At 40.9% G+C, this 144,179-nt stretch overlaps 2 protein-coding genes across 3 annotated transcripts in view; both read left to right on the forward strand.

Annotated features, from left to right (window-relative positions):
- The first annotated feature begins 777 nt into the window (after nucleotides 1–777).
- aplp1 (amyloid beta (A4) precursor-like protein 1) lies at nucleotides 778–75,641 on the forward strand. Of its 2 annotated transcripts, XM_066661354.1 has the most exons (17): nucleotides 778–974; nucleotides 49,534–49,719; nucleotides 57,444–57,573; nucleotides 58,621–58,733; nucleotides 60,565–60,755; nucleotides 61,000–61,325; nucleotides 63,260–63,387; nucleotides 64,286–64,360; nucleotides 64,520–64,678; nucleotides 65,324–65,452; nucleotides 66,012–66,111; nucleotides 66,514–66,681; nucleotides 67,445–67,468; nucleotides 67,561–67,628; nucleotides 68,276–68,341; nucleotides 68,557–68,700; nucleotides 72,036–75,641. In XM_066661354.1, exons 1-17 carry the CDS (start codon nucleotides 909–911, stop codon nucleotides 72,132–72,134), a joined length of 2,172 nt encoding a protein of 723 aa, XP_066517451.1. In that variant the 5' UTR covers nucleotides 778–908; the 3' UTR covers nucleotides 72,135–75,641. The 2 variants fall into 2 exon arrangements, with proteins under 2 accessions (XP_066517451.1, XP_066517460.1); XM_066661363.1 differs by lacking the exon at nucleotides 67,445–67,468.
- A 12,821-nt stretch (nucleotides 75,642–88,462) lies between these two features.
- The window catches only part of LOC136708133 (IgGFc-binding protein), a 73,598-nt gene continuing 17,881 nt past the window's right edge, over nucleotides 88,463–144,179 (forward strand). The window contains exons 1-18 of the mRNA XM_066682471.1: nucleotides 88,463–89,012; nucleotides 89,128–89,546; nucleotides 90,156–90,335; nucleotides 90,710–91,280; nucleotides 91,476–91,741; nucleotides 92,642–92,971; nucleotides 93,203–93,776; nucleotides 93,969–94,168; nucleotides 95,109–95,250; nucleotides 95,420–95,748; nucleotides 97,569–98,133; nucleotides 99,052–99,656; nucleotides 100,581–101,100; nucleotides 101,806–102,389; nucleotides 103,783–104,347; nucleotides 105,120–105,322; nucleotides 105,920–106,300; nucleotides 107,106–107,392. Coding sequence (XP_066538568.1) covers nucleotides 88,463–89,012; nucleotides 89,128–89,546; nucleotides 90,156–90,335; nucleotides 90,710–91,280; nucleotides 91,476–91,741; nucleotides 92,642–92,971; nucleotides 93,203–93,776; nucleotides 93,969–94,168; nucleotides 95,109–95,250; nucleotides 95,420–95,748; nucleotides 97,569–98,133; nucleotides 99,052–99,656; nucleotides 100,581–101,100; nucleotides 101,806–102,389; nucleotides 103,783–104,347; nucleotides 105,120–105,322; nucleotides 105,920–106,300; nucleotides 107,106–107,392 — 7,271 coding nt within the window. The remainder of the gene's footprint in view (nucleotides 89,013–89,127; nucleotides 89,547–90,155; nucleotides 90,336–90,709; nucleotides 91,281–91,475; nucleotides 91,742–92,641; nucleotides 92,972–93,202; nucleotides 93,777–93,968; nucleotides 94,169–95,108; nucleotides 95,251–95,419; nucleotides 95,749–97,568; nucleotides 98,134–99,051; nucleotides 99,657–100,580; nucleotides 101,101–101,805; nucleotides 102,390–103,782; nucleotides 104,348–105,119; nucleotides 105,323–105,919; nucleotides 106,301–107,105; nucleotides 107,393–144,179) is intronic.

Genomic DNA, 144,179 nt, shown 5'->3' on the forward strand with positions numbered 1-144,179 from the left:
ATCTTTTTAATGAATTCTACTACAATAAATAAATAAATAAAATGGGGTGGATATTTGGGGGCAGGGTGCTTTTGTTTGTTTGTTGGTAGCTGCATAATTTATTCCTTTACTCCACAGCACTGAAGTCCTGTGGTATATTATATAACATTAAGATATGGCAATGTTGTTAAGCAGTTATTATTTTTATAACATTAAAATAAAAGGGCCCTCTGTATTTGTGGAGTCTGTATCTGTGGATTCAACCAACCCCGAAATTCCAGAAATTCTCAGAGTGCTCCACAGAATCCATGAGAACAACACAGTGTAAAAAACTATTCACTGCGTTTATCAGTGGTGATTAGTGATCTACATCTTGAGCATCCACCTATTTCAGTTTCCTCAGGAGGCCCAGGAGCCTATCACTCGTGCATACAGTGGGTCAAACGTATGGTGATGCTGATTTAGTTTGAAACTACATATCAAATGCTATCAAATGCTAATGCTAAACTATACTGCATTTTTAATAGTGAAATATAAGGCACTTTTATATAAACATTCATTTAAATATGTTTTATTATCGTCTGTTTTTATGCATTTTTAAACATGCTTTCATTTTATTTCTCTTTCCATTGTGTTGTAGTATAATGATACAGCATCCAGCATTGTCTCAGAACAATAATCAATGAAAGAGACAGAATAAGGGAATAAGGGTGGGGCTTGCCCCAAAACAGGTGGGAAACACAAAAAAAAATGTGCCGTGAGGGGGAGGAGAGAGAGAGAGAGAGATAGAGAGATTGGAGCCAGGCACGAGCAGAAGCAGAACACACGTTAATTCGCAGAGCGTTCCGAGCAGCTTTAACTCACGAATAAACGACAAGAAAGGAGCAGAGAAGATAATAAGAGAAAGGCGAACGACCTTAAGAGAGAGGATGGGACATAAAAGGGCATTAATATTAATTACTTTAGTGTCCTTCTGCGCGTGGAGAGATGCTGAGGTAAGAGAAGCATCCTCAGTACACGGTGTGAGTCCTGTTCTGAAAAGAATGAGGATGACTGGTGTCTGCTGTGTGCTGTTTGGAAGAGAGAGAGAGAGAGAGAGAGAGAGAGAGAGTTAGAAATTACATTACATTATTGAAAGGTAGACACAAGGAGAGACCAACAGAAATATGGAGAAAGACATGCTCAGAGACAGATGGAGAGGGAGAGAGTCATGTAAAAAGACTGACACAGAGGAGAGAGAGAAAAAGAGAGGGACAGCGAGAGAAAAAGGGAGGGAGAGAGACAAGGGACAGTGGGAGAGACACAGGGAGGGAGAGGGAGCACCATCTGGGACATGAGCTGTAAATTACCTGTTGTGTGTGTGTGTGTGTGTGTGTGTGTGTGGGGCGGGGGTGGACTGACATATTAATGTTTTAGGGTGGGGCGTTTATCTTTTCCATTAAATACAAAAAAAAAGGAAGAAAATACTGTCTTTGTGCCTTATATCAAAATGTGCAATAACCAGAGATAAACCCATGCATTTTTTAAATCTCTTTTGTGTCTGTGCGTTGTGTGTAGAGAGTATGTAGTGCTTTGTTAGCGCTGTTTTAATGCTGTATCTGCAAGGTGTTGAGGGCCACGCAGGCCTCTAGGACAGGTCAGATGATGCTTATCTGCATCAGTATGAGCTCCAATGCTTTAAACCTCATCATACAGTGTATATGAGTATCCTGCTCCAAACCCTGGTCCTCTGGACTGGACTGGACGGGGCTTTCGGTTTTCCTGTTTACTGCTGCGTCCAAGTGTGTGGTTTTCCTTTAGAGAGCAATGGCTGTGAGGTTAGTTATTGCACCAGCAATGGATGCTCTGCAGCGGTGCTGACAAAGCCTCAAGCACCCAGAGGGCCTGAGCGGCTTCTTAACACACACACCCACACACACACGCACACCCACACACACACACAAGCATCCAGGCATTTTACAGCTGATGCTCTGGGCCTCTGCAGAAGCTCAAAGTGCTACAGTGGATGCAGAGCCCACAATGATGAAGCAGAAAATGGAGGGAGCTCAAAATATGTTCGAAATGAGCTCAGTACATTGTGCTTTCACTCTTCGTTTATTGTTTTTACAGGGGCTACACTATACGTAAGATTTTAAAGCGGGATTGGCTTTTGTAATATGTAAATGAACTTGGAGAGGGTGAGGTTAGGGACTATGTAAAGATTCCACTGCTATGTGCAGTATTAGGATGCTATAACTCTCTTGATATGGGGCATGTATTTAAGGTTCTATATGGTGTTTTGATGGATGACTCTTTTTGTTGTTTTCATGTGTTATCAGGACATTACAGAGACGTCAATTTAAATTGTAAAGACTTATTTTACTGGCAGTGTTACTCACATGAACCTACACCTAACATTATCCCAAACCATTATCCCTCACTTTATTTATTTATTTATTTTCTTTGAGGTGACAAGATTGTTACCTAGATGTCCATTCATTTGTTTGGAGACTTACCATTTCCTCACCCATAAGTACTACTAACCTTATCCTTACCCTCCCCTTCTTGTGGTCCCCATAAGGAAGAGAAGTCCTCACAGTGGCACAGTATTCAATTTGCAGTTGATATTGCCATTTTTTGCTGCCACATACTGCAATATTATGATTTAAAAAATGCCACTCACCACAGTTTAGCAATAAACTCAACAAACATATCCAAAACCGAAGTAAATTTAGGTATGTCATGGAAAATCTCTTTTTTGTCTGCTTTTCCTCCACTCCCCCCTTCTCCTTCCGCTTGTCTGCTTTGTTGAAACCGTAGAACAGATTCTACAGATTCTGTTTCCCCCTTTTCTGTTTTTTAATAAGACAAAACAGTCAACAGATTTATTTTCAACACTTTTCAACATTTATTCAACAGATAAATGCACCGCTAGCTCCATTCACAAACTGTTCTCATACACACAGATAACTATATATTTTTTCTTTCAATTTTTAAAATCATGATATATTTGTTTCTACTTGGGGCGGCACAGCAGTCACACAGCTCCAGGGAACAAGAGTCCTGCTGCGGGTGACTGTCTGTGAGGAGTGTGGTGTGTTCTCCCTGTGCCTGTGTGGGTTTCCTCCGGGTGACTGTCTGTGAGCAGTTTGGTGTGTTCTCCCTGTATCTGCATGGGTTTCCTCCGGGTGACTGTCTGTGAGGAGTGTGGTGTGTTCTCCCTGTATCTGCGTGGGTTTCCTCCGGGTGACTGTCTGTGAGGAGTGTGGTGTGTTCTCCCTGTGCCTGTGTGGGTTTCCTCCGGGTGACTGTCTGTGAGGAGTGTGGTGTGTTCTCCCTGTGCCTGTGTGGGTTTCCTCCGGGTGACTGTCTGTGAGGAGTTTGGTGTGTTCTCCCTGTATCTGCATGGGTTTCCTCCGGGTGACTGTCTGTGAGGAGTGTGGTGTGTTCTCCCTGTATCTGCGTGGGTTTCCTCCGGGTGACTGTCTGTGAGGAGTGTGGTGTGTTCTCCCTGTGCCTGTGTGGGTTTCCTCCGGGTGACTGTCTGTGAGGAGTTTGGTGTGTTCTCCCTGTATCTGCGTGAGTTTCCTCCGGGTGCTCCGGTTTCCTCCCACAGTCTAAAAACACACGTTGGTAGGTGGATTGGTGCCTCAAAAGTCTCTGTAGGTGTGAGTGAATGTGTGTGTGTGTGTGTGCGTGTGTGTGTGTGTGTGTGTGTGGCGCCCCCTCCAGGGTGTGTTCCTGCCTTGTGCCCAATGATTCCATGTGGGCTCTGGACCCGTCGAGACCTGGATAAGCGGTTACAGATGATGAATGAATGTTTGATGAATGAATGAATGAATGTTCCTATTTGGTCTATTGATATTAAACATAATACATCATGTGGACAGAAATGCTCCGTATACCTCATACCGCACATCCTGCAATGTCAATAGTGGACATACCCACATTGTGATGAATGTAATGATATATTTTACAGCAATAGACCTGAATGCTTAGGAATGGTGAGGTGAAATGTGTGCACTTGTCTGCACTCTTTTGTTTAATTATAACTATACTCTCTAAAAGCAAATGCATTTGACCATAACACTGGCCACATTCAGATGGACATTTCAGTCGAAGAAGTGCACTGCTTATTGATTTCATTGAGAACAAAGACACTAACATATCATTTTAATTTTAATTAAAAATGAATTTGAGTTTTGTTAGATTTAATATACTCTGATGTAACCATCCGCCAGCCAATAGGAGACGGTGTGGGTGGGACTTCAGACCGATCCTTCACTGTTGAGCAAGATGAAGAAGAATCTCATTGCTGCTCTTAGCTCCCATTTAGAGCCATACCATCCATCTCTAAAAAATCTATAAGAACAGCTCAAGGCAAACCTGGTGTTTTTTCGCCTCTTCCTTTGAAGGAGAACCGCATCTGTCAGCAGTTCCCACTGAAAAGTGTCTGTTTGACTGATTTTCCCCTGCTTGCAAAGGCTGTCTGCCCAAAACAAACCCCTACAGTAAACCAGAAGCACATATTGGTGCAAGTATTTGATGGATACCAAAATATCCTGGGAACACCATCAAGATCCTTGAAGGCCTTGGGAGTGTTTAATAGAAAATGAATCATCTGATTAATCATCTTTACACCAGACATTCAAAGTTGTATTCATATACACTATGTGGCCAAAGGTGTTCGGACACCTGTTGACGTAGTATCCACTTAGAAGGCTGGAGTTTGTCCCTATGTTCGCCCCAGTAGTAGCTACTACTCTTCTGAGAAGGCTCTAGACCAGACATCTTTTGATTGATGGCATTGAGTTATGCATAAGCCTTAGTGTGGTCAGATGTTGGTGTTAGATAAGAAGATATGCCTCACCAAATATCATTCAACTTATGGTAAATGTATTGGATGGAGCTCCAGAAAATGCAGTTCAACTGCTCCACAGCCCAGTGATGTAGGGCTTTAGGCTTTAATACAGCTCTATTCCAAGCCCTGCATTGAGCATGACAAGCAGCTGCTCCATTATGTTGCATTCTTTTCTACGGAGATTATACAATCCCTCTGTGCACAATTGAATGTCTGTGTCCACAACAGGTGGCTCTTAAAATGACCAAATCCACTAAGAGTTGTCTGTTGTCTATGGCCATGTATTGGCCATTATATTATAGCAACAATAGGTAAGGTTTGGTATTTTTGCTCTTGGGCTCCCTCTACAGTTGGAGGGTGTAATTCATGTTTACAGCACTCTCCTGAAATTAAGGCGGAGGCGGGGAGTGGGTTTCCTATCTTCCTGCAAATATATAGTGAGAGTTCTGCAGTGCTAAGCCCAGAGTGGCAACGGCAGAGTCTCTTGTCGCCATATTACAGGTTAGTGAAACATCACAGTGATGTAAGTGTGTGTGTGTGTGTTTAAGCAGCAGTGTCTTCAGCCTAAAGACAAAGAGTACATGTGTATGGCCATTTTCTTACGATTCTGCCCTGAGGTGACAGTGGTATAAATCTGAAACAGTAAGGACATGTCAAATAGAGAGAGAAAGAAGAGAGTGAACAGAAAGCAGATTCAGTTCTGTGTCCCGCTGTGTGATGGCGTCAGATCTGGCCTCTAGACGCTGCTCTCCGTATGTCTGATGCTTTAATCTGACCTGAAGGTGTGTGTGTGTGTGCGTGTGTGTGTAGACAAATGTTGATGAGACCCAGCATGAGGTTCAGGGCTGTGGACATAATGATTTTTCCCTATTATTAGCTCCCGTACATTAACAGCATATGAACATGGATAGAGGGCATTTTTGTTTTGTTCATTGACTTGAGACACATGCTTGTAAATTAAAAAAGCAGAATCACATTTATTCATTCATTCCTGTAACCACTTCATCCTGCTCAGGGTTGTGCTGTGGCTGGAGCCTACACGGATTCACACATTCACACCTGGGTGCAATTTCATCCACATATTTTGAGATATTAATGGGATTACAATATTCTCAGACTGGTACTAAACCACTTTAAAGGGGTGAGAGTGAGTGATGTTGTTGGATCACCTACCAGGCGGCCTAGAGAAGGCATTTTTACTGACTGACTGACTTCTAATGTTGAAACACGCATGCGAGAGTAAGAATCTTATTTCACATTCTGCTGTTAGTTCTGCCATATTTCACAAGGTGGCACAGTTCCAGTTCGTGAACTAAATTTGAAACCATTCGGTACATTTCCACCAACATAAACTGGTTCACAAACCATAAAATAAATCATTCCCAGCTGGAACCAAAGAACAGTAGGTTCTTCAGCACGAACCATGGCTTTGTCCTTGGGCATGTTGAGGTTCAGTAACTAAAGAAAGAGCACAGAGCCTGACACACAGTGTTATCGCCCAGTGGAGCTGGATGGGGTCATTTATAAAGTTTCATATAAATAAATAATAGGAAATAAAACAGGAACATGCTCCGTTTGTGTGTGCTTCTGGGGCTGAGTTTGTCTGTGTTACATTACTCCACTGTTCACAAGCTCAGAAGGACGGCTCAGAACTCTGCAACATTTACATACATATTATATATCACAGGGTGAGGAGGACTGCTGAATTTGTCTTATTTCACATGAGTGTGTGTCTTTGTGGTGAGAAGACATTTTGTGGCAATAGGGTGTTTATAAAATTCCATATAGCTACATAGAGCCACATTAAACTTCACGTGTTTTACTATAACCGGCTACGTTGAATGAATAAGTAATTGTTCTTAAAATAAAGAAAATGTTCTTGGTCTTCATTGTTCTTTGGTGGTAGATCATCTAGTATTTATTTTTAAATAAACTGAACAAGAAAAACACTGATGTCAGTGTTATGTATTATGAACACAACTTTTATTTTATTAGTCCTGCCCTCCATATTTTCTGTACAACACATAATAAAAACCACATGTAAACAAAGACATTGATATCAAGCACTAAAGCTTCTCCAGAGCCATTGTAACTGTTTATTGCTTATTGTTGAACAAGACCTGTATCTCCAGCATGTTTTCAGTAGAAACATAGAACACCCTTAAACCTAATATACTGTATGTTGCTGCATTGCTTTGACCTAAATATCTCACATTTGTCGGACTCTGTGAATGCCGCAGTGCCTTGGAATCCCTACAGAAACTAATGTTGCTTAAAATGTTTGAAGCTTAAAAAATATTGTGATTAGTTTGAGGCTCATTGGCATATTCATTTGTCAAATCAGTATTGTAGAAACCATTATGGAAATAATGATAACCCCTTCTAGACCGAGTCTCATCTGGAACAGTAGAATAGATTGGTAAAGCTGAGCTGGGTCTATGCTCCTCAGCTGCTGATGCCAGTATTTTTATTTTATTTATTTATTTATTTTTTTGAAACCCCTGCTGTTCCAGTAGAGTAAGTGATGGTGGTACAGTATGTGGTGCATCACACAGTCAGTGCAGACTGTAACTGCAGTGCAGAATGACTCAACAACAAGCACCATTTATGCTATTTACACCATTTTAAAGGCAATTTTATCACCTGGCGTGGTTTCAGACTGCCATCTGAGATCTCAGCCAAGAAATCTGTCTGATCCTGATGCAGTGCATTAGACAGCTGAGCTAAAGTCCAGGAGATTTATACTGCCTGCGTTAATGTTATATATATATGAGCACAGCATGATATGGACAATGAATACAAATTGCTTTCTTACATATTGCAAATGTAGTATGCCATGCAGTATATTAAAAACACATTGGTGAGTCAATGATGTGATTATTCTGCATATTCCTAGGAAAATAACTTATTCTTCACAGATTATGTGAGGGGTAATGGTAACAGAGCACTTTCATTCATTCATTGTCTGAAACCGCTTATCCAGTTCAGGGTCGCGGTGGGTCCGGAGCTGACCCGGAATCACTGGGAATCACTTCCAGTTACTGTAAAATGAAAATAGAGCCAGTAGTGGCACATTTCTACTTTTTTTTTTTTTTTTTTTTTTGTATATATAGTCATTCATTCGCTCCTTTATTCGTTTTCTGTGACTTCTTCATCATGTTCCGGGTTGTGGTTGGTCCCGAGCCCACCTGGAAGCACAGAACACATGGTCCACCTTGTAGATGTAAAGTCAGAGACAGTAGTTCATCTATCGATGCACGGTGTGTGTTGCTCGTCCTTCATCGGTGGACACAGGGCTCTGTTGGCTGGATATTTTGGTTTGGTTTATAAACTCCAACAGCACTGCTGTGTCTGATCCACTTAACACATGCCAACACAGCACCACCACGTCAGTGTCACTGCAGTGCTGCAAATGATCCACCACCCAAATTATATTTGCTCTGTGAGGGTCCTGTGGGGGTCCTGACCATTAAAGAACAAAGCGAAAGTGGGCAATGAAAGTGCAAAATCCTACAGATGGACTGTAGTCTGTAACTGTAAAATTGCAAAGTGCAGTTGTAGGGTCAGTGAAGCTAAAAAAAATGGACAATGATAGTAGAAACTTATTTGAATATTTTGACTAATGGGTGTATATGTTAATTGAGGAAAATGGCCACAGGCTGAATTCAGCTCCTATTAGACAGCACATCCGCAGAGAAATTCACGATTAACATCAGTTCAGTTTATGAATGCTACAGATTGAAAGGATCGAAGTTTGAGCTGCTGATGTTTGACGTGTCCCTGCAGTAATCCAGTCTTATAGAACCACAAAGAAAAGGTTGAATGGCACAATTGAAGAGTTCTTCAGCAGCATAGAAAAGATCGGTTTCACAGAAGACGCCTGCAGCTTTAGAGATTCATTTTAATCTGAGAAAGGGGCTTATCTGGTGACATTTGGGTTTGGAGGTGAGGAGACTGGGATCAGTGTGTGCTCTAAAGTACCAGCTGATGGAGGGAGTGAGGGCGGGATGGAGGGAGGGTGTAATAATAAAGGGAAGCTTTCAGTAAGTCACCTTGCAGTGTTAGCAGGATCTCCGTTTGTGCATAATCAGGATCAGGTGCAAATCCTATTCCCAGTTGTCATTTTGGAAGTGTGAGCATGGAAGAAGTTGTATGACCCATCTTAAGAGGATTTGTGTCTATCTGGAATATTTTTATTATTACCTTGAGTATTATTATGACTAGTGTAAGTTTTAAACCAAGCAGTTGGTTGCTGGAATTTATTAGCCATAAACCCGCTCCTGTTATAGTGGAGTAATTCCAGCGTGGTAAGAGCATTATTGGGATTAGCGTCAGATGGAAGAAACTCTGCTGTGTGTGCAGTGGGACATGGCTGGCTTTATCATCCAGATTATACACACACAACACCCTTGTAATATGTGCAATTGAACCAGTTAGCATCGTGTAATTTCCTTGCTTCACCTAATTTAGTCACAGCTTTATGTCATTTTCCTCAGGTATGTTTTTTTTTAATGAATTAGTGCATTGCTCATATTTCAGCCATCCATATGTAGTCCCTGATTCCTTTCTTGTGTATTATGATGGTGTGTTGATGCAGTGCTGCTCTGCTGCTTATTCATTCATTCATTTATTCATTCATCTTCAGTTACTGCTTCATCCTGGTCGAGGTGTGTCCAGAGCCTACCTGGAATCATTGGGCACCGGCAGAATCACACACTGGACGTAGCACTAGTCTTACCCTCACCCAGTTACTCACACACTCAGTCAGATACTAACAGTCCCAGAGGAAACCTACACAGCCACAGGGAGAACTGCTACTTCCGTACTTAGGCTGTCCAATAGATTGTCATTTTCTGGGTGGGTCGGATGACCATGATAATATACCCCCATCACTCAGTGAAAAGCAAGCCAGTTTGGACATGTGTTTGTTTGTGTAACAGAATTAACAGTCAGTGTTTGAGCTCCAGTCACATATGGCTGGCTTTAAATGACTTGGAAAATACATGTGACAATAACCTAATCCAAAATGTCTGTACTTCATGACTGGATGAGACCTAGCGGGTGTGTAAACTTGGTAAGGAATAAAGAATATAGAGTTAAAAACAACTACAGTAACATCATTGAAGTACTCTAAGTAGCATTAGAGTCGGGCGGTATAATGGTAATAATGTATACCATGGTATTTAAACATGAGGCTGGTATTTATGACATGCCTGTGCTGTTGTTTCTTTAAGTACAAGACAGACATACAGTTCGTTTTTGTGCATTTAATAGAGTCACAGGGAGGGGGTGCTGTAGGAGCTCACTGACTGGTGATGTCACACTCTGAAAATGGGTGGGGGGATAAAACACAAGCCCAGTAGCCCACTGCTGTTGTGAGTTTAGCGCTGGGTTTGGATTAAAAGAGAGAGAAAAGAAGCTAGAAACAGATACAACTGTTTACTCAGACGACCCTTCACTCAACTTTGTGCTCACAGGTATAAGGCTTTATCTCTAAAGATGTGTGATTTGAGCCTCAGTTTGCTGGAAAATCATCTGTCATGCCGTGCAAAAACACAAGTGCCTGTTAGCTAGTCAGCTGTGCTTCTAAACAGTGTAGAGCCGTCTTATTTCACTTATTTTCAAACTGTGCTTTTCATCCAGCACCAGTCTCTGAATTAGTTCTCTTAGAAATGTTTTTTTATTGTCAATTACGTGTGTCAGTGTGCACTGTCGGATTGTGCCGAGCTGAACTGCACAGTGCCAAAAACCTTTCATTCAACCCACACTGACACATGTGACGCTCATTCAGCCTGTCCGTGCATCCCCCACCCCATGGTGACACCGTGCACCATGATTATATTTTGAGACAGTATGACGGTATGAACAAATGTGGATACTGCCCATCCCTATATAGCATATATTTTCCTTTTGTAGTGTGATGTTGATGTGAGGAGGATTACCCTCATGCTTTTGGAAGTGCACATCTTTCTCTTTCTGTATTGATCGAGCGTGTAGATGAGTAAGCAGCAGAAAAGCCATTGTATTAGTAGCTCAGAGGAGCACACAATACTCAGAGATCATGTTGAGTCTTTGATATTGTAGCTAACACCGAGCGGTTAAAAGCTCCTCTACTTTATGTAACTCTATCCTGAATACAGTCTTCCTCCAAGGACACTTTCACTTGGCCTAGAGTCCTCAGATTTGATAAGAATAATGACTTATATAAGTGATACAATGACTGAGTTGTGCTCAGGTGTGGAAAATGCTTGAGTAATTGTATTTTGGAGCTAAACATAAGTGCAGAATTATAATTAAATTCCAACTGTTAACTTCTTTCTGGGTTCCAGTTTCCTGGGTTCAGTTCTTGCCTTCCCCAGTCCAATAATGCATGGCTGTGTGAAATTATATACAGGTGTCAAAGGTGCTCTGAGTGATGATTCTTCATAGAAGAATCACATTCACAGAAAAAAAAGGATATGACATATATTAAAGTATGCATATACTCCCCTTTCCCACAAGTGATGTGTTTTGGTCAAAATCCCACAAGGATCAAGTACACAGCAGAGCTCTCCTCCTGTATAAATGTCCCAGTTTCTTTAAATGTTTAAATAACGATCTGCTCGGTGTTCTCCCGGACTCAAGCGCACAGCAGTGAGGAGCAAGGATCAGAAGCTCTGGTATTTAGACGTTTCCTCTTGTTCTCTCTTTTAATTTCTCCACACATGTTATATCTGTTTAGCTACATGTAACGTTGACTTTGTGCTCTCACATAAATAAGTATCCAGTGCTGTGATTGGAGAGACTCAGACGAGGGGGCGGGACAATCCTAATGTCTCTATATTTGAATTCAGAAGTAGAGTAAAATCAGAATGGCTCGTTTTAACCCATGTACTGCTGACTTAGCTAGATCACAGAAAAAGCTGAGTAGGTGTCTTGTTTCTCAGTGTGTGGGTTGGTAGGCTCCAGATTAATACATTAATGTGTTAATGTGGAACTGAACTGAACTGAACAAGTGAATTTCCACGATGTGTGATCAATAAAGTCAAAGTCAAATCAAGTCAAGAAACTGAAAACTGTATTTATTTTTGTTTTTCTTTCCATAAAATGTCCCCTTTAAAATTTTACACTAGACGACCCAGTTGGGCAGTGTTTTTATATGAAGTTAAAATTTTCCACCCTGCCTATGCTTGCATAATTACATGACAAGGAAGTGAACTACGACCTTCCGTACAGATACAGAATGAAGACTCTCTGTAAAGATGAACACACATAGGGACTTTGACAAAAACCTGACTTTCTCTTAGAAGGAATGGGATTTTTGCCAAGATTCTGCAAGAGCCTGCCCAACCTTGCAGCAGTAACTGTGCTGTTGGGTTTGTGGGTGGAGCATGGTTAGGTTAAAACAGAGGCAAACTCCTGCTCTAGAAGGCATCACATCTTGGCAAGGAAAATCAAGTGAAACAATGGGAGGTTTGTTTATCTTTGCAGCAATAACAGCTTCTAGTCCTCTGGGAAGACTACAGTAGATATTACAACATTTCTGTGAGGATTTGATTGCATTCAGCCATGAGAACATTAGTGAGGTCAGGTGTTGTTGATGGACGATTACCTGAAATACAAACTTCATTAAGTCTTATCTTAAATGCTCCACAGTCCCACCCCAGGCTTGGTAGGTTGGGAGAGAGAGAGAGAGAGAGAGAGAGAGAGACTGTACTGGAAAGCTTAACTCAGTCAAATTGTTGTTAGCTAAAGACAAACAGAGATTGAGGAAGACAGACTTTGCAGGAAAAGCCTGCTAGGGCGTAGTCAGTTTTTTGCTGGAAAGATGAATTGGGGTGATAGTGTGATAAAGAGAGAGAGAGAGAGAGAGAGAGAGAAAGAGGGGGCTTGAAAGGCTAAACTACTAAATCGTTGTGTGTGTGGCACTTCCTTAGCAGTTCGGCGTCAGCAGTGGCTACAGCCGCGGGCCTGAGGATTTGTGGAATAGATAGAAGCCCACCAGAGCCCCTCTTTCTCATCTAATTAATTTCTGAGTTGGGGGGATAATCAGGGTTTGATTTATTTATTTATTTATTTAATTATTTATTTATTTTCATGCTAATATTTTCCAATGCTCTGCTCTACGGCAATAAGAATTCCACACGCCTTGGCTGTTCTTGTGCCTCTTGCTTCCCTGACACTCACAGGGAGTGATGACAGTGCTTGTTTTTTGTTCATTTAGTAATGCCCGAGACTCATTACCTTTTACCGGAGGAGATTAGCATATTAGCGTTTCAAAAGCGCAGCTGCTTGACTTACTGTTATCTCAGCCTTATGTTAATAACAGCATCCAAGGCCAGTGCTTGTCATGTGAGTATGAACATTGTAATGTACTGAAGGTCTTGACCTTGGTCTACTGAAAACTCGTGTTGCTGCTTATAATGGAAAATGGCTGCTGAATAAACAGCAAGCAGAAATGGAGGCCAAGAAGAACAGGATCTACCAGTCGATTGCAAAAGGGCTTGTTAAATGAAGGAGCCGAGGCAGGGCTTCTGCTGGAGGCACAGAACGTCTTCACTGATCCTTTCCTCACTTGTGAGTGAGTGTGAGCAAGGGAGGGAGTGTGTGTATCAGGTGCTGGCACTAGGGCGATATGCTCGAACACAATGCAGGTCTTAGTCCCCAAGCGGCAGCCCACATTAAGCCCTAATTGGCGGCCGTTCTCGTTTCCAGTTTTTCTATGAGGCCCAAAACGAAGAGCTTGCTGATGAGCTCTGTCTGCCCAGTGGGAAGATTCAGTCAAGCAGCATGTGGCAGAAGCTCTGCAGCAGCGAGATAACGTCCACTGGCCTTGGAGAGCAGGATAGAGAGTGAGAGAGAGAATGAGAGAGAGAGAGAGCAGGGCAGATCTCCCAAACCATCGATATAAACTTTAACAAGAGACTGTGATTTTTGCAAATTGATTTTCCATTGACCTCAAAGTTTGCCTCCAGCCCCAACATTAATTCTAACCTTTTTATCTGGCTTATTATTCACTTAATAAGCCAAGATAAGAGCCTCATTATATAAAAATATGGGCTATGTCAGTATTACTCAGCTGTACATTACGACTGTGCTATACATTGTATTAAATTGATCATTAAAACTACATTCATCAAATGTTTTGCTGTTGATATTCTCAAGGCTTGTCTATGTTAGTGCAGCCACTTTCCCATTGTACACCAAAGGTCAGTTGAAAGAATGCTACTACATCTTGTCCTCCTCAAGTGTAACAGGTTAAGATTTTCACTAAACTAATTTATAAATATCCTTCAAATACAGGGTGATTCAACATATAACACAAATGCAAATATGTACATTACTTTACTTACAGAAATAGCTCAAACATCCTTTTCAGCACATTAATATCTACCTCCAGGGTACTTGATTTTGTCAATGTAAGACAAGATAAGATAAAATAAGAAAATTCTTTTGTTAGTCCAACAGTGGGGGAATATGAAATATAATGAAAATAGAAATATCAAAAACGTCAGTGTTGTACATGGAAATATTGCACATCGGTAGATAGATTTAAAAATGGCACTTTATATTGTAGAATATTACAGAATTGTATTTAGTATTAAATACAGTCACACTGTCCATAGTAACATGTATGTGGGATTTGAACATATATGATTATTTTTTTCTGTTTCTAAATCCAGTTTTCAATCCCCAGTTTCTTCATTGCTAAAACCGCACGAAAGCAAGCGCCCCCTTAACACAAGAAAATACCAAGCTGAGTTGGTGAAAGCAGCACATATTTCCTCCAAGAAATCTTTCTCAAATGCTATTAACAAAACACTCCTGTACAGCTCTACAGGCTGGGAGGAAAACACAGCTCAGTGCTATTATGTTAGCATCATACTGAGTGAAATGGGGGAGAGTAAGAGAGCGAGGCCAATTACGCTCTTAGCCACCTGGCCTTGGATAACTGAGGCATCACTGGGATTGAACTCCCTGTCTCTTGATGATAGAGCCCCAGTTGGAGCTTTCTGTGAGCTACCATGTTTAAATCGTATAAAGGAGGCTCCATGTTGCCTGTTTGTCTGGATTCACTGCAGTAGTTTCTTCAGAGAACAACCATATTTTAGAGTGCTGCATGTAGCACAGTGTGTGACCGATGTCTTTTGTGTATTCCTCTGCATTACCGACCCTCTAAAATGATGTAGTTACAGAATTGTAGAGGTCTATACATGTGAATAATCCCTATTCATGTAAAATATGAGACCATACTAAAGAGAGAAGGATAGTTTCCTGGTAACATTGTAACTGATGAAGCTCTGAAAAGACATAGAAAAGAGGGGGAGGAAGAGAGGAGAATAGAGCAGTGGAGCGTTAGTCAGTGCTTTGGGAGAAACTCTAAACCCCTTGGCCTCGAGCTGGACTTCTTCATCACTGTCAGAATTCACTCAGTACTCATGTGGGGGTGGCCTGGGGGGAGATATCAGGAGACATCTGTCAACCTGTCCAACACACACTCATTACAACACCGGTGCTAGCATTACACACAGCACTCACATAGCGCAACGGATGGACCGTTTATGGCTCCATGGATACAGCACGTTAACTGTTTCCAGCCATTACCTGAACAACAGTTTGGCAACAAATCAAATTTAAAGTTTCCCTGCTTTACCCCCCGTAGTCATAGTTTGTGATGGCAGTAATGCAGCTATGCCACTAATGCAGCTAACATGTAATGGAAGCATTCTGCACCAAGTTAGCACTGTGCTAACTGCGTACTTCAGATATTGGGTGATCTAAATTAGACATGCTAATGTCTAAAGATTAGAGTCAGCCATTAACTAAAAATATTTTGGCAAACAGTCATATTTATAGTTTCAAATTCATAATTTCTAACCAGGATATAGACCAATGTAGACATTTCTGGTTTCTTCTTTAGTTCTGAACTATTTATTACATTTAGCTAGGAAGAAGTAGTTTTTGCACCAAGTTACCACTATGCTAACCTTATGTGTCAGGTATTTGATCTAAATTAGACTTGCTAATATGGCTTTTCACAGTCTGAATCACATTCTTATCTGTAACAATGGACAGAACTAATTAGCATAGCTAAAACCTGTTAGAAAATTGCAATTAGCGTAAAACTGCATATTGCCTTGTAGGTATTGTGTTTGATCATACCTTAGTCCAAGACACGATGTGTAGGCATTTGTTTTTCCCAATTCCTCTTTATAGATTGTTGAAGGGTGTGAAACGTGTGCATGCTAAAGCTCATGTGACCACTGTTGTTGACTTTTATTTGCAGTAGCTCCCATTTGCACATGAAAGTGACTCCCTATTGTCAACAATGTTTTATTCCAACTGTTCTAGTCTCCTTATTAGACATCTTGACATAGCATATGGCGAGTCAATATCCAGACTAAACCCACATGCTCAAAGGTAAATATATCCAGTACACTGCATTAAATGGAGCAGGATGGAGGGATACAGCCAGGAAATGATAGATGATGGAGTAAGTAGACAGATTTAGGGCAGTGTTCACGGGAGTACATATAGCGAGACGAAAACTTCCACTTCTAAGACAAATATTGGAGTGCAGTGGAGATTCTTTAAGCAGAAAAAGAAATCCCAATGGGCTGCCATTTGTAAGTGTGGAAGTGAACGTCCTGTTCTGATTTGGTTGGCTAACCTAGTTTGACTATATGAAGACTTGCTTGCTGGTGCCTCCAGGCAGATTTATCCGATTTTTCCAAAAGGCATGCGTGCTATGCAAACACTCATCAGTGGTTTGCATGTTATTTGGCTATCACCAGACAATGCAGGATGCATAAGAAGGTCAGTGATAGCAGACAGACCAACAAAAGTTCATTTTTCAAACCTGATTTTGGCTAATGGATTAAATCAAAATCTGGTGATGTCACTGGCTATTTCTGGGGTTTTATCCAAACCAGAAGGCACAGCCCTATTTGGAAAAGCTGCCCAGGGGTGCAGTGAACTGAAGAGCCTGGCCAGCCAAGAAACAGATTTAAGAGTGAAATCAGCCTAGGGTTTACCACATGGTAACTTATTTATATTCATATTATTGTTACATTACACTTCAGTATAATTATGGTATACTATAGAGAGTATAAATATAATGGAAGCTCCAAGGTGTGTCCCTGAAGGTTGCACCTTTTGATTCCAATTAGGTTCCAGACCCACCATGACCCTGAACTGTGTAAGCAGTTACAGACAATGAATGATTGAATCAGTAATCAAATCTTTAAAGATCTTTGTACACAAATATATTTCTGAAATACGTTAATTAACTAATCAGAATGGTACTGATTACATTCTTGTTTATTTGTAAGGTGGATACACCTCTGTACGTATAAATTTGATCACTTTGAAAGTGGATGTGTTTGATACTTCCCATCTGCTGTCATGTAAAACACCCACAACCCCCCAGTTCAGCTCAGTGTTATCGCTGAGTTGCTCATTAGCCAGGTTTGCTGTGGGTTTGTGGGAGTTTTTACACAGCTCTGTTCGGTTTGAAGTGATGTTCAGGAGTAGCTGAGCTGCGCTGATGTGGGCTGCGGCTCTGCAGTTCTGAGGCAGAAAATGCGAGCCTGCTGGGGCTTATGGGTAGCCAGGTGTTTTGTGGGAAGGATGAGAGAAAGCTTTGCTGAAAGCAGACACCACGAGTGTGGTTGAGTCTCTCTTTCTTTCATATTAATATGTGTAACTACAGCAGCAGCAGCAGCAACACAGGAGCAATGAGGCACCAAATAGCTACACTGGGGCTGTTGTGATATTAGAGACATGGACTTTGATATTTAATACCAGTTTAATATCAGAGTCCTGAACAAGTTGTTAAAGAGGAATTACAAAATCTCAGTATAACTGCTTAATAAATCTCCATAATGAGAAATGTTCTCACAATTATGACTATAACAGTTCATAATTTTGAAAGGTGTCTCATAATACTGTGATTGTAATGAGAAAGGGTCCAGAATATGACTTAAGCTTTCATCTATGATTTAGCATTTCATAGTAACGAGGATGTGTCGGAAGTCAAGTCAAAAAAATAATATGAAGTAACATGTTGTAGTTATTAGAAGCTAAGTCATAATTATGAGATGTTAATCCATGGTTATAAAATGCTAGGTCATGATTATAAGATACCAAGTCAAGATTATGATATTTATATAATTTCTTTCAAAATGAACAATACATGAATAAATAAATAAAATAATAATCCACAAAAGATGAAATATTTCCTTAATTCTGTTAGCCTGTTTTAAATAAGCAATGTGCATGCACACACACACACACACACACACACACACACACACACATGGATAGAGAGAGAGAGCACTGCACTAAAAAATAGACAGTTTGCTGCAGCTTTATTAATTATGTAGAGCCTCAGAGAGGTCTGGACTCTCACTGTCGGATCAGTTTGGCTACTCTTGTCACGCACTACTCTCTCCCTCTAACTGTAATTCTCTATTCTCTATTTTTAATGCATTAATAAGAAAATAAACAATTAGAGCATTTTCTCTTGATCATATTAATGATTTAATAATCAGTTATTTTTATAATTATATTTAGCAATCCCTATTTAATATTTTTAAATGGCAAACAACAACAATGCCAGTCTTTCTGTATTATAAGAGCATGGACATTTTGTGCTGTGGGCATTCCTGTTTCTCTCTAAGCCCATAAACACAGAGTGGGGAGTTTCTGTCCAGGTGTTCTTTCCCCAGTTTGTTAGAAAGCTGTGTAACAGAGATTTATCAGGTTATTGTTTTCATATACCAGCTTCGTTTTCCAATATCATATCACCCAGCCTTTCACTCTTTAAAATAAAGATGATGCAAAGAATGCTTTAAGAGTGTAATATTAGCCGTACAAAAACATTTTAAAGTATTTTATGTCGTGTGTTATTGTAATTAAAAATTCAAACATTCTCCTGCTCTTTTGTCATTTTATGACAGTTGTCTTGGGACCGCCAAAGGGGAACTTTGTTGAAAAGCGCATGCACGGGTTCTGGTTCTTGCCAAAGCTGCAGACAGAAGAGCTAAAGCTCAGGGTGCCTAAGTTGTGTTGTTTCATGTGGGTTTGTGTCTTGAAATTATATTTTAAATTGAATAATGCAAAGGCATACAGTGGTATGGGTGCGATTGTCAAACAGTTTTTTTTTTTATTTCAACATTTTTTGGCTCTGCTCTATATTTTCATGTACCACAATAACACAGAATAAAAACCTCATGCAAACAAAATGATTGATGATACACCAACATTTTTAGGTAATTTTTTGTTGAATAATATTACAATTTTCATTTTTAATGTTAACAAAAGTTACCAGTTACTTTTAAAAGAGCTGATAAAAGAGTGAATGTTTGAATTTTGAATTACAATTATATTTTGCATAAAAAAAATCTTAAAAACTTATTTGTGCACCTAATATATTGGATACAGTCAATAAGTTTACCCTCAGTGAACAATTTCACATTAAAACACTCTGAATGATATTGTTTACCTCTGAACAACTGAATTGTGCACTTAGAGAAATGATACAATGACAAGTAGATACAATGATCGTCATTGCACACTGTACTGATAAATCAATACAGGGCACGCAGTTATAGTTCAGAATCAAACAGCATTCAACTGAGAATGAGAATCGGAGTGCAGAAATAGCCATTTAAATAAATGTTTATTTTAAATCTGTACGAATACATAAGGCCATGATTATTTTCTGAGAAAGGGGTACATACATTCTCCGTCAAAACTATTGTAAAACTCACCGTTTCTATTCATCCCCGATGTCCAGATCTGTTTTTTCCATTGTTCTCTATGTTCATAGGTTCATTTATGGCACTCTCTCTTTTTCTGAGTCTCTTTCTGTGGCTGTTGGATGCAAATCTCACCTCCGCCGGTAAATGCCAAGTGCCGTGGGCAAGAAAATGCAATTGCACTTTGAGTAGACATCAAACACCCAAAGGTCTAATTCTTCCCCATCCATCCATACAAACAAACCGGTCATTAATCTCCTCTTCTGATTGACTAATCTCCTTTATCTTCATCAGCTCAGAACAGAACACACTCTCCCGGACCTGGACTAATGATGGACTGATCATTACGGTGTTTAAACACCGCTAATAGGCACCTTTTTTGAAGAAGAAGAAGAAAAAGAAGCTAAGCCTGCTGCTCTCAATTCTAATCTTCTAGAGAAGGAGCTCAGAGCCCGGATTCACTTCTGAAGAAATCGAGAAATACAGATATTTATTTTTCTATGAAACATCATTTAAATGCTAAGACATTTAGAGTCATTACTTTCATATTGTAACAGTGTCCATGTGTAAATACACAATCCATGTGCAGTCAATAGCAATCAGCTAGGGCTGCTACGGGCACATAATCCTAGCAGGCTGTGAGAGTGAACTCCTTTGAGAAGTGTGCTGCAAACTCAGAGCTAGACACTTTTGCACGAGAACACTAAAGGCACAAGTCTGTTGTCTTAGTGAAAGAATGTCAAAGTTAACTAGCATTGCTCAGGTCTGTCCATTGTAAAACTTTGGCACAATGTAAAAGGCAGTAGGAGGTCTCTGATTATAACAAAGCATGAAAAATGTGTGTGAAAATGCGTTTGGCTACATGTGTGATTGTCAGAGTACTAGCGAACAAAGGTGGGTTAAAAAACAGAATGAAAAATGACAAAAATAGATATACGGGGTTTTGTTCCAACAGACTGTATGTCTTTGATTGCGATTTCTAAAGATTAATTCACTAAACACAGTCAAATATCAGATTTTTAGAACACCTGTGGTAGTGAGTCACGTGTGTGTCGTGTGCAGGGACGTCTTGTTCTCTGTTCTGTTTGAGTTTATTTTCCTCGTGTTTGGGCTGGAGCTGAGGAGAAAGCAGGGCTGCATTGGGAGCTGTTGTTTATTCTTGTGCGATATAGCGATGTTCAAAGTTAGAAGAGCGTTTCGTGTTAAATTATTTATTTATGACTTTTCACCCAGGCACAAAGCTGTCAGATCGTGTCTTTCAAGATTTATCGGGAGACGGCTTTGTGGCGACTCCGCGCCGCAGCGTCGACACTGCGTGTTTTTTGTTATGTTTATCTGTTTACTCGGGAAAGGTAGGCGTGCTGGAGAGTCAAAGGGCTGAGGAGGAAAATGTAAGACTTTATAGGTGTTCAGGGAATCTTAGAAACACTTACTTTTGGCCACAAACTGGAATAACAATGGATAGAGGAGAACCTTAAAGTACCCAAAAAGACATGATTTAAACCATAAAAAATTATCTATGCCGAATAATAAAAGTGTTAATCGATAGATGATGAGATAATGAGGCATTAATAATCAGATGAAGCACATAAAATAAAACCTTGGTGATATCCTTTGGCATAATCTTTTCTGTATAGATTATATTAATTTTTCTTTATTGTTTTTTAATTCGGATACTTCCCTACTGTGCGTTCATGTACTGTCCCTTTAATTCCACACCACCGCACTGTATTTACATGACCCTGCCCCATCAAATCTGCCAAATGAAGGAGAACCTAAACACAAAGGCGGACCGAGCGATTCAAACAGCTCATACCAAAGAAAAAACACTATGCCCGTGATTTGGACGTGATTTGACTTTAGTGAAGACAACACTGAACATAAAGAAGTCAAATGTAATCACTGAGAATAAAGAATTAGGGGGCAGTAGCTAGTTAGCTAATTCGTTTCATATAGGAGTTAACCATTTAAAAAATATTCTTGGGCACTGAGGGCCTTTAAAAGTCTCACATACCCCCCTCGTCCAAAATGGAGGACGAAGTGGGATTATAAATTGAAGAGGATTTTAAAAATAATATCCATTACCTGTCAGCCTGATGAAATTGCTGTGCCATTAGGGGCATGCTGATCTGAAAAAGAGACAGAAACCGAGCTCCTAAACAAAGAACACAACATACTGATGTTATCATAGAAGATATTATCACAGGATAAATATATATATATATATATATATATATATATATATTCCATTTGCTAAGATAATAAATATATTTGTATCTATACTAATAAATGACTACAAATTACTATCAGGTGAGCACCAAATACTGCCAAATAAGCTGTCACAGGAGCACCAGATATTATTTGGTTAACACCAGATACTATTCAATGAGCACCAGATACTATTTAGTATGCACAAGATGCTGTCAAGTCAATCCCAGATACTATTAGGTGAGCACTAGATATTATGAAATGAGTGCCAGGTTCTATTTTGTTAGCACACAATAATGTGTAATGAATATATGGTACTGTCAGGTGAGTCAGCAGCAGATATTTAGTGAACACAAGATGTTGTCAGGTGTGCAGCAGATCTTCATACTATCACAGGGTACTAAAGGTTGAGTCCCATATTTTACTTGGTGAGCACAACATATTATCAAATGAGCACTAAATACTGTTCAGTGAGCTGCTTTACAGAATATTATAAAACACATGAATCTTATGGAGCATCTTGTATAAAAACAAACTGGGGGCAGACAGCATGTGATGGTCAAATTATACACATTAGTTAAAAACTGTGTTAGACCAGCATGAGTCATGAGTTCTGTGCTACACACACGTCTCTGATGCAATCAGTGATTTAATATGCAAATAAACAGTGTCAGGAGGTCTACACGCTCAACTAGACAATCAATGGAGCATATCACTGACCTATAATAATGGAAAACAGCAAGAAAAGCATTTAGTCTTATAGACCAGAGAGAGAGAGAGAGAGAGAGAGAGAGAGAGAGAGGGAGACAGCACTAGAGAATGGAGAGAGAGGTAAAGTGTGATATAGAAAGAGAGGGAGACAGCACTAGAAAATGAAAGAAGCGAGAGAAAGAGAGAGCGAGGGATGCTCATTTGGAATCCTGCAGGGAGCTGGTTGCTACGGTAACAGGGAAGGTAGCCATCTCCGGTGGGAGGCGTTGCCACGGCAACCGGCCTCTGTGGCCAAGTGATGCTGCTGAAGAGCAGTGCTGGTGGTGCTGCTGCTGGTGGGTGGTTTCGGGGCTGGTGGGGGGGGGGGGGTTGAAATGTATGCATAAGTGTTTAAGGCGACAGAGGGAGGTAGGGAGAGAGAGAGAGAGAGAGAGAGAGAAAGAGAGAGAGACAAGGGGGGGGGGGGTGATGACTAGGCGCGATAAAAAGGATGATGATGAAAAAGGCACACGTGTGTCATCACGCCTATCGTGATGCGGTGGGACGTTAATTAGGGCCTGACAGTTGAAGTGGGAGTGAACAAAAGGGGGGGGGGGTGCTGTATCACACTCCATCCCACCTTCCCCCATCTCGGCTTACCCAAGGCTTAAAACACAGCCATTAGCCGCCTCCCCATCAAGCCCAGCAGGAGCTCCACAGATAACACAATCATGTCCAGGCAAAAACACAGCTATTTCCAATCTACTTTTCTACTTGAAATTTATTTTAGTATTTAACAATGCTGTATTTGATATTTTCTGTTTGTTATGACCAAGCACACACACAGGTGTAGTTCAGCTACGTGTAGTGCTTTTTCAAAGGCATCAAAGATAAGCAAAATTCATATAGAGACATGAATTGTATGTTGAATGTATGTGTGAAAAGTGTGGATCCCAGTGCATCCTACAATTAAGGCAGCAGGGAGCTTCTTTTACACAGTGATAGACAATACATCTTGTGACTGGATGACAATGATCCAGTTTGACGGGAAGGATTTAATCATTTAAAGGGGTCAAAGACCTAAACCGTGAGACTGATGGTGTTTAAGGAATAAAGGGAGAACTAACTGGGAATAAACACTATCAGCCACCATTTACCAGCTGTAATTTGCATAATGACAGCTGTTAATCTTACATAATTTTTAGCAACTTAGCAGTTTTAAACAGAGCTATTGTGTTTCCTTGTCCATTTTGAATATAGGGGATATGCACTGATCAGCCATAAGATTAAAACCACCGACAGGTGAAGTGAATAATGTGGATTATCTGGGTTACATTGTCCCGTGTTTGTGAGTGGGATACATCAGGAAGCATCATGTGAATTGTCATCAGCTCTTGGAGTTGATGTTGGAAGCAGGAGAAATGGGGGAGCGTATGGAGGGACTACTTAGAAATGAATCAAATTGTGAAAGTCAGAGCACCTCCTGAATTGTCTTGGGGGCTATTCATCAGTGTTATTCACGTCACTTGTCAGTGGTTTTAAACTTGTGGCTGATTTGTGTATCTAATATTTGGCTGTGGTAGCTGCATGAAAAGTGGTGTAAATATTGCATATTTTACGATATCTTTTATGTAATACAAATGTTGCAGTGATCCACGTTGTTGGTTCGTATCCCGCAGAGTTACGAGAAGAGAATAACAGTGTTTCTGTGGTTTTGAAACCTGCGCAGGTCGTTATTTATGGCCTGGGGCTATGCGCATGCGTGCTGAACTTGAGTAATTGAATGTGCATGGAATTACACACAGTCTTACACAGTGTTTCATGCTGGCTGAGCTAATTTGTGAGAATACGGTGTTGTATTAAACCGGACCTTAGGGTGAACTAGCCACGTTTTGACAAACGAGGGTATTAGCCTCTTTCTCCCATCGTGTGTTTGACCTCTCCTGGGATCCATGAAATGGATGTTGTGCTCACCTCCCCGCTCCCTACACCCGTTCGCTCCCCTCCTCTCTTGCTCCCCCACTTGGTTTTTCATCTCCGCTCTCCTGCCTCCTTCAGAGACATCAATCTGTCTTGCAGCTCGACTCTATCGCTCCAGCTCAGCTGCCGAAACAGTTCATGTTTTTAGAATAGCTCTCTGTCTCTAATGGCAGGAAATGGGTGACAAAATAAACACAGCGTCCCCTGAATGTCCACAGATACTCACTAAATGTCACTGTTTTGTACAAGGAATCAGTACATCAATAAATCAGGCATTGACCCGATAAAGCCAGACACATGAAGGTTGTGTTCACGTTACCATCTATCTGTCTGTTTTCAGGGCTCTATTAACATGTCAAATCCAAACTTATCAAATCACTTGAGTCACTTTTTAATGTGGCTTTAGATTGGACACATGGATGAATGAATGGTGGCAGGAATGTGATCAGATTTAGTGTCTTTTTGCCTGTACTTTTGTGCTTAATGCTGTCATCATGACATTATTTGTTGTCGGTAATGGAAAGGTATATAAATGCACCAGCGTCGGCATGCATGCCATTTCAGTGACAGATTAATTAAAAGTACAATAAAAATGTCTTTTAATTTTTAAAATGAATTGTCATTCATTTTAACATCCTTAATTAAATCAGACTTCAAGAATATTACTAAATTATGAATGGATCCGAATTATAAACACAGAATATTTTGACGTCTAGAAAACCCTTTGAAGCTTTTAAAATGTTTATTTATTTATTTAAATTGCCTGAACATTTAATTAAAAATAATGGACTTGCTCTCAAATTTTAACTGGCAGTAAGCACTACTTTTTCTGCGATATAACGGCTGCTGTGGAGGCCTTGGTGGTGGTTGAGGCGACTCACTAATTTCTCACTAAGGAATATAAAGTGCTTTAGGGTTTAGAAGATGTATTTTAGAAAAGTACTGTTTAGATGTTACTAGCATTCTTCATTCATACACAAAAACTATAAAATGCAGCCTAACACAATGTCTTTATGTGTTTTTAAATAATACTTGCTTCTCAAAGTCTAATTAGCATAGAACACACTAAATCTATTGAAAAAACATGACAGTCATTTTAGTGCACATATTAAAATATTCGATGCAGGTTTTATTCAAAACATGTACTAAATGATTGATTTAGGCTAGAGTTGTAATGAATATTTCTCCTGTGCCTTCACAATGCAAACAGCCATTTTGTAATTGTGTAGCAAAGGCACGGAAATGCTTGCACTCTTTTCATTGATCCATGAACACAGGTCTCAATATATGTAAGAGGTTCTTTGTCTTGTCTTTTCATTAGATAATGAAAAAGCAGGATCAAATGTCATATATCATATACTATATGTATGGAGTTTTAGGGATAAGCTTGACCAGTAGAAAGGGTTTCTCAGGAGCAGCTACACATGAGTCTAATCTCCCCATGCCTGAGGCCAGTTGTTTGCTAGAGGGATGATAAGCCACCATCATTCGGTTGAGGAGCATTGGAACTGTGTTCTTTTGAACTGATGGAGCAATACAGAGACTGAATGCCACCAAACCCTCACAGCTATGTTTCAGTTTGTAGATTACAGCCTTCCTGGAATAGCAGAGACTGTGACCGCAGCAAAATTATTTTTGAATGACAAAATGCGCATTAACGGTGGCACGGTGGCGCAGCAGGTAGTGTCACAGTCACATAGCTCCAGGGACCTGGAGGTTGTGGGTTCGAGTCCTGCTCCGGGTGACTGTCTGTGAGGAGTTCGGTGTGTTCAGTCCCAAAACACACACGGGTAGGTGGATTGGTTACTCAAAAGTGCACATAGGTGTGAGTGTGTGTTGCCCTGTGAATGACAGGTGTCCAGGGTGTATTCCTGCCTTGTGCCCAGTGATTCCAGGTCGGCTCTGGACCCACCATGACCCTGAACTTGGTAAGTGGTTACAGACAATGAATGAATGAAAATGCGCATTAAAACCCATTTTCTCAGAAAATAAATATGGATTGAACATACCCTCAAAATATTGCTCTAAAATGTGAGCGGTATATTTTCAGGATTGATGAAGGAAATTTATGTATAGGTTTGCCTTGTAGAACTCTTTTTGGAAATTAGATTTTGATGGAAGTGACTAGACAGAATGCATGGTTTAACAGACAGGGGTTCCGTTCTAGGGTTTTGTGAGTGTTCAGAACCTGCAGATAACACTCTGATGATTGTGTTTCATCTGTCTCTGTTTCTTACGTGGCCTTGTCCTGCGCGAGAGAGATCAAGCCAGTGCGGCAATCATAGCTTTTGCTGATAAGAACATGCATCACATGCTCAGAAAAACCTGGGGGAACGGCTGCCTCAAGCCCACAATCAACCACAAGCGAATAAATATGAAAAGAGAAAGGGAGAGGGGGAGACTTATGAGAAGAGAAGAATGAGGAGGTAATGAGGAGTAGCATAACCCGTCACTGCGTTTTTAACGGAGCAAGAGGAGGGTCCCAAGGGAAAACATAGGCTGTGACTTCAATACAGTGCCAAACAGAAAGCAAAGCGAGGAGCTGAGCCTTTGAACATTTGGAGAAAAACAGAAAAACAGACAAACATTGAGGCAGGAGATGCCTGGGGATGCCATCTTGCGGAATCTGATAAAAAAAAACAAAAAAAAAAAACTGTAATTGAAGCTAGCCTAGCCAAAGCAGCAGTAGCAGCATGGCAGGGAGAAGGTTTACAAATTGTAGATTGATTATTCAAAAGACCTAAAGCGCTGTATACTTACCAACCGCATAAAGGGAAATTATTTGATGGGTGCTGAGCTCTTTCATCACACTAATGAGGGACCATAAATCCGTCTCATAAATGCTAGAAGTCCCTGTGACACACACATACACACACACACAAACCTGCTTGTTTACAGAGAAAGGACAAAGAAGCAAGGAAAGAAAAGAAAGGGGGGATAAAATTGCTTAGAATCAGCTCTAACACCCCCCCACCCCACCACCACCACCAACCTTCTAATCCAATCTCATACAATCCCCTAATCTGCAATAACCTGCAAAGAACAGAGCACGATTCCAAGGCAGGATTAGCGATTTGACAGTGTACAAGGAGCCAAACTGCATATATGGGCTCAGAGGCAACTGATTTGTGATGCATGCACAGAGAATAAAAGGTGTCTGGGGGAATATAAAGGCAAATGTGATGCCTCTGCTGCCGGGGCTACTGCTGTGCCCAAGGGAGAGCTCAGCCAAAAAGATGCTAACATGGCTAACAGGAATTGAAATCTAGCCGAGTGTGAAATTTAGATGTTTACTTGCTAATGCTAACTCCTTTGCCATTCATTGTGTGTTGTGTCTAGCTCAGCTTTTCTCAACCTTTTTCCGATCACAGCACCCATTAAGAAAAATAAATAACAACAAGTCAAAACACACACACACACATACATAACTGCTTGCTTTTGGTCCATCTGCTCACGTTTCTTCAGATAACATGCAATAAACTCAGATGGAAAATATTGATTTAACCCCTTGAGAAATTTTCTATGCTGACAGATAAGATCAGTATATTCGGGCAAAATTATGAAATATTCTGAAATATTCTCACTTGATTCTCTAAATATTCTTACTTTATTCTTGAACGTTTTTGACTGGGTCATGGCCACAGGCCAAACAGGACCACCCAGTTGGCCATTTTTCATCTTGGAGTTGGCACTTTGTAGTTGAATTATTCCTACCCAACTGCAAAATTAATTTTGGCCATGTCGCTGTTATGACATTCTAACCGCATTTTCAAGATAAAGTTCTATAACTCTCAGAATATTTTTTGACGGCACCCCTGATGAAGCCAGATGGCACCCCAGCGTGGCCTAGCTCATTTGAGCTAAAATCTCGTAAAGTGTATATCATCGTGTTGGATATTAACATGTGCACCTTACAGTAGCTTAACCTACCAAAAAACATCCTTATTTCTAAACCACAAAAATGTCTGCATTTGCCATTTTTTAAAATTGATTATCCTTCTCGCATGCCAGCATTACTCTGTCATGTACATGCCCTTCAGGAAAACATTGGTCAAATTGCATCACAGTAATTCCCCTCAGCATCACAGCAACAGCCAAACAACAGAGCATTCCCCATGCCACCACCCTGCCATAAGTGTCCATAAGTGTCAAAAATGGTCACACTTTGTAAACATCGTTTTACAAACTTTGTAAATCATCAGTTGTTCACGTCTGTATTTAGCCATTTTCACTTAAACATAGATACGCATTCTCTACACTCCTATTGTCACCTGTGAATTCATGGTTCTTCATGAATTATACCACACAATGCAAGCAGACATTTTGTGTAGGTGCACTTCACTCATTTTCCTGTAGAAACAGTAAACACTTGTCCTAATGGATATAAATTAATGATGAAACAGGCAAGTCCAAAGACTATACGTCATATTTAATGCGTATGGAATCTTAGGGTTAAGATTGCCCAATATAATAGAAATGCACATGAGCCAAAACTCATCTTAGCTGATGGTAAATGTGAGCTAGAGGGCTGTAAATCCTCTCGCATTGTGCTGGGAATCATTGAAATATTGTTCTCTGAATTAATGAATGTCATCAAATGCTCAGGTTTATCATTTATGTCAATACCATCGCAGCTGTCTAGGTGTGGTTCTCCTGCATCCTCCTGACAAAGGAAAATATGTGTTTTTGTTGGGCTTCTCCATATTAGCAATAAAGAGCACACCTACATAGTAACATTCTATCGACAATTATAAAGACACTCAAGACAGTATTACACCTCTTTTTAGAGAAGTATCCCACCGAAGACCTGTTCCATTGATCTCTGACCTGCCCTCAGCCCTGAGTTCTCCAGCAGGAGAGGAACTGACAGCGTACATATGTTCAGTGATGTGAGAAGACATGGGCAGGCAGCTGAAGTGGGCCCACTGCGAGTGCTGTCAGAGGGATTAGACTGTAGGTACAGGATTACACACTCTCAAAGACAAGGTAATACCATGAAGAGTGGAGCAAAAGCCCTCGAGGCTCCTGTCATATGTGGAGCGCATAGCCACACAAAGCTAACATAAACACGGTGTGCTAATCTTTCTTAGCAGTGTTTACCCATCGTTGGAGTTGGTCCCATCTAAACCCACACAGGCTTGTGGTGGATTTTTCATCTTTTCATCTCAACAAACACGGGCTTTGCAAGCACTGGTGGCACTACTTCAGTATAGCTTTGAGAAAGATGCATGATTCTGCAGAATGTGTGCATACACACAATGAGATACAGTATGACTGTATATCCAAAGGTCCACATGCCCCATCTGATTTGTGTATTCAGCTTCTTTAGGGCACAACCATTGCTAACACAGGTGTTAAACTGCAAACACAATGCCACGTAATCGCAGTAGGAAATAATTTCTAGTAGAATGGAACACTATATGGCAGCCTCACACCATTGGAGAAAAGGAGTAAATGTTATTTATGAGTGTCTTGTGTCAGAAAGTAAGTTATAAATCTCCTCAGATTTAACCTATGGATCAGTGGAATCACATTCCTGTAGTGATTAAGCACCATCAAGCAACGTATGAGCTTGATGTTAAAGCACCATTAAAGATCTCTAAGTTCAAGGGGGTCCAAAACCATTGGGAAGAATTACACCTTTGGGGTGTGATTAGAGACATTACAAGCCTCATTTATCAGTTCGTTTTTTTTTTTTTTTTTGCTCAGGTCTTGATGGTTCACCTTCATAAATGTAACTGGCCACATCTGTAATGTGAACGAAATGGCACGCATACACACATTAATATGTTTATGCATGCTGCATCATTCACCAACAACAAAACCATCATGTTTGTGAGATCCTGAATTAAAACTTGAAAAATGCCGACCTGAGTAGTTCATGTGTGCATCACATTATGCTCAGGAGGACAGTAAACAGATCATCAACTGTACAAGATTAGGACCAGGAGGCAAAAAGTTGGTGCGCCAAGTGATCGGCTCAATATTAAATGTCTTCCTGCCCTGTTTGTAATGCACAATGTAGTGAAGTGCACTTTGCAGGGATTATGGTGCAATTTGGGATGCAGCTCGAGCCTCCTATCCATTGTTGGTTTGCAACACTTGGTGCTGGCTGAGGATAACACCTTTGAGTGCATGTGCACAGGCAAAAAGTGCTGATCCGGCAGACCCCATTCATGTTGCATGCCCACAAATTAAGGCAAAAAGGAAAAATCTGATTTGAGTCATATCAGGCTACAAATGTAAACATAGCCATTGAACATATGTGATTCATTGGTTGGTTACAGTGATAAATGAGCACCTTTAGAATGGGTTGGCATGTTGATGCTCCTGGAATCATATTTCAGAAGTGATTTTATAGATAAAGCTCCATTGAACACCTTTGGGATGAGATGGAGTAATGCAGCCCCTCTGACCCTGTTTGGGACGAAGCAGTTGACATAATTGCTGCCCTGCTTCTGACTGAATTTCCATACATCTTATGGAAAGCCCTCTCAAAATAATAGAGGCTGTTTTTGGAACAAAGGCTGGACTCCCATTTAGTACCCTTCATTTGGAGAAGGAAGTGGCCAGACACTGGGACACATCGTTTACAACCACTGGCATGACTGGACCTTGATAGCAAGGCCAGCGAGTGCCAAGGAGAGCCAGTTGTTGGCTCATACTTCAAAACTTCAGCCTTTTGCCTGGAGCAGCAAGAGAAAGTGCATTTGTGTTTCCATAATTGGACGGAGCTTCCCTCCCAGAGCACAAAGAGAGCACGGCCCACTGGTGAAAACAGTGGGCTACCTTTGTTCTGGAAACGCGAGTACGCCAACCCATCTGCCATAATCAGAATCATATTTGTGTGTTATCATCAGCCTGTGCTCAGTCATTCCCTTTCATCCGCTGATAAATAAGTTGTTTAGTTGCCATGATTATCAATATTTCATAGACTGCATCAAGCTTGTTGTGCTGTAAAGAACAATATGAACACATTTGCAGCTCTGGCACTGTTTTATCTCTTGCTTGGCTCATCACTGACCATGGAGGGGATTTTTTTGTTGTTGTTTTCTCCGCCAGAAGAGATTTAGTGGTCAGATGGACAAAAGTCATTACGCTTAACTGAGAAATTTCATGTTGTGAAAAATACTCCCTCTGCGTTGTGAAGAAACCAAAGGTTTCACCAAGAAACCTCAGTGTAAGCTGCTTTGCTGAGGCCCTGAAGTAGTTGTGGGAAAATGACTGGCAAAGTGAGAGCTTATGGGATTTGATGCATTTAGCCTTGCGCTGTTCTAGCATAGCTGAAATTCATAATATATGGTCTACGAATGCCCGTTCCATAAGAATCCTATAACACTGTTAGTTACAGCAACACTAAGTCATTTTTTACCATAAATTACAGCTTCAAAATCACTGTGATGCTCCACTGACTAGTGACTAGTGATGTTTGATGTCACCGATTTCCTTGCTGATCTAATACTGTAAAATTCAGGCTGATATCGGCGATACTGATCGGATACAGATACTTTGTGCAAATACACCTAATGTGTCTGGTAAACCTAAAAAAAGTGGTGTATTTCAAATCATAGTTTCATATGTAATCCACTTTAAATAATCAATTCTTTATAAAGCCTTAACCGAATAAATCTAGGCTTTTTGCCTGTGAGATTATCTTAGAGATACACATTATTACTCCAAGCTAAACTCATGCAGCTATTTGTTGAAGCATGTATTTATTCCTTTACTTATTTCATCATATATATTAGTTTGAACAACTCCAACACAACAGTGCTTAGTGCCACTTTAAGCTCCACATTTTCCCCCTCTGTACCTGTATAGTGGCTGCCTGCAGCACCGAAGGACTCCACCAGAGACTGAAGAGGGACAGAGCTGAAATAACTCCACACATGACTCTGTTTATGCTATACCACCGTGTCTATTTACAGAGTAACTGAGCAGTGTGACGCTGCACTTACCCAGGTGGAAGAAAACGTAGTTCCCATCAACCACAATTATTTAGACAAGATCTCAATAGTTTAGTTACTTTCCATTGTGTTCCTATTATAGATTAACATTAAGTATCAAAAGTATCGATATTTTGTTTTGAGAATTGATTTTAGAGTATAAAGATCTGGTATCAAAGTTATCGATATTTCAGTATCGATCTGCACATAACTACTACTAATAGAGATAACACAGTCTCTGTAGTTCCTACTCCAGGGTCAGCACTGCAGAAACTGCACTATGTAACTTTTGGAGGAGGTTAGAGAACCATCCCCCACCCTTGATTTCAGGACTTTGCTGTAAATGTAAATTACAGTCTGCAACTATTGGGGGAGCCCAAGAAAAAAAAATCTTTTAAAAAAACCCTACAGTTTATAAATAAATAAAAATCACATGCCATGTGGTGTTGTTTATACGCTAGAAGGTGCATCATAACTGAAATAAGAAACTAACAACATGGTTTCCAAAGCATAGTAGCATTGCAAAGACTTTCTCAAACCATGGATACAGATAACCAGGGTTTCTTACCTCACAAAACCAAAGAACCAATCCTGTTAACTTGAGGTGTGGCTTTCCATATTTGCTTGAGCAGCAGGCGAGCAGTGGAGGGGTGGGTGGAGATAGAGGCAGTGATTGACTGCATGTTGATAGACCTGCTTGTACTGAATGAAGGTGAAGTGTAGAGTTACATTAAGCCACCTTTAAGTCTTTAGCATTCTCTTCTTGGAAATAACTTCTAAATATGTCATTTTATTGAACATAGATGAGTTTTAGGGTTTAATCGATGGCAGGAGAGAGTAGTAAATACTCCACTATCGTTCGGAGGTCTAAGCATTTCTGCTTTGTATGGAAAGTGGTGGGAGAGACATAAAGTGCAGGCACCATCCTGTATGCAATCAGGAACAGCAGGTTACACCATGCCCACTTCATACGTGGCAAACTTCAATGAGTCACGCCATCACACTGAGAGAGAGAGTGAGAGAGAGAGAGAGAGAGAGAGAGAGAGAGAGAGAGAGAGAGAGAGAGAGAGAGAGAAGGGAAACACTCTTTTATGGAGCAGCAGGTGGTGCTAAGTAAGTAAGGAGCTCGTTAATGTTTCATTCCTTCCTCATCACTTTGAGATGAGGAAATTTGATTGTTTCACTGTGCTGACCTCCATTTTATGCATTCAGTTTCAAATGTTCTCACACTGGAATTTATTACATAGTGTAACATACTGACTAAAGATTAACGAGTTGGTAAGTTTCTTGTCCCCATCTTGATCTGATTCTGTTTTTGAAAGGACATTTTTACACCAACATTGGTGTTTTTGCACTATGGGAAGAAACTAGATCACCTGGAAGAAACCCATGCGGACAGAGGAAGAACAAATCAGGCACCAAGGAGCACACTCCTCCCAGATTAATTAATTCACTTTGCCCAAGTCTCCCCCAGTTTACTCACAGCCAGTTCTACACATTAGCTCTGATTCTCCCCAAGTCACTGCAGAGTTTGGAGCTTCCACTGACACAGGTGAAGCCAACCCCTGTTTCTTTTCTAACTGCTGCTAACACTGTATACCACATAGTGCTTTAAGGAGATAACTAACTACCCAGCTCTGTTATGTTACCTTTCAGCAGGTAGTGTCACAGTCACACAGCTCCAGGGTTCTGGAGGTTGTGGGTTCTAGTCCTGCTCTGGGTGACTGTCTGTGAGGAGTTTGGTGTGTTCTCCCTTTGTCCCTGTTTCCTCCGGGTGCTCCAGTTTCCTCCCACACTCGAAAAACACATGTTAGGTGTGTTAGGTAGGTGGATTGGCAACTCAAAAGTGTCCATGTGTGTGAGCGAATGTATGAGTGTGTGTCACCCTGTGAAGGACTGGTGCCCCCTCCAGGGTGTGTTCCTGCCTTGCGCCCATTGATTCTGGGAAGGCTCCGGACCCACCGCAACCCTGAACTGGATTAATGTCCATGTCTTTCCAGCTTTAGCAGTCACCAGAGCATGTCTACCTGTGCTTCAGGCCCAGAGAGTGATGAATGATTCTCCAATGTTTTACACAGTTTCCTCGTTATCCGGTAATGCTTCTGCAGAACCATTGGATTTTGTGACACGTCAGGCTTTCCTGAACTTGGCCAAGGTGTGTTTTGGAGCCTCATAGCAGCCCTGGCAGGACGTTTTCCCCTTGGCAAGAGACCTCGAGAGCAGAGCGAGTGCCTGATCAAGCAGCAGGGCTATGAACCATGTCTCAATGTGAATGGAAGTAATTGAATTTTGCGAAATGAAACAGTCCCATTGTCCGTCTAAAGGAAGAAAAAAAGGGGGGCTTGCTGATGCTGTTCTTGATGTAGTCGCAATTATTCTATAAAAAGGAAGCAGATTTCATTTATGCAGGACAGGCGACATACCCCATAATGAGTGGCAGGGGTTGAATGATGGATGACAATCGGAGAGAGAAGATGGAAGATTGTAGGGTGGTTCAAATAGGATGCTTAGTCATACATCTGCGTTTTGGACGGAGGAGGACGAGAAATTAAAGCATTCTTTTAGGATCTATTGTTCTATTCATGTGTTTAACAGCGCATATTTGTGTGTGTGTGTTTGTTGAATATGATAGAACTTGACAATGGTGATAGAAACCCGCAACAGTTTGACGTTGTTGTTTTGATATTAGTGAAGACAAGTGCGTGTCCAATTTAACAAGTCACCCTTGAGCAACTAGTCATAACAGTGAGTCAACCCCACGCCTGCTCTCCATCTGTGCGTGTGTGTGTATGAGGAGTGTAGGAGTGAAGAGAATATATTCTAGAACAGGAGTGTAGTTATGAGTGTGCAGGAAGGTTCTGTGCCAAATGGTTATGTGGGAGAATCCTGGCGTAACACAGTGAACTTATCGTGACACAGTGAGACGGGAGGCTCTGTGCTGTACCTGCAGCTCACAGTCACGACCCTGAGATTAGAGCAGGAGATGCATCACACAGGGTGGAGCAATGTCATGATATTTAGTGCCATGAGGATAAGAATCACATGGTCGCTTGAGCATATCATAGATATTAAAACTGACCAAATGCATGTTTTATTTCACAGAGAGAATAGCTGGTCTGGTTTACTGGAAAATGTCATTGTCCATTGTAGCAATTGATAGAAACATCTTGATATATGGTAATGTTGTGTTACAGAGTCACAACACTTGAAAAACCATTTTCACTTGATGTTTTTAAACTGATGAGTTGCAAATAAAATAACACATCCATCTTAAACCACATTTAAAATCCTTTTATAAATGTGTTATCCATCTAAACCCTCACCATATATTTAATTTTCAAGCTTGATCTCAGGTGACGCCATGTTGATGGTTAGTGTTCTCCTCCGAGTATGTTGAGCTGTCCAGTGATGCTACATCAGAAGCAGTTAGAAAAGGGAATAACTGTTTCTGGCCAACATGTTTTTTTTAGAGTTATCCTTAAATGACAGCTAGCCTTTGTGGGATTCAAACCTTCCCCTAAAATGAACCGACCCCATTGCGCATGACGTGGAGACTCTGTCCCAAAACAACCAAAGGGTGCCGGGGGTGGGGTTGGGCCTGTTCATCCACCATCTGCTGCCCCATCTACCCAGCTGGTGACTGGGCTTGCTTAATCTGGGCTGATGAGCCCCAGAGCAGCGAGCAGCAGGCTGGACTGCCGCTGCAGAAGCCCTAACAAACCCCTTCGTCCAAGCTCGGGTCAGGGTTAATTAGCAAGTGCAGGAAAATAGATAGTTATATGATGTACAAGAATGACCACTGCACCAGCTCCTCATCTAGCATTTCTTATGAAATAAAGGGTAGTAATTAGACAAAAATACATTAGATGACAATTTAATATCACGATTATCATGGTAAGATGATTATAATGGTAATGTCATTATCATTGCGGTATTGTTGAAATGTGCTGTTATACACCCACTTAAATCATTATTTATTTAATCATAAAAATTAGCAGCACCTTATATATTTATTTAAGTAAGGTAATAATCAACAGGCATCAGTATCATCATTTTATAAACCTACATTTTATTGTTTTTGCACTTATTTCAACTCCAAGCACAGGAAGGAAAATGTGCTTGAAAGCTTTTAAGGTGTTCTCGGCACAGTTTAAGGTACAAAGTGTCTCTGAAATTTATTCTCAAGAGGTGGCACAGAGTCCTGCACCATTTATGGTGGAATGGGTGGTGATTTTGTAATTCTGGCTAGAATGCATTCTTTGTCTGATGGAGATGTCTTGTTTGTCCTTCAAAATTTAACAAAATAATTAATCCAGCGCATTTCTACAGCCACGCCTGTGTTTACAAGATGGCAAACAATTCGCCCATTAGCTTTTCAGTGTGGTTCCTAGTCTCAACACCATGTTCTCCCCTGGTTTTGAAGCTCCTTGATGAGTGAAATCAAGCCAGGGAGGTGAGATTGGGCATTACACCATGGATCTGTCAGTGTACACCTGGGAGACTGTTCCTAATTTTGGTTGATTTTGTAACTTACATGAAGTTTTTAAACTGTGATAATTGACATTAAAACTGTAGCAACAGCATCTAGTCTTCTGGGAAGGCTTTTGACTAAACTACTATGAAAATGGGATGACATTCAGCTGTGAGAACACTAGTGAGGTCAGGTACTGATGTTGAATGATAAGTTCAGGATCACAAACGCCACTCCAACTCAACAACCTGCTGTTATTTCTTGGCTGCTGATCTGTCATTTCCACCTAGAGCTGTAAGAAGTGTAGAAGGGAAAAGGCTTAGCTGATGGAGCTGCAGTGGCCAGGCTTTAAACCAGCACTAATTACAGCCTGCGATTAGCATGCAATGTGTAATTAGCGACGAGCGCTAACAGGGGTCGTCTCTCTGACTGAACCTGAGCTCACAACACTTTTTCATCAGGCCTTGAGACCCTTTCCACACTCTGCTTTCCTCATCAAGGCCTGGCAGGCACTCCAAGCCCAGCGCTGAATAATTAATTGATGTGATTACAGTGATGAATGCACAGCAATCTTGCACGGCCTGTAGCAGCCGGAAAGCGAGGAGGTGTGGGGGTGAAGGGGGAGTAGCGGTGTGTGTGGACAGTAGGGGGTTCTGTATAAAATCTGAATTGAATGGGACAGAATTCAATTCAAGAGGGACAGGGAAATGAGTGTAAGGGAGGGAGAGGTAGACAGACCATGGTCGTGATCTGTAGAGAGAGAGAGAGAGAGAGAGAGAGAGAGCGAGGAGATGGGTTGGGGTTAGTGGAGCTGGGTGGACACCCACTGCCAGGCCATCTGTGCCCCAGCAGCTCAAACACAGACGAATATATGTGTGTGTGTCCACAGTTCTATTCAAAAGGTTGGGGACACTGATTTCCTTCATACTTTTAATATTAACGTGAAGGTTGTTTTATCGGCTTGCAATGACAATAATAATAAAACAGGGGTTAAAAAATGTACCTGTTGAAACCACCTTTGTGCAAGAAGACAAATTCTTAGTTTATACAACCTGGCCTTCATACCAAGGAAAACACTTATGTACAACCTTTGCAAATATTTTTCCACTTAATTAAAACTGTATTAACATGTAGCATCCATTAAGTAATGGCTGTCTACTGTAGTTTGTGGCTGACCCTGATGGCAGGCCTCCAGCCCTGGGTTATAAATAGCTTAACTCACCCAGATTCAGGTGGCCAAGTTTAAATCCTCACAGACTGAACCTTAACTTAATTAATCTCCCAACACAAGCACATCTTGTCATAATAATAAAGCCTGCTTACAGAAAGAAACCCTGCCATTCTTCTTTACTGTAATAAAAATTAAAGAAAGACTGTATGCTTCTTTAAGGAACCATTTTCAGCACCACTATTGCTAAAAGTCAAAGGACATGTTTTCAGGTCTAAGGAAAACACAACACACACTTGATTAATTGTATTTCTGTATTTAATACGTTTTAAATATATCCATGCCACAACTATAAATGTGTTCGACCAACAGGTTTCGAACATTCGGGAATTTGGGACATGCTCATCAACCAAATCAGAAGTCTGGATTTCGGAATATGTTTTTTGGCCGATCACAAGCCTAGATTTTAATTTTGGGATTTATAGTTAGAGTTAGAGTTCAGGAATGTACTGAAAGTTGTCATTTGCATGTTTTGCGAAAAAAAAAATAATGAACTGAAGAAAATAAACCACAGTGAAAGAGTTAAAAAACATCTAGATTAATTTACTTAAAATAAGCAAAAGCCTTATTTATTAATTATTTGAAGCAGACACTTTGTTTCCTGTTGCAGTGCAGCAGTTTTTAAACATGTGTCTCTGTGAGTGAAGGAGCAATAGTGACCTGTCTGAAATGATACACAGTCCATGAGATCATCTCAGAACACACTTTCTAAATGGAGATGAGCATGGACACACACACACACACACACACACACACACACACACCAGTGCTCTCTATTTATCCTGATTGATTAAAATGGGTTTGATTAGTTAAAAGATTTGTGACACATGACAGAGCATTGCCCCGCCCACTTTCCCTCCACCAGCTTTACTCCTCAGGGCTTCGGCATTGCATCATCGCTGGGCATGAGGTCATCCTGCAACAAAGAAAAGGGGGGGGGGGGAGAGAGAGAGAGACAGCCCTAGGAAAGAGAAATATAAAAAATAGACAAAGGAAAAGAACTGAGAGAAAGGAAATGAGAGCGTAGATATAGAGAGTGATAGAGAGCAGATAACAGAAAGAGCGAGTGGTAGAGGGAGAGAGCTGCTGAAAATGGGAGAGAGAAATAAAGTTCAAGGGCTGAATCTGTACTGAAGTAGAACTCGCTTCTCTACCTCTCTTAGGATTACACAGGCTACTTTTGTTCCTGTAGTTTTAAGACTGCTATATGTAAATGATATGCAAATTCAGATTGGCTGTCTTGTATTCAGGATGAATGGGCTAAACTACTTTCGGCAGTAATGCATTTGTTTGTGTGACATCTCAGAATCACTGGGCTGGAAACAGACTGTTGACTGGTGGGTGATTAGTGAATTTAGGAAACATTAGAAAAATTGTGACAACCCAGTGGAAATATTAAAGGGCTCATTGTGTGTGTGTGTGTGTGTGTCCTGTGATGGACTGGTGTCCAGGGTGTGTTCCCACCTTGCGCCCAGTGATTCCAGGTAGTCTCCGGACCCACCATGACACTGATCTTCATACGTGATTACAGACGAGTTTAGTTCACACGTCCAGATAAAGGCTAGTGGATAAAGGATAGTGAAGTGTTCTGAATATGAAACGTCAGGCTGTAGATGAGCTGGGGAGATGTGACTGGCCTTTAAAGAGATTTATAAAACAGCGAAAAAAAGTGTAGTTTTAAACTCTGGGTTCAGTAAAGAGCAAAAAGAAGGTTCTTTATCATTAAAAGTGTATGTGTGTGTGTGTGTGTGTGTGTGTGTGTGTGTGTGTGAGAGAGAGAGAGAGAGAGAGAGAAAGGAGGAATACCATAAGACCCCTGTTCTCATGTCTTCACTTAATGATGAAACTGGGTTTCTGTGGGAAATGTGTGTGTGTGTATTTGATAAGTTTAAATTAACTGGACTAAAGCTTCTGGAGACATGTTTCCCTTTGGACAGAACACGCTGAGAAATCTGGTGAAAAAAGCTGGTGTTTTTCTGCAACTTGCGCAAAGTGTGTGTGTGTGTGTGTGTGTGTGTGTGTGTGCGTGTAGAAGATACACACAGATCTCATCCAATTAAGCAGTTCTTCTAGGGTTAGAACTCACTCTGTCAGCACTCTCTCTCTCTCTCTTTCTGCCTCTGTTTAATTCTTTATTTTCATGTACGACTTTTACTTTCTTACTGTTTCTTTCTTTTTTCTTTCTTTCTCTTTGTTTCTTCACTTTACTTTTTTTTTTCATTTCTAAAGTCCTATTTCTCGTATTCATTACTAACAGGGCATTGTATGTGTTTGATCCATTCAAAGGAGAATGTGATTATTTTAAACTGAATTAAATTTAACTGAGCAGAAATGATCTAATGAAATAGTGCCTAATAAAATTAGAGTGATGTTTAACAGTGCAGAAAGATAGCAGAGAGAAATGATTGTCTGATTCAAAACACTGTATTTCCATTATGAATATGGTGAAGGGTGTGAATAAGTGGATGTAGACTGCTCTTTACAGGCCAGGTATTTTTGGGACATCCTTTAGCAAAGCTAAGGTAAAGCTCCCAAACCATGCTCAGGATTACACCTGAACACAGTGGGTGGGGTAACTGTACAGTACAAAACCAGTGTCCTGTACAAGAAACAACCACACAAACCCAAATACACAAATATTACTCCACACAAACCTGGGAGCCATTTTTCATGGCCCTGGCCCCTTAACCCCCACCAAAGCACTGGGACCATGGCAGATTAAAATTAGAATCACTTTACTGACCACTGTGCTTGCACACAAAGGAATTATTCTCCACATTTAACCCAATTCATGCAGTGAAATGCACATTTAAACACACTAGTGAACACTAGGGGGCAGTGAGCACACATGCCCAGACCAGTGGGCAGACCTAGGCACGGCACCCGGGGAGCTGTTGAGGGTTAGGTGCCTTGCTCAAGGGCACTTCAGTCACGACCTGCCGAGATAGAATGATATTAAATTATAGCACTTTGCTTCTCATGCTTAAAGTACTACAGTACCTCAGTACCCAGAATGCATTGCCTCAAGTGTATTACACATTTTCTACTCCGTATCTCTCACCATTCTCTACTGTATCATCTCTGTGGGTGTGTTTATTTTTAACATAGTGATATACCTTGAAACCTCATCAGACGATGCATTTTTAAAATCTCAATGAATCAAAACCAGGCCTTGTTTTTATTTAAAACTGCTCATTCACAACACACAGAGCAAACAATAAGATATGGCTTGAGGTAATTTTTCTGTATGTAAGGAGAAATGTGTATGTTGTTGCTGTCAAAACAGAGTACATGGACTAAGGGCACTAAAAGTAAGTAAAGGAAAATGGAATGATTAGAGTTGGTGTCACTTCCTCACTTTGCTCTTATTCTCACTCTTTCTTTGTTTTCCTATATATATTCACCTACTGTCTCTATCTCTTTTTCTCCTCTATGTCACACACACACTCATTCATTCATTAATTCATTCATTCATTATCTGTAACTGCTTACCAGTTCAGGGTCACAGTGGGTCCAGAGCCTATCCCTGGAATCCCTGGGTGCAAGGCAGGAAAACACCCTGGAGGGGGCGCCAGTCCTTCATAGGGCAGCACACACTCACACACTTTTGAGTCGCCAATCCACCTACCAATGTGTGTTTTTGGACCGTGGGAGGAAACTGGAGGAAAACCAGGGAGAACACAGCAAACTCCTCACACACAGTCAAGCGGGACTCGAACCCACAACCTCCAGGTCCCTGTAGCTGTGTGACAATGACCCTACCTGCTGTGCCACCGTGCCGCCCTATATATGTTCTTAAGAGCTATATGTAATACAATATCTAAATATAAATGTAATACAATTTTTGTTATAGGACGATTTGCTTCGCCTTGAGAGGATATAATCTAAACCATTATCTTGGGCAAGCCTAATGTGTGTGTGTGTGTGTGTGTGTGCGCACATTTAGTCTTGCATGTGTGTTCATGTGATCATGAAGTTGGACCCCAAGACTCCTGATGTTTTTGGGATCGATAGCAGGCCTGGGTATTGATCCAGCCTCTGTGTTTGTGTGTGTGTGTGTATGGTGGGGGGTTTTGGACCAGAGTTTGTGCACAGATTCACGTTATCTTCTCAAATGTCCGGAAGTCAGTACAATGGCATTGACTTTCCTTGTGAGGGAAAAATTAAATAAATAAATAATCTCTCTCTCTCTCTCTCTCTCTCTCTCTCTCTCTCTCTCTCTCTCTCTCTCTCTCTCTTTCTCTCTCTCTCTCTCTCTCTCTCTCTCTCTTTCTCTCTCTCTCTCTCTCTCTCTCTCTCTCTCTCTCTCTCTCTGTCTCTCACTCACACACACACCCACACACACACACACATCCATTTAGCCATTAGCTCAGCAACCAGATACTGTAGATTAGCGAGACGTTAGCTAGCCTCTCTGGAGATTAGAGAACATTATCCAAAACAAAACAGTCCTCAGGCACGCAGGACCCTGGGGTTGAAGATATCTGAGCTATGTCACACAGTGTATGGACAGTTTAGTGCTTTTCCAGCACTGTAACATAGTAAATAACTTAATACATTCAGTTCTGTGTTTTATATTGGCTAATACTTGAGAGCTTGTTAGGTGCTCTTCAATGATCAGGGCCAATATATATAATAGTCTATCCCAAGGGGGACTACAGGGCTATGCTAGGTGTAGCTTAGCATAACTCAACCCCTTGACCTGCTGATGAGCTCTCGTCCCTCTCTGCCATTGTATTCTCTGAACTTATGTGTGCTTTTAGATTCTTTACACCTTTATTTGCTATACATGGGAAAACATGGGAATTTCTTTTTTAATTCATCTGAGACCTTACATTTACGTTTTGCCATAGCTGCTCCAGATGAGGGTGGGTACATGAGCTTTGCCTGACAAGGACTACTATAAACAAGGACTACTGACGTGCAGACTGATCAATTAAATGTTTACAGAGAAGGTTATCGACAAATAACGGTAGCTCTACAGTCAGACCGTGCAATCAGAAGATTTTAGGCTACTTCACCACTCCCCCTTCATACTCAAGTAACCCAAACGGAGTAGGGGAGGGCGGGACTAGTTTGTGAATGAAACGCTTCATGAAATTCTATGTAAGCCCTAGAAAAACAAAATCCCGGACGTTTGTGAAATTCCGCCCGGACATTTTTTAAGTCTAAAAAAGACGACATGTCCGGGTAAAAGAGGACATCTGGTCACCCTAGTGAATCAGGTATTGTGGTGTTTTAAACCCACTACTCAAATATATCCAGACAAGTATGGCTCTGAGTTCAGAAACTGACCTTTGATGAAGAGCTAGAGTAAGATTAACAGAAACCGTGTGGCAGCAGATGAGCTACTGATCTAATGTGTACTCCAACAAGACGGAAGTATGGGGTTTCTGACAAAGTGGCCAGTGATTGATTATGTTTTGCAGTTTTAACTTATTGCAGAGGAATGCTGTGTGCATGAACATATGTACATAGACAACAAGCACAGTTAGATAATGAGATTACTACGTTTCTACCTCCAGATGTTCCCGCACTGATATTTCTGACAGCATTGCACAATGAGATGAGAATCAGCACTTTTAGCCAGGTTGTGGCTCAGAGCCAGTTTAGTGAGCAGTGGAGTTTTGTGTCCACTTTTAATGAGCGCATGGAGTGTGTGTAGCTCAGGTATACGTCAAGAGTGTCAGACTCTCACTGACTTACACACACACATAAACTGCACACTCATGCTAACCCAGTGTTTCACGCTGATGTTTAATCCAGCAGTCCTAATGGTGTTTTCCTCTGGTGTTCTCGACACTCTGCAAATGCCTTCTCTCCTGTGGCCCTCCTCTACTAATTGTATATTTACAACCTCGCCTTTATATATTTATTTTGCTCATAAATTTTAATTACAACTTCAAACGGTATGGCCTGGGCCAGCTGAGGCAGGGCTTTCCCTTTGATCACTTTCTCATTCGCCCTTTTTTTCTCCTCATCCCCTCGTCCCCCTGTGGGCATCTCTACCCTAATTGGTTGCGCGAGAGTTGTGCGTCTCCTCTGCCAGTCCCTCTGCCTGTCATTGAAGATTAAAGTGCACGGGGCCGCTAGTCCTGATCCGGGTTGCCAGAATGAGACCCCCGCGAGGGTTGTCACTGAATTCAGGAACCTCTGGAGTGTAACATGACCGAGTGTTCGGAGCTCTGTTTCTGTACAACTGCTATTAACTAGCGCCCTATTAGCAGCCTTTCATTTTTAGTATTTACATGTGCTTTAACTAGTGTTGTGTAAAGCTGTTAATAGCAACAGTTTGGGGAAATGAAATCTAATTTACGCAATTTACCACCCTTTTCCTAAGTATATTCAATTAGTTAAAATCCTTATTTAGGTTAGCGCTACAGCTTTGAGGCTAATAGCTAAAGAAAAACAGCATCATGCAAACTACACTGTACGTCTAAATGTTTGTAGACACAACTTCTAATGAGGGAATGCAGCTTCTACTGTGGTTCATCACTGGAGTATTATCCAAACATTAAATGAAAAGGGATGTTCTGAAGTAAATGCACATGATCTTAATGTCCCCAAGCTGAACGTCAGGCATTGGCTATAGGGATACATGCCATCTGCAGAACAATCTAAGAGATAATACACAAAATTGTAACACATATATGGCAAAGATATTAGATTTGATGTAAGATTTAGGTCATAAATGAACACTTGGTTGAATTTTTAACCTTTAAATTACAGCTTCAAAATCATTGTGACGCTCCACTGATCTGTAATAGTAAAAATGGAGCCTCTGTTTTTACTACTTTGGGCTCAGCACTGCAGAAACGGCACTATGCAACTTTTGGGGGAGGGTAGGTAAACACACACACCCTCCCTCCTTGCTCCCCCTTGATTTCAGGACAGTGCTGTATGTGAATTACTCTCTACAAATGTAGGAGGTGCCCCAGAGCAAAATAATCAAATCTTACCTAGTGTTTCTTCAAATTCTAAACTAAACCCATTAAAAAAATTGCAATGCAAAGGTACATGCAGGGCATTGTAAGGCCAGTAATATATTAATTTATAATATAGTAAAATCTGTATTGCATATAAAAATTGAGGACACACAAAGGTTAATTGGAAATTCATGTACATGTTAATTTGTTCATTCATTCATTAACTAATTTTCCATAACAGCATCTTTCTGGTTATGTTTGTTGTGAGCCCAGAATCTATGGGGCTTGCTGGAAGTTGTGGATAATAATTCAAATGGCTGTATTTGCAAAGTTGACCGATTCTAAGACCACTGTTTTACACTCATATGACACATTTTACTTTTAATTCAAATGACAGATTGTATATTTACACTGGTGTTGCTAAGATAAAGCTGAGTTTTTTGGTTATTATTTATTTATTTATTTATTATTTGCACTGATACTTTCCCCAGATTTTTATAGATGAGGTTTAATCTGGGACAAATCTCTCTAGAGACTAGCTCTGACCACACCAGATTGTAGACAGTTGTGAATAATCCACAGTAAATCCCTCAAACCACAGCCGCCTTGTCTTGCTTACAGTTGAATTGTACTGTTTTTGCTGTGAGTTACTATATAAGTAGGCACTGCTTTACTGGTTAAGCAGTGTTTTGAAAGAATTTGTTACAGTTTCTTAGTTGATTAGATTTACATAGAAACACAAACTTACACACACCACTTTGAACATTTAGGCATATCAAATGGACCTAGCCTTACCCAGAACAAACCAAACTCCTCGTATATGGCCATATACCATGTATATTCTGTACATTATCTGCTGAAGACTTCAAATTTTCGCTGAAAATCATTTATATTTGTTCCAATTAAATTTTGCAACTGGAATCTGTTTCATAACATTTTATTTTCATTCATTCATTCATAACATTCATAACATTCATTGTATTTAACCGCTTATCCAGTTCAAGCCTATCCGGAATCACTGGGTGCAAGGCAAGAACAAACCCTGGAGGGGGAACTAGTCCTTCACAGGGTGACACACCCTCACATATTCACTCGCACCTATGGACACTTTTGAGTTGCCAATCCACCTGCAGCTTGTGTGTTTGGACTGTGGGAGGAAACCGGAGGACCTGGAGGAAACCTACACGGACACGGGGAGAACACAACAAACTCCTCACTTGAACCCACAACCTCCAGGTCCCTGGAGCTGTGTAACTGCGACAATACCTGCAGTGCCACCCTGCCACCTAATTTTATTTTCAATTATATTATTATTATTAATAGTAATAGTAGCAATAGAAGTACTAATACTAATAGAAGTATTTGTAGTAGTAATACAAAGTTGTAAACTGCCTAGTCAGCTACATCCTTAGTAACAACACCCAGCTAATCAATCAATCCTGTCCAGTTTACACTCTTTTTCCCTCCTGTTCTCTCTCTCCTGAGCTCTGTTGATGTTCCTAAGTGGCCTGGCAGTCAATGAGCTTGTATTAACACCTGACTGCAGCTCAGGGGTTACCGTTAGCTTTGGGTAACAACGTCCCACGGGCCTTCCTCCGGCAAGGAACATGTCCCTGATCGATACCAGCTTCCTGCAGAGGAAAGTGAGGAAGGGGAGAGGGAGGAGAACCTGCTAGAAATAGGCAACAGGGGAAGAAACAGTGGAATGAAGATCACTCATTGTCTTAGGATGTAAACACAATTCAGGAAAAATTAATGAGCAATATAAAGCAGGACAATATAGGCCTACTTTATACACTGTATTGAGCCATTTGTTCCCTAACCTGGAATGATATAAAACATTCTGGCATGGATTTGCTCTTTACATTGGTGGGGACCTTTGAATCTACAGTTAATTCCAAACCATGTTCATAGCCACAGAAACTTTTTTTTCTGTATCAAAGCCTAGAATTGCCATTAACGTTATTTTGATGGACTCATTTCATTAGCAGACTTGACTTTAAGTGGCTTACATGTTTCTTGGAAAAATAGCTCATCTCCACCCTCTTCTTTTTTGTTGCCATCTTCACTCGCATTTGACACCCATGTTGCCCCTGAATCTTGCACAGTAAGTCTTGCATATGACTAGAAAGGTTTCCTTCCAGTTTTGGCGATGCTAACAACCAAACATAGCTACAGAGCCTCACGTGACAGGAGGGAAATGCACAGCCAATCATACTGGCCATATTTATTGTGGGGAGCAGTGGCGGATGCTGGTCTTTCAAGGAGGGGAAGCTCAATTTGGGCCTACATCATAAAATGTATCGGTTTATTTATATGTAAATTCTAAATTCTAAAGAAAATGATCTGTGACCCTGTCGTACCAACAAGGCGTCTTTTCCAGGGACTTGACTAGTGTCCTCAAAATGGCCAGCAGAGCTAGGCTGCTTAAACTGCCTTGGCCCATGTGAAGTGTGTCCGCCTGTGAGTGCTTTGTGACGGTGGAGGGGCTCAGCAGCACCCGCTGGACAGAAACTGCGATAGAAGAGTGATAGAAGTCAGTCTAAAAACACAAGCAGCTACAAAAAAAACCCCCACCAGAAATAGAAGCTCGATTTGTCGCTAGTCGTTTTTAACAAAGAAAATGCCACTAAGAGGATTAAGAAAGTCTCAGGTTCAACTCAGAACAGAATGAAAATTTAATGCTCCCACGGATCTTTACACCGCTGATTTGCTCATTTCATCCAATCATCATGCAGTAGCTGAGCGTCGGGCCCAGCCGAGGCCAGCCCACTGCCCCATTGTCCCCCAGAGACACTGAGCGTCCGATTGGTGGGACAAAGCCCAGCATTTATCCAATGACTCGTCTCGTTTCGCTGCACTTTGCTGCTTCGCTATTGAACACTGTGGACACTCAGCTCTGTCCACGGCTATACAGCACAGCGCTGGCACATGCTTTGTATTGAGCATGGTGATGGTAGGCTCATGTGCAGCTGCTCCAGAGCCATGTCATGCATTCCTATGTTGATTACACATGCTGTAGTGGCATAAAGTATTGCATTCATTCAGGTTTAAGAGCCTGATTTGTGTGATTACTCTGCACGTCTGTCAGTATCACACTGACTGTTCATGAGGGTCTCAACCAATCACTCAACAGCTTATTCATGTTGACCCACTGAGGCATTTTTGAATGGACTAAGTGCTTTTTTGCAAATCATCACATCGTAATCATCAGCCCATTTCCGAATAATCTCTTAAGGAGATGTATCTGGGGAGAATGGAGGCATACACATCAGAGAGAGCAAGGGGAAATAACCAAGTGATGGAGAAAATCAGATAAAAAAAATAGAGAGGAAATGAAGAAGAGGATGAAACCCTTTCTGAAATGACCAGGTCAAGCTGGGTGGTTCAGAGGGTGTCTCAGTGCTTTAATGAGACTTGTGGCTTTTCACAGCATTAATTCAGTCATTTCTCCGTGATTCTGTGTGAATTTTCAAAGCTGCAGGGAATGATGGGACTTTCGTGTGGTAATTTTTTGGCACGTCACAAACCAATGTGTCATTTGAGGTGGATCAAGAACAACATATGGATACTTCAAAGGTTCTTAGAGTATAGTGGAATATAAATTTGGTAGTGGAATATTACATCAAACAAGAACGTGAGAATGAATGAACACACAAGAACGCATACTGACTGGGTATTTTCCATAATACATGTCTGCCAAAGAATGGGAAAAGATTTACTGGGAGCTGTTTTGGTGTAACATTGCAGACAAGAAGTAGGCTATATGTAGTTCCCATAGTTAGTTTCAGTGGTTGTTAAGGCCATTTGTCAGGCAGTCATCCAGGGTACCTTTAACACACATTTGATTTTTTTTTTGCCACCCCTGGTTTTATTTTTCTGAGCAGCTGTGCTCCGTCCCTAAAATGGTCAGGCTGTGGCTGTTTACATCTAAATTCACAATGCACACACACACACACACACACACACACACTGATTGGGGATGGATAAGCTGCATTTAGAGTAATCAGTGAGTCTGGCTCTGGCTCAGTGTCACAGTCAATAATGGCAGGCCATGTTACCCCCGGTTGCTGTAATGATAAAGACTGCTCTCCCTTCCTTCCTGTCTCTCTCTGTATGTGTCTCGCTCCTTTACATTCTCTCTCTCTCTCTTTCTGTCCTGTTTTTCCTGTCTTCCTTCCTTTGCCCTCCTTTTTCCCTTTAATCCTTTAAAATATACACTACACCTCCATTTTAGACACTGCTTATAATTTGTGAATTCAGCTACTTTGAAGCGCACCCATCAAGGACACAGATGTTCATTTGTGCACACACAGCTTTCATAACCTTCCCAGAAAAACAGTTAATGAAATCGGATGCTCTGGTGAAGCTGCACATGAGCCCTAGTTAACCAACGCTCAGTGCTAAGTATGGACCAGAGGGGTGATTCCTTTGTGACACATCTTTTTTCATGATTCAAGTGAACATTGCAGCTGAATCACTTTGTGGAAGTAAAGTGCTAATAGTATGTTTTCTCTCTCTCAGGCCCTAGCCATGACGGAGGGGAATGGACCCGTGGGGGGTCCTCTGGTGATCGAGCCTCAAATCGCTATGTTCTGTGGTCGCCAGCTCCTGCACATAAACACCGAGACTGGTCAGTGGGAGCCAGACCTTCAAGGCCGCGAGGGCTGCTTCACTCAGCCCAGCAAGATCCTCTCCTACTGCCAAGAGGTAGGAATAATCCCACTCAGACTCGTTTATTAGGAATGCATCTTATGGACTGCATACATTTGACTGTGATTATTAACAGCTGTGTGGTGTGCTCATTTGAATGCTGATGCCTTTTATTTTATCAGCACAAAAGTCAGTGTGTGGTTTGCCATCAGTAGACTGTGAAATCCTATTACACCTTGTAAAAGCATAAAAAAGGGGGCTGGAAATGACAACAGATAAGAACAGATACAACAGAATAAAACAGTGTTTACATATTTACAAGTTCAATCTGAGGAGTTTGAAATGAAATGGTCCTTTGTAGAGAGGCTTACCAGGTAGGGTTCTTTGATTTCTGTGGTGTCAGTGATGGGAACCAGGGTTTGTCATCTCTGCGATGCATTATAGCATGGTATTTATTTCTAAAAACACCAGTGAACCTACATGTTTTTAATGTTGGTAATAGTCAAACAGTGGTCAAAAAGAAAAAAAGAAATTCCATTTGCTCCTCAGTGCTCTAAAATTCCATGATATTATGAATGACATATATTTAGTTGGTCATACGTGGAGAAATCTGTGCCAAAGTGCAGTCATGACAGTTGAAACCTTGCAATGCATTTCACATATGACATAACTTTTCAACAGCATTATTCAGAATATAATCACCGTACAGTGGAAAACAAAACATTATTTAATTTATTCATTCATTGTCTTTAACAGCTTATCCAAGCCAAAGAAAATGGTTTTGTCATGATAGAGTGCAAGTAGAAAAATCCCAGGTAGCAATGAATGCTTGGCGCAAATGTGGCACATCTACAGTTCACTTACGGCCCACATTTGGCCTTGAATGACGGTGTTGAATCAGTTTGAGTCTGGCTGTTTCATCTCAGACACAGCTCCACTTTATATGAGCCAGAACTGACAGTTGGCCAACGTCTGCCCCACACAGCCATTAACTGAGCCGTAAGAGCCAAAAGTGACACAGATAAGTCTAAAATGTGTCTGCTATTTAGGAAAGACACTCCTTCAAATTACAGGATGGTGCTCTTATTAATGCCCCTTTTCCACTGCATGGTATCAACTCTACTCATATTTTTTTTTTATTTCTTATCAGGCAAATCTGGTACCCGGAACTGAGTTCTTTTGTAATCCATGCTCGCTTGTAGTTGGAAGACTAAACCATGATGTGTAAACCTTGCAGAGAGCTGATTGGCAAGAGAGACTTCCAACACAACATTGTGTTTGGTAATCTCCAAGCAACAGTAGAAATCACATTTGTTTTTTGGCAGCTCATAAAATTACACCTTGGTCTTTTGAAGAGGTTCAAATAATCCTTGGATCGGTGGCTGAACAAGTAATCCAGCAAGAGCTGGATGCTGCAACAAGGAAGGAACAAACTCTACTGATCTGTTTGAACTGCCATATATATATATATATATATATATATATATATATATATATACTTTTTTTTGTGGTTTTGAAAATACCTGTTCCAATCTTCAGAATAGTTCACAAGGTTAAGACGGGGATTACATTTCACTATCTGAACAGTTTTGTTTTTTTTTTTTTTTTTGTTTTTTTTGGCTGGAATGCAGTGATGTCTACCATATTTTGGTTAGGCATCTCATGGACTGCAGTCTAGTTGTTATTACATTATAATTAAGAGCTATTACAATTTGTTCAGACAGGAATTCAGCGTTTTATTCTCTTTATTCTCAGTGTTTTAGGTGTTGCTGTGTTCTACAGGTTGCTGTTGAAAATGAATGCCATATATGTGAGGCATTTCAAAATTTTCCACAATTATAATTGCACTTTACTGTGACATGAAACCCTCTCCATAGATCCAGACTAGTAACAATAGCTTTGCATCTGTGGGCAGGGCATGGACATGTCAACTGCTGACAAAGGTGCTTGCACATCCTTGCAAAGTCTGGCACAGGTGCAGGACACACAAAAAAAGCAAAATAACAAGTGTCCTCACACTGTTAAACTAAAGCTCTTGTTTATTTACAGTGTTTGCACCTCTACAGGCAAAAAAAGTAAGTAATTCATGAACACCTGGCTGTATTTCTAATGGTTGAAATTGCTTACAGCCCTGTGTATGGTGTTGCAACACAGTTCAGATCTCCTTCCAGTTTGAATCTGGAGCGAATATTACTTGGTGAATTAGGCGTGCAATAACACGCTGATGATTTCCGCCATCCATCAGCAGGAGAGATTTATTTGCAGTTTGCTCCTCAGGCCCCTGAGGCAGAAGCATATTGCTCAGCTAACGTGCCTCAGCCTTTCCTCGCTCTTAAGAGGATTTTTGCTCTGCCCTGATCGTATCTAGTGGAATTAAGGATGTGTGATGATAGTGGGTTATTTTCTCTGCCAAATAGGGTTCTCCTTGCCGTCCCTCTAGACCCGCCGTGTTGCAAAATACCAATCCGCATTATCTCTGCAACAGCGTATGTGCAAAAATGAGAACAGAGCTGCATCGAGATAGGGAGGTTAAAACACTTAAGAACACTTACTGCACATTGTTCTCATGAAGGAAGCAGCAGCATTGCTCGATATTAGATGCCAGATCAGATTCTTTTACCTTGGTATTAAATTTGAAGTTTTACTGCCCCACACCTTATGATAACTGTAGTGTTGTTTGATTTGTCTTATCTGCGAGAGATACGATATATGCAGTCTGGAAAACATTCTTTATAACTTCAGAACCTGTATTTAGAGCTAATTTTGGTCTATAGCCTTAATAAACAGTTATAGTTACAACGTAATTTCTGTTCATAGACTTCACAGACTGGGGAGTGAATTGTGTGGTTTGAATTTAGCATAATTATATACCAGTTCAAAGTCTTGTAAAACAAATGAAATGTGATTTCCTTGACATGGGGCTTTAATTGTTTGTGGCTTATCAGCATTTCTGGATCATTCTAGCTTTGGCAGAAGCCGCTTTTCAGCACTGTGTCTACAGTTATCTCCACTAGCCAACCCCAGCTCCTTCAACAAACACTGCTAATGTACTAATATGCCAATACACTAATGCTGGCCTGGTCTCCTGCTGGCACACTTCACCGTGCTGCACGCAAACACACACACACACGCGCGCGCAACTCGTCCCACAGAGAGCCTTCACATGATAGACTTAATGAAGTGAAGAAGCCAAAGAATATGTCATTTCCTGGCTGGAAGCTGTTCAGATTAGCAGGCTGTCCACCGGTGGAACGTGTTTGCTGAGACATAATCCCTCGCCATATGCCTCCGCACTGAGGGAACGGCAGCAGGATCCATCACACTTTCCTTTCTTTTTGGCCTCCTTAAAGGGCACATATGGAAACCTGCTTTTCTTAATGCAAGAGAAGATTTAGTGTATAAACAATAAGGATGAACCAATAAGGGAAATGTATGCCTACGCCAGTACCAAATATTGCTCAACTAAATATATGAAAAAAAAAAAGTTTTAAAAATGTGGAATTAGTATCACCTGGTTTGGCATTAAAGAGAAATGTAACATTTCTGTGTAGAAAACAGTCCATTTTGGTGATGTCACAAGAGCAGTTGCATTTATAATGATCAACCAAGGGCGTAACTGGCTTCTGAGCCACTTTGTGATGGCTATAAAACTGAGTCAGAGCATCTCTAAAATGGCAGATCTTGTGGGGTGCTCCTGGAATGCAGTTGTTAAAACCTATCAAAAGTGGTACAAGGACGCATAACCAGTGAAACAGCAACAGCTTATTGATGCGCATGTGTGATGGGGAATGTCTTGTCCCACAAAAGAGTTACAACACACAAGGTGCTTTAAAAATGAATGCTGGTTATAAAAGAAAGTTAGTGAATCGCAGTTTGCTGAATATAAGGCTGCCTAGCAACAGACTGCTCAGAGTGGTGAACTCTGTTCGCTGCCAAAGAAACCTATTTTGGGACTGTTAGCATCCAAACTGGATCATGGAACAATACAAAGATGGTCTTGTTCTTATTAATCAAAATTTTGAGACCATATACCATAAGAGAGTCAGGTGTGTGTGCATTACCTGGTTAGGAGATGCCAACAGGATGCCCTATGGGAAGTAAACTAGCTGGCCAGTGTAGTGTGATGCTCTCAGAGCAAATTTCTGCTGGGAAACCTTGGTTCCTGGCTTCCGTGGGTGTAACTTTGACACATACTTCATGCCTAAACATTGTTGCAGACAAGTACACCTGGCAAAAAGTGTGTAGAAAAGGTTTTAGGAATATTAAATAGATTGATTTCCCAGATCTCAATCTGATCGAGCACCTGTGGCATGTGCTGGAAAACAATTCAATTATATATCAGAAATAGTGCATAGTGACTACAAATGTGCTACAAAATGTTTGGACGCTTGATTTTCACAACACTAACCATGTGCTCTCTTTGGCTAACCTTGTCTTGTGTTATCTGACCTATATATGTGGAAATATATATAGCAGAGTTCTGGATTGCATGAGGAAATATAGTGATGTATTTCCTGAATAAGTGTGAATCTCCCCATCAGCTCTTCCCTTTGTGCTATGCCATGATTTCTCTTTTTTCTCTCTCCTCTCCTTCTCCCTTTAATGATTATGAGACACGTTTTATGTTAATTAAAACTGATATAACCCAAATTTCAACAAAAGTAACTGTATTTTGGGAATACATGTTAAGAATATGAATTATGTCAAAACTATTATGGGTAATCAATGTTATGAGTTTACATCAAATATTCTTTTTGAGTAATTTATATACCCCCTATCCTCAAACTGAGAACCAAAAGGACTCTAATAAAAGAAGTTTAGCATAACCTGCTGGCCAAACACATAAAAATGCACAGGGTGAGTACACTGCAGTCTCAGCTGGATCTGTATTCATCATGGTAGGACATATCTTGGGTTATCTCCTCATGCATCGAAAGAAATCATTTGCACCATTAGCACTTTTCCTGCTCTATTACGTACTGCTATGTTTAAAACTAAGCAGACATACTTTGTTCTCAGCTATGCAGCTTATGTTTGTTAATTTTAATAAATTGATTTATCAATTTAGTACATCACTTTCTGTCATAATCAAGTATATTAGAAATTGCTTAACATTTCAACACAGGTTCAGGCAGTTTTGTAATGATTTGTGCAACGCTAACCTACCGTTACTTGTCAGTTACATTCCCAGACAGCACACCCCTATTATGAGCTTTCATTATGTGTTAGCTACATTAGCTGTTTAGAGATGCTAATTGATATATTGCAAGCTTAGTCTTGTACATAAGCTAAAAGCAGTGGCCTGCAGTGAGGTCAAGGGTAGGGGAGGCATTGAACACACAGAGCCAGGTTTACACATATTAACCCTGAATAGATTAAATTATTAAACTCTCAATAACTTGGCTTTATTAAAAAGTGGTATTTTCCCTTTTTAATATCATTCTTAACGCATGCATAACTACTTTTAGTCACATTGTATTCCTTGGCTGTCTGTGTATAAGGTCTAAGCCAGATCTTATTTCAGATATTCACTTCAACACAAATGAAACAATATCGTCATTTCCCCTAACTCCGGCCGTCCCCTAATTCCGGCCACTGCCGTATATGGTGTAATTCCTCTCTCTCTCTTTGCCAATCGCATTGGGTAAAACAATAAAACATAAGATCAAGCCTTAGTAGGGCATTTAAACATCAGTCTCGCAAGAAATCATATATCTAAACAATATTTAAATATCTCTAACAGTGTTGTAATTCTTTGTGTGCAAAATTGCATGTGGAACACAACACATTTCCATTTCGCGACAGATATTTCCCTCAGTGTAAAAGTTAGCTTACCGGTTAGCTTCCTTTTCTCTGAGGGGAAAATCTACTGCCATTATAATCCTGACATGTAGAGTAGGGATACCAACACAGGACAAATGTAATCTCATTGTGAACCTCTCAACACCACTGAATGTGGTAGCAACCATCTCGTTTGACTGTCACAAGCAGGGGAAGTGGCCGAAGTTAGGGGGCATCAATAATCTTACAGTATTGGCACCTACATAAACAAAAGCGTTTTTATCTGAAAACATATTTTCATTCAAAGTCAAGCAAGTCTTGGACATTAATCTACACATATTTGACTCCTGAAAAATGTTGATTTGAGTGAGTAAAATACTTCTATTTATTTACAGTTAGCTAAGATTTTCAATATTGTAATTACAAGTGGCCGGAACTAGGGGTCCCTACAATAGCATGGGCTTATATTTAAGATATAAATAAAATCCATAAGCCTGTCCCTCTGGAGAAAAATGTTTGTAACTTTGTTGTAGAATTGCAGTGTCAGTGCTCGGGGTTTCTTGATACTTTTGTCATCGTAGTTTTATCAGTAGCAACAAGCCTGTATGTGAAATGAATTACGTACACTATGCAAGGTGATGAAATGCAAATATGAGGTCTTCAAACAGCACATTTATGATATTCACATAAATAGTGAAACTGCACCATCTGAGGTGAGGCCAACATTTTGCCTGCCTCACTTTATTGTGCTTTGCCGGGAATTATAGCCAAATTCTGCAAGCCTGTGTTTCTTACAATAAAAATAAACAGAACCATAGAATCATTACATTTACAACAAAGTTTTGATAGAAAATAACTAATTTACATTTATTTGCCTCACATACCTCTCCTTACTGCACGTCCCTGGCTAAAATGTGTGTTATCAGCTTCCATTACTTGTTAGCTACATTAGCTTTGTAGTAAGGCTAATTGGTGAGTTGTGTCTAAATTGTCCATTATGTATTAGCTAACATTACATTAGCTTTATAGTGTGTTAACTATACGTCTCATAGCTCTATTATATAGTAAAGCAAGGACATTTTAGACACCATACAGTGAAGTATTTAGGAATACAAACTGTACCAATACATCTTAGCATTTGCTCTTCCTTTAATAACCAGAATGATTAGCCTTAGCCTTTTAAAACACAGCTGATTTGTAGGTTTTATATCCAGTACTTTACATGAATGCATTATATGAGGGTACTGCAGTCTTAGCAAGTTTGCTAACTCTACTACCCCTCCCACAGCAGACTCTAAATATAGCTAGTTCACAAAAGAAGCAGCCTTAGCGTGGAATGAATATGCTAACACCTAACCTTTAGGCGAGGTTTGCATTGGCTTTTTATGTTTTAATGCACGCAGCTTGACTCTGCATTTGTATTCATGAGCAGACATTAGGGTGATACACAGAGCTTTATGCCTGTGCTGAATAATTAAAAAGGAGGAGATATTTCACTGTGGAGAAGATGGGTAATGTGCCTTCAAGGGCAAAGTGCTTTAAAACTGTGGCACTCTCTCTTAGTTCTCTCAAATGATTTTATATGCAATTGCAAGTTTTGCTAGAATACCGTTTTTAAATTTCAGGAGCCTATATCGTCAACAGTGTTATCTTAAAGTTTTAAGTTTGACCAGTCAGAAGCAACCAAATACGCCTGATCTGATATAACAAATATGGACCAACCTACCGAAAAACAAGCATGGGCATTAATTTATAGACAACAATATCAGTTTAAATGTGGAAAAAAATCTGTCCCCTATGTGGAAACCGCCTACCCTATTCCAAATTTAACCCTTTAACCCCCTTCGCTTTTATTGGGTCAAATCCTCTTGTGTCTTTCCCCCCATCCCATTCCCCTTTTCTCTATCCTGATTCCATGTGTCCTGATCCTGACTCCTCTCTGTTTCTGTTTGTGTCTATGTGCATGTGTGTGTGTGTTTGTGTTTGTGTGTGTTTTTCAGATGTATCCAGGACTGCAAATTTCTCATGTTGAAGAAGCCTCTGCTCCAGTGACCATCACATCATGGTGTAAGAAAGATTGGGGTCACTGTCAGACTCGTCCACTCATCATCATCCCCTACCGCTGTCTGGGTAAGGCACAGCTTCCATGCTTCTTCCAGATGTTAGGGTAGTTATTATACTACATGTGGAGCTCCATCCAGCTTTGGGATGAGTCTGAGTGGTGTTCGTTATCCAGAACTAATCACCTAACATCAGGACTCTATGTTCTATCATTTAGCCTTTTGTTACTTTATACCAGTAGCACTAATGGCTAATGATGTTGAATAAAGTGGTCTAGGAAAGTTTAAACTGCCTCCCATGTTTCGTTTGCACTTTTTGTTCCAAATTTCATTTAAAATATTTTATTATCCTTATCTCATGAAGCAAACTGTAAATGACAGAGTTGATTATGATAAACCAGTAAAGTCTGCACTCACAGCTGTTTCACTCCAAGTTGCCCTTGCTTTTTTGCTTTGCACGTTGTACATAATGATTTCGCTAATATATGTGCTGCATCAGAGAGGCTGACATTCCTACGTTTTACTCCACCATTATCTGATGGTGTTCCTCGTTCACAATCCTCTCTCGCTTTCACTGATGGTAATCTACATCCAGTTATATAGGACTACTAATGCTCACATGGACTCCCATCATTGTCAGGATCCAGAATTATGATATACTCATAATGGGACAATCTCTTGGGCACCTCTTTTAATGTGAAAATTCCCTGCAAATTAAAATTATTTCCCAGAAAGCTTAATTTTCAAAAGAATAGACCACTGCTTGCTCATCAGAAAAAGTTTGGTAGTGTTTTGTGGGGATAAATGACTATAAATAGAAAATTACTTTAAAACATTTCATCATCATAATTATTATTATTATTATTATTATTATTATTATTATTATTATTATTATTATCTCATAGCTTCATGCAGCTCCTGGAATACTTAAAATTGTGAACAAATAATGAGTTTATGTTTTGGTGTGCAATGTATTACTGAATATCTCATAACAACTGATTTCAAACTAACACTCCCTATTCTCTCTCTCTCTCTCTCTCTCTCTCTCTCTCTCTCTCTCTCTCTCTCTCTCTCTCTCTCTCTCTCTCTCTCTCTCTCTCTCTCTCTCTCTCTGCAGTTGGGGAGTATGTGAGCGAGGCTCTCCTGGTTCCAGATCGCTGTCGGTTTTTACATCAGGAGCAGATGGACTCCTGTGAGAGCTATGTCTACTGGCACAACATTGCCAAAGAGGTGAGGAGAGGCTTTTATCATCACACATTGAATCCTCAGAGGCCATGTTACAACAATTTCTCAACAACACAATAAGATAAATTACACCCTCTTTTCAATACATGATTATATTAAGTGTATTAAAATCAATCTCAATTTTAGATGTTATAGATAGATAAATAATTCATCCACTAAGAAGTAGTTTATATGTATCCCCCAGCATTTAAATTTACACAATGTAGCATATAATTACACAGTGTATATAATAATTATTATTGATAAATACAACTTCTGGTCAATAAATAATAAATGTATAGTTATTAATATTTTGTAACATTTTGACTAACATTTGACTAACCATGAGTTAGAATATATAGAACACTATATATTCAAAAGTATGTAGAATCCACTACTACTGAAAGATTTCAAGTGCGTTAAGATGCAGGCACTTTTCTTAAAAGAAAAAGAAAAAAAATCAGTGACAAAAATATACATAATATCATGGCTCCCCCAGCTGGCTGGGACAACATTTAGCAACAGTGGGTGCAGGAAACTGAGGAAAGCAGGGCCGAGGTGCAGCGGTAAATGCAGGCTCTCTCAGTCCATATGTCATATTACAGACAAGTACATTAGAAATGTCCTGGGACCCACTGTATAGACATTTTTATGGATTAAAATGTCACATTTGAGGTATATGTGGATATAGAATATTTTTTCCCCACATGTTACAGTCAGTCCGATTAAGGGAGAGCACAGTTCTAGGTTTTAATGAAACATATGTGACATGCTTTGGTCAAAATATGACAAGGATCAAACCTGACAGCATGTCTAAACAGCCATGTTCGGAGCGGCTGGTTTCAGCGCCTGTTCCTTTAAATGATAACAAACCGCTCGCTGTTCACCCCAACAAGAGCGCACAGCAGTGAGGAGCGATGAGCAGAAGAGCTGGTTTTTAGCTGTTTTCACTCTGTTCTCCTTCTTCTCCATTCTCATTTTCTCAGGTTTTACACAGTTGTATATCCCAGCGCTTGTTTTGTACGTCTTTGCAGCATTCTAAACAGGGGTCCAGTGCTGTAAATGGAGAGACTCAGACAAGGGCAACTCGGAAATGCCCAAGATGCAGCACAAAATCAGAATGATTCCATGTTTTCAAACTTACTCATCAAAAAATCATAAAAAGATCATAAAAACTGACTGGGTATATTTTTTCACAGTGTGTGGGTTTCTTAGGAGCTCCTTATCCGCACATTAATGTGCTAATGCACTCAAACTTGGATATTTTTAACAACATGTCCCCTTTTAGGACCAGAGATATTAGTTGTATAGCCTTTATTCATTTACTTTATATTCCAGTGCTTCTTTTATCCCGCCTATTTTAATGAGAGCCTTGTGGAAGCCACTGAAGTTCACTCCCTATTCACAGCATTAGTTCAGCACAGTTAAACCCACTACAGCTAATTTCTCAGTCTACAGTGCAGTTCCTTAGACAGGAGGCTCATTAAAATTTCAGCGCTCTTAAACACTTTGTAAAAGGTTTGGAAAGAGTCGTCCTCTGTGACACATTTATGTGGAAAAGCAGTTAGAGAAAAAAGAGAACAGAAAATTGTTTAATGCAGAACATTCCTATAAAAGCAGCGGTTTGGGCCGAGTGTACTGACCCCAAATTTCCAATGGAGCCGAGCGGCCTAAATCTGTACATGCACTTGCATCACACCAACTTGGATTATTGGGTCTCTTTCAGGTGTTCTTTTTCTATTTGTCTGTCTCTCTTTCTATCTCTTTATATGATGGACGCTGTATCTCTCTCTCTCTCTCTCTCTCTCTCTCTCTCTCTCTCTCTCTCTCTCTGCAGGCATGTACGGCTGATAGCCTGGAGCTCCATAGTTATGGGATGCTGTTGCCATGTGGTGACCGTTTCCGGGGGGTTGAGTATGTGTGTTGTCCAGGCAGAAGTGGAGCTGGAGGCCGTGGAGAAATGGAGGACCCTTCTCAGGGGGCAACTCCACCTCTAGTGTCTGTGGCTGGAGAGAAAGAGGCCACAAGGTGTGAGAACTGCAGCTTATATATATATATATATATATTTATTTAAGGTGTGTCGATATGTGTCAATATTAGTTTTAGGTCCAGCATCATAAAGCAAGCTGACAATTGTTGTTAACTGGTGGGCAGCAGAAAGCTATAGATAGACCACAAGACTTGCCTCTTCCATCCAATCAGATATGGACATCATTAATCATTTTATGAACATGTATAAAGTCATCACTTTCTGTACTCTTCCCACAATCAGTGTGAAGGTAATGCCCCCCACTCCAAGCCCATCCCCCGAGACAGACATAGAGGAGGACGACATGGAGGAGGAAGAGGAGGCAGTGGAGGAGGAAGAGGAGGAAGAAGAAGCCAATGAGGAGGAGCAGACTGAGGCAGAGGAGGAAGATGAGGACGACGAAGATGAGGAAGACGAAGAAGTGCCTGCCGCAACAGCGAAGGACCCAGAGGAATACGAATACTCCATTGACTCTGCACCCTACCAGGCCTCGGATTACCTGGATAACTTCTACAGCGATAAATTCAGAAAGTCCCAGACACAACAGCCCCAGACTCGCGGGGACAGCTGTGAGTGACCACACTGACCTCCGATGATTTTTAGCCTAATGTCTTGTTGATGAATTTAAAGCCACATGTTTGAAAATATCCACGTCTAGATGAATATGAAAACAGCTGCATTATCATGCCCGTCCAGTACCTATAGTACCTCTTAAAAAGTGGCATCAAAGCACCACATCACATGAGAGAAACACAGAGGGATTAATCCCAAATCACTCCATACTCCCTATGTAATGTACTATGAAAGTCATGAAATTACTGAATCTTAATAGGGCATAATATATTTCTAATATAGCATCATTTATATTTAAATTACATAATTTGAAACCTAGGGGCGGCAGGTAGTGTCGTAGTCACACAGCTCCAGGGACCTGGAGGTTGTGGGTTCGCTTCCCGCTCCGGGTGACTGTCTGTGAGGAGTTGGTGTGTTCTCCCCGTGTCCGTGTGGGTTTCCTCCGGATGCTCCGGTTTCCTCCCACAGTCCAAGAACACACGTTGGTAGATGGATTGGTGACTCAAAAGTGTCCGTAGGTGTGAGTGAATGTGTGAGTGTGTGTTGCCCTGTGAAGGACTGGCACCCCCACCAGGGTGTATTCCCGCCTTGTGCCCAATGATTCCAGGTAGGCTCTGGACCCACCGCGACCCTGAACTGGATAAGTGGTTACAGATAATGAATGAATGAATTTGAAATCTAGTGCTAACTGCATTTATGCTATCGTTTAATGACTTCTGTACTTCACTATAAAGGGAGTGAGTACGTTTTTTTTTTTCAGCCTGTGACGCTGTGTGACGTCAGTGTTTCTGGAAATATCCATTTATCTTCATCTATGTTACAACAAAGACAATGATGTTTTCAAATATCTCCACTTTTGAAAACTGTTGAAATCGTTTTCACCAACCTAAAACGCAGTTTTCGTGCAGACGGGAGGTCAAAACGCAGACAAAAATCTCTGCTCGGTGGAGCGTCACATTGACTCAAACTGAAATTTTAGGGTAAAAAAATACTATCTAGTTTTGCTTTAACATGCTGGCTGCTTGCGGCTCAATACAATCTGAATTTTAAATACAATTTAAAGTTGAAAAATGAAAGAGTCTGTTTTACTATGTGATATTGAATTATCTTCTAGTCGTCTGTGACTTTTCAGCCTTATCAGTCAACTGTAACTGAATTCACAGGTCAATCAATTAGTCAGTAAGTCATTTAAAAAAAGGAAAGAAGGGAATAGGAACACAGAGAAAGAAAAGGGGAGGGGGGTCATCAGTATTACACTCTGTAGCTGGGTGGAGATCAATACAGATTCAGTCTCAGCAGTACTCAGTGTTATTGAGTTTGAGATGGAGCTGAGACTGAGGATCTGCAAATGCACCATTAAATCTCTTCTGCTGGAAGAAGCCATATATCCAGCTAAAGTGGACACTATATGTCCAAAACTTTGTAGATGCCCTGACAATTAAGGGATTCAGATATTTTAAATTGCACACTTGTGGACACAGATGCCAAGATGTGCACAGCCCTGTTTGAGTAATCCACATATGAAAGCACGAGTGGATTAGACACAGCATTGCTGCTGGAATTTTTAAACACTGTGTTCACACACTGTCCAGGCTTTTAGACACACCTACCTTGTTGTGGACTACAGTCTGTACATGTAGAGCTACAAAGCGCTCCTGTATGGTCAGTGAGTCTGAGAGAATGGACAGTGAGTTCAGAAAAGAGGAGGTGGCTTTAATGTTTTGGCTTCTTAGTTGTTGTAACATATTGATACATTGCATTTGAAGGTACATGTTTCACTAACTTTTTTTTACTTTCTAATAATTAATAATTATTTTATTTCTCTCTCTCTCTCTCTCTCTCTCTCTCTCTCTCTCTCTCTCTCTCTCTGACTGAATGGCTTGTTCATGAATTGATGTTTTTTCTCCTCTTTCTCTTTCCTAAATGGCAGTGCCCACTCCTCGCCCCACAGATGGAGTGGATGTTTATTTTGAAATGCCCAGCGATGACAGCGAACACGCCAACTTCCTTAACGCCAAGATGGACCTGGAAGAGCGGAGGATGAAGCGCATCAATGAGGTGGAGGATTCAATGATCTTAGTACAGTTTATGGAAGAGTAAACCCCTTAATAATAACAGCAACACAATGGATTACTGCATTATATTTTTAGCTGCAGTTATTCTACAGGGTGGGCCATTTATATAGATACACCTTAATAAAATGGGAATGGTTGGTGATATTAACTTCCTGTTTGTGGCACATTAGTATATGGGAGGGGGGAAACTTTTCAAGATGGGTGGTGACCATGGTGGCTATTTTGAAGTCGGCCATTTTGGATCCAACTTTTGTTTTTTCAATGTGAAGAGGGTCATGTGACACATCAAACCTATTGGGAATTTCACAAAGAAACAATGGTGTGGTTTGGTTTTAATGTAAGTTTATTCTTTCGTGAGTTATTTACAAGTTTCTGACCACTTATAAAATGTGTTCAAAGTGCTGCCCAGGCAATTGTCTATGTTGTGAAGATACGAGATGTGCAGCACCTGAAAGTACGGATACTGGAAGCCTGTGCTAGCATTTCTCCTGTGGTGTTGCTATCAGTGTGTGAAGAGTTTTACATTAAAACCAAGCACACCATTGTTTTTCTTGTGAAATTCCCAATAAGTTTGATGTGTCACATGACCCTCTTCCCATTGAAAAAACAAATGTTGGATCCAAAATGTCCGACTTCAAAATGTTCACCACCCATCTTGAAAAGTTTCCCCCCTCCCATATACTATTGTGCCACAAACAGGAAGTTAATATCACCAACCATTCCCATTTTATTAAGGTGTATCCCAATAAATGGCCCACCCTGTACTTTCTGTTTGTATAGTTTTTTTTTTTCTATTTTTCATGTAAACTTCCGTGTTCTACAACATAGCTTATATTCTGAATAACAATTAAGCATGAGTATGTAATGTGTGTGTGCATCAGATAATGAAGGAGTGGGCAGAGGCTGATAACCAGTCTAAGAAGCTCCCCAAGTCTGACCGCCAAGCCCTGAATGAGGTAGAAACCAGCATTAACACACACAGGAACATGGGAATATACTCCACTGAAAAATAATGCCAAGAGTTGTTCATAAAGAGCTGTGAATATGACAGAACCCCCCTCCCTCTCTCTCTCTCTCTCTCTCTCTCTCTCTCTCTCTCTCTCTCTCTCTCTCAGCATTTCCAGGCAGTTCTGCAGACTCTGGAGGAGCAGGTGGCTGGAGAGAGGCAGCGTTTGGTGGAGACACATTTAGCTAGAGTTGTGGCCACTTTGAACAACAACCGCCGACTTGCCCTAGAGAGCTACCTGAGCGCTGTACAGAGCGATCCTCCACAGGTAACACACACAACACACAGAGAAAGACACACACACACAGTTTTGTCTCCATGGTTTCAGGGGACAGACTTCTAGGGCTGTGTCCGAAACAGAAAGCAGCAGATTCCTCATTTTGTGCTGTCTGTAACCGAAGCTGTACACTAGCGCCCCCTCGCCAGAATCATCACCACTTTGAAGATATTGAAGCAAACACATGCAACAATCTTTAAATACATACACAACTCTGCACCTTTTTCCTTCAGAATACTGCCTCGGTAACAGCCCTCCGCTCATTTCAGACACAGCCTGGATGTAAACAAACAGGGTGGATGGCGGTGAAATAATCCCAGCTTGACTCTCATTGGTTTATCATCATTCAGGCCTGACGTTAACGTGGCGTGTCACACCCGAGAGTCTGCGTCCACCCCACACTACAGGATTCTAAGTCGGAAATATTGAACATGTTTTATTATTTACGATTCACAATCGGGAGACCCCTCGTGATTGTCGGGAGGACTGAATTGGCCCCAAAAACGGGCTGATTATCCTGTAGTGTGGGCCAGGCTTTACACAAACCTTATCCATAAGAACCACTAGCCTGGCCTTAATCGCAACTTTACACTAACTTTAACAAATCTCTGTCTGTGTCCCCCACCCCACTCTCAGCCGGAGCGTGTGCTGCAGGCTCTGAAGCGCTATCTCGCCGCTGAGCAGAAAGACCGCCGCCACACCCTGCGTCACTATCAGCACATCGAGTCTGCGGACCCTCAGAAAGCAGAACAGATGAAGTTCCAGGTGACCAGCTTTTACCAGCATTTAGCCATTTGTCGTTTGTCTTTCTGTCTGATGAATCTGAGCAAATGTTAGTAGACTAAACGTTTGTAGACACCAGTAACTTTGTTACTTTAAGGTGTATCCACCCTAAACCATAATAAATAATTGTGCATGAACACTTTGTATAGAAACGCATTAAACAGGATGCTGTGAAGCATCTGCACATGAGCCTAAGAGCACCTTGCATAATACCAAATGTGGACTAAAGTGGTATAAAGCCCTTCAGCATTGTGCTGTGGAGTGACTATCTACATTTGGGATGAGTCGGCGTGGTGTTTGTGATCCAGAACTAGTCATGCAATATCTGTACCCGCCCTCACTGGTGCTCGAAGTGTGATCCTCACAGAAATGTTCTCAGAAGTCTATACACGGTTACCACACAGTTGATACACGTTTAGCTGGATAATCAGGTGTCCACATATTTTTGTCCTTGAGAACAAGGCTAGTTGCCGTGTTAGCTCACTCTTCATGATCCGGCTGTTATTTCTGGAGTAAATGTGCATGGTTGGTGTGCTTGCAGGTGTACACTCACCTTCATGTGATTGAGGAGAGGATGAACCAGAGTTTGGCTCTGCTCTATAAAGTCCCTGTTCTGGTCGAGGAGCTCCACGATGAGATCCGTATGTCCCTCACCTCCTTCTCTTTTATACCAATAGTTCACTCAAATTAATATGTGCAGTTTTTCTCTGTAAGGACATGGCTGGGGATTAAGGTTTGTGTCTTTTTCCACTGGAGCTATTAGACTCTGACTGTCATCGCACTGAACTGTGTGGAGCTGTTAAGTGAGCTCCAAGATATTTGATTAGTTTTTAGTATACACTGTATTTTACATGGTTGTCTATAAAATTGATCCAAATAAAAGACCATCCAGCAGAAAACACAAAGAGTGTCTGTACTTTTGACCATTTTTGGAAAGGCAGGAAGAGGCTGAGGGATTTTTCTTTTAAATAACAGGATGAAATATTAAAATTTATACATATAAGATTTGCTCCACACTGACTGACTGTCTCTGAACACTGTAGAGGAGTTACTGAGGACAGAGAAAAGTGACATCGGTGAGTTGATGACCACCTCATTCTCTGAGACTCGGACCACAGAGGAGCTGCTTCCTGCAGAGAGTGAAGAAGAGAAAGATGATGAAGAGGAGGAGGAGAGAGAGTTCCAGAACAGGCCCTACCCACCCCGCATAGGTACAGCATCTCTCTCTCTCTCTCTCTCTCTCTCTCTTTCTTTCTCTCTCTCTCTCTCTCTCTCTCTCTCTCTCTCTCTCACACACACACACACACACACACACACACACACACATATACACACACATACACAATATAGATTTAAGGTACTAATATGACAGAGATTTTGTACACCAATTTTGAAAATGGCCACCCCATGTAGGGGATCCACTCTATGGAGTATATGGAGCAGTTTCATTCAGCTGCACTTTATTGGGGGAAAAAAAATTCAGCCTGAAGACCTTGATCAATTCTGAAGGCAGTAATGACATTTCACGGTTATTAATCTGCAAATTATTACAAAAGAATTAGTGTAGTAAGAGTCACATTGCCCTCCTCAAGAGAGACACTGACTCCAGAGCGAGAGACTGACTCAAGGCTGATGTGTACAACAGAGAAACACTGTTCTGAGCTCTTTATTATTTCTGTCTTTTTCCTTCTATCTGCTGTCCTTGTTTCCTTTTTTTTTGTCTTTCCGTCTTTGTTGTTCTCGTCCTTTCTATTTTGATGTGCGCATTCTACCTTCCTTCTTTCTCTTGGTATTAATCTGTTCCACTTTCCGATTCTGCCTCTTTTTGACTGCTCTTTTGTCCTTCTTCCTTTTTTCTATTTCTCTTGCTTTCTCTGCTTTTAATGTGTCTCTTTTCCTCCTTTTTCTTTGCATATAACTCGGTCTACCTTTCCTTCCTTGCCCATCTCTTTCTCTTTCTCTTGCCCACGGAAGACCCACAGCCAAGTAATAAGAAAGGTAAGGCTCCTGGCTCTGCTCTGCGTTGGTGTATTTACACTGCTTTATTGTCTGTGTTTTATTTATGAACGAGGGTTTATTCTGTCTCCCAGTGTCTGCTGTGGATGAGTACGATTACACCACGTCTGAGAGAGGTCCCACCTACGAGTATGAGGAGAAGGTAAAGGAACATTTCTACATACAGCTGCATAACTGCACTGGAAATAAAATGTATATGGTTGTTTATAACACATTGTTTTTTCGATAGTTGCCTGTAGATCAACCACAGTCACACACAGGAGGGGTTGTAACATCCTGCCCTGCCCTGCCCTGTGTTTTAGAGTCATGTTCATAGATCATTCAGTAACGTGAAATCATAGTTCAACCCTGGACAAACTGATGCAGTACAGGGTTTTGAACACTAGAGGTCTCTGTTATTCGGTAGTCATCCAGTTCATACAAAATGATATATGTCACTAAAATTATATGTACTCAGTTGATTTATTTATATATTCTTCTACTGTAAGTAACACCACAGTGTATTTAGAACGGCATCACTGTCATTCTATTTAAAAGCATGTATCTCCATTTGTCATGATGTTTTCATGAAAATTTCATGATGAATGGACCATTGGAAGTGCTCCAAAATGACTGGAAATAAAATGTTTTTACACTGACTTGCATTGAAAGTTAAGAAGGTAAAGATATTAATTATGTTATTTTTAATAAAGCCATATTTCACATTTGATTTGGATTAAGGCGGTAAATACACTCGGACACTATCAAACATTTTAATTATTTTTATTATTTTTAATCTCTGATTCTCAGATCAACACCTCTTTGGAGCTGAAGCAGGTGGTCTATAAATCTTCAGGAATCCAGAGAGATGAGCTGGTGAGTGTGTACCAAGTATTAAGTATGAAATGTGATATAACTATTACTTTAAAAGGTGTGCTCTGTCTCTGCTGAGAGCCCACAGATGAACAATTGCAAACACACAGTGGTAGACAGTGGTACAGTAGACAAAGTAGATCATCCTCTCTCTCTCTCTCTCTCTCTCTCTCTCTCTCTCTCTCTCTCTCTCTCTCTCTCTCTCTCTCTCTCTCCAGCAGCCGGACGTTTTGGAGACATTCAACCGTGGTGCGATGGTGGGGCTGCTTGTGGTAGCTGTGGCGATTGCAATGGTGATGGTAATCAGTTTGCTGCTGGTCCGTCGTAAACCATACGGCACCATCAGCCACGGCATCGTTGAGGTGAGAAAATGCTGGTCTGTACTTAATGTGAAAAGTTTACCTGAAGATGATGCATTGATTAAGAAATATTACAGCTCACAGTAAAGTTGATAACATTATTAAAGTAACAACTATTAACTGGTCAGTTGTATAAAGCTATAAGGAGTTTAAAATCCCCCGATCAAACCCGAGACCTTTCAGTTAAATGCTACAGTGTATATCAGTCATTTCCATTTTTTTTGTACCACTTCTTACTTCTTCACTCTTAGCAAGTTTTTCAGTAAAGTTTTTCAGCATGTGCATACATGTAAATGAACAAATACCACCCAGAAATGCTACAGTGACTGCTTTATTGTACGTACAGAGCAACATACAATGTCATGTGCATGTAAAAAAAAAAAAACATAATTTATTTTCATGTAGAAAAATGTATACAGTGTCATCTGAAATTGAAATGAAATATTTAAATATAAGGTGGATCACCACCTTAACGTGGTGGAGGGGTTTGCGTGCCTGTGTGAACCTAGGAGCTATGTTGTTGGGGGACATTAGCCCCTGGTAGGGTCTCCCAAGGCAAATTAGTCCTAGGTGATGGGCCAGACAAAGAGTGATCATAAAGACAAGGATAAAATTAAGAGCATGGACACAGCCTCCCTTGCCCGGAGTAGGGTTACCGGGGCCTCAACCTGGAGCCAGGCCTGGAGGAGGAGCTCCTTGGTGAGCGCCTGGTGGCCGGACTTTCACCCATGGGGTCCGGCCGGGCTCAGCCTGAAGGAGTTACATGGGTCCACTCTCCCATGGGCCCACCACCTGTGGGAGAGGTAGTAATCCGGGTCTGGTGCATTGTGGATCGGGTGGCAGCCGGGGTCGGGGGCCCTGGTGTTCTGATCCTCGGTTACTGAAACTAGCTTTTGGAACATGGAACGTAACCTCTCAGGGGGGAAAAGAGCCTGAGCTGGTGCGTGACGTTGAGAGGAACCGGCTAGATATAGTTGGGCTCACCTTGACACACAGTATGGGCTCTGGAACCAATCTCCTTGAGAGGGGCTGGATGCGCTTTCACTCTGGAGTTGCCAAGGGTGAGAGGCGTAAGGGAGGAGTGGGCTTACTCATAGCCCCCTGGCTTAGCGCCTGTATGTTGGGGTTTACCCCAGTGGACGAGAGGGTAATTTCCCTGCGCCTTCGGGTTGGGGAAAGGGCTCTGACTGTTGTTTGTGCTTATGCACCGAACAGCAGTTCAGAGTACCATGCCTTCTTGGGAACCCTAGAGGGGGTGCTGAAGAACACTCATTCTGGGGACTCCATTGTTCTGCTGGGGGACTTCAACGCTCACGTGGGTAATGACAGTGAGACCTGTTATTGGGAGGAACGGCCCCGCTGATCTGAACCCGAGTGGTGTTCAGTTATTGAATTTCTGTGCCCATCACAGTTTGTCCATTACGAACACCATGTTCGAGCATTAGGGTGTCCACAAGTACACCTGGCATCAGGATACCCTAGGCCGCATTTCGATGATCGACTTTATAGTCGTATCATCGGACCTGCGGCCATATGTTCTGGACACACGGGTGAAGAGAGGCGCTGAGCTGTCAACTGATCACCACCTTGATCGCCACCACCGGACAGACCTGGCAGGCCCAAACATGTGCTGAGGGTTTGCTGGGAAAGTTTGACAGAGGAACCTGTCAGAAAGATCTGAACTCCCACATCCGGCAGAGCTTCGACTGCATCCCGGGGGAGGCTGGTGACATTGAGTCCGAGTGGGCCCTCCATTGTTGAGGCGGCTGAACGGAGCTGTGGCTGCAAGGTTGTCGGTGCCTGTCGGGGTGGCAATTCCCGCACTCTGTGGTGGACACCCCGGGTGAGGGGGGCTGTCAAGCTGAAGAAAGCATCCTATCGAGCCTGGTTGGCTCGGGGGACTCCGGAGGCAGCCGACAGGTACCGAGGAGCCAAGTGGCTCGCAGCTTCGACTGTCACTGAAGCAAAAACTCGGGTGTGGGAGGAGTTCGGTGAGAACATGGAAAACGACTTTCGGTCATCATTAGGCGGTGGAAGGAATACTTTGAGGATCTTCTCAATCCCACCAGCACGTCTTCTGCAGAGGAAGCAGAGTTTGGGGATCCTGGGGAGGGCTCGTCTATCACTGGGGCTGAGGTGGCCGAGGTGGTAGGGAAACTCCTTGGGGGTAGGGCTCCGGGGGTGGATGAAGTTTGCCCCGGGTTCCTCGAGGCTCTGGATGTTGTGGGGCTTTCCTGGCTGACACGTCTTTGCAACATAGCGTGGACATCGGGGGCAGTGCCTCTGGACTGGCAGACTGGGGTGGTGGTTCCACTTTTAAAAAGGGGGATCGGAGGGTGTGTTCCAACTATAGGGGGATCACACTCCTCAGCTTCCCCGGTAAGGTCTATGCGGGGGTACTTGAGAAGAGAATCCGACTGATAGTTGAACCTCGGATCCAGGAGGAACAATGCGGATTCCGCCCCGGTCATGGAACACAGGACCAGCTCTTTACCCTCTCTAGAATCCTGGAGGGTGCATGGGATTTTGTGGATCTGGAGAAGGCATTCGACCGTGTCCCTCGGGGTATTCTGTGTGGGGTGCTCAGGGAGTATGGGGTACTGGGCTCTTTGCTACAAGCCATCCAGTCCCTGTATAAACAGAGCAGGAGTCTGGTTCGTATGGCTGGCAGTAAGTTGGACTCCGTCAAGGCTGCCCGTTGTCACCGGTTCTGTTAATAATTTTTATGGACAGAATTTCTCAGCGTAGCCAAGTGGCAGAAGGTGTCCGGTTTGGTGGTCTAAGGATTCCATGTCTGCTTTTTGCGGATGATGTGGTCTTGTTGGCTTCATCGAGCCGGGACCTCCAGCTCTTGCTGGACCAGTTTGCAGCCGAGTGTGAAGTGGTAGGGATGAGGATCAGCACCTCCAAGTCCGAGGGTGGAATGCTCTCTCCAGGTTGGAAGTGAGATCCTGCCTCAAGTCAGGGTTAGGAGCTCGGACATCCAGGAGAGACTCGTTGAGAAGAGCCAGTTGAGGTGGTTTGGACGTCTGGTCCGGATGCCTCCTGGTGAGGTGTTTCGGGCATGTCCAATGGGGAGGAGGCCCCGGGGCAGACCAAGAACACGCTGGAGAGACTACATGTCTCGACTGGCCTGGGAACGCCTCGGTATACCCCTGGAGGAGCTGGAGGCGGTGGCTGGGGAGAGGGAGGTCTGGGTTTCTTTGCTCTGACTGCTTCCCCCGCGACCCGGATCCGGATAAGGGGTGGATAATGGATGGATGGATGGATATTTAAAATTAGGCTTTGAGACAAATCACCATTGCTGTTTTCTTTTCTCTCTTTCTCTCTCTCATCAGGTTGATCCAATGCTGACCCCAGAGGAGAGGCAGCTCAGTAAGATGCAGAACCACGGCTATGAAAACCCCACCTACAAATTCTTTGAGCAAATGAACTAAAGGAGAATAGAAATATATATAAGTATATGTATATCCACACCTCTACGCTCACGTCCTGTTTCCTCACAGGGGTTTCCATAGCAACCCTCCCCTCCCCCTTAAACCGTCTGTACGTTTCCATGACTGATGAAAAATCAATACGACAGAACCAAACATGTCACGCAAATATAGGGTGTTTGCACTAAAACGTTAACCCAAAATGCTCTCAAAATCCTGGAGAGAAGAATAGAGGAGGATATATATTGTATGTGTGTGTTTGTGTGTGAGTGTGAGTGTGCATGTGTTAGGCCCAAAAGTTTTCTTTTCCTTTGTTTTTGGTTTAGGAGGATGCTGAAACCTGGCAGTACTTTGTACAGCTGTCCAAACACATGCTGATACACAATCATCCAGAAACCCACTGAAAATCCACTGAAATAGTTTCTCTTTCTGGAGTACTCCTTCAGAGTGGAATCTGTGTTTAAAACAATGTCATACACCACTGCGGTTCAAAACGGTTCTCATTTTAAAGAAGATGATTTCAAGTGTAACTGTGACAAGGATGAAAAACTATATTTTGTTTTTATTTTTCGGTGTAAATGGAAACTTAAATGGGCCCCAACAACTGGCCGAACCCTAAAAAACAGTCGGTTAAAAGCATTTTTAAGCTCTCTGGGTTAACACATAAGGGGGGACGGATAGGTCAGTGGTCAGCGAGTGGGGAGAAGCATCTCTCAGCTGTTTCTCACTCTGCTATGTCATTTTTCACCTGGAAAAAAAAAAAAAAAAAAAAAAAAGCATCCAAAATCATCATCGCTCCGAACCAGCCACAAACGTGATCAATTAGCGCTCAAGTTATTTTCAGATCATAATTTACTGTACTGCTTCAAAGGATGAAAAAATACGAGGATCGGAGTAACCTACAGTCCATTACTGTAAAGAAGAGCATGCTGAAATTTGGTGTATGAAGCTATAAACGTAATTGTGTTGTTCCTGTTTTTTGCTTTTTTTTCTGATGAACTTAAAACGTCACAATTAGACAAAAAAAAATAATAACTTGTATATAACTGAAGTTAACTAAAACAATTTGACGTTTTTAATTGTTGATTTGTATCGACGCGGTGTGTGGAGTATCGAACTTTAAAGATGACTTTGTGCTGCTCACACAGAGAGAGAATTAAAAAAAAACAATAAAAAATAAAAAACTATTTCCTAACATGGCTGAATGAAAACGGACTGTTGTATAAACCAGCACAAGACGACGACACAGTAAACTCGACTGAATGTATCTTTAGGTAGAAACTTCGACTCCATGAGCTTTTCTTCTTCTTCGTTTTCTCCGGAACATGTGCCACGTAGTCTGCTAGCTCTCGGTTGTGAGTAGTTTTAGTTGGACTAAGCTCCTCTCTGTTTTCATCCAGTAGTTTGAAAGCTGCCGATAAATAAGTCTCTTCTGGAAGGGTTTTTTTAAGGTGGAAGGGAGTAAAGTTCCAGTCCGAAGACTTTCTTTGATGTGAGATGTTCCAGTGTGTTCGATAGCGGAGGTTTATATTGTCGTCTGTCGGTCGCTATTTCGATTCTAGCACATGATACGATAGTCAGATATGTCAGTGTCTTTTCTGTGATGAAACCGTTTTAATAAACAAGACAAACACAATGCTGAGCGATCACCTAAAGTAGAAAGGACATCTTTTGCTCCGAATACAGGAAGAGGATAGTGCTTTCGGAAAAGCTGAGAAAAACTTAAAGTTTCTTGACTTTGCTCTTTCCCATGAAATAATGACATATCTGAGTAACCCAAACCAAAACAATTTTAACTATCGCTACCTTTTTCTGACGAGCACTTTTTCATCAGCGTAACTTACCAAGTAAATAATGACTTAAAGGAATAGTTCAGCATCTTGCAACCTAACTTGCCTATGGCTGAGCACGGAGAGCTGGAAAACACACAGCCCTTATTCGCTGGAAACACAGTTGTAAAATGGCATTGACTTCTATTAGAAGCGAATCTTGAGTCCACGGTTTTTCAGCCCTGTTATAAATAAGGAGAAACGTGCTGATAGAAGAGTCCAGTAGAGGTCAGGTTTAAACATGCTGGAGTCTTCCTTTAAGCTACTCAGTTACCGTAATACCTTTAACAAACTTCACTAGTGGAGTAATGTTAGTGAGTTAGGAGGCACAGGTTGGTTCGTAATGGAATATTTTACGTTTAAATGGATGTGGCTGCACTGTAACATGTAGAAAGTAGCCCTGTATCCCCTGTATAGACATGTACAGTCCCATTACATGATGTAGTAGTATAATCAGTCTCTTAGAAGAGGACACACCTGCTCATTTTGTCCCAAAGACTCAGTAAACATTTCATCTAAAGGATGCTACTCAAGGCATAAAGCACATTTATAAGGCGCACGTGACCCGCTTATCTTTAAAGAGTTCATCTGTATGAACCCTTGTTCTGTCACCATCTGTGTCACATAAAACGTACGGTGGGAACATTACAGTTAACTCTGTATTAAGTGTGCATTGAAATTTCTGAATGTTCACGCATCGCCTTCAGTAGAACTGTCTTATGAATGTGTTTCCATGTCCTGATACTGGATCCTTTTCCTAAAGTGTCATCCTGATCTCTCTCTCTCTCTCTCTCTCTCTCTCTCTCTCTCTATTCTTATTATTTTTACCAGCATTTAGCAGAGTTAGAGCAGTGTATTCTATAGTAATGAGCTGAAGTTTGTAAAGACACCCCACCACACCCCACCTGTCTCCCAACCCAATGGAAATGTAAACAATGTAATGGAGATTTAATTGCTGCATTCTTGCCTTTTTCAATGCTGTGTTTTTGGATGTAATTATATGTATTTTTTATTTATACGTCATTCTCAATTGGACTCGGGGTCATGCTTCTTTGCTCACGAATACAATTTGGTGCTGTTTTCATTGGGTTCCGTACATATCGAAAGGATCTGACTGTAAAATGAACAGAAGCTTGTTAACTGGGCTATGAAACTAAGCACAACTGCATCCAAATTCATTTTCATGCACTTACGGAAACGGTTCACCGCATTAGAAAAGTTCTGTAGAGCTGTCATGTTTCCTGTGTTTCCGTATGGGATCACATCGAGGCTAGATTTACTCTGAAATGTACTGAACATATGATGAATGTCTGGAAAGGTAACTGAATGATGAAACCCACAAAACGACACATGATTTTCTGATGTTAAGTTAGTAGTCGTGATTTAACATTAATAATGAGGTAAGAAAATGCTGGTTTGAAACAGAAATATTTGGTGAACCAGTGCTTTAAAGGTTTTCACAGACCTTGCCACAGCTAAGAAGATTTGATTGCATTGATGAACTGCAGAATATAAGCTGTTTTCCCATATTTTCTAATTTTCCGCTTCCGATAGGGAAGGCCATTCTGATTCCACTGTATTTGGAATGGAATTAATTGAGATGCAATGTAAAGAGCAAGCAATCTGAGAACTGGTTTTGGCTGATTGTACTTACATTCAAATGTTAATAAAATTACAAGTGACCCACAAAACCTGTTTGACGTGTTTGTTTTGAATTTGCCATCTGTTCATTCGTTCATTTTCTGTAACCACTTCATCATGATCAGGGTTGTGTGGTGGGTCCAGAGCCTACCTAGAATAACTGGACACAAGTCAGCAACACACCACAGAGGGCCCATCACACTCACCTCTTTCTCATCTTTCTTTTTTTTCATACTTTCTGTCCTTTCGTTCTTTCCTTCTTTTATGTCCTTCTATCTTTCTTTCTTTTTCTCTTTACTTCTTTTGTATTTTCATTCAGATTTTTTTTATTTTACTTTTATGTTTTCTTGCTCCATTCTTCTTTTTTCTGTCTGCTTCCCTTTCTTTATTTTTCTTTTCTTATTTCTGCATTTCTTCCATTCTCACTTCCTTTTGTCTTTTATTTACTTACTTCAATCTGTATACTTTATTTTTTTCATACTTTCGTCTTCTTCCCTTCTTGTTTGTGTGTGTGTTTATAAATGACTAGTGCATGCCACTGTGGTGTAATTGTTCTTTCTACTGATATTATACTGACTGATTCTATGTGGTTTAATGTATCAGCTTCACACTGCTTCCGTAAGAGGAAACTGCTGTGATCAATGATGTCATATTAAGGAGCATGTAATTCTACGCAGTGAGGAAATGGGTGTAGTCTGATCTTCTCCTGTAACAGCTACTGCAGCAAATAAAGCCACTGAAAGCTCCCTTATCACTCTGAAATTCTTGCTTGAATCAACAAGAGAACAGGTGCTTTTGGGTGGACACTTGGTGACAGACTCGCTGACTAATCCATCAACTGCATTGTTGCTTTAAGAAAGACTGTCTGAATAATGTTCGTAAAAGTTTATAAACCCATTCCTCCATACATAGCCCATTCCTCCATACAAAACAGCTTCAGCTATCATATTTTGGTGGACTTCTTCCCATAAAAGTTTTCCGTTCCTTACACAACATTTCTATTGGATTAAGGTAAGGAGTCTGTCTGACTTGTCAATTCCTAAACCTTAAATGTGTTCTTCTACAACCAGTTTTTGTAGAACAACTTGTGTATTTAGAGTCATTGTCTTGCTGCATGACCCAGGATCTTTTGAGACTTATGGACAGATGTCCTGACATTTTCCTTTAGTGTTGCTGGTATTATTCAGAATTCGTTGTTCCTTCCATGATGGCAAACTGTCCTGGACCAGAAGCAGTAAAACAGGCCCAGACCATGATTCCACCACCACCACCATGTTTCACAGATGATATATAGTTTTGTGTGCTTTTTTACTTCTCATTTAAAACAAATATATATATTTTGGTCTCATCTGTCCAAAAAACATTATCTTAACAGTCATTTCTAACTTGGCTGTGTTGTCTTTAGCAAACTACAGACAAGCAGCAATGTTAATTTTCAGCAATGGTTCACATTGGTGGACTCATAAACACTAGCAAATGCGAGAAGGCCTTTAGTTGCTTAGAAGTTACCTTGGGTTCCTTTCTGCCCTTGCATACTAATGCACACCTTGATCGACCACTCATGAGGAGGGTAAAAATGGTCATGAACTTTCTCTGTTTGTACACAGTCTGTATGACTTCATGGAGTCCAGTCTTCAGTTTTTTTTTTTAAATCTTCATATTCCTGTGTTGTAAGGATTAGACTCAGTAGATAAAATACATAAATAGGTCTACTATTTTTGTCTTATTTGTTTGATTTGGTTCTCTGTATCTATTTTTTTTCAGCACGTGTGAAAAGCTCATGATGTTTTAGGTCAAATCTGTGAGGCAGTATGCAATAAATATTTAATTTGTTGCTACTTGAACTATGTGAATGATGAGATGTAACCTATATTAAACAACAAGGACTATGTACAAGAACACTTAAGTGACCCTCTTTTATTTCCCATGTTCTGCTTATTTGCCCATATCCCTTACAGATATAGTCTGAAACTCAATATACAGCATGATATGTTCACCCATTCTCCTATTCATAATCAGGAAAGAAATTCCGCTCATTTTTGGGTCAGTGCCCCACCTATAAAACCCTCTCTGTTCACACACCTCAGTTTACTGAGGCTATAAACAAGATCTGGGAGGGTTCTGTACCTTTTGAAGGTAGGAGATTTTAATACTATTTACTGGTTTTAATGTGGTTTAGCTTGTATTTTCACTGCATTATTATTTTTTCTCTGATTAGATTTATTATTATATATAAACTCATTTACGAATATTTCAAAATGTGTTATGAAGGGAAAAGTACCACACAAAACTTATTTTCAGTATTCAATATCAATAGTTGTATGTAAAATTTTATATATATATATTCTTTATATTTTATTATAATAATTAATTATTTTGATATTGTAATCCACTAACTTGAGAAAATGCAATTTGGACATAGTAAGTTAGTTTGGAATTTTAGGCATTTTATAGGTAGCAGTTTAAGCATTTTATAATGTCTACAATTTAAAGAAAAACAGTCTTCTACTGAGTCAATTTTGTTGCTGTTTTGCAAACACCCATCCACCGTCTAACACACACACATACATATGTACATGTTGTATATTACAAACCCCATTTTTGGGAGAATCAGACATTTAAAAAAAAGCCATAAAACAAGAATCTGTAATGTGTGTGGGGGAAAAAAAGACTTCTGGAAAACACTTCCAGAAATTTGAGATGGGACGAAATAAGAATAAAAACGGTTTCTGATATGCCTACAAAACCTCAAAAAAAGTTTGGACAGAAGCATTTTCTCACTGTGTTGCACCATCTTTCCTGTAATATCACAATTCCCCAGTGTTTGGGTACTGAGGATACTACATATTACATTGTGCTGTAAAATTGACTTCTTTATTTTAACATAATACATAGTTCAGCTGTTCTACGGTCCATGGTCACCATTCGGGCCAGTCAAGCACATGCATTCTTTGTCTACAAAGCCATGCTGATTATAGCATGTTCAGAATGGGGCCAGATGTTGTGTTGCATAAAAACAAAGGTAACAATAAAAACAAACAAACAAAAAAAAAACAAGCATAATATTATGGGGAGTCATTTCAAATGCAGTGCTGTCTGAGGGCTCAAAGGTCAAACACATTAAAAGTTGTGTCTGGTCTTGTCTTACACTGAGATTTCTCAGAATTTTCCCAATATTATATTCAGTACCTTTTATATAAGGTGAAATATTATTTATTTTTCCAAAGTTGTGCTAATAAAAGTTCTGTCTGACAATTCTCTCAAAAACAGAGATCTGTGCTACAGAGATAGAGCCTTTAGTGGGTGTTCATTTTATATAATTTATATTTTCTTGGATAATGCAAAATGCTGGAACTTAAATATTCAATAAAACTTTCATTTCAGCTTCTTTGGAGTTTGTTGCAGTCATGAAATTCTAAATGTACATGATATATCTCGATATGTACAGGAAGCTGTGATGAGTTGTGTTTTGTTTGATTTATTTTACAGCAAAAATGTGGACCCTCTTGGGTTTCTCTTTGGTGATACTTTATTGCGGTAAGTCTACTGTGCAGCACTTACTATCTTACTGTCTTGATGTTTATAAAAGTTTGTAAGCCTTATGATTATGATGATACAAACCGGATTCCAAAAAAGTTGGGACACTAAACAAATTGTGAATAAAAACTGAATGCAATGATGTGGAGGTACCAACATCTAATATTATATTCAGAATAGAACACAAATCACAGATCAAATGTTTAAACTGAGAGAATGTATCATTTTAAGGGAAAAATGTGTTGTTTCAAAATTTCATGGCGTCAATAAATTTTTTACCACTGTGTGGCATCCCCCCTTCTTCTTACAACACTCAACAGACGTCTGGGGACAGAGGAGATCAGTTTCTCAAGTTTAGAAATAGGAATGCTCTTCCATTCATGTCTAATACAGGCCTCTAACTGTTCAATCATCTTGAGCCTTCTTTGTCGCCCCTTCCTCTTTATGATGCGCCAAATGTTCTCTATAGGTGAAAGATCTGGACTGCAGGCTGGCCATTTCAGTACCCGGATCCTTCTCCTACGTAGCCATGATGTTGTGACTGCTGCAGAATGTGGTCTGGCATTATCTTGTTGAAAAATGCAGGGTCTTCCCTGAATGAGATGACGTCTAGATGGGAGCATATGTTGTTCTAGAACCTGAACATAGTTCTCTGCATTAATGGTGCCTTTCCAGACATGCAAGCTGCCCATGCCACAAGCACTCATGCAACCCCATACCATTAGTGATGCAGGCTTCTGAACGGAGACTTGATAACAACTTGGGTTATGCTTGTCCTCTCTGGTCCGGATGACATGGCGTCCCAGTACTCCATTTTGCCACACTCCATTTTAAAAGACCCCTGGCCCAGTGCAAACGTCTGAGCTTGTGGAGCTTGCTTAGAAATGGCTTCCTCTTTGCACTGTAGAGTTTCAGCTGGCAATGGCGGATGGCACGGTGGATTGTGTTCACTGACAATGCTTTCTGGAAGTATTCCTGAGCCCATTCTGTTATTTCCTCGACAGTGGCATTCCTGTTTGAGGTGCAGTGACGTTTAAGGGCCCAGAGATCACGAGCAATTGTTCCAGATTCTCTGAATCTTTTGATGATGTTATGCACGGTTGATGATGATAACTTAAAAGTCTTTGCTATTTTACGCTGGGTAACACCATTCTGGTATTGCTGCACTATCTTTCTGCACAACAATGGTGGAATTGGTGATCCTCTTACCATCTTGGCTTCAGAGAGACATTGACACGCTGAGAAGTTATTTTTATACCCAATCATGTTGTCAGTTGACCTGATTAGTGTTAATTGGTCTTCCAGCTGTTTGTTATATGCTCAATTTCCTTTTTCCAGCCACTTATTGCTACTTGTCCCAACTTTTTTGGGATTTGTTGACACTGTGAAATTTCGAATCAACATATTTTTCCTTTAAAATGTTACATTTACTCAGTTTAAACTTTTGATCTGTCATCTATGTTCTATTACGAATAAAATATTGACATTTGCCATCTCCACATCATTGCATTCAGTTTTTATTCACAATTTGTTTAGTGTCCCAACTTTTTTGGAAACAAGAGCAAAGAGAAACTAGACAAGCCTAGTTCTGCCGGACTGCCATTAGCCATATAGCCATTGTCACAGAGGTGTTTCTGGCATTTCAAAAACAGAAAAACCCAAAATACATACCCTTGTCATTGGAAGGTCTGGAGAAATTTTGGTGCTTCATATCAATGTTGGTGTTTACATGTGGTTTTTATTATGTGATTGTGTTGTACAGAAAATATGGAGGGCAGGACTTATTAATGCAGAAAGGAAAAAAAGAAGCATGAAATTTTGTTTATAATACAGTATATAACACCGGCATCATTGTTTTTCAAGTTAATTTTATTTAAAAGTAAATTCTAGATGATCCTCCACCAAAAAACAAAGAAGACCAAGAACATTTTGATAATTTTAAGAATTACAATTACTTATTTATTCAATGTAACTGGTCAGAATAAATCACATGAAGAGCAAACATGGTGTCGCGCCAAACACAGCCCCAGAAACACTCACAAACGGAGCGTGTTCCTGTCTTATTTCCTATTATTCAGTCACGGTTCGTGCTGAAGAACCTACTGTTCCAGTTGGGAACCAGTTCATGTTGATGGAAACATCCCGAATGGTTCCAAATTTAGGTTACAAACTGGAATGTGAAATATGGCTAAATTAACAACAGATGGTGTAGTAGCGCCACCTTAAGTTGTTTCTGTGAAATATGGCTGAACTAACAGTTCCTACTCACACATGCTTGCTTCAACATTCAGGAGTCAGTCAGTCAGTAAGAGAAAAATGCTTCTTCTAGATTGGTCCGGTAGGTGGTCCAGCAAAAATTATATTTTTATATAATATTATAACAATAGAACTATTTAGTGCAATGAAAGTCCAGCATTCACAAAAAAAGTATTTACACCTGCACTCTTTGAAGCAAAAGTTGCTTTGGAGGGTTCGTTACATTTATATTGGTGTAAAATACTGCTTTTGTTGAAGTTCAAATTTTTGATTCAAAGAATTGTATTGAATCAATATATTTTTACAAATATATTAAAGAAGTTTATTTATTATTACTAGATGTAGTCATGAAATCATTTAATTATCTATATTCACATTGTACGAAGTTTAATCATGCTTAATATGTTTTTGAAGCATTACTCTGTATTACAGATTTGGGTTCATAAGTTTGTCCCCATTTAGAGAAATACAGTCTGACTTGGTAAGAGGAAATAACAGCCCAGGGGTTTTGCCCAAATAGCTGCCAAGGGAACCATGTTTTGCATAAATATTATGTGCCTAACAGGGACATGAACTAAGAAAGTTAAATTAAAATATTACATAAAAAAAACATGAGGACGTGACTTGGTTTTATTAAAATAAATAAAAGTCTATTAAAACAGTGAGTTTAATATAACTGAATATAACTCAAGAAAAAAGCTCGATTGAGTTATTTTTCTATGGCTATAAACAATTCAAAAGTTAGCCTTCTGCACACAGTCAACATATGCCATATTTGGGTTCTATTTTCTTCACTGTGAATGCATTTAAGACTATAACACCAGATTTAATGACTTAATTAGTTTTAAAGAAAACATAATATAATCCCAGTTTTGAGGTAACAATCTGTGACTTTGGTCAAAATACCACAAAGATTAAACAACACAGCAGTGTGCACCCCCCAACACCCCCAATCCCTCTGATTAACAAAGAAAACTTAGAACCTCTTAATGTACAGACTTTGTTCAAACTGCGGTTTGAAGCCCTCAGCTCTGAGAAGTGGGCTGTTTTTATGGAGTCGCTCGGATTTGGTGGATCATTCTCAGTGCTGCTGTGACAACTAGGTAGAAGTGTCCAACAGAGAGGACAGTGAAAGGACATAGTGTGTAAAACCTCCAGCAGCACTGCTGTGTCTGATCCAATCATAGGTGGTGGTCATAATGTTATAGTTTATTGAGTGTACAGGCAATAATATACATTGACATAATCACACACATGCACTCACACAAAATCACATGCACACTCTCGGAATCACACACAGTTACACACACCCACACACACACTGACACACAGAGACAAATATTTTAAGCTCTTTTCAAGCACTATGTATTTCCTTCAGGATATGCAAATCTAGTTCTTCTCGGTTCTTGCTTTCTTCATTTTTACTGTGCTTTTATGTCTCTGTGCTTCTCCTTAATATCTCTCTCTCTCTCTCTCTCTCTCTCTCTCTCTCTCTCTCTCTCTCTCTCTCTCTCTCTCTCTCTCCCTCTTTCTCAGCAGGTGGCAGCAGTGCTCGTATGACTGGTCGAGAATTTGTCACAGCCTTCATGCAAAACTATATTGCCTACTACGGCAGCCCTGTCTACCAGCTCCAGATCACCTCCATTCACTCCAACTGCTACTTGAACGTAAGCATTCCCAAACTCAGATACTTCCAGATGCTGCAGTTGACAGCGGGTCAGGAAGCTATCATCTCACTTCCTGGAGGAGTGGAGATGTATGGCAGCCAGAGGTTCAGCAACACCATCCTGATTCAGGCCTCTCAGGACGTGGGTGTCATCTCCCTGAATGCCAAGTTCTACACAGCGGACACTACAGTGGTCTATCCTACTAATGAATGGGGAGTGGATTACATCATATTTACCCCTAGTCTATCCCCTCCTTCTACACAAAAACAACTCATGTTCATCAATGGGGCACAGAGTAACACAGTGGGGGTTTCTCTTCAAGCAGATATCTGGTTCCAGGGCAGTTTGTATGTGGCTGGTAAAAAGATGGTGGTCAGCATGAACCCTTACGAAAGCATCCAGCTTCAGAGTGACCAGGACCTGACAGGTACAAGGATCCAATCCCAGCTACCTGTCGCTGTGTACACAGGCCACACCTGTACCTGGCTGTTCTCTAAGTGCAACCACGTCTTTGAGCAACTGTTGCCTGTGCCTAGCTGGGGTACTCGCTACTTGGTGCCTTCAATATCTGTTCAAAGCCAGTATGACAGTGTTTTTGTTCAGGCATCGCAGCAAACCCAAGTAGTTGTACGCTCCTCAAGTTCAACAGTAAATACCACGCTTGCCCCAGGCCAGACAGTGGAATACAAAGTCTCTTTCCCAGATTCCCTGATTATCACTTCAGACAAAGGAATCCAAGTGCTTTTTCTGTTCAACGGAGTCCAAATATCATGGTCAATTATGTATGACTCTTTCATGATGAACCTTCTGCCCAATTACCGTTTCTGCTACTCGTACGCTGTGGACGGGCAGGATGGTTTTGACAACCGAGCGCTTCTGGTGGTCCCAAGTAAAGATGTAGCTGGGGTCCACTTTAATGGACTTCCCCTGTCCAGGTCGCTGACTTGGAGGGCATTGGCAAACAGTGAGTTCTCTTGGACTGAACTCATCTACCAGTCTGGAGTAGGAACTTACAATGTCAGCCATCCGAGCGCAGCCTTCAGCATCTACAGTTTTGGCCTAGCAATGATGAACGGATACGGAGCACCAGCACTCTGCACAGGTGACTTTTCATGAGCTTTATTTCTGCAAGTTTATATCATATTAATCAGGCTGTAAATAAAGTTAGATTAGATTATTTCAAAGAAAGAGGTTTTGTAACTTCATTTATAATGACAATTTCAATCTAGTACAATTAAAATATTAAAACATGAAATGAGCTTGAGGGCGGCACAGTGGCGTAGCAGGTTGGTGTCAGCATGGGTTTTTTCCGGGTGTTCTGGGTTCTTCCCACAGTCCAAAAACACACATTGGTAAGTGGATTGGCAACTCAAAAAGTGTCTGTAGGTGTAAGTGTGTGTGTGTTGCCCTGTGAGGGACTGGCGCCCCCTTCAGGGTGTATTCCTGCCTTGCGCCCAATGATTCCAGGTAGGCTCTAGACCCACCGCAACCATGAACTGGATAAGCGGTTACAGATAATGAAATGAAATGAAAAAATGAAATGAGCTTGTATCTTAGTAGAACAGCAATAACAAAATATGGACTCCACCCAGGGAGCAGTTCATGGGTAGGTACCTTGTTCAAAGGGATTTCAGCTGAATGTTGAGGGAAGTGAAGGTCCTGTTCCTTCACTCTCCTTCCCCTATTTGTCCTGCTGGGAGGGTAGCAAATGATTTCAGACATGCATCTCATGCAGGTTTTTACCATTTCAACACAGTGAAATGGTAGAACCCCAAAATAGTTCACTATATTGTGAGTAGGGCACAGTTTCAGATATGCGTTAGTTTGGCAGTAACAGAGTCATTTGAATTCACTATGTCTCGTGGTAATCATACATTTACAGCATCACAGAACTAACTAGGTTACACATTCTTTTAGACTGTAATAATTGACTTTTTCTAATTTCGCAAAGTAAACCATGAATTTTGTTGGTAATAATTGTAGCTAGGTTCTATGTATATAGTAGTTTGTTATCAACCCTATTGACCTTTCACTGTATTCGATTTTACAGTGCCTAGGAGTTGCTTCAACTTCTCATGTGCTGCAGATGAGGATTGCCAAATGATAGAGTCCACACCCACCTGTGTGAAAAAGCCTTTGCCAGAGAAGCCTGGGTTGTGCTGGGCCATGGGGGACCCTCACTACCGTACATTTGATGGACGCTACTTTGACTTCATGGGAGCATGCACCTATATCATCACCAAGAACTGTTTCAGCAACAGCAGTCTGCCGGCTTTCGAGGTTCAAACACAAAATGAAAACCGTGGAAATATCCAAGTCTCCTTTGTGGCTGTTGTGACCGTGAAGGTTGGAGGCATGACCATCGATATCGATCGTTCTCAGAAAGGCAGAGTCAGGGTAAATCTTTTCTTTGATACTTTGCACACATGTGACATGATAGTTTTGCTCCTGTGCTTTTGTGTCTGCTGTGTGAATAAGATCGGTTCTGATTGAATGTCAATAAATGTGAGTGTGGCTTGTTTGTTACTCAAATGTTGATAATAATTTTACTGGATGCATTTCAAGATGCAGGAAGCTCATATGCAGACTGCAGGGTAATCCACCAAATCAACAAATGAATAGGTAAAAGCAGAAATCAGAAGAATCTGGAAATATTTTTAAAAACTTAAAATGAATGATGTTGTTAATGAAGGCTATATATGATCCAGAAGGATCATATTTAGCTATTAAAGCTAAAGTATCATAAGATTAACTATTTGTCTTTTTTTTAAATCTTGGTTATGACATGTTAGCCAATTTCTAAAAATTCACCTAAAAGAATTGACTCAAAGTACTGATCCATTCGCAAACGACACACCAGTCTCCCATAACATTGGAAACCTGGCAGATCAGCGCAAGCTGAGGCATGTTAACCTTACACCTGAGGAAAACTTTCCTCCTTAAGTTAGTTATTGTGTCAGCTCTGATTTAATTTATCCCACCTGTTGTTAACACAAGTTAATATTTAAATTCTGCTTGATACTGCAATATTGTTACATTGTCTTAGCAAAATGTTCACAATTTTGTGAATTTGTTTTAGATAATTAGCAACAATTATAATTGTTGCCTTGTCAGAAGTCCTGGTTTAAACATTTTGTGTGTGGTCAAATCTGGCCCAACGGAGCATATTATGCACTAAAGTTGACTTGTTTGAGTTAGATTTGATCCACAAATCTGGCCAGAATATTTAATTGTTACATTTTAAGCTAGTTAACCCTTGTGTTGTCTTGCGGGTCAAAAGTGACCCACTACCATGTTTAGCTGTAGAAAAAATACCTTAAACTATCTTTTTCCAACTTGAAATTTTGTGACTTTTCCTAAAGAGACCCCTTCATTAGAAAAAATGATATTTTGTTTTTGTTTATGTTTCCATGTGAGCTGTACACCACTAGGGTTCAAAGATCGTCTTATGGGTCATTTTTGACCCGTGAATTATAAAAGCATTTAAACACCAGAAAAAAGTTCAAAGGCCACACACAAACTCTCTCTCTAATACACACACACACACACACACACACACATAAAATAAACTCCGGCCTAATAACACGTGATCAGTTCTTAGGTCGGAGTTTCTTTGATGGGACCCTGAATCAAAGTACCCCAGTTGGTTGCTTGCTGAAGCCATGAATAGACATTTCAGTGCCCAACAGGTCCTGGATGAGATATTTTCAGGAGCTCTGGAGGAACAAGAGGATGAAGATGTATCTGAAGAGGAAGATGGGGAGGAATGCAACCCAGAGGACGATGCATCTTCAGATGAAGAGGAAATCTCTCACGCTGACAGAGAGACTTTTTTGTCAAAGAACGGCAAAATGGCATGGTCCTCATCAAATTCAGACAGCAACCAGGGAAGAACAGCAGCATCAAACATCATAAGGATAACTCCAGGGCCAGCAAGGTATTCGGCTGCCCATGTCCAGGACATTTTATCCACCTTTCTCCTGTTCATCACACCAGCCATCGAAAAAATCATCCTGGAAAACACAAATTTGGAGGGTTTCCGGAAATATGGAGAAAACTGGAAAAAAATGGATGAGATTGACCTGCGTGGCTACATAGGGCTTTTGATGGCAGGAGATCAACCCAACCTGGATGTCAGGGAAGAAAAACAAGAGAAGGATGTTCCTTGAGCAGTTGGGAAAGGCTCTTGTCGCCCCGTGTATTGAGAGAAGGGAGCGCCTGCCCCGCACAGAAGCCTCTGCAGCCATTGTGGAAGCTGTTCAGGGAGTAGCATTTTGTCCTGATCCACCTGAGTCTGGGTCACTCAAAAGAAAAGAAGGAAGAAGGACTGCAAGACAAAAGCTGTGTGCTGCACATGTGAGAAATACATCTGCAAAGCCCATTCTCATGTTCGCACATACTGTCCTACATGTGCTAAATAGAGTTTATGTTGAATATTGTTCACAAATCAAGCAACATTTTGCTGTTTTGTTAGTGTTATGAGAGAAATATTTTTATAATTCACTTCCTAAAAAATATAAAATAAAAACTGTTGACAAAAAAGTTCCAGATTGTTGACTGTCTTTTCCCTTTCAATATAATTAATTCAGAAATAATAACTTCACATTTATATTATAGCAATAATAAACCTCTACTGTGTAAAAGAAAACTGTTGTGAAAGTGTAATCTTTTTCACTGGTGATCTTCTTGTATTGTGTAATAAGCTTTGGTAGGGCGGGTCATTTTTGACCCATAGGACAAGGGGAGTAAACAGAATGTTAAGATCGCACAAGGGTTAAAATTAGCCTTGGTTTTTATGTGTGAGTAATGTGGATATTTCAGTATTTCCAGGTAGGAAATTTATAAAGCATTTAGCAGATGATCTTATTCTGTGAGTAACAATTATTATCAGGTTACACATGCAGGCAGTTGTAGTGTTTGGACTCTTGCCCAAAGACTTGAGTTTACCCATGGAACCCTGATCTGCCATTTTTAAATCAGTGATGTTATCCATTACACTTCATTAACTTAAAAGGACTAAACTGAGAACCAAAATAATAATGCATGTCATTGAAACAATTACTTCCTAGTTTAGAATATTACAATAGCATATCCATGATATTCTCACTGTGTGGTATGAACAAGCACTTGTCCCTTCCAACTTTCTATGTTTGACCATAGCAGCTGTGACTTCGGGTTTCGTGTATATTAAAAATATAGGCCATGTGTATATACATTTCTAAATTGCTTATCAAAATGGCAACTATTATTTCTTTAAGATATCTAATATCAGACTTAATAGCCTCTAATTTCAAATGAGCCCCTCTCATAAGACACCTAACTCATTCCATGTAGTAGTCCATGTGTAACCTTTTCATGTTTTGTGCAGATTAACCAAACTGTCTGGACTCTACCTCTTCAAATGGATGGAGCTGGAATCAACATATCACAATCAGGACTCTCAGCCACCATCCAGACGTCTTTTGGCTTGACTGTGCAGTATGACTGGGATAACTATCTTGTGGTGACCCTCCCTGCCACCTACAAGGGGAAAGTTTGTGGCCTTTGTGGAAACTTCAATGACAATCCAGATGATGACCTCACTACTCCCAACAATGTCCAGACCACTAGTGTGGACGAGTTTGGCTGCAGCTGGAAAGTTTTTAACCTGTCTGAATGTATAGACTGTGCAGATGGGCGTAGTGGTAGTATGGTTCAGAGCTGTGATGCAGAAGTACTTAAAGAATGGGAAGGTGACCAGGATTGTGGAATCCTGAATAGCACAACTGGTGGTCCGTTCAATAGTTGTCATGCTGCTATTGACCCAAGTGTCTACATACATAATTGCCTGTATGATACTTGTATGGCCGGCGGGCTCAGGCTCTACCTGTGCAAGGCTTTGGAGGTATATGCAGATGCCTGTTTGAGAGCTGGGGTAGTCCTCACAGACTGGAGAGGAGCTGCCAAATGCCGTAAGTTGAAACCATTGCCAATATATATGTGTGGTGTGTGTGGTTTGTGTTGTTGCACTGAAGCTTTGAGGTTAATGTAACTAACAATCTGGCCTTAATCTTTTTATTTCCACAGCATATACCTGCCCTGAAAACAGCCATTACGAGCTGTGTGGTAGTGCTTGTCCTGCGACCTGTGTGTATCCCAACCCTGTGGGTAACTGCTCTTTGCCTTGTGTGGAGACCTGCACATGTAACCCTGGTTTTGTTCTGAGTGGAGCAATCTGTGTGCCTTCCAGCAGCTGCGGCTGCTCTCAGAATGGACGCTACGTTCCTGCTGGGGAGTATTTCTGGGCGGATGCTCTTTGCACTACCCGATGTCAGTGTCCAGCCGGAGGAGGGCAGCTGGTGTGTGAGAACACTGGCTGCAAATCTGGGCAGAAGTGCCAGGTGGTGAATGGCATCAGGGACTGTTACCCAGTCTCTCAAAAAACCTGTTTGGCATTTGGAGATCCACATTACATCAGCTTTGATGGAAGGGGTTTTGATTTCCAGGTATTGTTAAGCATTTCTCTCCCATTGGCTTTAATCACTACCTAAAAACAACCCCAACCATAAGGTTATTTTTATTATTATTTTTTTATAGTAGCAATAAAAAACAGATAAATAATATAGATAATTTTTAAATAAATACTCTGAGATCTTTTTACCTTTAAATTACAGCAGTAAAATCAGCGTGATGCTTCACAACTCTGTAATAGGGAGAATAGAGCTTCTACCATTGTAACTCTGGGCTCACCACTGTAGAAACTGAACTATATAACTTTGGGAGGAGGGTAAAAAACACTCTTCCTCCCTCCCCTTTTCCCGTGTTTTGAGGACAGCGCTGAAAAAATAAATTACACTCTGCAACTGCAGCCCAGAAGCAAAAATACCAAATCTTACCTAATGTTTCTTTTAACTGCCATATCCAACCAGTTTGTCTTATTATATTCTATCATTATATGAATGATCAAAATGTGATATGTCTAAATATATTTAAGATAATGTTTCAAATGCCCTAATACACACCAAAAAGTTTCTCTGCAAGCATCTATTTTTAAACACTTCATAATACTACAAAAAATGTTTTTCACAAAGTACTAACTTTCTGAACACAAACAGGGCACCTGTATGTATCAGTTGGTCGGTATGTGCTCCAATGACCCTGGACTGGTAGCATTTGAAGTTTTGGTTCAGAATGAGTTCCGGGGAAGCAGAACATTCTCATTCACCAAAATGCTGCAAGTCAATGTTTACAATCTCACCATCGTCATCAGCATAGACTATAAAGGCTCAGTAATGGTAAGTAAAGTTAATTATATACACCATTCAACCAGGACATGTTTAATCCACTGATAGGTGAAGTGAGATATCTCGTTACATTGGTACCTATCAGGAGGTGGCATATATCAGGCAGAAAATGAACAAGCAGTTCTAGTAAGTTGATGTGAAGCTGCTCATGCTATGGTCATAATAAGGATTTGTTCTGACATTGGTGAACATATTAAATGCTTTGGATAATTTATTTTATAAACTGTAAACTATGCTTGGAACATTACAAATCCAGTCAAAACAAATCTAAACAAAAAGGCAGTTGTATTCTGATATGAAAAGACATAAATTGCAGTGTTTCCGCAGTTTAGACAGTTCATTAATCAGTGCTGTTCCTATCCTAGGTCAATGGGGTGTTGCTGAACTTGCCTCGAAATCTGAACCATGGCCAAGTCTCTGTGTTCAAGAGTGGCTGGGCAGCCGTGGTCCAGACATCTTTCGGATTAACTGTTTCTTTTGACCGGAACAGCTTTGCTTCGGTCAGTGTCCCCAGTACCTACATGGGTGCGGTCTGTGGCCTGTGCGGTAATTATAACGGCAGACCCGAAGACGACTTGACCCTCAGAGGGGCCAACTACTCCTCTTCCACCGTGGATAAGTTTGCTGCAAGTTGGAAGGTTGCTAATATCACAGGCTGTGCCGATGGCTGCACTGACAGCTATACAGCGTGTGACGCTTCCCAGAGACAGAGTTATGAATCTGCTGATTACTGTGGGCTCATTCAGGACCCTAATGGGGCTTTCAAGGAGTGTCAGCCCCTGCTTGATCCTGCTGGCTTTTTTGACGGCTGTGTTTCTGATGTTTGTGCATACGGTGGCAGGAGGGATATTCTTTGCCAGGCCATCAGTGCGTACATGTCTGCCTGTCAGGACATAGGAGCAAAAGTCTATTCTTGGAGAACACCTCTGTTTTGTGGTAAGCAAACCAGTGCAGATGAAGTCTGGGCTTCCTTTCTTTGTTGCTGTCGTTTTATTCAACAAAAAGATTAGTCATTACCACTGTTTAACTATTAGGAATGTGGTATTTAATTGAAGCACATTGAAGTAACATTAGATATTTGGGATATTGATCTTTTACCCTTCATAACACTCCATATTCTGTCATTGTTAGGAGTCCAGTGTCCTCTCGGCAGTCATTATGAGGTTTGTGGACCTGGTTGTCCAGCCACCTGTTACAGCCTTGGCTCTCCTCTTAGCTGTCATCGTCAATGTAAAGAAGGCTGTGTGTGTGATCAGGGCTTCGTCCTGAGCGGAGACGACTGTGTTCCTTTCGCACAATGCGGTTGCCTGTACAATGCTCAGTATTACACACAAGGCCAGGTTTTTTATCCTGACTCTCTCTGCCGGACTGAGTGCACCTGCCTGGTGGATGGTCAGGTATGGTCAACACAGACAAGAGAAATCACAGCTTTTAGAACAAGTAGATTGTCAAAGTGGCAAAAAAAAATATAGAGGCATTAAACTAGTGGTGCCCCGATATTTTCTGCTGTGCCCCCCTTTTGTAGATGACAACTTATTTTGTTTCCAGATTCCACTGGATTTTATATGAAACACTGTAGTTCATACAAAACAGCAATGTATTATTGAACAAATAACAAAGTGACAAATCACTAGTGCAATTATTATGTTATATTATTACCAATCTTATTCCTTTGGGAATCACTGATTTAAAAAAAAAACCTTGATGTAATTAATCATTCCCTCATTTAAACTAAAGTGTCCTATTAATGTCTTGTTTTGAAAAAATAACAATACGTTTCTATACAGCGTTACTGTGGAGATATTGGGAGAAAGGACTGTTAAACAAAGGGAATTCATTTTGATTTTGAGAAAATGAATAATGAAACTGAAAGCCTGATTAAATTAAGGGAAGAGGAATTTAGAAAAATTTTTATCTAGTTGATATCTCAGGCTCTGTATACAGGTTCGAGGTATGTGACAAAGGCATTGAGATGGCTAATCCTATTAAGTAACTAAAGGCAAATTTGTACAGTCTGTGTTGAGAATTCTCTACAGGCACCTCATGAAAAGCACATTTTGATTCCACCGTAAGTGACACCATAGGGGAGCTGGTGACCAAAAAATTTCCTGAAAGTGAATCTGATACAGGTTTTTACCCAGACCCGATGGTGTTGTGGTTGGGCTTTTCATTGTATTCTAGTCTTTGAACTCTCTCTTTCATTTTTGGCAACCGTTTGTCTTCTTGTGTTTCTGACTCATGCCAAGTATAAATGGACAACAACAACAGTGCTAACATGATCTGGATTTGTTCTGTAGGTGGTTTGCAGAAACTTTTCCTGTGGCCCGTATGAAGTGTGTGCGGTGGAGAATGGTGTCCGACGGTGCCAGCCTGTGGGGAAAGCAGTGTGTGAGGCTTGGGGAGACCCACACTACACGTCTTTTGACGGGCTTCGATTCGACTTTCAAGGAACCTGCCATTACACGCTGTCCCAGACGTGTGGTCTACTGGGGACCAACCTTGTGCCCTTTTCTGTGGAAGTAGAAAATGAGAGATTTGGAGCCAGAAAAGTCTCTGTTACCAAACAGGTTTCACTGTTCGTGTTTGGATACTCCTTTGTTCTGAGACAAAACACGGCCCAGATTTTGGTAAATGAGAGTCCTTTGCTTTTATACTTTGTTGTCGGAGCTGTACAGTGCACTGCTGGATTTATTTCTTGGATATTGTTACCTTCTTTAAAAAGTGTTTAAGGTTTCACAGTGCACCCATTTCAACATGCCAAATTAAAAGTCTGTGGTTGCTCCTATCTGAGTTATTAGTAGAAGATAATAGTTAACGATTATGCTGTCATTTATGTCAAATATCCTGTATTTTTACAGGTGAATGGACTGTTGACTGATCTACCATGGAATTTGAATGGCAGTAAAGTCCAAATGTCTAAGGAGGGCAATAACTACATGATCATGACTGATTTTGGGCTTCGCCTAACCTATGACAACTGGTACTACACTACAGTCACTATCCCCAGCACCTATCACAATAAGACCTGTGGACTGTGTGGGAACTATGACGGAAATCCTTCCAACGACTTTCTCCTACCCAGTGGTAACACCACAACAGACGTAAACGCCTTCGGAAAAGCCTGGAAAGTTGCTCTTCCTGAATTGGAGTGTGATGACGGTTGTCAAGGCAACCAGTGTCCAGACTGCGATCCTACCCTAAGGGCTATTTTTGAAAAGCCAGTATACTGTGGGCTGCTCTCAGACCCTTCAGGCCCATTCGCTGCCTGCCATGCAGTGTTTGATCCATCAGGGTATCTCAGAGACTGTGTTTTTGATGTGTGTGTTTCTGGGGGCAGCCTTACCGTGGCCTGTCAGAGTGTGGCAGCATATGCCTTCAAATGCCTCACAGCTGGAGTGGCAATCAAGAGATGGAGAACAGAGTCCTTTTGTCGTAAGTGATGCTTGATAGGTTTCGTGGTAGTCTCTTATTTACATACTGAATGTAATAGCTGGTGATGATTAATCTCCTATGTTACATACTGTCTGTAGGTGTTAAGAGGTTTATTTTGGGAATTTAACAGACTATATGCTCATTATCACAGCAGTCCATGAATAATATCATTTTGTTATTGCTCTCTTCCAGCGCTGGCCTGTCCAGCTCACACTCATTACGAGCTGTGTGCAGACTTGTGCTCTGCTGCCTGTCCCGGACTGACAGATATCGTACAGTGCTCCAGCAGATGCACTGAGGGCTGCATGTGTGACTCTGGATATATGTTCAATGGCCACAACTGTGTCCAGTACCAACAGTGTGGCTGTTATGACGGCACACGCATGTATAAGGTAGAGTCATGGAGGTTAATGGCATCATTTGATGAAAACTTGAAATTTCTCTCTAAAGTATGTCATTAGCCAAGACATGTGGCTACAACCCTACAGTAGAAGGGTAGATGTTACAATACTATTAGAGTAGTGCTGGGAAGAATGACCAAAAATTCTATATCATGGTATTTTTCAATGTTATATTGGTTTCACTGTATTTGCTGTTTTTAGATATAAAGTAGCCAGGCTGCTTGTTAACGATTGTATTGCACTGAAGAAGTACCAAATATCTTCATTAAATAACAATATTTAAACAAATAAATAATACCAATAATCATAAAGAGCAACAATGTGCAACTCCCAGGATTAATACTATTGATGCTTTAGCTCGACAGCATTTGCAGTAAGTGTTTGTTTGGTCCGCGTCCGACCTTTTAAACCCGAAGTACCTCCAGACAACAGACATGGCTCCTTTTTTTTTTTGGCCAATGTTCTTCTGAGTCATCATCTTCTACTTCAGTGTCTGGTACAATTTCTGGTTTGGAATTTCCCAGGTCCATTTTCACAGCGCTTAACAACTCCACAAATACTTGTGCTCCATGCGTATTTAGCAGTGCAGCAATGAAAAACGTCCCTGTGAAACAATTTACCACCGCACTGCGTTCCGGACATGGTTAGGCTTTTTGAACCGATGTGGCCGGTATAAGAAAAGTTCATATCATAACAAAAATACAAAACGTTTTTCTGTGCAAATTAGAGTTGGAATTTTGAGCTCGGCAGGGTCAGAGCCACTGTAACAACTGCCAGATCGGAGGGGGCTGAAAAGCCCATTGTTTGGATGGGACACATGCTTAATGATGATTATGAATTTATATGAAGACATGGTCATCTTATGAGCATTTATTTATGACTTGAGTCAGCTGTGCTCCTAAAAGTGTTTGTGTCTGTGCGTTTATTCCAGCCGGGTGAGGTTATGTATCAAGCTCAGTGTCAGCAGGTGTGTATGTGTGATGCAGTGATGGGTCTCTTGTGTCAACCATACACCTGCGCTAATGGTACACAGTGTATGATCAGAGAAGGAGTTATGGGCTGCTTTCACAAAGGTCGGTGGATTTTTTTTTTTTACACATATACATGCTTTTTTCACACAGACATCTTTTTTTCTGTACTGTCACAAATGAAACTTAGCCACTAGGTGGCGTTTTTAACCATATCCAAACATTATTTCACCCCTCTCATTGTCCTTTATGTGTGTTTCTCTTTTGCCTCCAGACCCATGTGCAGATGCTCATTGTCGTGAGAAGGAGATTTGTAATGTTGTTAGAGGCCAGGCTGTGTGTGTTCCGCTCTACAGCGCCACCTGCTGGGCCTGGGGAGACCCACACTACCTCACCTTTGATGGGTTTTACTACGACTTCCAGGGCACCTGTAAATACATTCTGTCGAAAACATGTGGACCCATGAACGGCCTTGTTCCCTTCTCTGTGGCGGAGAGCAATGATAATCGTGACTCTAGTGCTGTGTCTTTTGTACGGGAAGTAGAAGTGGAGGTGTTTGGCCTTACCATCACCATACAGAAATACCAGTCGGGGCAAGTCCTGGTAAGTCATCACTAATGAAAATGTAGGCCTGAGTTTTGAAAAAAAAGATGTCTAGACACTTTTTTTTCATTTATTCTCAGTCCAACAGTGTCTGCGAGAGGTTTCAAACCTCCAGCTACACTGCTGTGTCTGATCCAATCTTACCAGCGCAGCTCACACTAACAACATCACATCAGTGTTACAGCAGCACTGAGAATGATCTACAACCCAACAATACCTACTGTGTTAAAGAACAAGATGAAAGACTGTTTGATGGATTGCTGTTTGTTCACTGTTTATTTATTTCCCGTCAAATAATAATGGACAAAGGTTTATCTGCAACATCAAATCATCAGTTACACTCCTCTAGACAGTTTCCCTAGTTTTGTATACAGTGAGCAGTGCACAAAAGCTCTGTGATTGCTTTTTTACAACAGGCTGATTTCTCAGACACCTGATACACTGAGAGATGCTGTGCTCTGATACCTTTCAGCTTGGGCAGTGTGTGAGGAAATAAACATTTCCCAATGGAACACAAGAAAACAGTCAAAACATCCGTGTTCATACAGTCTCATAACAAAGACCCATACTATCAGATTAATTACAGACTGGTGGAGTACTAGTTATGCAAGTAGCCCTATAGTCTGCAAGGTTTGTTGAGATGCGGTTCAGATTGCTTATTATTCATTACTTTACATTATAAAAAGAGCATTTTAAAAATATTTAAAAAATGTGAGTGAATGTGTGAGTGTGTGTCTCCTTGTGAAGCACTAGCGCCCCCTCCAGGGTGTGTTCCTGCCCTGCGCCCAGTGATTCCTGGTAGGCTCCGGACCCACTGCGACCCAGAACTGGAAAAGCTTTTACAGATAATGAATGAATGAATGAATGAATGAATGAATGATTTTCTTTTCTTTTTTTTTGAAGGGTGTTTGCGGCACTATTATTATGTGATAACTGTCTCCTCCAGATGACAGGACTCACCTTTGTCATATGAGTTTATTTGTTTTGAATAAAGAAATCCAAAAAGGGCAGCCAGTCTACAGATTTGATGCTCCATACATCACACTACATAGTAATATTAGTATTGGTAGTAGTATTTCAAATAATTTATCTTCTCAATAAGTGTGGTGTGGGTGACACAGCAGGTAGTGTCATAGTCACACAGCTCCAAGTCCTGCTCCGGGTGACTGTCTGTGAGGAGTTTAGTGTGTTCTCCCTGTGTCTGCATTGGTTTCCTCCCACTGCTACCCTGAGCTTGATAAGTGGTTACACACAATGAATGAATAAGTGTGGTACTTGTATAAAATTATATTTAATTGCAATAAATACAAAATACAGTAAAATGATTTTTGCTAAAATTGTACACAGTACTGTAAAGTTCTACATAAACTTTACAAAAACTACATAAACTACATAAACAGATCTATGCGTCTTCTGTTTTCACACTATACAGAGAACAAATACAGCAGGATAATCAATGGACGCAAGGCGGTAATACACCCTGGAGGGGGTGCTAGTCCTTCACAGGGCAACACACACACGCACATATTCACTCCCACACTCACACCAACAGACACATTTGAGTGTGTTTTGGGACCGTGGGAGGAAACCCACATGGACACAGGGAGAACACACCAAACTCCTCACAGACAGTCACCCGGAGCAGGACTGGAACTCACAGCCTCCAGGTCCCTGAAGCTGTGTGTTTATTAAAACAACCATGTTAAATAACATCAGAAAGATGTATAAGTGGTTATTTAAATGATTGACACAGTGAAGTAGTAATTAGGTGGATATTATTTACACATGGCAAAGCAATAACAGCTGATTTTTCTGTTCAGGTGGACGGAGAGAGGTTCTACCTACCACTGGTTCTTCTTGGCGGTAGGGTGAATGTTAAACAAATTGGCTCTGCTGCCGTTGTGGAAACAGACTTTGGCCTGAGACTGAGTTACGACTGGAACTCTGAGCTTTACCTGCAGCTGCCCAGCAGTTTTTATAACAGTGTGTGTGGCCTGTGTGGAAACTTTAACGGGAACCAAAGTGATGAACTCAGTGACCCATCAGGCATCACGCAGCCCACCGTGGCCCAGTGGACCAGGAGCTGGAACACTAACAAATCTGAGGCTAACTGCAGTAACGGCTGTGACAAAGACTGCCCTGTTATTACACCCGAGAAGCAGAAACTCTACAGCACAGATGCGTACTGCGGTGCCCTGTCCTCGAGTTTCTGGATGTTCTGCCATGTTAAAGTGGATCCTACAGTCTTCCAGCAAGCCTGTGTGTATGATTTAAGTCTCAGTAATGGAAACCACAGACTGCTGTGTGAAGCTTTTGAGGCTTATAATAGCAGGTGTCGACTAGAGGGCATCATCATTGCAGGCTGGAGAAAGAAATTCAACTGTAGTAAGTGTCCTTTTTCTGTAGAGCGAAGGACAGACAGGTCATCTTCCAGATGGCTATGTACGCTGAGCATGAAAGTGTTGCGCACATCCTTTTATATTTTTTCATGCAAATGCTCCTTTTGTTTGGATGTTTAAACCATCCATGGGGCATGACAGTGTCAATATCTGTTTTAGACAAAGGTTTAAAAAGAAAACTTTGAAGTTACTTTGGCAAAACCTGATCTTCATACCAAAGAGGTTTTCGGTTTTGAAACTGAATATACCTAGAGAATGAGTAAATAGCTGTTTTGTTCCTGTTACTTGGGTTTAGAAGTTTGTAAATCAGTAATATACTGATCCATCACATCCAGCACTGTTGGGATGAGTTGGAGTGGAGTTTGTTATCCAAAACTAATCCTTCAACATCGCTGTCTGACCTCACACAAACCTTCCAGTGTAATTCACTTTTACAGCACTGTCCTGAAACCAAGGGGGAGGAGAGGGTGGTTTCCTACTCTCCTCCAAAAGTTACATAGTGCAGTTTCTGCAGTGCTGAGCTCAGATTAGCAATGGTAGAAGTTCTGTTCTCGCTATTACAGCTCACTGTAGCATCATTTTGAAGCTGTAGTTTTAATGTAAATTAAACTACCTAGTGTTGCATTAATGCATTTGTTTCAAAGCAATGTGAGCAAAGTGAGCAGGTTTCTACAAACCTTTAGCCCTATAGTGTATTATCATTTCTCAGGCAGGGGCTAAGCCATGGATTATATATATATATATATATATATATATATATATATATATATATATATATATATCCTAAACAAGACCTTACTTAAATACTGTACATGAAACTAACTTTGTGTTTAACATAAATCTAAACACACACAAGTCATTATTGTTGTCTAAGCAGCTTTAATCCTTATTTTCTATCCCACAGCCATGACGTGCCAGCCGAATAGTCACTATGAGGCTTGTGCTTCTCCTTGTAATTCAACCTGCCCACTTCAACAGCTTCAAAATCAGACCAACTGCACAGGTGTGTGTGTGGAGGCGTGTGTCTGTGACCCGGACTTCCTTCTCAGTGGCAGCACCTGTGTACCTGCTGGACAGTGCGGTTGCTTCTACGAGGGACGTTACTATCTGCAGGGTCAGAGCTTCTGGGCCGATGAGAAGTGTCTGAGATGGTGTGTGTGTGACCCCGTGCTCGGTGTGGTGGTGTGTCGTGAAGCCTCATGCTCTGCCAAAGAGAAGTGCACCATGGTGAATGGCATCCGAACATGTGTGGCCCTCAGCAGCGCCACATGTGAAGTGTATGGTGACCCTCACTACCGTACTTTCGACGGACAGTTATATGACTATCAGGGTTCCTGCATGTACCAGTTGGTGGCACTGTGCTCCAACAGAACGGATCTCATACCTTTTAATGTCACTGTGCAGAATGAACGCCGTGGCAGCTCCGCGTTGAGCTTCACCCGAACAGTCATGGTGTCTGTGTTTGGTTTTACCATCACCATGACCCGAGAACGTCCCTATCACATACTGGTGAGTGGAGAATAATAAAAGAGTGGTGTGCTTCTATTTTGTTTTCATGTTAATAAAATTATTCACAAAAGAATGTAATCAGAAAGAAGTAGTTGTTGGAATCGGCTGAAGCTTTGTCTCTGTAAATACAATGATGATGTTCAGGGGTTAGACAAAGAAACTGAAACACCTGTCATTTTAGTGTGGGAGGTTTCATGGCTTCTTCATTAATCTTCATTAATTGCACATTGCACCAGTAAGACCATGTGCAGCCAATGGTTCAAACATTGTATCCTGAAGGTGATGTCGTGTATAAGGACGATAGTGCACCAATACACACTGCAAGACTGGTGAAAGATTGGTTTGATGAACATGAAAGTGAAGTTGAACATCTCCCATGACCTGCACAGTCACCAGATCTAAATATTATTGAGCCACTTTGGGGTGTTTTGGAGGAGCGAGTCAGGAAACATTTTCCTCCACCAGGATCATGTAGTGACCTGGCCACTATCCTGCAAGAAGAATGGCTTAAAATCCCTCTGACCACTGTGCAGGACTTGTATATGTCATTCCCAAGACGAATTGACGCTGTATTGGCCACAAAAGGAGGCCCTACACCATACTAATAAATTATAGTGGTCTAAAACCAGGTGTTTCAGTTTCATTGTCCAATGTAAGTAAGTGATTAAAATATTAGAGCCTAAGTTTACCAGGGAACACATTTGTCATGTGTTATCCTGCTGAGAAATGAGTGTTGGAAACCCAGGCATGAGAAGAATACATGAACTATTAGTGTCCCTCATATCACGACTAGTGGTGACCGACTGTTATATGAACTGTTATATGCCTCATAAGATAAGGCAGTGTGTCACTCCACAGAAAAGGCAGGATTGAAGGACTCACCAAGAGCTTATGTTAATTCAGTTGTGTATTTTGTTTTTGTAGTTAGATGGACTACAGATGGAGCTCCCTCTTGAGATCCAAGACATGCTTGTGGTTTATCATGGTGGAAATACTGCTGCCCTGGAGACCACCTTTGGCCTTCAGGTGAATTTTGACTGGACTGGTGGGCTGCGGGTCACTATGCCTAGTGTGTACGGAGGAGCTTTGTGTGGCTTGTGTGGAAACTACAACGATAATATTCAGGATGATTTCACCATGCCCAGTGGCACTTTTGCCCCTGATGCAGTGACACTGGGTGAAAGCTGGCAGGTTGGCAGCACCTCTGGCTGCAGTTCAGCTCCAGATCAGAACGTACAGATCTCAAACTGCACAGCTGGGCAGAGGCAGTATGCTCAGAGCTTCTGCAGCATCATCACTGACAACAACGGCCCATTTGCAGAGTGCCATGACTTAGTCGACCCTGAAGCGTATGCAGCTAACTGTGTGTTCGATACCTGCCAGTATCAAGGACGCCAGAGTGTGCTGTGTGATGCTATATCAGCTTATGTCTTGACTTGTCAGAGTAAAAGTGTTGCTCTTCAGCCCTGGAGAAATAGCACTTTCTGTGGTGAGTGACCAGTTAAACCTTTTCCTCTGAATACATTAATCAATTCCAAGAGCAAGTTTGGAGACACTCATTAAAAGAACACTAGGTAGTATTTTTACCACAAACTTATAGCGTTAATATCATTGTCATGCTCCACCGACATATAATAGGGAGGATAGAGCCTTTATCCTGGCTACTCCAGGCTCATCACTGCAGAAACTGCACTATGTAAGGTTTGGAGGTGGGTAGGAAACCACCCAACTCCCCCCACCCTCCCCATTGATTTCAGGACATTGCTGTAAAAGTGAATAACACAAGGGGAGAAAAAATTCCAAATCTTACCTAATGTTACTTTAACTGCAAGCTTCCTCCAAAGTTTCATAGTGCAGTTTCTGCAGGGATGAGCCTAGAGTACAAAGGATAGAGATGCTATTCTCCCTATTACAGCTCAGTGAAGCATCACAATGATTTTGAAGCTGTACATTTAACGTAAAATTACTACCTAGTCTTACTTTAATCTCTAGAAGAAATGCAGACTTTATGTTTAGTTTTTGATAATTATGTTTTTCATCGACTAATGACTACTGTAATATGTACAATAGCTATTATAGATTATTAATTGACTAATATATATATATATATTACACCTAATATATACACTTTTGTGTCCTTTTTCTCCAGCTGTGTCCTGTCCACCCCACAGTCATTACAGTCTTTGTGCTCCTGGCTGTGCTGAGTCCTGTGTCAGTCCCTCGTCTGCCTGCAGGAGACCCTGTTCTGAAGGATGCCAGTGTGACTCCGGCTTTGTGTTCAGTGGTCAAACCTGTGTTCCTGTGGCTGAATGCGGCTGTTTTTATGGAGGCACTTACTACAAGAAGCACCAGGTATTCTACACAAATGCACAGTGCCAAGTGAGATGTGAATGTGGGGGAAACGGTGCTGTAACCTGCCAGCAGTCCAGCTGTGGTCAAGGAGAAGCATGTGGAGTGAGGGACGGGGTGCTGGGGTGCCATCCGAATGGTTATAGCAGCTGTTTGTCCACCAGAGACCCTCATTACATCACTTTCGACGGGCGGATATTTGATTTCCAAGGTGTCTGCATTCACACTCTGGCCAAAGTGTGTGTGAACTCTGGAGGGAAGCTGATTTATTTCTCTGTCGAGACGGAAAACGAAAGTGCTGGACAAGCATCTGTTGTCAAAGAAGTGAGGGTGTCTGTCTATAACTTCACCATCAGCATCAGACGAGATCATCCGAGAGTGACGGTAAGTTATACAGTAGCATATGTTGTTAGTATCAGTGCAGCTATATCGAACCCAGACAAAAATAAATTCAGACCAGAATTCCAACATTAGCCTCTTATTGCTATTAAAGTACATTTAATTTTGAAACTTTGATTGCAAAGCAGTAAGTTGAAATCTGGGTTTCCAAATGTTTGAATAATACTACTACTATTAATAATAATAATAATAATAATAATAATAATACATTTTATTTGTAATGCACGTTACATTTAATGGAAATCTCAAAGTGCTACAGGACAATCAGAAGCAATAAAAATCCATTAAGAAACAAGTAAATAAAAATAAGATCAGTAGAGATGCCAAGAAAAGAAAAATAAATTTAAAAAATACACTTAACGTAGCCAGTGAAAACACACACATGCACAAAAACTATTGATTAGGTCCAGCTAAGATATATACACCTAGAGTGGTTAGCCTTGACAGCTATATGTGACTTGCATAACAGTATATTAGCCATAAAAAAAGTATGTTGAAAAAGCACAATTCCTTCATTTTTTTTTGACACTAATTCAGAAACCTTTTGATCCCATGCAGGTTTCTCTAAATGAACGGCTACTTATTTCCCCCCTTTTCTACAAGTGAACACAGTTCTTAATGAAATGTCTGTGACCTGCTTTGGTCAAAATACCTTATGGATCAAATCCTACAGCAGAGTTCTCCCCCTTGTAAACAGCCCTATTCAGAAAGGAGGGTTTCAGTAACTGTTGCTTTAAAGAATAATGAGCCACTTTTCACCCTGACCATGAGTGCACAGCGGTGAAGAGCGAAGAGCGGAAATGCTGGATTTGAGATATTTTTGCTTGGTCCTCTCTGTTTTCCATTCTCAATTTCTCTGGCTTTTACCCAGTACTTTTAATTATCTGTGCTCTTTGTGATTGTTTTGCTTTGTTTAACTCGTCTTATGCCATTTTTTTTTTACTTTGGCAGCCCACACAAAATGACTGGAGTGTTTTAATTTACAGTGTTTGGGTTCATTTTTTAAATGCATAATAACAAACCTGATCATCGGTTAATGCACAAGCTGACCACAGGACAACTACCGAACAGATATTATCTGGTGGACAGTTCTCAGCACAGAAATGATACTGATGTGATAGTGTGTTGGTGATGGTAAAAATGTATCAGACCCTTGTTGAGAAGGGTTTAGCACAAAAATATCCAGATACAAATTTGTCTCTTGTCAGAAAATGAGAGTAATAGAAGGACAAATATGGCTGACACTTCAGATGGCAGTCGTAGTGGATATAGTAGTGAAAAGTTTCTAATAAATGAGCCAGTGCATTTTGCTGAATGACTTTATATTTTGGCTTATTGTTATCAATAATGACATCTTCGTTTTCTGTCTGTTTGCTAGGTGGACAGTGAAATTATAAACCTTCCGGCATCACTTGACAATGGAAGAATTATCCTGACGCAGCTGGGTTTTGGTGTCCGAATGCACACTGACTTTGGGTTGCAGGTGTTTTATGCTACAAACCATGCAGAGGTTCGAGTGCCCTCTGTCTATAACAACAGCATGTGTGGATTGTGTGGTAACTACAACGGCAACCCAGCTGACGACTTCCTGCTGCCCAATGGTAACCAGAGCACCAATGTGGATGCTTTCGGAAAGGCTTGGGCACTGGCGCCCTCTGGAGTGCCATGTGGTGGTTGCGGTGGGGGTTGTCCAACAGTAGACAACGTAACAGCAGCGTCATACCGTCGAAATGACTCATGTGGTCTTATATCTTTCTCTGCCGGTCCATTCAGTGGCTGCCATAAGCAGGTGGATCCCCAGTTGTATGCAAATAACTGTGTGTTTGACATGTACGTAACAAACGGGAGCCTGACGATGCTTTGTCAGAGTGTTCAAGCGTACGCCTCTGTGTGCCAACAAGCAGGTCTGTCCATCCAGCCCTGGAGGAACTACAGCTTTTGCCGTGAGTGTCTTTCAAAGCACTCACATAACAACATACATCAACTGAAGTCAGCATTAAAAACTTCCTTTGTACTTGTGGTTTAATCATGTCTCTTGCAAAAACATCTACATATATCCATCTATCGTACTACAGTAGTTTTGGCTCACACTGAAATCACACCCTGTTTTTCAATGTTCAGGACCCTCACAGGGCAGGTATGATTCGAGTGGTGGGTCATTCTCAGTCACACTGACATGGAGGTGGAGGTGTGTTAGAGTGTGTTGGATCAGACACAGCAGTGCTCCTCGTGTTTTTAAACCCTGTATCCACTTACTGTCCACTCAGTTAGACACCCTGACCTCGTTGGTCCACTTAGTAGATGTAAAGTCATCTGTCAAAGCTCATCAGTAGATCAAAGCTCATCTGTTGCTGCACAGTGTGTTGGTCACAGGACACTGTTTAAAAACTCCAGCAGCACTGCTGTGTCTGATCTGCTCATACCAGCACAGCACACACCACCACCACCACGTGAATGTCACTGCAGCGCTGAGAATGAGTATGACCACCCGAATCATATCCGCTCTGTGGGGGTCCTGACCATTGAAGAACAGGGTGAAAGGAGGCTAACTAAGTATGCAGAGCAACAGTATGTAATTGTAGAGATTAAAGGACAGTAACATTAACATAAAATGGCTTCAGTGAATTGAATGTTGTACAATTGTTACATTCTTAATATTTCTCCTTTTCTCATAAAACTGAACATTTTGTGTGTGCTTTAACTTACTTTTCTCAGCTGCCTCGTGTCCAGCTAACAGCCACTATACTCTCTGCTCTGACACCTGCGCCAACACCTGCGCCAGCCTCACCTGGGCTGAGAACAGGTGTCCGAGGGCGTGCGTGGAGGGCTGCCAGTGTGATGATGGGTTTGTGTGGGACGGTGGCGACTGTGTGTTACTAAAGGACTGTGGATGTGTTTATGGTGGAAAATACTTGAAGGTACGTTCTGTTCCTCAGCCGAGACCCACTTATATTCCCACTGTCAGCTCACAAGACCTTTAAAGGGCTGTGATTAATGTGAATGCTGACAACTTATAGGTCTCAGTGTACTGTATATATTTACTAATAATTACTTTTTTTTTTTAACTAGCAATATGTCCATGAACCATGACACCCTTCTGTAGCATTTTCAAAGGTCACTCCACACAGCCTCTCAGTGAAAAATATTAACCCCTTCAACTCTTCAAATTCCTTATGGACCCACATGTGAACCCCCTCCCTGTAAAACTGTGTATATTACTGTTATACTTTTTACTGAACAATTCAGTTTAAATTCTAATTTCACCTTGTTTTCATGGTTTGAGCTTCTCTTGAAGGGGTGAATGAACGAATGAATAAACATACCTCAATTTACTTTATATTTCTAATAGTATTGGTGACAGTAACAGTTTTATTCTATTTATTTATTTCATATTTGTTTTCTGAGTACTGTGAATACGCTTTATTCTTGTTTGGTATATTATGTATCATACATGTGTGCACAGACAAAGACAAATTTCTTGTGTACTCTTACTGACTCTGCTTCTTCTGCTGCAGGTGGGTGAAGCATGGATGTCTGTGAGCTGTGATGAGAAGTGTATGTGCCTGACTGGAGGAACACTGCAGTGTGAAAAGCAGGCTTGCAGCCACGGGGAGGTGTGTGATGTTCGGAACGGACGGCGAGGATGTTTTCCTGAACGAGGACAGTGTGTGATCTTCTCCAGTGCTGTGCTGCTGTCATTCGATGGGGCACAGGGCATGGTGGACCAGCCCAGAGCTTTTCAGATGGCCTCTCTCTGCGATGAGCTGTCTCCAGACTGGTTCAGAGTAGTGGCAGATCTCAGGGTGTGCTCCAATGTTACTTCTGCCACTCTGGCTAATGTTTACATCTTCTTACAGGGAACATTCATCACAGTCAATATGCAGAAACAATGCTGGGTGAGTTCAAATGTTGGACTGTTTCTTAACTCCAAATCTGTTTAGAAGGAGTATATTTTAGACCAGTGTCACTGACACACAGCTCCATGTTCCTGGGGCTGTGGGTTCAGTCTTTTAATGGTCACTGTGTGTGAGGAGTGTGGTGTGTTCTCCCTGTGTTTGCGTGGGTTTCTTCAGGGTTCCCTGGTTTCCTGCCACAATCCGTGATATTAAACAAAAACAGAAAAAATTATTCATTCATTATCTGTAACCACTTATCCAGTTCAGGATAGTGCCCGGAGCCTACCCGGAATCACTGGGCGCAAGGCGGGAACACACCCTGGAGGGGGCCCCAGTCCTTCACAGGGTGACACACACACATTCACTCACTCACACGGACACTTTTGAGTCGCCAACCCCCATACCAACATGTGTTTTTGGACCATGGGAGGAAACCGGAGCACCCGGAGGAAACCCACGCAGACAAAGGGAGAATACACCACACTCCTCACAGACAGTCACCCGGAGCGGGACTCGAACCCACACCCCCAGGTCCCTAGAGGTGTGTGAATGTGACACCACCTGTTGTGCCACCATGCCGCCCAAGTTTTAATTCTTGAAATCAAATCTGTCAACACAAAATTCTTTAAAAAAGTCTTATTTAATGAACCATGAAATGTTTTGAATTCATGCGTCATATTGCTGCTTCTGTTTTAACTATGATCTTCCCTGATCTCACCTTGGCTCACCTCTTCGCTTTCATCTGACTGTTGCCGGAATGAGCAAAAACATGACATGCCCCATTCTTTTCCTCCCTGCCTTCTAGGTGAATGGAAAGAAGGTCCCATACCCCAGTGCTCCAGCCAAAGAGCTGCTGATTAAGTATACCGGCGACCGTGTGGTTATAGAAAGAGCTTCCAGCTTCAGAGTAGAGTACACCAATACACAGCAGCTGACATTAACCGTCAGTGAGAGTCTAATGGGAAAAGTGTGTGGAGCCTGTGGTAACTTCAACAGAAACCTCACGGACGACATGGTTACAGCCGATGGGAGAAATTCCTCTGCACTGTCTGTGGTGGTAGCGTCCTGGCAGGCAGATGACTTCTCCAGATGGTGAGTCGTTTAGTCAAATGACAGCTATGATACCAAATGGTATCCGGCTCTGTGGCTAAAGCACTGCAAATGAGTAATAAACAACATTAATGATCATGTAATGTATTTTAAACACTTATAAATAGCCAATAATTGCAGCAGTCATGGTTCTTGCAACATAATGGATAGACACGGATAAGCCACCTGTTTGCTTACTTTACCTGGTAAATACATACATTTAATTATTTCTGTTTCAGTGGGTTGTAAGTGAAGAACTCAGAAGAAACCTCACCATTGCAGTGTCTGTAAATCCTCTATGAATGGATTTGTTTCCGTGGGTCATAATGACTATGGAGTTGTATTTGGTTTGTTTTATTTGGAAATCCCTGTGAAAATAACTGGATGAATAATAACTAGAATATTACTCCTTTGCTTAGGTCTTTCATTTCTATTTTAATGATAAATAAAGGCTTGTCAGTTTCCAAGGCTTTTATATAGGACTCCAAAATGCCATATAATGTATATATTATTATTACTATTTTACTACAGAGTTTTTTATATCACACACATAATATTAAGTTCAGTTTCTGAGTAAATATCTGAGTAATATCTGTGTGGGCAGATATTTGCTTAAAAACGTAAATACTGAGATCAAACTTTTGTGTGCAAGTGTATTTTTACATATTTTATTTGAAAATGTTTTGATGAAACCAGTTACAAACCCCATTTATGAAAAAAATGTACTATACATATGGTAAATGTAATAAAATCGTGAATCTACAATGTGTTGATTCTGTTGAACTTTTATTCAAGTGGCAACAGCCGTGGGCACTGATGCCGGATCGTCCTTTTCTTTTTTGGCACTTAGAACTTGACACCCATTATTTCTGCCAAACACGTGGAAATGTGGAACAGCTAACCACAGCCCACCACTGTATTCTGGACTGTCTGAGATGAGCTCAGTCCCAGAGGTGGTCTTTCTTCTTGTCTGCTTCAGTTTCATGTTGTAGTTCTTCATGTAGCGGAGAACAGCGTTAAACGAAAACAGCTTTTGGAAGTACTCCAAAACCAACATGGCTATATTCATGACAGTAGCATGATGGCTTGTTATGCAGTGCCATCTGAGGGCTTGAAGGTCACCTGTGGTTTCAGTCCTACATGGACTGAGATGGTGAACCACCTAAATACTTTGCAGCCTTGAAGTTTGGCCCAGAGGGGAGCCACTCCTCCTCTTCACTGCCCTTTTTTTCCCTGATTATTGTGGAAAGTTTTGAAACAATATCAATGATACTATAAACTTTTCATTCTTCATTTCTTGCATTTGTCTCAAATTTGTTGCAGGTGTCAAATTTGTCAGTGAAAACACTAGAAAAAAATCTTTGTGTTTTAATACAAGGAAATAAACAATTCACAGATTTTTTTTTAACATAATGTCCCAAATTTATTTAAATATTTATGTAGCAATTATGATTTCGGTGGCAGTTTACATCTGTCCTGCACTGACTGAAATCTCATTGTTGGACATTGGTGATGAAGTAGTTTCTGAACACTTCTTTCTGTAGACTGGAGTTATGTTAATGTCAGGACTGAAGCGACGACGGCGTAAGACAGCTCAGCTCAGCTCAGACAGACGGCGTAAGATTTCTGCCCTACCGAATGGCTTGCAACATAGAATGGAGACAGCTGAAAGCTATGTAATTTCTTCAAAACATGATGAAAACTTACAATTATTTAGGTTGTATAAGATAATAAAGGTAATAAAGGTAAGGTGACTTGTGCACAGTTCATGTCCGGGTTGTATGCAACAAAGTAATCAAATCAAATCAATTCAAATTTATTTATATAGCGCCTTTTACAACTGATGTTGTCACAAAGCAGCTTCACAGTTTCAGAACACAACATTTAAATCAAAGCCCAATGCGAGCAAGCCGAAGGCAACAGTGGCAAGGAAAAACTCCCTCGAGTCTGGAGGAAAAAACCTTGGGAGGAACCAAGACTCACAAAGGGGACCCATCCTCCTCTGATCAAACTATAGATTGAAAGTTAAATTACCACCAATGAAGTGTCATTATGCTACATAATAATAATAATAATAATAATAATAATAATAATAATAATAGTGACATCAATCTTGGGGCATAATAATAGTAGTCATAAACTTAATGTGTAGATTAGAGATCATCAGGAATGGAAAATGATATGTTACCAGTATATGTCAGATATTTTAACATGCTATTTGTTGTTCTTAGATGTATCATGTGCCTTTTGTGGTTTACAACTATTTGTATGAACATCATGCAACAAAGAGCCTTGTGTGCCCATGACCCCATCGTTAGGTGCTGACCACTGCCAGTTTTGGAGACGCTCTGATCAAAATATTGTGACCATCCCAATGTGGCCCTTGTCAAAGTGGCTGAGATCCTTGCGCTCAGCCGTTTCTCCTGCTTCCGATATCAACTTCAAGAACTGACTATTCTCTTGCTGTCTGATACACTCAGTGTGTAGCATACCAGTGTAATACAAAGTGAAATCAAGACCCTCCAAAGAGGATCTCTGAACAGATTCCTGACAGCAGAGGGAGACAGAGTCTGTAGAAAAATGTGGAGAACTCGTACCATCTTCAAAGATAAGCACCTTCTCTTTAGCAAACTAATAATAATAGCGTTAGAAGGGATACAATAACCAAAAACACAGCTCTTGTTGAAAGTAGGGTAATATAATTATGCAATTTTGCATTGATTTCTTTAATGTTGTAGTTCATGCTGTCTATAACCAAATAGAAAGCTCCTAAAGTCATCCATGGGCTTCCATATTAATGATGAATCATAATCATATGCTGGAGAAGCCTGAGGTTTCAGATAAAATAATACTAACAATATTCCCCCCAGCACCCCCTAAGAGAAGCGCTGTTTCCTTATTGAACGCCTTTTTCATAGGAACTCCCTGTGGACAGAATTAACGACACTGAACCGCAGACAGTTAGTGTTTTGCGCCATTAAATAAAACCACACACACGTCTACGCCCTCTGAACACATTTTAATAATGTCTCGTAATGTCTTTCCTGTCTCGCAAACGGCCACATATTCCTTATTCCTTACTTGCTTTAGAATGAGCATGCATGAGGATGTAGCCTAGGCATTTGAACTTGCATCCTAGTGTTTTTATTTGACTGTGTATGCCGATGTACTTGTAAGGCCAGGAATGGAATATATGTGTATTTATATAAGTATGTTTAAAATAATGTATTGTAATATATTCCAGGGTTTTGGCTTGGATGTGATTGTATGGGTACACTGCTACTAGACAGTTGCAAATATAATCTGTGCGCTCATGAGAAATGAAAGTGTGCATGCAGATATATTGCATCCTTCAGGAATAGATCCATGAATATGAATGTGTAGATGTATTTTCTATCTCATCAGGCGTGTGGCACTTTAGAAACACAGTTTCACAGATTAAAAAAAAAACAAAACAAAAACATCCTCCTACAAATCCAGGACCTGAAGCAATGGTTTTTCAGATTCTGGTTTGGTCCGGCATTATGTCAGTAATAACTGAGGCAGAGATAAGAGTTTGTTTGCTATAGCCCCCAGTATATATTTAGGGCATACAAAATGCTTCACGGTTTCACGTGAAATGTAATACAATGTGATGGTTAGTCTTAGCAGGTAGTGTCACAGTCACACAGCTCCAAGGACCTGGAGGTTGTGGGTTCGAGTCCCCGCTCCGGGTGACTGTCTGTGAGAAGTTTGGTGTGTTCTCCCTGTGTCCTCGTGGGTTTCCTCTGGGTGCTCCGGTTTCCTCCCACGGTCGAAAAATACAAGTTGGTAGGTGAATTGGCGACTCAGAAGTGTCCCTAGGTGTGAGTGAATGTGTGAATATTTGAAGGACTGGCGCCCACTCCAGAGTGTGTTCCTGCTTTGCGCCCAGTGATTCCAGGTGGGCTCCGGAACCACCGCAACCCTGAATTGGATAAGCGCTTACTGACAATGAATGAATGTAGTGTGCTTGGATTTATCTGATCAGAGCCTTGAGCACCTTGAAATTTTCTGATACAAAGACTTTTTTCTTTTTTAAGCAACAAAACAGTTTCCTTTCATAATTACATGCACTTTGTGTTTGCACTCACTTTAAACAAATGTGTCAGGATCCTTTGACACAATAGTTTGATGTATATATATTGTATTTTTAAGATGAATACCCCTGTGTGATTTACCATCTTCCTCATTAAAGCTCAGCAATTCTGCATTTTTGCATGTAGTGCCTACTTCATTAACAACAAACAAATAAACAAGCAAAAAAAAAAAAATTATAATTTCTCTGGCTCTGAGTCATGGTTTTTCCTCAAGGTCTGTGTGTTTTGTCTGTTTGTTTGTGTTGGGATATTGGACCCATGGTAATTCTCAGAATGTTCTGTATTTATAAGCTATACTGTGTAGTAAAGTCTTCTATAAGAACAAGTACGTATATGAAGATGTGGATATAACACTCAGCTGCTGTCCGTGGTGCTGAAATCTTCACATTCTCTCACTGCATACAACAGTGTAATTATGTGCTGTTAGTCTAAAGATGTGCGTGAGTGTGTTTACATCCACTTACATTGCCATTCTTGATGAATGCTCTGATTGAATGAGTTGTTTAAAGAAATATATAACTACAGTACCAATCAAATGTTTGGGCATCTTCTCATTCATTGATTTTTGTTTGATTTTTATTATTTTCTACATGTAAATGAATATGGAAGTCATTAAAATGATGAAAAAAAATGTAGTAAACAAAAAAGTGTTAAACAAATCAGAATATGTTTTATACTTTAGATTCTTCAAAGTAGCCATCTTTTGCTTTGATGACAGCTTTGTGCACTCTCTGTATTCTCTCAGTCAGCTTCATGAGGTTGTCACCGGGAATAGTTTTCAGTGAACAGCTGTGGCCTCGTCAGCTGTTCGCCTTCTTAATGTGTTTGAGACCATAACTTGGGTTGTGCAGAGGTAGGGGCTGGTACACAGTTCTATACAGTGAACAGCCCTAGTCCATCAATGTTTGGCTGGTAATGTTTGGCTGGTACTAATTTTGACTGGTACTGTATTTTACTGTACTTTTTTACAACTATCTGGACCTGTAAAAATAAAAAATAAAGCACCCAATAAATACATAACAAAAGAGGATAAAATGGCCAGTGACAAATCAGAGTATAAAAATATACTAATAAAATCTATTTTTCATAAATATTATTTTTCATAATTTTCATAAATTGATGGATCAATTGTTGTACCGCTCAGAACTGACCAGGTAATACAGCCATATATTTATAAAACATTTATAAACTCTCCTTCCTCCCGGGTGTATCCACATAATTCTTCATCCTTTATCATTTTCCAAGTAAATTAAAATATTAATTCTGCTCATTTTAATAATTGCTTTGTCATATTATTACTACAATCAGCACGTGGGATCACACCATCTGCTGGTCACCTGAACACTGTATAATAATAATATTTCATTTAAAATTGACATGTTTTTCAGCACTTTAAAGAAATGTCCCTTACCAGAGCCTTGAGCACCAGTCAGGTCACTGGGGGTCTTTTGTATGATGCAATCCCTAGCCCACCCTCTCCTCTCAGACAGCTGGATCACCTGGGAGCTGTGAAATTTGAATGTGGCAAAAGCTGAAAGCTGCACTCATTAGTGCAGTGACAGCCTCTATTCTTCATCTGTGAGGTCAGGTCGGCTCCTGATGTTGGGGCATTAGTCCTGGATCAGTACCACCTCTCCGACTCATCCCAAGGGTTTGGGATGGAGCTTCATCACTTTAGAAACACACAGTTCCACTGTTCCAGTGCTTGGGAGCTTATGCCAGACGTTTGGCATTTTGAGACGTGAATTAGGCTCATGTACAGCTGCTCCAGAGCGTCCTATATTGGTTTAAATTGCTGAAAGCAGCTCATAGTAAAGGAGTGTCTAAGCTTTTGGGCGCAGTGTATGGGTTAAATATTTTTAAGTCAAAATTGTGGACTTGGACACACACACACACACAATATTGCATCTGTGAATTGTGGGGACTTAGATTTTTCCCTGTGAGTGTGTACACAGGCTTTGGTCCCCACAATGAATATATTCCTGGCGCGCTCACACACACACATAAACACACCCAAAAAGAGTCATGTGACTAACCCAGGTGAATCTTCTCAAGTGTCCGGCGTGTGTGTGCGCGTGCGTGTGCGCACCCACCCTCCACGTGACGTCACACTCCGGTCCAGCGTGTCTCGCGCTCTCGTGCATGAGTCTCTCTCTCTCTCTCGCTCCCGCGCGCACAGTAGTGAGGGTGGAAGAGGGGGTAGCGTGTGTGTGTCAGAGCGAGAGAGAGAGAGAGAGAGATAGAGCGAGAGAGAGAGAGAGAGAGAGAGAGAGAGAGAAATAGAAAGAGAGAGAGTGAGAAAAGGAACACTTGTCTGTGATTTGTTTGTTGGTGTTTTGTTGGTGAGCGCAATGGAGACACGCAGCCTTGTCCTCGCGCTTCTCCTCGGACTGTCCACTGCACTCTCAGCTAAAGGTAGGAGAGGAAGTGTGTGTGTGTGTGTGTGTGTGAGAGAGAGAGAGAGAGAGAGAGAGAGTTCTGGACTCTGTGGTGTTTCATATTTTGCTGTGCTGGGGTTCATGGTCCATGTGATGGACAACAGAGTGTCCACTGAAATGACAGTGACCCATGGGTTGAAAGAGAGTGAGGAGAACACGCTGGAATCATTGCATTTATTAATGTCATAGTTTTAGTTCTGGTGATAACAGAAAGGCAGGGATGCTGTGCACGTGTAGTGGAAGTATATCCGAGGTCAGAAGTTTCCATACGCACACAGAAAAGACCCTCAGGTTCATTCTTTCACACCAGACACTTTGTGGGTTGTTAAATTAGCGTCTGTACTTTATTTCCAAAAAATAGACTCACACTAATGTTCTACACTCACAGCCCATTCTCTCAGCTCCACAGATCACACAGGAGCACTTTAGTTCTACGATTACAGACTTTAGTCCGTTTGTGTCCCTTCATACTTTATTTCTCCCCTTTCACTCTGTTCTTCATCGCTCAGAACCCCCACAGGGCAGGTATGATTTGGATGGTGGATCATTCTCAGCGCTGCAGTGACACTGACGTGGTGCTCATGTGTAGTGGAGCTGAGAGAATGGAGAGAATATTCTAATCATGTTATAGATGGAGGCAAATGAGGGGTTAGGAGTCTTGCCCAAGGACCACTGTTGGTGTAGTGCAGTGTAGTGCAGTGACCTGATCGGGAAACCGATCCCTCATCTTCTGCACAGAAGGCAGTGGTATTGTCCACTAAACCAGCCACAAGGGGTGGGCGATATGGCCCTAAAGTAACATCACGATGTTTTAGGGTATTTTGGCAAGAACAATATTCTTGGCGATATGACAAAACAATGAAATATACATTTATTCATTTCAAGAATAGACTACTGCAACAAAATACATGTTATATTAATATTCATTATATAAATAATATTAATGGCTACTGTACATCTGATATTTTGTAAGCAAACCGCCACCACACGACTGAAGTCACTCCCCTTCTTTTGGAGCAAATTCCTCCACCTCAGAGCCACTTTCCACCATACTTCACTGTGCCTAAATGACGCATTAACGATATTATTGCGAACAACATGATATGGCAGAGCCCTACCAGCCACCAACTGGACCGACAGTATCCAGTTTGTTCTGTATGTGACTGAAGTCCAAAAGCATTGCATGGGATTTACTTTAGTTACAGGTGTACATCATTTCCACATTAACACCACAACCTGCATACATTTAATCTCTTATTGCTGTAAGTTAGTAACCTGAGAGACTGGGTTATGGAAATGGTTATACACTAGAATCGAGTGAATCTAATGCACTGTTTTTTTCATTATTAATAGCAACATGAGGAGGAGTAGCATTATTGTTGTTGTTGTTGTTTTGTTCTAATTCAAATGGGCACTTATTAATACAGTGACCACAAGGTGAGCAGTGAGCGGTTCATTTATAAAAACAGGATATTGCTACATTCTCTCTCTGTATCACCCTCCGTTTGTGTTCCCCTCTCTTATGCTCGCCCTTATCCCCTCTTCTTTCTCTCTCTCTCTCTCTCTCTCTCTCTCTCTGGTGCCATATGTTGCGATGGGGTGAAAGAAGTCAGAGATTTATTTGTTTGTTGCAGGTGTGAGTGCGCAGGTCTTAGCCTTGTGTGTGTGTGTGTGTGTGTGTGTGTGTGTGTGTGTGTGTGTGTGTGTTTAAGAGAGAGAGGAAGGGAGAGGGAGTGGAATTTATGGCTTCGCATGACAGATGAGTGTGTGTGGATATATACAGTGACCCCAGATGCACTTCGGACATTAAAAATATATGTAGTTTTCATGTTAGGAAAAGAAACGTCAATCCACGTGGAATTTACATGAAGCAAACCTTCCAGAAACTGCTGCTTTCTGTTAGAGATATTCTCTCAAAAGGCATCTGCTGTGTTTCAGCTTATTTTTAAGGATTTTTGCCAAAGCTTTGGAGGTTTGCAGCCAACACTTCTGAGCCCATGATCCGATATTTCAGCTTCAAGTTCTCAGACCCTGTTTACACCTGCACGTTTCATGAGACTAGTATGTGGACTGCATCCTAATTAGGGGTATCAATACACTATATATCTCAGTGTGGAGTTGTGATTCATAACCACATGTTTGGTAATTCTATATGAATGGTTATTTGATTTTAAAATCCAAAATACAATACAAGAAATGAGAGTCATATTTTCATTATCAAAATAAACAGATATACAATGCAAAAGCTGATTATATTTGGTGTACAAATAAATGTTGAAATGTTTTTTGTAACATAAAAAGAAATTGTAATTCAAATTTCAATGTTTGAAAATTCGAGCATTCTCCCTTTCGTCAGTTTTAATATTTCGCTTATTCTTTGTTGAATAAAATGACTTATTATTATTATTATTAGTAGTAGTAGTAGTATTAGTAGTAGTAGTATTTTAATAATACTATGCAGCATTTAGGGCGGTGCAGCAGTAGTGTCGCAGTCACTCAGCTCCAGGGACCTGGAGGTTGGAGGTTTGAGTCCCGCTTTGACTGTCTGCGAGGAGTTTGGTGTGTTCTCCCTGTGTCTGCGTGGGTTTCCTCCGGGTGCTCCGGTTTCCTCCCATGGTCCAAAAAAAACACATGCTAGTAGGTGGATTGGCGACTCAAAAGTGTCTGTAGGTGTGAGTGAATGTGTGAGTGTGTGTTGCCCTGTGAAGGACTGGCGCCCCCTCCAGGGTGTATTCCCGCCTTGCACCCAATGATTCCAGGTAGGCTTTGGACCCACCGTGACCCTGAACTAGATAACGGTTACAGATAATGGATGGATGGATGGATATGCAGCATTTATCATAAGACAACAAAAGAGCAGGAGAATGTTTTTATTTTTAATTAAAATTATGTAACACTCCAAATCTGAGACCATGGTACACAGCCGGAAAAGGGTGGTGTGCTCTCTCCAGGTTGAAAGTAAGCTCCTGTAAGTTCAAGTATCTCAGGGTCTTGTTCACCAGTGAGGGAAAGATGGAGTGGGATGTTGATAGGGGATCGGTTTGGCGTCTGCAATAATTTGGACATGAGCTTTCGGTAATGACTGAAAAAATGAGATTGTGGGTACAAACGGCTGAGATTCGGAGTGGAGTTGAGAGGAGCCAGTTGAGGTGGTTTGGGCGTCTGGTCCAGATGCCCCCTAGACGCCGTCCTGCTGAGGTGTGTCGGGCATGTCCAACAGGGAGGAGATCCCAGGGAAGACCCAGAAGACGCTGGAAAGACTACATGGCTCACCTGCCCTGGAAACACCCCAGTATCCCTCCGTAAGAGCTAGAAGAGGTGGCTAGGGAGAGGAACGTCTGGGGTTCTTTACTCTGACTGCTTCCCCCATGACCCGGACCCTAATAAGCGGTAGACAATGGATGGATGTTACACAAACACAAATGGTTTAAAACTTAATTGTACATCTAATATTCATTCATTCATTGTCTGTAAACCTTATCCAGTTCAGCGTCACGGTGGGTCCGGAGCCTACTGGGAATTATTGGGCGCAAGGCTGGAACACACACTGGAGGGGGTGCCAGTCCCTCACAGGACGAAACACACTCACACATTCACTTTTGAGTCGCCAGTCCACCTACCAACATGTGTTTTTGGACCGTGGGAGGAAACCCACGTGGACACGGGGGAGAACACACCAAACTCCTCACAGACAGTCACCCGGAGCGGGACTTGGACCCACAACCTCCAGGTCCCTGGAGCTGTGTGACTGCGACACTACCTATTTAAATTTGTTAAGGCATCATGTCGCACAAAAACAATGCACTTACTTTTACATGGTTGCTTTAGCTCTTAGTGTTAACAAAGCTGCTGGTGACCAGGGTGGCGACGTTGTTAGACAAGGACTTTCTTCAGTGATACTGTATCTAACTAAGCTGCATAATGGTGGTAAAGATAGCGGTATTTCCTTGAGGAACGTGAGGAAATTTGGCGCTGAATGGAAGCTAGGGCTCTTCTTCTAGTCCTAGTAGAACTTGTGAGAGAGCGGGGCTGGGTTTGTGTGCAGATGGGGGCTAGACTGTGAGAGAGGAAGGGGATACAAATCCTGGTCATGTTTTTTGCGGGAGAAGTGAGTTATAAATTTTAACACATAGCAGTCTATGCCAAGAGTCTCATACTATGTCCATTAGTATCACAGATAGTGTCACAGTTTCACTAATTTTGACAAGTATGAGACAATGTACAAAAAATGCATGGCTTAGATTCAGGCCTCTAACACACACACACACACACACTGACTGCAACTTCTCCATGTTATTTCCATGTTTTTATAGCTATGTAAAATAGCTATAAACTGTCAAAGTAGAATGGTTCTGTGGTGGTTGTGCATTTTTGTTACATTATGAATAAATGCCTTCATTGTTGCAAAAGCTGAAATGGGCCCAGACTTTTAACTTGAAAGAGGACAGTGCCTGTCAGAGTTTCGTTTACTTCAACACAGGTTTACCCTATTTATTTGATTGGTGCCACCACATGGAGTCATAAAGTAATGACTCTGCTAATTCAGATTGGAGTGAGAGTCTGTTTAGAGTGCCTGCATGTTTCAATAAAAAATCTATAATATATATATATTATCAATTTAATAATAAAAGATTACAATATATCGCCATATCAATATATTGTCCCATCCCTATACAGTATTTGGGGAATTGTTTGTCAAATGAGGCTTGGAGAGACAGATGCATTTACACGTTCATAACACCTGGTCTCCTTCAGGACTCCTTCCTGAAGCAGGCAGAGTAAATTTCTTTTAAAAGGATCTACAGTGTGTTTACACCTGTATTTTTTATGTAGATTATCTCAGACATAATCCTATTGCTTGAGAAACAGGCTCTCAGTCTGAGAGGTTCAGTCTGGCTGGGGTTCTTCTCCAGACGTTCTCCACACAGAGAGTCTACCATTGCTCTGATGTTGTCCTACAAGTGTCTCTTTTTTTCATCCAAAGAGGTTACATTTTTTTAAGCAACCTAAAGAACTCATTAGTGTTTATATTCATAATGTCCAAAAATATTCAGAGCCACTGTGTGTGTGTGTGTGTGTGTGTGTGTTTATGAGAGAGAGAGAGAGAGAGAGAGAGAGAGAGAGAGAGAGAGATGTAAACAGATGAACTGATGGAAAGTGTGTTTCGTCCTCATGTCTAATTGAGTCCCAGGGGCAACTGTTTTGTGCCACTTCACAAAAACAGACAAAAAGAGAGAGAGCAGAGAGGAGGGGTGTGAAGAGAAAATAGAAAACAGCAGAACAGAGGACAACAAAAAAGGACCACAAAGGAGTGTGTTCCGAGGACAAAAAAAAAAAAACGGTGTTCCTCTCTATTTAAGTCATTTTTTCCATGCTTTTTTTTGTCATTCATGTTATTTCCTAGAGAGTCAGTCTGAGAAAAAGGTTTGAATCTTGTTTTGACTCAAGTTTTCAGTCAGTTTTCTGTCGTCTGCCAGTGTTTCAAAGACATTTCTCTGGGCTTTTCATGGAAATATTTATATACATGTTGACATGCTGTATTTCAGAGATTTAGTAAATTAGTGTTTTTATCAGGCTACAACAGTGTTATGGCACTTTCCCGCTGCATGGTACTTACTCTTCTCGACTCTACTCACTGCTTACTCACTGGTACCTTGTAACTCCCCGCCCCCCTCAAAATGTAGCCAGTGAGGTCACAAAACACAATCCTAATGGGAACATCTGGCTTTGGATACCACAACAACGGTGGTGGTAACGTTAAGCGCTGTTTACTCATAGTGTATTGGTGTATTGTTGTTGTTGTTGTTTGGGACTGAACACAGCTCTGTCATCAGTTCAGACAGATCAGTAGAGTTTGTTCCTTCCTTGTTGCACCGCCCAGCTCTCGCTGAATATTTTCATCAGCCACCCATCCAAGCGTTTGTACCTATTCAAAAGACCATGGTGTAATTTTGCGAGCTGCCATTGTGAATCAAATAATAAAACATATGAGATCTCTGCTGCAGATGGAGATTTTACAGATGGTGAGTTTGTGATGGACGTCTTTTTTACACATCACGGTATAGCCCCTACTCGGCTAACTTGGAGCTATGAAAGAGCAGAGACTAAAAAAGAAACCAGATCCATGTATTAATTTTACTTAATTGAAAAGCAAAAAAAAAAAAAAAAGACAAGCAGAGTACAGTAGGTACCATGCAGTGGAAAAGCACCATTAGTTGTCTTGCTAGGACTCATACATATTGCTGACATGTTGATGTCCAAAGAAAAACCCCAATAGAGATCTGCTTCAGAACTGACCTCCTCAAATATCCTGGCTGCAGCACTGCTCTTAGAGACGCCAGGACTTTGCATGTTTGCTTAATCTCTGATGACACACCCTGATTACTTTATGACTACCAAAAACATTTATCCTTTAAATGTACAGGAACAAACAGAGCCCAGTCAGTTTTGAGGGATAAAGACAGGAGGGAATAATGAGCTGTGATTGGTTTTGGTGCTTAAGGCCACTCAGAAGTAAGAAATAGACTTTAAAGAAAGTGTAAAATATTGACTTCCTTTTCACATCTTACTTTTCTGTGTTATCTGTTGGATCTGCCTATCTGTCTTTGTGTGTGTGTGTGTGTGTGTGTGTGTGTGTGTGTGTGTGTTTGAATGTGCGTGTTTGATGTTTTCTTATCGCCATGACCAAGACCCTTCCTATTAATCATAGGTTGCCTTAGGACAAAAACATATTGTGTGTCTGTGGGAGAGAGTAAAAGTGTGTGTTTGTGTGTGTAAGAAGCAGATTCTCTGTGTGTGTGTGCTGGAGGTGGGGTGGTTTGGAGTGGTTTGGGAGAGTGGAGCTTATCTTTCTGCCGAAGCTGCCCGAGGTAGTGCCTCCTGCTCACTGTGCACCCTGCTGAGATGCATTTAGATAGTCCATTACCGTTACACACACACACACACACACACACACACACACACAAAAGTACATATAGCTCAAAACTACATTTTGTCTCTTTTCTATGAGTTGAAAATGCCAGCTGTTCTTTACTTGGTGTGAACATCATCACGATGCACAAAAATGATTTCATAATGTAAAAAAAAAATAATAATTACATACCTTCACTGCAGGTTAACTATACACTCTAGCTTCAGCTAACTATGACTCTGGTTAAACCTTGAAAAATGAGACACAGGCTGTAGGTGAAGGCGGAGCTCAGCTGGGTTGTTTGTTTAGCTCCATAACAACAGAGAAACGCCCACACAGCGAGGAGACTAATGCAGCGTGGAGGATTACAGTGACACAGTGAGGACACTATCCTCCATGTCAACACGAGGAGAGCGTCACCAAGGGGCAGAAACATTGGCTCACTCGTTTGCATAGAGTTGGTTGATAGAGGCGTGATTTTTCAGTTTGGAAAAATATTTTAACATTTTAAACAAGACAGTTTTATTATTATTATTATTATTATTATTATTATTATTATTATTATTATTAAACACAATTTAGCTCTTGAACTTAAAGGTCTAAGGGTTATGTTACTTTTAGAGTTAAGAATGTCCTTCACATCCTCTGAAAAGCCAGTTAAATCATTTTATATATTTATTTATTTAATTATTTTACTTTTTTTAGCTATTGGATGCCAACTTTAAACACTGGGATTCTTAAAGTAAATAGTGAACTTTGGAAGTGGTTAAACACACACACACACACACACACACACACACACACACACACACACACACACACACACACACACACACACACGCACTCACACACACACACCCCATAGCCACTAACACCCCTCCCACACACACAGATCAATCTCACAGTATTTTTATTTGTATTCATTCTAATTTTAATGTTTTCAAATAGATGCTTACCGCGCAGATAAACAGCTTTACAGATCATTTCTGCAGACGCCTGCAAAGCTGGATATAACTCCCAGTCGACTGATATTACGGTGTAAACAGGAAGAAAGGGAGATCTAACTTTTCCTCAAAATCCTTAAATGCTTCTCCATCTCTGGCCTGAGCAGCTTAGTGCGTGATGGAGCAATCGGACTCCACAGCTTAGCACCACAGTCATATGAGAGTGGGTGAAGGACTCAGCGGAGTGGGTGTTCATTTTAACTGGATTAAAGAGAAGATGACGACAGATTAACAAACAGCCCTGATCATGCTGTCGGATCGGCACTGTGGGGGGATTACAGCCAACGACAGCGGTAGCACTGATCCACTCTGTAAAACAAACACAGGGGCAGCAGTTCATCACAGTCAGCTTCTTAAGGTTGAGGATGACCTGATCCTTAGAGATAAATAGAAATGCCAGATTCAGTCAGGGCCAATGAGACCAAACTTTGTATGACAATTTATTCTTAAATTTTACCAGATTAGGCATTGCCGGTTCCTTCTGTTAGTTAGGATGTGATTCCTCTTACATATGTGAGGACAACCCACCACTTCTTTTCAAACGGCCACTAATGCAACACCACCGGCAGCTTCGCACATCAGAGGAGAATGCAAACTGCCCAGATCGGTCACATCAGCTGACCTAGAGAACTCCTGTCCTTGTATGGCAGAGGCTTTCCCAGGGATCAAGCTGGTAGTCTGATGACAGACCCTAGGCTTTGACCACTGCACTTCTCTGGGGCCCCCTTCCTTTCATTTCTCCTGTGAAGCTACTCCTTGGAACATGGTGGTAGATTTGGGGAGGATTTGGGGAGGATTTGATGGGGGGCGGGGCTGGTACTTGTACTTATTCTGTCTAAGAACTTTAAAGTGCTCTGTGGGATTTTGGAGATTTCGTTTATTTATTTAATTTTATCTCTAGGTGGTCCCTGTTTGAACAAGTAGCTCTTACTCCTCTGATAGCCCCTTGACCCAAACTCCAGTCCTTGGCCGGTGTAGTTTTGGAAATGCTTGTGAAAGGTGGGAAACAAACTGCTATGTGTCCAAATGTTTGCGGACACCTCTCATGAATAGTGAAAGCACCAGCTGTGGTCGTTCAGTTGGGTAATCTGCATGGAAAGATGTGAAATGAAATTATATGCTCTGAAGCAGCTGCACATTGGGGGTCTAATTAAGAGGAGGGTGTTTGGCTATATGAAATTATTTTGGGGATTTCATGGCGGGGAGGGGATTTGTTATGATGGATTTTTGGGGTCTGATTAAAGGAGGGTATGTAGAGATATGAAGGGGCATTCTGGAGTGGGGAGGGTATTTAGAAATATGAAGAGGGCATTCTGGGATGGGGAGGGTATTTTAAAGATATGAAGGGCATTCTGGAGTGGGGAGGGTATTTAGAGATATGAAGTGGGCATTCTGGGATGGGGAGGGTATTTAGAGATATGAAGGGGCATTCTGGGATGGGGAGGGTATTTAGAAATATGAAGTGGGCATTCTGGGATGGGGAGGGTATTTAGAGATATGAAGGGGCATTCTGGGATGGGGAGGGTATTTAGAGATATGAAGTGGGCATTCTGGGATGGGGAGGGTATTTAGAGATATGAAGGGGCATTCTGGGATGGGGAGGGTATTTAGAAATATGAAGAGGGCATTCTGGGATGGGGAGGGTATTTTAAAGATATGAAGGGCATTCTGGAGTGGGAGGGTATTTAGAGATATGAAGTGGGCATTCTGGGATGGGGAGGGTATTTAGAGATATGAAGGGGCATTCTGGGATGGGGAGGGTATTTAGAGATATGAAGGGGCATTCTGGGATGGGGAGGGTATTTAGAGATATGAAGTGGGCATTCTGGGATGGGGAGGGTATTTAGAGATATGAAGGGGCATTCTGGGATGGGGAGGGTATTTAGAGATATGAAGTGGGCATTCTGGGATGGGGAGGGTATTTAGAGATATGAAGTGGGCATTCTGGGATGGGGAGGGTATTTAGAGATATGAAGGGGCATTCTGGGATGGGGAGGGTATTTAGAAATATGAAGTGGGCATTCTGGGATGGGGAGGGTATTTTAAAGATATGAAGGGCATTCTGGAGTGGGGAGGGTATTTAGAGATATGAAGTGGGCATTCTGGGATGGGGAGGGTATTTAGAGATATGAAGGGGCATTCTGGGATGGGGAGGGTATTTAGAGATATGAAGGGGCATTCTGGGATGGGGAGGGTATTTAGAGATATGAAGTGGGCATTCTGGGATGGGGGGTATTTAGAGATATGAAGGGGCATTCTGGGATGGGGGTGTATTTAGAGATATGAAGGGGCATTCTGGGATGGGGGGTATTTAGAGATATGAAGGGGCATTCTGGGATGGGGGTGTATTTAGAGATATGAAGGGGCATTCTGGGATGGGGAGGGTATTTAGAGATATGAAGGGGCATTCTGGGATGGGGAGGGTATTTAGAGATATGAAGGGGCATTCTGGGATGGGGAGGGTATTTAGAGATATGAAGGGGCATTCTGGGATGGGGAGGGTATTTAGAGATATGAAGTGGGCATTCTGGGATGGGGGGTATTTAGAGATATGAAGGGGCATTCTGGGATGGGGGTGTATTTAGAGATATGAAGGGGCATTCTGGGATGGGGGGTATTTAGAGATATGAAGGGGCATTCTGGGATGGGGGTGTATTTAGAGATATGAAGGGGCATTCTGGGATGGGGAGGGTATTTAGAGATATGAAGGGGCATTCTGGGATGGGGAGGGTATTTAGAGATATGAAGGGGCATTCTGGGATGAGGAGGGTATTTAGAGATATGAAGGGGCATTCTGGGATGGGGAGGGTATTTAGAGATATGAATGGGGCATTCTGGGATGGGGAGGGTATTTAGAGATATGAAGGGGCATTCTGGGATGGGGAGGGTATTTAGAGATATGAAGGGGCATTCTGGGATGGGGAGGGTATTTAGAGATATGAAGGGGCATTCTGGGATGGGGAGGGTATTTAGAGATATGAAGGGGCATTCTGGGATGGGGAGGGTATTTAGAGATATGAAGGGGCATTCTGGGATGGGGAGGGTATTTAGTAAATTTAGTATTTGGTAAAGAGTTTATTTTTGAAAGCAGCTGATAAGCTGATGTATTAAAGTCATTTTAAAAGTCAAACTCTCACCCACACACACACACACACACTATCTATCTGTGTTGTTGTTTCTGCCATTGCATCCAGTGGCTATCACACATTGGGGTGACTTTGTGTGGGTGGCAGGCAATCTGTTGCCTGTTTTGGTCAGTTGCAGTCGTGTTGTCACACCTCTCTCTCTCTCTCTCTCTCTCTCTCTCTCTCTCTCTCACAATCTCTCTCTCATGCCCCCCCCCACCACCACCCTCTAACAGATGGAGCACTGGACTCTCTTAATCCCAGGGGGCTTCAGAACCCCTCATGCGTGTTAGCGACTCTTTGAGTGATTGAATTAAACTCGGATTGATGGATGATGGCTCAGTGACAGTGACCTGTGTGAAGAAATGGCTAAAAACAGAAGCGATGCGCTCTCACTCAGCCACAACCGGACGCTCTCACTCCTCCGTTCACTTTCTTCTGTTTGTAGATGCGCTGATGTATTTTTCTGCCCTGAGGAAGCGAGCATGATCTTTAACCTCGGAGGAAATGTGAGAGAGAGGAGAGTAAATAAAGAAGACAGAAAGAGATAATGGACTCCGAAGTGTCGTGTTGTATTTTTACAGTTAACATCAGAGGTTCTTTAACCCCCTCCTCACGTCCTTTAACTCATTCAAACCTGCTCTCACACTAACTGGGGTCATTTCCAAATCGACCAGTCTCTTGTTTTGCCATTAACTTCTTTGGAAATGTATTGGCTTTTGCTGACCTGCTAAAACATCCTGTGATTTTTAATAAGGTCATTGTGCATAAATGCAACCAAGTCAGTGAAAACACAAACACACACACACACACACACACACACACACACACACACACAGACACAAGCTTGTCTTCACGGTTTAAGCAAACATTACATTGACTACCATTCTTTTTGTGGCAGCTTACCCTGACCATAACTATAGGGTGTCCCAAAATTAAGGAAACATCTATATAAAAAATGGTGATCCAATTAAAGAAACAAGCTGTGGGGCAAAGGGGAACCATGGCCTATGCATGTGTTCACGCCAGCAGTGATGCTACGTGGCAAAGTGGCTGGCGTTCATTCATTTTCAATGCGAGCTGCAGATTTCCAATGCCATGAGGCTGTTGATGTGAAGTGGGCGGAGCCAGTGACAAAACAATTTGAAAAGAAGTGATTTGGTGATAACCAATAGGAATTCAGATGGTCAAATTATTATCATTTACAACAAATGTTATAATTTGTCTTATTGTTTGTTTATATTAGTGATTTTATTTGATATTTTATTAATGATTTAAGCTCATTTTAATTTGAAAGCAGCTCATAAATATATTTCTACTGTATTAGAAGAGTGACAAAAATAACATACGACTAGTACACTCTGTACATATTAAGTGTAGCTTAATATAATTTAATTGACATATTAGTAGTGATTTAGTACAAAATCTTAGAACAACTTCCAAAGTACCATAACTTTCAACATTCGAAGTTGTCTCCGAATGACTCTCCGTTGTCTAAAAACTCCTTTCAAGACACAATGGCTTTGTAAACACATTAGACCAGTTTCAAGATCAGTAAATGGTGATGAAACTTCTGAATTTGATAAAATATATATATATATATATATATATATATATATTTTTTGATTACAAATATGAACGTTGACTATTATTGTCAAAAAAATCAGCCTCCATCCAAAGTAGTTATACTGGTTTACCTGACTGTAAATACCTTCAAAATACTGTGAGCGTAGTGTGAGATTTTGATTACAGAAGGAGGTATGGAAAAGAACACGCAGTAGCTGTGACCTGCTGGCCGTGAGTAGTAAAAAAAAAAGATGAGAGACGGTCATCACGTCACAGCTTGGAACACGTTCTCGTGAATGAATTTCCAACTTTTAATTATGGCCCAAGACCGACAGGGCTTTTCTCTGTTGGAAGCTGGTAATTACAGTAATTGTGGTGTGATTTGATGGCGTGCTCCTTTGTTTTGCTGAAAGCCTTCTTTCCCTCAATTGTGTGTGTCCCTTTTACAAAGAAATCAGATATTACTTTGAACAGAATCAGAAATTATACAGGCCAGAGAGACTGATGAATGCATTAGTGTGCATATGGACTCTGTCTGTAATAAGCATTCAGCTGCCATTTGTCTCGCAGCTGTTTGATGGAGCAGTGGGATATTTTATTTCAAACAGCTCTTAATGTAAAAACTGGACCTGCGTCCACAGGTTATGCTCACTGGAAAATGCATTGCATTGAACTGACTCCAATATGCACATCATTTCCACATGAATAAAATATATTACATCAACACTGTGATTGGCGAAAGCATGTAAACGGAAAGACAGAATATATGTAATGTATTTTATTCATGTGGTAATGATGTCTGTATTTGAAACCCATGCATTATTCTTCTCAGTGCATTTAGTCACAGTTTTCCAAATAGATCCTCTATTAAAAACCCCAAACGATTGGATTTACTTACGTATTTGTCTCTCCCTTTTTCAAAGTAAAGCTCAGTTTTGTCTCTTTATGCTTGTATTGGTATTGACATAAAAGCTTGTGCATGCGCATTTTTGTTTTGACTTTAAAGGCCACCCCCACCCCCTTTTTTATTTTTTACAGTCTTTATGGAATTTCTGGGACTTTTATTTTAGTTTTAGTTTGTGTTAGTTTGCGTTTTTTTTTTTTGTTTGTTTGTTTGTTTTTGCTCTTGGTTTTGCTGATTTTTCTTGGTTCTCTTATTTCTCCACTCTCATGCTCAGTTATCTTAGGCAGCCCACAGATATATGAAACCTAAAACTGAAATTAGGATGCTAAAACTTTTTAATCTTATTCCAAAGTTTGTGTTGGAAACTCCAGATCCTCAAGTGAAATTCTTTTTCATAATATTCCCTGTAATGTAAGATTTTAGCTCAAGCATTTTTGGATATTTTATATTGATTTATTCATCATGAAAATTCCCCATTCTTTAAAGAACCATTTAAAGAACAGTGTCTAATGATGCCAAAGCGATGTGTGTGTGTGTGTGTGTGTGGGTGTGTGTATACATAAAATATCTGAAAAGTATTTTCTGACTGTAATAATAAGTTCACAGGAAAGACGTTGCCATGTTTCGTATAAATCCATTTCTTTGTAAGTAATTCTATGTAAGGCTTCATTATCATGTAGTGTGTGTGCTGTATATTTGTCCACGCTCAGATTGTTTTGCAATTTGCTTCCTGAAAGTGTTCATTAGTGATGGATTGAGTTTGTGCCATTAATGAAGGCTTTGTTAATATTTCTACAATAGAAAATATTGATGAGCAGAGTGCAGGCTCTGGAAACATTTCCAAGTGAATGATCACGGATAAAGTAGCAAATGCAATGCATAAAACAGAGGACATTACAGGATGAGTTAGATATACATGGACATTTTTGGTCTGCTGTGAGTTTCTAAGAGAAATAAGTGATTACACAGAAATTAGAACTGAACAAAAGTGATGAGAACAAGACCCTTTTTTCTTTCAGAGTCTGAATGTTAAGGGTTTAAGATGGATCAGAAGAAGAGCATTTGGTGTGTACTTAACTAAATGCTTATTTTATTCTCAGGGGCTTTATCTTTATCCTGCCTAATGTGTCATTGGTCATTTGCTCAGATTGTTTATTCTTGAGGCTGTTTATACATTGCATTAAAATTTGGTCTGTGTCTGAGTCCAATCGGAATAATTTTGGCCAGTTAGCATTTACAAATTCCTCTTGTCCCCAGTGTGACCAGATGAAATCTGTTCGTTTTCAGTGCTGCTATGATATGATCTGACAAATTTGTCTTGGAAGCTTTTCTTGGCCCAGAGTGCAACAACCCTAGCCTCATATATATCTCAGCTGTTTCTTCTTTTTATTTTTTTATTTTTATACACTGTGGATATAGAAATTATACTCCATTTACACAGTGCATTGAACGGGGTCAAGATCCATCTCTCTACACATTGTTTGATTGGTTCGATTACATTCTAATCACCTGGCTTTTCATGAAGTTAGATGAACTCTGAACATGACTTGATCACTCAAGTCATTTGCAAAGGACCTGAAAGGTCATGTGACTTTTCTACCCTTCTCCAAAACTTACATAATGCTGTTTCTGCAGTGCTGAGCCCAGAGTAGCAATGACAGAGATTATGTTCTCCCTGATACAGGGCACTGAAACATTGTAATGATTTTATAATTCTGTAATTTTAAGGTAAGAATACTACCAAGTGTTTAATATGCTACCAATGATTGGGTGTGATCATAAGTGCCCAGCACCTTGGAGATGCATCGCCATCTGATCACTCAGATCACATTCGGACGTGGTCTGGGACACAACAGGCTGCTTCATATCTGTAGCATGAGCGCATCATAATGCATCTTTAACAGCAATGAAATACTGACTATTTCAATCACATTATTGCCCTTGGTTCTTTCAGTGTCTGCACTGTTCTGGAACAACGCATATTGGAACACGAGCAAGGAGTGGCAGGACATTTCTGTCTGGAGACTAATGCAGAAGAAGAGAGACATATATGTGCAGGACGACCTTCAACTGAAATTATGTAGAAATCACAAGCGGTCACTTGAGACGCATTCAAAATGCCAGTTGTAAATTGCTATGCCGTTTGGCAGTCTCTTGTGAGCAGGACATCCAAGATGTACAAAACTCACAACAGCATTTAAACAGTCTGTTCAGAACTGCCCAGGTCTTATACTTGAAATAACTAACCCACACCTGAGTGAGTAGTAGCACTCAAATTTGCTCAGATCTCTTATTTTTCTGTTGTCATCATCCACATTTTTGTAAGGTTTGTCTTTATTTTCTTTGGTTTTCTTATTGCTGCTGTTTTCACCATTTTTGCTCAGTTTTCTTACTTGATCCAGTGTGAACAGCCACAACAAGCACCCACAGATTTGGCACACAGTAAACCCCGGTTTCACATGTTGACCCATTTTACTAAGACCAGTGTGAACAAATCTAATGTGGGGTTGAAGCTCCATGTGGAGTCTGTTCTGCAGAACTAATTTTTGTTAGGCACATTTTGATTCAGTTTATTTTAATGCTCTTATTCTTGTATGGGCAAAGACACCCTCATTGATGTGACACACCTAAATCATGACAATCAAATGCAGATCAAGCAATTTATCAGCCCCCCTCTTGCAGGGCTTTGCCGCCTTATCAGGCATGACTAATCGAGCGCAGATACCACCTTTTTCTTATCATGGTGCATGTTCTCGACAAGGCACAACAAAGGCAGGCAACCCTCTGAATGAGGAATTAGCAGCTAAACATAGATAAGTCCTTATCGCAGCGCAGGTACAAAGGCAGGGGAGAGCAGAGGAGTTAGTGAGCATGTCTAAATTATGCAGTCTGAGTTAATGAGCGAAATGCATGCGTGAGGATGAGAATTTAGCTGTAAAATGCAGTGCTGTCGTATCTTCCAGAAATTCTGATTATACTGCAGGTTCCAGTTAAAGGGGACATATAATGAAAAAAAATGTTTAAATGTGCACATTAATTTAGGGATATGGAGCCTACCAGCCCACAAACTGTGAAAATGTCCGAAAATGTGGAGCAAAGTGAGCCATTCTGATTTTGCTCCACTTCTGAATTCAAGAAGGGATACATTACAATTGCCCCGCCCCCTCGTTGTTGGAATCTGTCCAATGACAGAGCTTAAAACGTTCATCCGAAAGTGCCAAAATGGGGTTAGGACATGTAAAACAAACATGGCGAAAGTGGATAAATGAGAGAACCAAGCAAAACTGTGATAACAAGAGCTTCTATGCACCTAGCTTGATACTGCTGCTTGCTTAGGGGTGAGCTTTGTGTGAACAGGGCTGGTTAGACAGGGGGAGAATGTGTGTGAATGCTCACTCCTTAAAATATCACAGTCTCAGTATATGGAGGGGATTCCTTTCACCTTTTAAAGCTCATGATTTTTGGTCTCTGTATTAATTAGATAGGACTCTGAATGCATTGTTAAAGAGATGCTGTGGCAAACTAGGGGTTAAATCCAGAAATCGTGTTCAGATAAATGGAGTAAACCTGCCGCCACAGGATTTGGTTATTACTCATGACATCACAGGTCTAACGGCAGGTGATGGATGCTGCCACTGTGCCCTTGAACAAAGCTCTTAAGTCCAGCTTGCTCCGGGGCGTCTGCCTGTAGGTGACTAATGGCCGCAGCTTTGGACGCACAGCAGCTAAATGTAAAATGTAACCTTAGAGCATGTGACCTTTAAAGAAATTCAGTTAGATGTGGTTCTGCAGTAAAAAGATGAACGCAAACCTTTACAATCTAGATTTAACAATGTTGCTGTGACTTTTAAAAGTACCTATATATTTAATAATATTAGTCCATTAATACATTATGTCTTGTTACTTTTCCATTATGTTTCAGGTGAGCGGTGCTACATTGTGTACATGTGTGAATGGGTGAGTGACTGGGTGAGTGTGTGAAACTGTCCACAGGTGTCAGAATGTCTGTGTGGACTTTGTTCAAAGGTGTGTGTTTGAGTGACTGGGTGTGTGTGTGTGAAAATATCCACAGGTGTTTGTTTGTGTGTGGGTGACTGGGTCAGTGTGTGTGTATGTTTGCACCCATTGATTCAGGTGTGTTTAAGTCCCAGCAAAACCCGCCAAAGGACGAAGGACGAAGCGCTTACATATGAATGAATGAATGAATGAACGTCACATATTGGTTGGCTCCAATTAATTAATTAATTAATTAATTAATTAATTAATTTGTTCATTCATTCATTCATTCATTCATTCATTCATTCATCAGTTAAATCAAACCAAGCCCTCAGTGATGTTTTCAGGAGGAGGCTGTTGTGTTGTTGCTGCAGTGAGTTCTGTGTTATAACATGGGGATATTAATTAACAGCTCATCACAAAGGGAATGTGAGCCGATAGAACTGTGGCTCTCTTCCCACTCCTCTGTGTGTGTGTGTGTGTGTGTGTGAAGTGCTCTAATTGATTTAACAGTGGTGACTGTGGTCTGCTCTGCTTGGAGAGTTAAGTGCTTGTGAATGGGAGTCTGCTTTAATTAGGATTAACCACACTCTCAGGCCCGTGGGCCTTTAGTGGAATTTTCATCCCAGTGTTCCGGAACATTCTAGAACATCTGCACCTTCTCATTAACTCCAGTGGTGTTCCATAACGCTCCATGTTCCGGAAAGGGGTTCTATAGTTAATAATATAAAAGAGACTTTGGATTTTCTTCATTTAAATGCCAGCATGAGTTTGAATTGATTAAAGGGGACGTATTCTACCCATTACCGACATGTGAACCCAGTTCTGGGGTCTTAATGAAATGACTGTGACCTGCTTTGCTCAAATCCCACCAAAGCAGTAGTGTTCTCCCCACACTCAGCAGTGTTGAGTGTGATTCACAGAAACGCTTGTTTTAGCAGTTTTATCTCAGTTCTCTTCACTTTCTTGTTTTATCTCAGTTCTCCACTCTTACGTTGTCTATTTTGCTCTGTTTATCCTTGTCTTTGTGCTCTTACATAAGCACTGGTCCCAGTTTATGGCAGTCCAGTCTCTGCCGTCAGTTCATTGCACTCAGTTTTATTCATTTATTCATTGTCTGTAATTCCTTATCCCGTGTTAGGGTGTAATAAATAACATTTTGTGAAGTGAAGACCATGATATCTGTGAGCTGGGGTAAAGGGGAACCGAGTATGAGATAGAAAAGCAGCAGTAGCAGGGTGGAGGTAGGGAGCAGATTTTCATCACAAGGAGAGTCCTCTTCCCAAGCTTTAGTTATTTTACAACTCCATTTAAACAGACTACGTCCGTGTCTCAATATCCCTCTCTGCGCATGCCACAATATTTTGACGATGTATTCAGACTTCTCAGAGATTCATTCTGTGTATCATTTATCAAGCGCACATTCCGAGTGCTGAGCTAAGTGCTGAGCGCTGACTCTGGCAGAAAAAGATGTCCCTCGGGCAGATCCTGTCTTGTCTTATATTATTTAGTTTTTTTGCCAGCAATGCAACTCATTAAATGCTTACTCTTATTTTATTGTGGATTAAATCATTCAGTTTTCTACACTATGCACTGGAGTTTCTCCGGCAGCGCTGATGAAATAATGGAGCTAAACTGTTTGTCACTTCAAAGTCATTTGGCAGCTTAAAGCCTGTAGGTGACTTTAGTAGATCAGACTAAAGGTTGATCAGAGTGGATCAAAATGTGTAAGAACTCAGAAATTCATAGAAATCCAACAAACTTCCATAGACAGTGAGATCAGAGACAAGATCCAGAGGTGCCTCAATGTAGGCACAAGAACATTCTGAAGAAGATCCATAACTTCCATTCACTTCCCCAGGAAAATTCTATGGAAATAAGCATAGTTTTGCTCTTCGTAACTTAATTATTTAACTATTTCCAAATAAAAAAATTCATATATATATAAATCTACATAAAAGCCAGAGAAAAATGGCCAAGAACAAACAAAAAACATGACATCACTGTCAAACCTAAACCTTTTTGTCAATATTAATCATTTTAAACTAACTAAAACTCAATGGGGGCGGCACAGTGGTGCAGCAGGTAGTGCCGCAGTAACACAGCTCCAGGGTCTTGGGATTGTTGGTTCAAGGAATTGACTGTCTGTGAGGAGTTTGGTGTGTTCTCCCCGTATCTGTGTGGGTGTCCTCCAGGTGCTACGGCCTCCTCCCACGGTCCAAAAACACATGTTGGTAGCTGAATTGGCTAATCAGAAGTATCCGTAAGTGTCAGTGTGAGTGAACGTGTGAGTGTGTGTCACCCGGTGAAGAACTGGCGCCCATTCCAGTGATTCCAGTAAGGCCCCGGACCCACTGCGACCCTGAACTGGATAAGGGGTTACAGACAATGAATTAATGAATGAATACTAATTAATTTATTAATATGACAAATGTAACAATTTCTAGAAATTATCATTTTTATTTTAAAGATTTGCTTATTTTGTTTCTGATTCTGATATTGTTTAAAAATATAATGTAGCATATAAATCTACCACACAGCCAAAGTGCAGAAAATTTAGTGTGTGCTTATAAACAGCAAACAGAAACAATTATATATATATATATATATATATAAGGAACAAAACAAATACAGATTTGTTGTTGTGCTTAGTCAGTGGAGTTTATCTCCTGGGGTTAAAGGTGATTGGCAGTTGAACTCTTCTAACAGCATTTTTGATTTTCCTCAACTTCAGCCAGGTGCTTCTGATAGAGGTTGTGAAGCAGATTAACTAGGATTCCCCCTTCTATTGTTATTGTTGTTAAAAATTATACGATATGACGTGGCACAGCCCTACTGTGATGATTTGATAACATTCAGCCACATACACATCAGTGAGGTCAGGTACTGATGCTGAATGGTTAGTTCTGATCACAAACACCACTCCACGGCAACACAGCACAGTTCTTGGGGGATGTATGCCCCTCTAGCTGACAGTTGGCCCTGAGCTTGGTAAACTTAGACTCATGTGCAGCTGCTCCAGAGCATCTCGATTTGGGTCATGATTTTTCTGTAGACATTATACAAGCTATGTGTGCGCAATTGCACTGTATTTATCTTGGAGTACTGGGGGCATCTCTGCTAGAAGGGGTAAACTTACACAATATTGTTCAGCTGTATTATTAATAACGCTGAGCATCTCACAGGTGAACACAGTGGTCAGGAAAAAATATATATCTCTGCTTTTATTAAACAAGAGACCAACAGTGTGTACACACTCCCTGGCCACTTTATCAGAAACCCTTCTCTCATAGATCAATAAACTATCAAAGGCTTCAGTACTTGCCCTTATTAATGTTCCTATATTTTGTGCGGTTTGCTTTCAGTTTATCAGAGAAATGTTTTCCATAAATTTGCTGGTAGAAAGGGTGTCTAATAAATTATTTATGTATAGTGTACGCATAGTATACACCCTCTCATTTATTAACTGTCAGTATCTGACCATAGCTATGCTGTTAGGTCATTCTCAGTATTGATGGCATGGTACTGTGTTTGAGGGGCTGATATGAGTGTTTTAGATATTGCAGTGTTGCTAGGGTTTACTGGGGTCTGAAAACATTGCAATGTGGAGAGTGGTCCAGACAAGCTGACCTCTTTTTTGGGTAACAGCTCTGAATGTTGAGGGAGGAGAAAGCCTTGATCCTATGTATACCCTTATTTTGTCCTGCATGCCCAGGGGATTGTACTGACAATCTTTAGGTCTCAAGCCCACTTCTCCAAGTTTCAGGCCCTGGTAGCCCCCGAGTGTGTCCGCACTGCTGTTCTCTTGGCTTTTATTTTTCCATTTCTTCCTGACCTCTGTGTTCAACTGTCAGGCTGTCCAGTCCTGTTATTAATAATACACACAAACAGTATTGTGAGGGTATGTTCCACCCTTCCAGCAGATACACCTCAGGTATACACTATATGTCCAAAATTTTGTTGAGACTACTTCTTATGAGTGGTTTCCCCCTAATTTAAAATGCAACGCCTGTCCTAGACTCCACCAGAAGTTACACAGTGCAGTTTCTGTAGTGCTGAGCCCAGACTAGCAACATCAGAGGCTCTATTCTCCCTATTACAGCTCAGAGAAGCGTCACAATGAATTTGAAGCTGTACATTACATTTAAAAAAACCACTTCATGTTCCTTTAATTAGTTACTTTTTTTTCTTATTATTCTTTTTATTTTAATTGTCCTTTTTATTAAACTTTTTACATTTTATTCATTCATTCATTGTCTGTAACTGCTTATCCAGTTCAGGGTCGCGGTGGGTCTGGAGCCTACCTGGAATCACTGGGCACAAGGCGGGAACACACCCTGCAGGGGTGACTATTTTGATTATGACTATTTTCTATTGTTTTATGAATTTGTATCATCAATATTTTATAATTCACTTTTGTTATTATTCAAATCAATCAATCAAGCCCTTTTTTCTGTATCAGGTCGGCTACATTGTAAATGAGTGTTATGCACTCAACACAAGAGCTGAAATAATTGTTGATAGATTAATGCCAGGAGTCTGCTAGAGGAGCATAAAATCCAGCAGCACTGGAAGCAGTGTTCTCTGGTGAGATAGAGCTTCATCCAGCACCTTTGGGATCCATCATCAGAACCTGATCTCACTAATGTTTTTGTGGCTAAATGTAACCAGAACACTAAATATCTGTTCAAACATCTGGTGGAAACCCTTCCCAGGAGAGTAGGTAGTAGAGGGTGTTACTGCTGCAAAGTAGGACAAACTTCCTGCTAATTGGACAATGATGTGTCTACAGACCAGAGGTGGGGAGAGTAGCCAAAAATTGTACTCAAGTAATTACTAATATTGTTAAGTATTGTTACTTTAGAATAATATGACTCCGGTAAAAGTAAAAAGTAGTCACTCCATTAATTACTTGAGTAAGAGTAAAAAGTACTAAGTGAAAAAAATAACTACAAGTACTGAGTAACTGCTAAATAACATCTTTGTTTAATGATCAGGACATCAAATAGTACACCTGAATGCACAAAAATATAGCAATGAACAAATTCAGACCCGGAGAATATCTCTTAAACAACTACAACAATAATAAATGAAATTTTTACAAAGTAACATAAATAAAATACAGCCACAATAACTTAATAACAAAACAATGGGCTCAATAGGCAGAGATTATGTTGTCTCTGCCATTGTACTGTGCTGTTAACCGCCTGTGTTTGCTGTGGGTATTTTGTGACGGCTTGGCTCTGTTTGATTGGTGAAATGGAGATTGGTGAGACACAGTCATGTGACAGAGCCTCAGATGGATGTCAAAACAAAACAAAGAGGTTGTGTATAATAATAACCAGTGAGTAGCGAGCAGAATGTAGCTCAATGTAATGGTGTAAAAGTACCACTTCTTCACAAATATACTCAAGTAAAATTAAAAGTATGATGCACTAAAACTACTCTTATAAGTACAATTTATCCAAAAAGTTACTCACCTCTGCTACAGACTTATCATTATTATTAGCTTTTATAGGTTTGTTTTATAAGGTGTATTTGTGAGATAAAAGACATCTCTGCATATGGACCCTTCCCCTTGTAGAATCTGTGCAAAGCATGTGTCCTACACAGTGTTTCCAGAAGAGAAGTTTGCGCGCTAATGCGGATAAAGCCATAGGATGCTCAGTCTGCAGTAAAGGGCTCATTAGCATGGGCGGCTAACATGCTCCAGCCTTCTGCCCTGTCTGCTATCAGTTTATTGAGGATGTGGCTATGTCTAATGGGAAAGCTTTCACCAGCTTTCTGTGTGTGTTTGTATGTGTGTGTATGTGTGTGTGTGTGTGTGCACATTGATGCCTCTGTCCATGTCTGTGATTGAAATTCAAACCACACTTGCGTGCGGGCTCCTTTCATCTTCACTTTGTTCCTCAGACTGTTGCGAGCACACACACACACACACACACACACACACACACACAGGATGTGGTTTGTTTTTGGTATACTGAAAATATATATTCCATGTGTAGTATTAATTTCCAATCACAAATGATGCTAAATACAAGAAATTCATTTCTCGGGGGATATCTCTAAAGAGGTTTGATGAAAGAAAAGTAAAACATCAAAAGAAGTAATGGAACTAAGGAACTTCCAAAAAAATTGACAGATATCGAAAAAAACGAGACTCCTAACAACCGCCCAAGACCCGGTGTCGCACACCAAACTGATATAGCTTTAAGCTGTAATTAGAGAGAGGAGGAAATCAAGCTCTACACTCGCTTCTGATCTGAACACACCCAAAGCTGCTTGGGTCCATCCTTACTTCCACTGTGAGGCAAAAAAACCCTCAACCCTGTGGGTCTGAAAGGACATGGAGCTAGAGAGAAGCCTTTAATGTGAAACGGAAAAAGACAGGAAAAGCACAATCTTTGAAGTGGTGGGTGTTTCATGGAGCGATGGACTGTCCGCCCTGAGCCCAGAATGTATTTGAAATTATTCTAGGAGTCTGCCAGACTGCTCTAGTGTCCTTGGGTTCTGGGTTCAATCCTCACCTCAGGTCACTGTCTGTAAGGGCTTTATTGTGTACTCTCTGTGTCTGTGTGGGTTACTCCCACAGTCCAAAAGCACATGTTGGTGGGTGAACTGACTCTGCATGCTGTTTACAGTTGTGTGTGAGGAAGAGAATGGTCCAGTGTGTGCTTCCTTGATATGTCTCCTCTACCTATTAGCTTTGTCATGTGGGGAGTGAACTGGCTCAGATTGGCTGCTGTTGCATCATCTAGGTGGAGGCTGCACCCTGGTGGAGGTTGAGGCGACTCCCTAATGCCCCAAACAGTGTAAAGCTGTGGGTCTATAAAGGTACTGTTTATGTGTAAATATATAGTATATAACTAAAAAAAAAAAAAAAATATATATATATATATATATATATATATATATATATATATATATATATATATATATATATATATATATATATATATATATATATATTTTAGTTATATACTTTTTTTAGTTATATATATTTTTTTTAGTTATATGTATTTTTTTAGTTATATATATATAACTTTTAAGACTGAACTTTGGAGGTGTAAAAAAAATCACTCGTGCATTTCATTAAATGTAAGTCATTAAATTTTAGATTGAAGACATGTATTAATGTTGGGTTTGGGTTAGCGTTAAGCTGGTAGTACTTATGAAAATTAATGTTAAGTCTCCACAAAATTAATCTATGACATCTAAGTAGAGTCCCCCAAAATTCACAAATAGAAGTGTGCGTGTTTGTGTTTGTATTTATGTGTGTGTCTAGTGCTAACAAATGAATATTGTTATTGTATTTATACTGCATCAAATTCAAATACATTAAGAATGGTCTTTTGTAAAGTACTGTTTATACCATAAATGTAGTGTATATATATGAACTAAAAATGTATAAACACAAATCCAAACACATCACACACGCTAACACATGGTTGCTTCATTTGGAGGTTGGAGGTTGGTGCTGATAATTGCAGTGCTCTAAATCTGAGTTTGGAAAGTTCAGTCCAGCCCTGAATCTTGTGCCAAGTTTGTCAAAATCGGAGAGAGAAAAATGGGGCTGCAGGTGGTCACACAGGTGATAAAACATTCACTCACAAGATGAGGGGCTTGGATTATTCACAACATGGCTGCGAGCAGATATTTTTGGAGAGTCTAACATGTGGACAGTAAAGTCATATATAGCAGAGCCACAGTGTTTAAACACATGGTGGACACTTTATTACAAACCCCTTCCTCATTATCTACGTTCCTCAGAGAGTGTTACATCTGCTGACATACCGTTTCTGTGAAGCCTGGCGGACACTTAGATTGTCCTGTGAGCTGGGTGATAACTCCCAATGCACTTGTAACAGTGGAGTGAGTGTTTGTGCTTTTCACGGGACACATGAAGGTAATGCCTTGCTTCTTTTCAAACTCTACTCTGGAGGAGAATGCAAACTGCACATATCTGTCACATCAGCTGACAGAGCAGAGAGAAGGGTGGGGGCCGTCCTAGTCTTCCAGAAAGCGAAGTCAACTGAGCTCTAGACTCTCCACCACTAAAGAACAGCAAAACTGCTGTGTCTGATGTGATACACTTACCAGCTCCACACATACGCATATAAAACATCCTGTATCTATGAATTGTGGGGACTTTACTTAATAACGTGGAGACTTTTCATAAACTGTTCCATACACACAACATGTTTAACCCTGACCCTTAACCCCCACAGAATGTTGTCTCCACAGTCCCGGCACACGGTAGAGCTGAGATTAGGCTGCAACTAATAATTTATTTTTTTGGTAGTTGACTAATCTGTGCCCAGAAAGTTTTTAAAATAGTCTGTCACAAAATTGTTTGTGATTTTATATTATATTTTTTTTCTGTAAAAAAAAATAATTAAGAGTAAGTTTATACAAAAAAGTATTAAATTGGCTGACAGAGGTGTCAATCACTCCTGACAAGCTGTAAGCTGATCCCGCCAACCCACGTGTAATAAGACCCTGCCCCCTGGAGCGCTGCTCATTGGTCCACAGCAACGGCATTGTTTAAGAAGGAACTCCTTATGCTGTGAATTCCTGAACACTTTACATCAAAACTTTCCATACCTGGGCGCTATAGGAGCTCCCATTCCTCAGGAAAAAATGGTGTGTTTACTGTGGCATTGTGAGTGAGTGAACACGGAGCTTTATTGAGGTTTTAGGAGCTTTTCACTGGGGGCATCGCCTCTCATGAGACTGTGAGTGATTTTAAAGACAGTCTGTAGTGGTCTTATATATTTATACTATTTTAAAAGGCTGAATTTTAATGGGTGGTGTGCTCCAGGTGTAATAAGTCAGGACAGAGCATGGTGGGCTTGGTTTGTTTGAGAATGACAGAAAAAAGGTGAGCAGGTAGTTGGATAAATTCTGAAATATAGGAGGAAGTGCTATGGACTGAGTGATGAACATTTGATTCAAATAAGTAATTAATTTTGATTAGACAGCGCTTAAGTGATTTAACGACATGTCAACGATGAAATGTATTCATTGTCTGTAAGCGCTTATCCAGTTCAGGGTCGCGGTGGGTCCGGAGCCTACCCAGAATCATGGGGTACAAGGCGGAAACACACCCTAGAGGGGGCAGCAGTCCTTCACAGGGTCACACACACTCACACATTCACTCACACCTTGGGACACAAGTCAACAATCCACCTACCAATGTGTTTATATATTTATTTTTCATTTGGGACCATTGGAGGACACTGGAGCACCCAGAGGAAACCCACACAAAGAACACACCAAACTCCTCCCAGACAAAAAACAAAATATAATATATAACATATATAACATATTCCTCCTTCTTTAAAACATGCTTCATAAAAAAACACACAGATTTGTTTGAGACAGCAATAGGGTGCTTATAACAGTGGGTTAGGGATTGCAGTTCTCCTTTGTCTATATATAGTGGAAACCTGGGCAGACTGAATTCGCTGAAGTGGGCACTGTGGGAAGTGTAAAAGAGTATATGCATATTTATTTACTGTTGTTTCCCACTTTACAAATCCAGGCAGTCCTGCAGCTTTGTCTGTTTGTAATATTTGTCTCAGTTTGTCTGCATCGGATGAGTTATGTTCTGAAGACGAGGATTCAAACAGTCCAAGGTCAGAACACAAGCAGGTAAACAGTCCACTGCAGGTAACATAAAACTCAGCAAACAGATAAAACAGAGGAGAGGTTGGAGTACAGGGAGCAACAGCATCGCTGTGTAATATCTCAGCAGGATAGAAAAGTAATATGACGGTACATATTTGCAGAGGCGTCAGACAGCAGCTAATGGTAGACCTGACTACGCAGGGCTCTCCATGGGTTGTTGGGGGACGGGGTTCCAGTAGCCTCAAGAAAAAAATGATTTTGGTTTCTAATTTTTACATTCTCTTTTTTTATATATAGATTAATAGTACAACATGGTGTATTCTATAATGAGCTGTTTATCTGCAAGTTGTGTCCTTTAATTTCTTCACCCCTACACTTCAACACCACTAGTTAGTATTCTCCTCCAAGAATTTTCAACATTTAATAACCCCTACTCTCCTGGGAGAGCTTTAGACTTGATGTAAGAGTGTAACTGTGATGATTTGAATGGCATTTAGCCACATACACTTTAGTAAAGTCAGATATTAATTAGGAATACACATCTCCAATGCTCCACATCCATTGAGATGTTATATACACACTATAAACCAGTCAGACAATGGTGTTGGAGAAGTAGGCCTGGCTCACAGTCTCCACTATAATTCATCCCAAAGGTGTTCTATCTGGTTGAGACTATCAGGGCTCTGCAGGCCAGTCGAGTTCTTCCACACCAAACTCACTTATCCATGTCTTTATGGACCTTGCTTTGTGCACTGCTGCACAGTCATGTTGGAACAGGAAGGGGCCATCCCCAAAATGTTCACGCAAAGTTGGGAACCTGAAATTGCCAAAGATCCCGTAGTATGCGGTGCTTGGTGTTATATACATGTGGCCATGGAAGTGGTTGGAACACCTGAATTAAATGGTTCAATGATTCTCATTCTGATTTGGATGGGTGAGTGAATACTTTAACAATATAGTGTAGCTCTAGCCAATGCTTGTCTGGCTGCATCAGAGCATCCCAATTCCCTTCAGGTATTTCTAAGGAGGTCATACTAGCTGAAATCAGGTGTCAATAATGGTTGCACTTCAAAGTAGCTGCGTCCACAAATGTTTCGAAACACAGGGCATGTTTGCCAGATATTAAGAAGAGCATATTCAGTATAGTAGAGCATGCTGTGCTGACTTTATGCTCTGTCTGCTCTCAGCTCGGGTGAAACATCAGACTCCATTGCACCTGTCCCAGCTTCACCTGAACTCCTCCGTACCTTTGCGTGATTTACACACTGGCCCTCACACTATAAATATCACATAGCGTCCAGGAGCCCACTGCAGGCTCCAGTAACATCTGCTCGTATGTCTTTTACTGCTGCTGTGTGTATGTTTTTCCAGGTTTCGTCTTCAGTTTAGGATGGGGTTTTTATGGTTTGCTGTCGTCAGTGTGGCTGCAGGCAGCTCTCAGATACAAACTGTCTCCGTGTCCAGCATTCTTACAGGTTCCTTCAGCAACAATCTATTTTTACACCTGACTTGGTGGACTTGTGGGATTTGTGTCTTCCGTATACATTGAAATCACTTGCGGTTTTTCACACTGTACACGGAGGCAGCAGTATCAGAGGTCTTCGGAATAAAGGTTGTTTTTTGCTGTTTTGTTGCTTTTGTCAGAGGCAAAACCCACAGATAAGCTGCGTAGGGGCCTTTATCTGACACTTGATAACACCTGATATATATATATATATATATATATATATATATATATATATATATATATATATATATATATATATAATGTTTGTTATATATACCCCGAACTGGATAAGCGGTTACAGATAATGGATGAATGAAGGAAATTAGAATGCCAAAATGTGGCCAAAATATCTGAGATATATAACTAAAAAATGGTGATTTTCATGCTAATTTGAATAATAATAATATTAATACTAATAATATTTTATTTATATATAATGCACTTTTCAAGAACCCAATGCGCTGATTATATTCGGACACGGAACAAGAATGTCAAAGGACAAACAAAGACAGAGCTATACAAAAGTTACTTTTTAGTCCATTCTTTTCTTTTTTTAACAGATAGGGCTGGCATCACCATGTCTGGATTATGTTTCTATACAAATCCCATATTTTTATTAAATCAATAATAATAAAAAAAATGTGATCTGTGCTGTAGCTTGGAGATTTTACAGACGGCCAGTTTGGATTGTTGCAATTCATCATGATTGATACGTCTCTCAGCGCTCTCGTCATGTTTAGTCCCTATTCGACTTTCTTGAAACCATGCGAGAGCAGGTACTAAAGAAGTACATGGTTCCAGGTAGCAATTTTGCCTAATGGAAAAGCAAAAGACTGCAAGTAGTTATAATGTGCATTTTCTGCCCGGCCTCCACACCCAGCTTTCTTAAATTATGTGAATGGGCAGTAATAGTTCAGTAAAAGTTGCAGGGTGTTGTCTGTTGAAGGTTGCACACATTTTGGCATTCTAAATTTCTTCATTCATTCATTATCTGTAAGTGCGTATCCAGTTCAGTGTCACGGTGGGTCCGGAGCCATGTCCCATTATTCTCATAATCATTCTCACATCCCCAAATTGTACCTTACAGGTTTAACTTTTAGTAGACAGCCCTCCTTATGAGTGAATGTAGCTACTTTGTGGTGCACCCATTGCTAACAAAAGTTTACAATGTTACATATATCCCCCCACAACATTGGGCTGATGGAACTATGTTCCCTGGAGTGAAGAAGAAGCTCCGTCTGACACATTTGGAATGAGTAGAAGTGGTGTTTGTGATTCAGAACCAGTCATTCAAATTCACTTCCTGACGTCACTGATGCTCTCTTGGTTGAATGCAGTCAGATCCTCACAGCAGTGTTTGGACTCAAAAGAGTAGGCACCATCACTGCTGGAAAGTGGGCAAATGTGGAGGTATATAAATACTGTGCAGCTGATTGCATTTTCTCAATTTTTATTGTGAGTGTGTGTGTGTGTGTGTGTGTACACACTTGTAAACTAGAAAATGAATTATTATGACTACGTTTTTGAAGTCCATATGCTTTTCTGAGTCAGACGACAGTGGTTGAGTGAAGTAGTAAGAGGAATGCTGG

The sequence above is a fragment of the Hoplias malabaricus genome, chromosome 1 (assembly GCF_029633855.1).
Source record: "Hoplias malabaricus isolate fHopMal1 chromosome 1, fHopMal1.hap1, whole genome shotgun sequence".
NCBI classification, from domain to species: domain Eukaryota; kingdom Metazoa; phylum Chordata; class Actinopteri; order Characiformes; family Erythrinidae; genus Hoplias; species Hoplias malabaricus.

Coding starts and splice junctions, on each gene's coding strand:
- aplp1 (XM_066661354.1), top strand. CDS start 909: ATGGGACATAAAAGGGCATTAATATTAATTACTTTAGTGTCCTTCTGC. Junction 49,720..57,443: donor TCCTCTCCTACTGCCAAGAG/GTAGGAATAATC, acceptor TGTGTTTTTCAG/ATGTATCCAGGACTGCAAAT. Junction 58,734..60,564: donor GGCACAACATTGCCAAAGAG/GTGAGGAGAGGC, acceptor CTCTCTCTGCAG/GCATGTACGGCTGATAGCCT.